General features: G+C 44.8%; 3 protein-coding genes across 7 annotated transcripts; 2 read left to right on the plus strand and 1 right to left on the minus strand.

Annotated features, from left to right (window-relative positions):
• The first annotated feature begins 3,611 nt into the window (after positions 1–3,611).
• On the plus strand, positions 3,612–16,785 carry LOC146333552 (vomeronasal type-2 receptor 26-like). The gene is made up of 7 exons (XM_084825653.1): positions 3,612–3,741; positions 4,495–4,596; positions 9,258–9,315; positions 11,859–12,150; positions 12,446–13,303; positions 13,943–14,114; positions 15,872–16,785. Exons 1-7 carry the CDS (start codon positions 3,612–3,614, stop codon positions 16,783–16,785), a joined length of 2,526 nt encoding a protein of 841 aa, XP_084681779.1.
• Positions 16,786–34,321: 17,536 nt separating this feature from the next.
• LOC146333553 (vomeronasal type-2 receptor 26-like) lies at positions 34,322–46,477 on the plus strand. Its single transcript, XM_084825655.1, has 8 exons — positions 34,322–34,417; positions 35,190–35,312; positions 38,940–39,019; positions 39,432–39,723; positions 40,063–40,920; positions 42,142–42,313; positions 44,909–45,780; positions 46,412–46,477. Exons 1-8 carry the CDS (start codon positions 34,322–34,324, stop codon positions 46,475–46,477), a joined length of 2,559 nt encoding a protein of 852 aa, XP_084681781.1.
• On the minus strand, positions 45,660–97,858 carry LOC146333554 (ELAV-like protein 1). Of its 5 annotated transcripts, none has more exons than XM_084825904.1 (7): positions 97,676–97,858; positions 83,214–83,443; positions 80,521–80,710; positions 79,604–79,707; positions 77,484–77,637; positions 77,080–77,305; positions 59,964–70,746 (listed from the first exon to the last, which is right to left on the minus strand). In XM_084825904.1, exons 3-7 carry the CDS (start codon positions 80,690–80,692, stop codon positions 70,422–70,424), a joined length of 981 nt encoding a protein of 326 aa, XP_084682030.1. In that variant the 5' UTR covers positions 80,693–80,710; positions 83,214–83,443; positions 97,676–97,858; the 3' UTR covers positions 59,964–70,421. The 5 variants fall into 5 exon arrangements, with proteins under 5 accessions (XP_084682031.1, XP_084682030.1, XP_084682029.1 ...); XM_084825903.1 differs by having other exon boundaries at positions 97,406–97,858; XM_084825905.1 differs by lacking the exon at positions 83,214–83,443 and having other exon boundaries at positions 45,660–60,052; positions 97,406–97,858.
• Positions 97,859–107,958: the final 10,100 nt, after the last annotated feature.

Here is a 107,958-nt window from a genome sequence, read left to right on the forward strand (position 1 = left end):
CCGATTTTTAGCCATGTTTATATTTCAGGCCCTGAGAAACTCCCTGCACTTTTACCACCTGTTTTATCAGCCCAGAGCAGACCCTCTGAGAGGTCAAGAGAGGCCTGCGCCTCTTCCCTTTTTTGATGCTCCAGTATATTAAAAAAGGAAGAAATGCCAAAACAGGGTAACAAAAATTGTGGTATATTTTAAATTTTTATACTGAATAAATTAATGCTTTTAACACATGCCCAAATACAGTGCAATAATGTGTAACAAATGTCCCTCTTTATTTAACAAGCGCTCGTCTAGTGTGTGTGTGTGTGGGAGTCTGTGCGAGGGGGCGACTCACCGAGCTCCTGGGCCTCGAGCGCAGGTCCAGGGAGGCACGTGGGGTGGCGCTTCAGCGGACGCCCGGAGAGCCCAGGTGAGAGTAGGTTCGCACATCCCTAAGGACGCCTCCCTCTTTCCACCCTGTTTGTTTGTTTATCTGTGTGTCTTTCATCTGGAGATAACGTCAAGTCTTAGCTTAAGGCCCTCCGTGAATTTGCAGGCTGGGCCCAGCAGGGCTCCTGCCCCCCGCCCCTGAGCAGTGCTCCCTCCATGTAACCACCAGCTGCCCCAACTCCCGCCCTCCATCTCCCAACTGTCCCTAGCTGACTAGCAGACTCCCCCTGACCTTTAAAAACTCTCGACCAGTCATGTTCCCCATGGAACCCACAACAGCCAAGAAGCTTTGCAGACCCACCTGACCAACCAAAACAAAGGCAGTTCCCCCCTCAGTGTTTCGACCTGCCCAAAGCCTCCCCTCGTAAGGTGCCGTAGCCGTGGGAACCACAACTCCATACGCAGTAGCAAAGCTGGCCTCTGGCCTGCTCTGCTGCTCTGAGGGCTGCAGCCAAACATGAGGCATTTCAACATTGCAGAACAGACACAAGCCATTATATTCACAGCGTTTCTCCACAGAGCCCTTTGGTCATCTGTTCCTGCGTGCATGTTGACAGTCTTCAGGAGGTAAAAATCTGTAACAACGTTTAGGTACAGAAAGAGGCAGTCATCTGTCTGCACTCTGTGGTAATTGGTCATATCATGGCACTACAGCGGCCGAGCCTGTGTGGGGGACCCGTGTTCCATTTCGCTTCATGCTGAGCACCACATCTTGCTGTGGTAATCAATAATAAAACATGAGGTAGACACAGGGACAAGGATACCTGGTTTCACCCAATGTCCCCTCCTTTACCTGGGACCACTCCGTCTCCCCTTATGCAGAGCAACAGTTGCACTGACTGGAGGGCGAGAAACGTGGAGATGGGTAGGGGCAAAAGCAATGGGGGTCAAGAAAACACGTTTTCTTCACTCTGATTTATTTCAGTCAAATGCAATCGACGTACTTCCAAGACGTGTTTTCTTCACTCTGATTTATTTCAGTCAAATGCAGTCGACGTACTTCCAAGACGTGTTTTCTTCACTCCGATTTATTTCAGTCAAATGCAATCGACGTACTTCCAAGACGTGTTTTCTTCACTCTGATTTATTTCAGTCAAATGCAATCGACATGTTTCAAAGATGTTTCCGTACTGCCATCACGTTTCCATACAACAGGCATTTTTTAAGGCTAAGCACAGTGACTTTCCATTTTGAATGGCAAAAGGTTTTGCTATGATTCTTTGTGTCTTCTAAGAAGTTGTCTGTCTACAAAGCTGCGGGGTTTTTCTGTGGCGTGCTGTAACTTTGGAACACCTCCCCAAAGAAAGACATCTGTCACAGCTACACTCTTTTCAGTGCCAGGTTAAGCCTGTATTTGAGGCAGATGAAGGAAGGTTTAAGTAATACTGTAAAATAAATCATAGGTAAATTTTACAAGACGTGAAAGAGGGCTTTTAAAAGAAACATCTCAGAACACCAGCTTACCAATGGAAAGGCTGAAATTACAAAACTAATCTCGTGACATACAATATTTTGAAATGAACTTCTGGTTCTACTTTTTTTCCCTTGTGAAGGTAAAATGGAATGAGAGCCAGCGTGGTGTAGTGGCTAGAGTGTTGGACTGGGAGCTGGGAGATCCGGGTTCTAGTCCCCACTCGGCCACGGAAGCTCACTGGGTGACTTTGGGCCAGTCACAGACTCTCAGCCCAACCCACCTCACAGGGTTGTTGTTGTGAGGATAAAATGGAGAGGAGGAGGATAATGTAAGCCGCCTTGGGTTCCTTGCAAGAGGAAAAAAGGCAGGGTATAAATAAATAAATGTATCCCTCTTCTGTTTTCAAAAAACCCACAACCCTGGGAATTTATCTGCTTCTCAAACCATATAGTGGCTTGATAGCTATTCCCAGCAATCAAGGAAAAATGGGGGGGGGGGCACCCAAAAGCAATGGGATCAATGAGAGGAATTTTTAAAATTGTGGTTCAACACATTTTGACCTCCCAAAATAATTCCTCTCATTTCCTGCTTTCCTTTCTGGCCTTTTTTGAGGTTCCCAAGTGTGTGTGCGTGTGCGCGTGCGTGTGTCCCCCCCACCCCGGTTTGTTGTTTTCTGCCACTTAGCAATATTTAATTGAAAGAAACTGTAGCATGGCTGTGTTACTTTGTACACCTCTATTTTAGTTTCAGAACCCCCTGCCCCCAAAAAACATTTCTTTCCATCTGCGGTGTCATGCATTGGGATGCACAGCGTGCCTACTCCGAAGTAAGTCCCTCTGAGTCCAATAGGGCTTACTCCTTGATAAGTGTAAGCGTGTTCATTCTCTTGGTGGGCTCTTCACGCTGCAGAGGAGGGCCGTGAAGATCATCAGAGGTGTGAAAAACAAGTCATAGGAGGAAAGGTTGAGGGACCCTGGGATATTGAATGTGCAGAAGAGAAACTAAGGGAAGGGAGGAACACCCGTTGGACTTCTGCAAATCCTGGGAGGTTTGTCAAGTAGAAGAGGGTGAAGGCATGGTCTCGGCTGCCCTAGAGGGCGAAGGACTAGAGGGCTTGTACTCCAGGAGGGGAGGTTTGAGCTGAACCTTAAGAGAGATATCTTCATGAGAAGAGCAGCTGGACAGTGGGAGCAAAGACCAAGAGGGGTGGGGATCTGTGTCCCTGGAGTTCCTCAAGTAGAGGCTGGACAGCCATCTGCCAGGAATGCGGTAGTTGCAATTTGTCCTGCAGGGAGCAGAGGGGTGGACTAGATGACCTCCACGATCCCCTTGTTCAGACTCTTTGACCCCATGTGTTCAGCACCCAAGCCAAGAATTACCCCAGTGTTTTCTTGCAGATGTGTTTTCCTTCTGCTGGGATGCTAAGAGAGAATCCAGCACTGAAAGAATGGGATCATTTTTCTCCTCTGCAATAATTATTCCCTTTAAAAAGAAAAGAACAGTAATCGTTGCTAAACCTCTGTGGATTTCCAAAGGGCAACCCTGAAGTCACTAACAAAGAAACTCAGGACAAAAACATATATGCCAGATGCTATAAATACATCCTGGTCCCTTCAGAGTTGGGCTAAAGATGAGGTCTGAATGCTTACCCTTCAGAGCTAATCCCACAGCTGGAAACTGTGCACTAGGCTGGACTGGGTCTCATGCCAAGCTCCTTCTGTCTGCTCAATTTGGTTGGTGGTCTATGAAGAAAGGCCCCCTTGCATTGCCGATGATTGGGTTGCTGGTGTTGCTTGGGCTTCTGCCTCAGTCCCTCCAGATGGCGCTGAGCCCCAACTGCATCATGACCAGACCTTTCCGGGTCCAGAAAGATTATTACAAGCCAGGAGATCTCATTCTCGGTGGGAATTTGCCTCTCACCTTTTCCTTGGTCATACCGTTTCATTTAAAGGAATCCCCTCTCGAATGGGACTCTTTTTCCCAGTGAGTGTTTCTTGCTAGTTTTATTTCAGGGCACTACATTGGTGTAGAATAGAGATGCTCAAGTGCTCTACCTGGTAAGTGGCCTACAAAGAAAGGTCTCCTTGTATCGCTGATGATTTGGCTGCTTGCATCGTTTTGGCCTCTGCTTCAATCCCTCCAGTTGCCGCTGAGCCCCAATTGCCTCCTGGCCAGACCTTTCCCAGTCCAGGAAGATTATTACAAGCCAGGAGATCTCATTGTTGGCGGGAATTTGCCCCTCTCCACTACTGTATATGTATTGGCCCCTTTAAAGGAATCCCCCATCGACTGGGACACGTTTTCTCAGTGAGTATTTCTTGGTTGCTCTGTTTCAGGGGACTGCCCTGGAGTAGAACAGGGATGTAAGAGCGCCCTGCTGGATCAGAACAAACACTTCTCTAGTCTAGCATCCAGTTCTCACAGTGGCCAGCCTCATGTTGCAATGGAAAGTCCACAAAATGGACAATAGCATCCCCCTGCTCATGTTCCCAGTATACTGCCTCTGATACTGGAACTAATGTATAACCATATAGCTCTACCTGTGTGTGTGTGTGTGTGTGTGTGTGTGAGAGAGAGAGAGAGAGAGAGAGAGAGAGAGCGAGCAGCCATTCATAACCTTATCCTCCATGAATTTGTCTAATCTCCACTTAAAGCTCACTACGTTTGTGTGGCTGCTGTGATTGCACAAAGGGCCGTCATGCAGAAGATGGAGCAGAATTGTTCTCTGTTGCTTCAGAGGGCAGGGACTCGAAGAGGTGGGTGAAAATTGCAGGGAAGCAGATTTCAGCTAAACATTAGGAACAGCCTCCTAACGATGAGAGCTGTTTGATGGTGGAACAGACGTCCTTAGCAGGTGGTGGTGGACTCTCCTTCACTGGCGGTCTTTAAGAGGCTAGATGGCCATCCATCAGAGATGCTGTGATGATCTAGATGACCTCCATGGTCTTTTCCAACTCTATGATTCTACATCTGGTCTCGCAGATTCTGCAGTTTCACTCTGCACTGTGGGAAGAAGGTCTTTGGTTTGACCATAAGATCTCCCACCAATCTTGGCTAGCTGAGCCTCAGTGCTGACATGTCTCCTGACATCAAAGAATCCACCACAGCCTTCTTTCCCCAATCTGACACTCTCCAGATGTTGGAAACCAACTCCCACCAGCCCCAGAAACGGTGGCCAATGGTAAGGGGTGATGAGAGTTGTAGTCCCAGAACATCTCAAAGGTCACAGCTTCTCTTTCTCCTCTGCTTCTTCAGTCTTCTTACCACAATGGGTGCTTCTAGAGAGGGAGTTCTTAGTGCTACTGATACTGGATATCTTTTCCATCCTTTGGATATTGGATGGAACATTGGATATCTATTACATCCTTCCCTCCTTTAGAGATTATACAGTGGTCAGAAGAAGTGTGCACAGTTCTGGTCACCACACCTAATAAAAGATATTGTAGAGTTGGGAAAAATGCAGAGAAGGGCAATTGAAATGATCAAGGGACTGGAGCAACTCCCCTATGAGAGAAGGTTACAACAGCCGGGATTGTTCAGCTTGGAAAAAACGAGGGTAAGGGGGACATGATAGAGGAGTACAAAATTATGCATGGCGTGGAGAAAATGGATGGGGAGACATTTTTCTATCTTTCTCAAAATACTAGAACCTGGGGTCATCTAACTGCTAATAAAGCAGCAGTTACAGAAACTCTGGGGGAAAGCGACCATGTTGTACTTGAGTTCTGGGTTCTAAGGGAAGCAAAAGCCGAGTGTAGTCAAATGCGTACCCTGGATTTTAGGAAAGCTGATTTTAATAAACTCAGAACAATGATCAGTAAGGTCCCATGGCAAGCGACGCTAATGGGAAAAGGAGTCCAAAATGGGTGGGAGCTTTTAAAAAAGGAAATTCTCAAGGCACAATTACAAACCATTCCAACAAGAAGAAAAGGTGGAAGACAAGAGAAGAAGCCAATGTGGCTTCACAAAAAGCTTAGAGATGACCTGAAAACAAAAAAGGACACATATGGGAAGTGGAAAGAAGGCCAAGTAACAAAGGAAGAGTACAGGCAGGTAGCACAGAACTGCAGGGATGGCGGCAGGAAGGCTAAAGCTGAGAATGAGCTGAGGTTAGCGAGGGATGCTAAAAACAACAAAAAGGTTTTCTTCAGCTACGTGCATATAGGGGTGGACGAAAGTCACTTACCTGTCCTCGAAGGACGTTCGCGGTGGGGGGGGAGGCGCTTCGCTGCTCCCCCCACGAAGTTCCGGCCGGGGGGGGGGAGGCTTCCCACCTCGGCCCAGCCGAAATTCAGGCCGGGGAGGAGGCTTCCCGCCTCACCCGGCCGCTAACGCGAAAGTTAAAAAAAAAAAGAAAAAAGCCCCCTGATAGGCTACGTGACGATTCACGTAGCCTATCACGGCTAGGCGCGTACGCTAATGAGAGAGAGAGAGAGAGAGAGTATCACGGCGCGTACGCTAATGGCGGCCCCCATAGGGAGCCGCCATTCGCGTTCCTTATTTAGTCGCTGTAGTCTACGTAAATGTTTACGTAGACTACGGCGAAAATAAGGGCAACGCAAATAGCGTTGCCCTTATTTTCGCCGTAGTCTACGTAAACATTTACGTAGACTACAGCGACCAAATAAGGAACGGGAATGGCGGCTCCCTATGGGGGCCGCCATTATCCGTACACACTTTTTTTTTTTAAAGTCACCCGTGATAGGCTACGTGACGATTGACGTAGCCTATCACGGCTGACTTTGCAAATCTAGCCGTGATAGGCTACGTGAATCGTCACGTAGCCTATCAGGGGGCTTTTTTTTTTCTTTTATTGCAATGGCGGCGGCGGCAGCCGCTCGAACAACCGCCGAACCACCGGCCGGACCCGCCGCCGGGAGGGACATTCGGCGAAGGTAAGTCCTGTCCCGGGGGGGGGGTGCGGGGTGCGGGGGGTGCGGAGGATTTCTCCCCGAAACTTGTTCGGGGGGCCAAACACATTGGCGCTCGGCCCCCCGAAGTTTCGGGGAGAAATTGTCCGCCAACCCTACGTGCATAGTAAAAGGCAGAGGAAAGAAATGGTGGTTCAGCTATTAAATAAGGATGGCAAAACGATAACAGATGACAAAGAAAAGGCAGAGGTGCTCAGTTCCTACTTTGGCTCAGTCTTCTCCCAAAAGAGGGTCTATGACCCCCCTGGCAAAGGCAAAGTACAGGCTGAAGGGGCAGGATTGCAGCTTGAGATTGACAGGTATATGGTCAAGGAACACCTAATGACTTTGAATGAGTTCAAATCTCCAGGGCCAGATGAACTGCATCCTAGAGTAATAAAGAAACTGGCAGAAGAACTCTCAGAACCTCTGTCTATTCTCTTTGAGAAATCATGGAGGACAGGGGAAGTGCCAGATGACTGGAGGAGGGCTAATGTGGTCCCTATCTTCAAAAAGGGTAAAAAGGAGGAACCTGGGAACTACAGACCAGTCAGTCTGACATCAATCCCTGGGAAAATTCTGGAGCAGATAATAAAGCAATCCATCTGGAAGCACCTTGAAAACAATGCAGTGATTACACCAAGCCAACATGGATTTGTCAAGAACAAGTCCTGCCAGATGAATCTGATCTAATTTTTTGATCAAGTAACCTCCCTTGTGGACCATGGGAATGCTGTAGACATAATATATCTCGACTTCAGCAAAGCTTTCAACAAAGTCCCCCATGATATCCTGATGAGCAAACTAGCTCAAAGTGGGCTAGATAAAACAACGATCCAGTGGATCCACAGTTGGCTACAGCATCGGACTCAAAGAGTGCTTATCAATGGGACCTTCTCCAACTGGGGAGAGGTAACGAGTGGGGTACCGCAGGGCTCAGTCCTGGGCCCAGTGCTCTTCAACATTGTTTTTAATGACTTGGAGGAGGAGGTGCAGGCAATGCTGATCAAATCTGCAAATGACACAAAATTGGGCAGGATAGCTAATACTTTGGAAGACAGAAACAAAATTCAAAGTGATCTTGATAGATTGGAGCACTGGGCAGAAAACAACAGAATGAAATTTAATAGGGATAAATGCCAAGTTCTGCACTTAGGAAAAAGAAACCAAATGCACAGTTACAAGATGGGGGATACCTGGCTCAACAACACTACAAGTGAGAAGGATCTTGGAACTGTTGTCAATCACAAGCTGAATATGAGGCAACAATGGAATATGGCTGCAAAAAAGGCAAATGCTCTTTTGGGCTACATTAATAGAAGCATAGCTTCCAGCACTGGTTAGGCCTCAGCTGGAGTACTGTGTCCAGTTCTGGGCACCACACTTTATGTATCTTCTAAGAAGTTATCTTTCTACTAAGGTCGGTGAGGGGTTTTTCTATGGTGCGCCATAACTTTGGAACACCTCCCCAAAGAAAGACATCTGTCACAATTTCAATCTTTTCAGTGCCAGGTTAAGCCTGTATTTGAGGCAGATGAAGGAAGGTTTAGAAGTAATGCTGTAAAATAAATCATAGGTAAATTTTACAAGACGTGAAAGAGGGCTTTTAAAACAAACATCTCAAAATACCAGCTTACCAATGGAAAGGTTGAAATTACAAAACTAATCTCGTGAAATACAATACTTTGAAATGAACTTCTGGTTCTACTTTTTTCCCCTTGTGAAGGTAAAATGGAATGTATCCCTCTTCTGTTTTCAAAAAAACCCACAACCCTGGGAATTTATCTGCTTCTCAAACCATATAGTATCAATAGCTTGATAGCTATTCCCAACTCTCAAGGAAAAATGGGGGGGGGGCACCCAAAAGCAATGGGATCAGTGAGAGGAAATATTTTTTATTGTGGTTCAACACATTTTGGCCCCAAAATGTGTTGAACTTCAAGAAAAATAATTCCTCTCATTTCCTGCTTTCCTTTCTTGCCTTTTTTGAGGTTCCCAATTGGGTGTGTGTGTGTGCGTGCACGTGTGTGTCCCCCCCCCTCCCGGTTTGTTGTTTTCTGCCACTTAGCAATATTTAATTGAAAGGAACTGTAGCATGGCTCTGTGTTACTTTGTACACCTCTATTTTAGTTTCAGGACCCCCTGCCCCCCCCAAAACACATTCCTTTCCATCTGAGGTGTCATGCATTCTGATACACAGCATGCCTACTCAGAAGTAAGTCCCGCTGAATTATTTATTTTTATTTTATTTATTTATTGCATTTATATCCCGCCTTTTTTCCTCCAAGGAACTCAAGGCAGCATACATGATCCTCTTCCTTCCTCCATTTTATCCTCACAACAACAACCCTGTGAGGTAGGTTGGTGTGAATGTGTGACTGGCCCAAAGTCACCCAGTGAGCTTCCATGGCTGAGTGGGGACTAGAACCCGGATCTCCCAACTCCCAGTCCAGCACTCTAGCCACTATACCACACTGGCTCTCAATAGGGCTTATGCAATCCAATAGGGCTTATGAAAGTTACACAGAGGAGGGCAGTGAAGATCGTCAGAGGTGTGAAAAACAAGTAAAAGGAGGAAAAGTTGAAGGAACTTGGGATACTGAATGTGCAGAAGAGAAACTAAGGGGAAGGAAGAACAACAGTTGGACTTCTTCAAATCCTGGGAGGTTTGACAAGTAGAAGAGGGTGAAGGCATGGTCTTGGCTGCCCTAAAGGGCAAAGAACGAAAGGGCTTGTGTTCCAGAAGGGGAGAGTTGGGCTGAACTTTAGGAGAAATTTCTTCATGAGATGAGCAGTTGGACAATGGGACCAAAGACCTAGAGGGGTGGGGTGGGGATCTCTGTCACTGGAGGTCCTTAAGTACAGGCTGGACAGCCATCTGCCAGGAATGCTGTAGTTGCATGATGTCCTGCAGGGAACAGATGGATGGACTAGATGACCTCCAATATCCCCTTGTTCAGACTCTTTGACCCCATGTGTTCAGCAGCCAAGCCAAAATGACCGAAGTGCTTTCTTGCAAATGGGTTTTCCTCCTGCCAGGATGCTAAGAGAGAATCCAGCACTGAAAGAATGGGATCATTTTTCTCCTCTGCAATAATTATTCCCTTTAAACAGAAAAGAACAGTAATTGTTGCTAAACCCCTGTGGATGTTCCAAGGCCAACCCTGAAGTCAATAACAAAGAAATTCAGGACAAAAACATATATGCCAGGTGGTATAAATACATCCTGGTCACTTCAGAGTTGGGCTAAAGATGAGGTCTGAATGCTTATGCTTCAGAGCTAACCCCACAGCTGGAAACTGTGCACTAGGCTGGACTGGGTCTCAAGCCAAGCACTTTCTGACTGCTCTATTTGGTAGGTGGCCTACAAAGAAAGGTCTCCTTGTATCGCTGATGATTTGGCTGCTTGCATTGTTTTGGCCTCTGCTTCAATCCCTCCAGTTGCCGCTGAGCCCCAATTGCCTCCTGGCCAGACCTTTCCCAGTCCAGGAAGATTATTACAAGCCAGGAGATCTCATTGTTGGCGGGAATTTGCCTCTCTCCACTACTGTATATGTACTGTTCCCATTAAAGGAATCCCCCATCGACTGGGACACGTTTTCTCAGTGAGTATTTCTTGGTTGCTCTGTTTCAGGGGACTGCCCTGGAGTAGAACAGGGATGTAAGAGCGCCCTGCTGGATCAGAACAAACACTTCTCTAGTCTAGCATCCAGTTCTCACAGTGGCCAGCCTCATGTTGCAATGGAAAGTCCACAAAATGGACAATAGCATCCCCCTGCTCATGTTCCCAGTATACTGCCTCTGATACTGGAACTAATGTATAACCATATAGCTCTATCTGTGTGTGTGGGGGGGGAGAGAGACAGAGAGAGCACAGCTACTCATAACCTTATCCTCCATGAATTTGTCTAATCTCCACTTAAAGCTCACTACGTTTGTGTGGCTGCTGTGATTGCACAAAGGGCTGTCATGCAGAAGATGGAGCAGAATTGTTCTCTGTTGCTTCAGAGGGCAGGGACTCGAAGAGGTGGGTGAAAATTGCAGGGAAGCAGATTTCAGCTAAACATTAGGAACAGCCTCCTAACGATGAGAGCTGTTTGATGGTGGAACAGATGTCCTTAGCAGGTGGTGGTGGACTCTCCTTCACTGGCGGTCTTTAAGAGGCTAGATGGCCATCCATCAGAGATGCTGTGATGATCTAGATGACCTCCATGGTCTTTTCCAACTCCATGATTCTACATGTGGTCTCACAGATTCTGCAGTTTCACTCTGCACTGTGGGAAGAAGGTCTTTGGTTTGACCATAAGATCTCCCACCAATCTTGGCTAGCTGAGCCTCAGTGCTGACATGTCTCCTGACGTCAAAGAATCCACCACAGCCTTCTTTCCCCAATCTGACACTCTCCAGATGTTGGAAACCAACTCCCACCAGCCCCAGAAACGGTGGCCAATGGTAAGGGGTGATGAGAGTTGTAGTCCCAGAACATCTCGAGGGTCACAGCTTCTCTTTCTCCTGCTCCAACCACCCCATTGAATCTCTGTGCTTAAATCATAGGGTATAAAGTGTATATCTTTACTTGGATCATGCCAGCCCCCCCCTTCTCTACCGTTGACTTGAAGTCTCATCTCAGGACTACCAGTATTGATTTGTGATGCTCTTGATTAATCAGTGCTGATTTTATTCTGTGCAAAAGCACTTTCTACTTCTGCTCATACAAACTCTTTGGGTGTTTATGTGTTGGTGTGTGTGTGAGAGAGAGATGTCATCTACATGGCACTCACACACAGACACACACATACAAACACACAAACATGCGAGAATGTATATGAATATCACTCTCTTGTATTTGTTTCACCTGACACCTTTAATTTGCTGAGATTAAGTAGCATGCAAGTTCAAGGACCTTACGTCTGAATTAATGAGAATTAGGATTGCACTTTAAACTGCTGCTTTCATTACAGAATTCAATGGTTTGTGGAATTAAATCCTAAAGTGTTTTGTCTCTGTGAAAGGGGGCAGGAGGGTGTTGAATAAGATGGACGTCATCACGATCCACTCTTCTGCCATTCGTTTGGCATCCTGCCTAGAACTTGAATCTCTCGTTGCAGACCCATCCCCAAGAACTACCAGCAAATCCTGGCCTTGGCGTTCGCCGTCACAGAGCTCAACAAGGATCCAGATCTACTTCCCAACGTCACGCTGGGCTTCCGCATCTATGAAGACAGCATCTACGCAAGTATGGTCCAAGACGTCAGCCTGTCTCTGCTCTCCACGCGGGGGAGAATGTCTCCTAACTACAAATGTGACGAGCAGGAGACCCTGTTAGCTGTGGTTGGAGGTCTTGACTCCAAAATCTCAAACCAGATGGCATCTCTCCTGGGCAACTTCAAGATTCCCCAGGTAGGATGGATATGTATTGGGGGAAGATGGGTTGCAAAATCTGCAAGAAGGCACTCTAGTTTGCTGTAAAGCTAAGGATGGATGAATCAGTCTTTTGCTTTATGTATGGATAGCATATAAGACTGCTGCTAGTCAACTATTTTTCATTTCTGCTTGTTTTTAAAACTCCATCCACCTTTGGCTGATGCAAATAAAATCTATCTATCATCTATATGTCTGCCTGCCTACCTGCCAGCCTGCCTGCCTGCCTGCCTGCCTGCCATCCAGCTATCTAAATCTACCTTTGTTCTTTCAGTTAGGTTACCAGTCCTTCGACTCTGTTATGGGTGACGCCGCTCTTTTCCCTGCCTTCTACCAGATTGACCCGAAGTATCACACACAAAACATGGGCTTAGTCCGGCTACTCCTGCATTTCCAGTGGAACTGGATTGGGATCATTGCTCTGGCAAATGAGAACGGGGAAAATTTCATCCGTAGTCTGAAAGCAGTCCTCACCCAGAATGACATCTGTGTACATTTCACTAAAACCATCTTTCTTCGCATCTCAATATTCAATGAGCTTACAAATAAACAACTGGATTTCATTTTGACGGTTTTGGAGAGTGACGCCCAGGTGGTGATAGTCTCTGGGGACTCCAAAGCCATGCAAGACTTAATGCTGCCATTCTCTTTGTATGAAGAGCAGACCAGTACTTCATCAGGGAAGGTTTGGATCCTGACCACTCAGTGGGAATGTGCTGTCCTTGGATACCGCTATGACTGGTGGAAACTAAAATCTTTCCATGGTGCTTTGTCCTTCACAGTGCACACAAGCGACGTGCCAGGATTCAAAGATTGTCTTTGGGCTTTAGATCCATACCAGCCCAGGGGAGACACCTTTCTCCCAGACTGGTGGGAAGTTGTGTTTGACTGTGAGGTTTTGAAACCACGTCTCACCTCCTTGAATGGCAGGAGAGTCTGTACTGGGGAGGAGAAGCTAGAGGTCCTGCCAGACTCGGTCTTTGAAGCGAGCATGACTGGCAACAGCTACAGCATCTACAATGCCGTCTATTCCGTGGCACATGCGTTACATGCCATGTACACATTGCTATCAAAACGTGTCGTGACGTGGGACAGAAAGAGCCCAGTACATCTGAAGGTGAAGCCCTGGCAGGTAACGTCCAACCCCAGATCCACCTCTCTCTATGACATGTTATTCAGCTATTCAAATTTCACTTTTGCTTTTTATTTGTATTTGCTTTGGGCAATATTAGACTCCAAAAGCAGATGTATATTTTCCAAAGGCTTCTCCTTCTCTCACAGTGCAGCCAATCCTTGCACTAATTCTCCATTTCCTAAAAACCGGTAGCTAATCTTTTAAAAAAGAGATTTGCTTCTCCATTTATGAATACAAGACAATTGCTTGTGTGCATTAGAGGTCCTGGACTACATGGTTGTCAGCAACTAGCTGCTGCTTCACTCGTATTGAGAGGTTTCAGGTGGATAGTTCCTAGTGCAGCTGTTCCCTCCTTAACGGATCTTCTGTGGTCAGAAAAATGATGGAGAGACAGAGGGAAACCAGGGGAAGGTTACCAATGGAAGACAATGGCATCTGTACCCCCAGTATAATTACAGTTGCAGGATTGTAGGATAAATGTTTCACCTGGAAGCACTTCTGGTTGTCAAATCTTAGAACTTAATATACCTGTCCTTCCCTTCGCTCCACTTCAGAAACATAGAAGAATTATGGTTGCCCTTGGTTGGTTAAATTTTAAGTTCCACTCATTTCTTCTTTCACAACCTTTTATTTCAGATCCATGCCTCTTTGAGGAATATCCGCTTCAATAACAGTGCTGGGGAGGAAATCTCTTTTTTAGAGAACAGGATGAAATCTGCCAAATTTGACATCCTTAACTGGGTCATCTTCCCCAATAACTCAGTGGCTCAAAGGAAAGTCGGGTGGATGGATGGAGACGCTCCTGCAGGCAAAAATTTCCAAATTAATCCCGATGCCATTGTGTGGGCTAACAAGGTGTGGATGAGGAACAGATGCCAGGGTTAAGGTTGAATGAAACAAACGGTGTTTCCAGAGGAGGCTACTTCCGTGCAATCGCCCTGCCTCCCTCATGGAATTTTAGGGGGGTCATTATCATGATATCTTCCCTTTGTAACATTCCTGTGTTTCCCCTCTGCTTCTTCAGTCTGCTTACCACTATGGGTGCTTCTAGACAGGGGGTTCTTAGTGCTACTGATCAAGAGACATTGGATATCTATTCCCTCCTTCCCTCCTTTAGAGATTATACGGTGGTCAGAAGAAGACTGCACAGTTCTGGTCACCACACCTACTAAAAGATATTGTAGAGTTGGGAAAAATGTAGAGAATGGCAATTGAAATGATTAAGGGACTGGAGCAACTCCCCTATGAGAGAAGGTTACAACAGCCGGGATTGTTCAGCTTGGAAAAAACAAGGGTAAGGGCAGACATGATAGAGGAGTACAAAATTATGCATGGTGTGGAGAAAGTGGATAGGGAGACAGCTGCCTAGCTGTGGATAGGGAGACAGATGGAACAGCTGCCCAATGACTTTTGATCAGTAGCAATAAGGACAATAGCTGTGGAAATCTGTTCCATTATGAACTCTCTCTAACCAAACCCTATAGAGAATCCCTGCTCACATCTGCTCAACGGACATTCCGGTCAAGCACTGGACCGCCAATATTTCTCCCAAGGAGAAATGTCTTCCATTTCAGACGCTGCCATTTTCTCGGTGTGTGGAGCGTTGCCTCCCAGGGCACAGTAGAAAAGTTCCGGAGGGGAAGGACGCTTGTTGCTACGAATGCATTCCTTGTCCAGAAGGGACCATTTCTAACCAAAAAGGCAAGTTCTTGCAGAAGAATCCCCAAACCTGTCAAAGCATGCAAGACATGGTTGTTGTGCATGGACTGGGGTGTGTGTGTGTGTGTGTGTGTATTCATGGTGGTAATGGGAGATTGAACAGAGACATCTGTATTTTGCTTTACTAGTCTCAGGCCTTTTATTTCCTTGCGAAATACATAGGATGTTTTAGGTTCTCTTTAGCTAACAACAATAATATGAAGCAAATAATGATCAACAATTATGAGCAAAAATCCTTCAGACCTTCTGGCAGCTAGGATGCTGCCTTACATACTGAATCGGACCAGAGGTCCATTGATCTGCATGTTGTTTACTATTAGTGACTCTTCAGAATTTCAGGCCACTTATCTCCAGATTTCCAGGCTGGGCTCTCTCCCAGTCTTACCTGGAAGATGCAGGGAACAAACTGGGACTGCCTGCATGCAAACCATGTGCGCTGCCACTCAGCGATGGACCTTCTCCTAACAACGAAGTATGTATCCAGGCCCTCATGGTACCAAATAATGGGCTGATCTAAACAGGAACATCTTGTTGAGTCTTGCCTGCATGGGCCAGGTAGAGGCTCCGCGATTCCTGGGGGCTCTGGGTCCTGCTCTGAGGAGGAATCCCCTGGCATGTCATGACATTCAGCTCCTAAAACACATCTCTCCCAAAGCTTACTTTCTGTCAAACTGCCTGTCATGTCGAACTCCTCCCAGCAATGCCAAGTCCTCCGATCACAAACAAGATGTAGAGTGCATGTGGAGAATGGATCATTCCATCTCCTTGGGAGTGAGATGAACTGACCACCTCAGAGGAAGCTTTCTGCCATGTGTCGGATACATAAACTGTGGTTGTTCATTCCAGATGCAGCTCGCTGTGCCCCATGCCCAGAGGATCAACAACCAAACAAGAACCACAACCGGTGTATCCCCAAGATCATCAACTTCCTTTCCTATCAAGGCATTTTAGGGTTTATTTTAGTATCTCTTGCTCTTTTCCTCTCGCTTATCACCTCTCTAATACTTGCAACCTTCATTAAATACCGTGATACGCCAATCGTCAGAGCCAACAACAGATTCCTCACCTACGTCCTCCTTGTCTCGCTCCTGCTCTGCTTCCTCTGCTCCTTCCTCTTCATCGGTCAACCCAGGAAGCTCACCTGTCTTCTCCGACAAGTTGCTTTTGGCATCGTCTTCTCCGTTGCCGTTAGTTCTATTTTGGCAAAAACTGTCACGGTGGTTCTGGCCTTCATGGCCACCAAGCCAGGAAACATGGCAAGAAAACTGTTGGAAAGACAACTGGCAAACTCTGTTGTCCTGGCCTGTCCCCTCATCCAAGCTGTTATCTGTGCTGCCTGGCTGCTGACCTCCCCCCCATTCCCAAACCTGGACTTCCATTCCCTGGCTGGAGAGATCATAGTGGAATGTAATGAAGGCTCAGCCACCATGTTTTACACTGTCTTGGGCTACATGGGTCTCCTGGTGTTCATCAGCTTCACGGTGGCTTTCCTAGCAAGGAAATTGCCTGACAGCTTTAACGAAGCCAAGTTCATCACCTTCAGCATGCTGGTCTTTTGCAGTATTTGGGTCTCCTTTGTCCCAACCTACCTAAGCACCAAGGCAAAGTCCATGGTGGCCGTCGAGGTCTTCTCCATCTTGGCCTCTGGTGCTGGCCTTCTGGGTGGCATCTTTGCCCCCAAATGTTATGTTATTCTTTTGAGGCCCCAGCTCAACAGCAGAGATAATCTCATAAGGAAAAGAATCACGGAACCGAACTAATCAGTTGGTCGCCCATTCAACCAGTCAGTGACAACTCCCCTCAAATGTATCTAAAGGAAGAAAAGGGGGAATTATGCATCAAAGTTTAAAAGCCAGTCAGGGCCATTTTGTCATTTGTTCCTGCGCAAAGTTTGACAGTCTTTAGGAGCTAAAAATCAGTCATAAACTCCAGACTGCTGAAGAATTCGTTAGATCTACTATCTGTTGGGGAAAACAATCCCACCTGTGGGGTTTCCGATTTTTAGCCATGTTTATATTTCAGGCCCTGAGAAACTCCCTGCACTTTTGCCACCTGTTTTTATCACCCCTGCGCAGACCCTCTGAGAGGTCAAGAGAGGCCTGGGCCTCTTCCCTTTTTTGATGCTCCAATATATTAAAAAAGGAAGAAATGCCAAAACAGGGTAACAAAAATTGTGGTATATTTTAAATGTTTATATTGAATAAATTAATGCTTTTAACACACGCCCAAATACAGTGCAATAATTTGCAATAAATGTCCCTCTTTATTTAACGAGTGCTCATCTAGTGAGTGTGTGAGCGTGAAGGGGCGAGTCACCGAGCTCCTGGGGCCTGTTTATGTTGAACAAATTAACACTTTAAAAATATAATGCAATAATTTGTAAGAAATGTTCCTTTTTTATTTAACAAGTGCTTGTGTAGCAGCCATGTCGGGGGTCAGACTAAGTGGTCTCATGGTCTTGCTGAGCTAGCATAATTTGGCAGGAACAGCAATGTAGAGACTTCCCCTGTCAGAAAGACGAATTGCACAACACAGTCATGATTTTGCCTTTTTGCTTACTGCAAGACTGTATCCTTGTTCTCAAGAGAGAATGTCCTATGGCCCATTTCCTGTACTATAAACAACTGTACCAACTGTAAAACCACAGGAGAGGGGGTGGAAGAAAGGGTCGCTTGTGTGTCATCATCTCTATAAAAGTAATGTGTGGCCATGCCTCGGGGCTTCTGGCTCTTTGGAAGTGATTCCAGCCTTAAGCCCGCGCGTTAAATAAAGAAGTACTCCTTTTCCTTCACTCCGTGGTCTCTCTGACTCTGATTTCTGCTACATAAATGGTGCCGTGACTTGGATGTGGCAGGCTCTGAGACAGAGAGGTGGCAGTTGCCTGCTCTTTATCACCGCACCAGGAGGGAGAGCTCGGCGCACGCCTCCCTTTCTTGGCGCCACCGGCCTTTTTGTCGGGTAAACGGGAGGGGGCCTGCGCCAGGATCGCCCAAAGGGCAGCGAGCAGCAAGAGAACCTTGGGAAGCGGAGGAAGGAACTTGAGCCCTGCCTGTATCGCAGCTGCAATTGAGTTGAAACCCACAATGGAAGCCTTCAGGAGTAAGGCAAGTATGGAGTAATAGTGGGCCCCGCCTTTAGGGAGAAAGGCCACTGGGCAGAAAAAAAGAGGGCCCCGCCTTATGAAGAAGGTCAGTGTTGGTGGTATACGTATACAAAAAGAAACTACTCCTTGCGGGTAGAAGGGGGGCCTGATCACACCCCCGAGCGGGCGCCAGTACGCAGCGCGGCCAGTACTCAGCAGGAAGCCAAAGAAGCTGGGGAAGCCGCTTTCCGCTCTAGTGAAAAGTGGGAAAAGTGGGTGGCAGGGACATATGGATGCAGTGGAGAGATTGATGATTGTGTGAGTGGCTACTGCGGTTTCTGATGCATACCGTTGACCGTCCGGGTGCCCAGGCCAGTAGCAAAGTGCGTGGTGTGAAATTCCTTTTGTGTCGGCCAGTGAGACCCCTTACTCGCTGACCAATCCCCTTTCCCTCCTTGTGTCTGTCTTTATCTTAGGAGAGAGGCTATGGGAGGTGGGGGAAGCAAGACTTGCACCCCCTTGAGATGTATGTTAAAAAAAACAAGGAAAAAGATTTTTTAAAAAGGATTCAGAATAGAGAGAGGGAATAGCAAAAAAGCTCAAGGTCGAGCTGAGAGGAAAAAAAGAACAAGATCTGAGGCTGTTAATCAGAGAAATGTTGCAAGACAGCCTGGCTTTTGACGAAGCGTGGGAGTGTGAGGCCGAAGAAGTAACCGTTAGCCTAGTGCGCCGGGAGAGGGGGGGCAGGAGAATTGCCCACAACGTTCTGAGTTGTGTAACATCATCACCTCGCGTAATTGAGATGAAATCCCTAAGAAATGGGAACTGAAAATGAAGACCCAGAAGATGAAGGCGCAAAATGAAATAAAGGTGAAGAATCAGCCCCCAGGGCACAGGCTAGACCCCTCTTCGAGTGGAAAGTGTGCCATGCCCATAGGATGGTCCCAAGGCAGAATGAAGCGGAGAGACCATGATGAAGATCTCTGTCAAGGTAGCCGTGTTTAGCTTTGAACTGTCCTAGAATTTCATAGAGCCTGTAGACCATCAGCTATATGATTTCTGAAGAGCGTAACCATTAAGCTTTTGCCGTGGGATTCCCTGCAATGAAGAAGTCTCACTAATTCGAGTGTCCAGTGTTAGACTGCCTGAGTGTGTGTGCTGACGAGACCGAGAAACCAGACAGCATGTTCCTGGCCAAGCCAAAATCACGCTACTGCCATGCTCCTGGAAGCTGCAATAAACTGTGTAAGCTGAGAGACCCAACCTGATTGAAAAGAAAAGAAGATATTGGAGTAACTGTCTTGAAAAGCAGTGAAATCTGTGTAGCTGGCTGGCTGATGCTGTCAGTGATGTTACAACTTTAAATTAAGACTGTTTTCCTGTTTGAGACCCCAGCGAAGAAAGCTGACCTGAGTTATTTGTTGCCCGTGCCAAAGCAAAGATTTGGCTGCCCTGTACCTCATCGTGTCCTGTTTTAAGCTTGGGATTTACAAATAAAAACAAACTGGGAAGCTTGCCTTTGAAGTCCTGCAAATCACCCCACCGCCTCCCCGAAGAAGATTAATGGCTGCCTGAAAAAAATGCAAGTATAAGGCGATGCCCATCACCCACCCAGTGTCCTGAGTTTCGGCACTTTGCTTTCGTGTACCAGATTAAAGGAGAGAGAAAAAAGAGTAAGTTTTTAAAATGTCAAAGTCTGTATGAGCTTATCTCCGTCAGTGCTCTCAGAGCCAGGGGGAGTCACCCAACTCCCTAGCTGGTCTGGCCTTGGCAGGCAGAGAAGCTAGAAAAGATGTCTGTGAGAACCTGACGGAAGTAAAATAAAATTTACAGAAGAGTTGCCCAGGTTGAAGCATCACAGCTAGAGAGCTGAGCTGTGCCGCTCTGTTTAGACAGAGGTCTTGCTAAAAAGTTAAAGGCCCTTGTCTGTCAGAAGGGGTGTAGGGCCACACTTCCCCTTTTTTAAACTGATGCAAAAGTAGGGAGCCTTTGTTGGAAACATCTCATCTTCATTGCCCAGAGCCTTCTCTGTTTGGCTCCATCATCTGGGCTTTTTAGAGACACTCTGCACATGGACTAAAATTTTGAATTGTCAAAGACTTGCCATGGACAGTGCTATGAAGCTTTTCATAAACTTGAACTCTCATCGCTGTGGACCGTGTGTCTGTGTTTGTAGTCAGCTCAGTGTACAGCAGGCTGAGTTTGATCTGTGACTTTTAGATTTCCTTCTGCCAGAACTCATGCAGCATGGAGTTGCCGATGCAAAAATGGTGACCTAGAACTCTTTGCGTGTGTGGGTATGCCCGTCCCTTGATTTTAATGGGCCCTGAGCTTTCAGCCAGAAGAGCAGTATAATTGCTGGATCTGCTCCATCATGCCTTACCATGCAAAAAGTGTTTTCCATTCATTGTGTTAAATTGCAAAAAAAAGTTTGTTGTGTATACTTTATGATTTCTTAGATATCATAAAATATATGTGATATTTGCAGATGTTTTTACTGTTAGTTGCAACTCCAAATGATACTGAGTGTGGTTCCCAATGGTTGACAAGTAGAAAAAGACAGAGAAATAGAAAAAGTGGCTGACAGAGAAGGGAAAAAAAGAAGAAAAAGGAGGCAAAAAGCAAAGAGAAAAAACATTTATAAAGAAAAAGCGTGGCCATAGTTGCCCCAGGGTAAATTAGAAGCAGCTGATTATGCCTAGAGCTTATTACCAGTGTATAAAGTAGCCACAATAATGTAATAGTTCTTTAAGATGAGAAAATGTAACTAGAAGGAGAAGAAGAGCCTATCCCAAATGTGCGTCATTGGGACTAGTGTAGAGCAGAAAAGTTTAAGTAAGTGAGTTTAACTTGCAAAAAGACAAGGCTGGTGCATAGAGCAGAAAGTTTTATATAAAAAGTTTAAAACATGATATGCAATACAGGCAGATCAGCAAAAGAGAGAAAAAGCAAGAGAGGGAGAGAGGTTTCTCTCTCCCAACACACAAGCGGGGCTAAAGCGCCTCACCCAGTATCAAACCCTGCTATTAAAAGCCATGAGAGCAAGTATGAAAAAGTCAGTTAATATAACCAAAGTGTCTAAAGTGCTGCAAGGTGCCACCGAAGCCCTCAGAGCGTACTTGGAGCATCTTTTAAATGCCTATCGCCAGTATACCCCCCTCGACCCAGAGGCCCAAGAAAACGTAGACGAAGAAATGAAAAAGACCTGGCAGAGGCAGAATATTCTTAAGAAAAAACCAGTGTGCCCAGTGCAGACAAGATGGACATTGGTGACATGAATGCCCAAATGAAATAAATCAAATACACGAAAGAGAAAACCAAAGGGGCCAGAACGGGCGAGAGAGAAGACAGCTTAGTTAGCAACCAAACTGGAAAGCAGGGGTCTATAAAAATGTATAAAGAAGCCCCCTTCATTAAAGTGGCTAAAGCCAAAAGTCTTAAATAAGACAGACCGGGCCCCCTTAATCTCAGCCCCGGGGAGCCCCTAGTCACCGCCACTGTGAGGGGCCGTGACATTGACTTCATGATTGACACTAGAGCGGCATCAAGAGCAAGCAAACGTTAGCCTTAAACAAGAAGTCCAAACACTGAGCAAAGTTCTTCAAGCCCAGCGTCGCTTTGTCTTAGAAAATAAGCCCCAGTTCCCATCACTGAAGTTCATCCTTTCCAACCAGGAGATGAAGTATGAGTTAAAGAGGAAAATCTAACCCTTTAACTCCCAAGTGGAGAAGACCGAAAACTGTTATACTTTCCACCCCCACAGCTATGAACTCGTGTACATTAAACACGAGTCAAGAGAGCGAAAGGAGGGGAATGGACTGTAAACAGACATCCTAAAAATCCTTTAAAAATCATTCTGAAAAGGCAGTAAGAAGACTCAGGCTAGACCTTACAGTGGGCACACCTGGAGACTGTCCACCCAGCGTATGGTCAGACCTGCACCTGGAGAATTGAAGAAGGGGACTCGACCCTGCTGCAGCTAGCCAGGTGAATAGCTGCCCGGCGTACGGTCAGATCCCAAAGAAGATCAAACATGCGTGTTGTAGTGTTAGTAGTGTTGCATTGTGTTTCCCTAATAAGATATAAAAAAGGGGGGCCTGCCCCTGGAGAAGGTAGTTTGTCCCAGCAATTTGCTGATAATTACTGGCTTCACTTAGCTAACATCACTGAGATAAAGTATTTTTGTTTACCAAAAGATATACCTGCAAACAGGCTTATTAGCATGTCTAATACCTGTCTGTAACCATCCTGAAAGAATTCAAAAAGATACCATGTTAAGAGTTTATAGTGTAAGTTTAACTTACTCCCAAAATGCTGATTAGAGTGTGGTTGCAAAGATCCTACCCCCTACAGAATTTACGCACCCCCATTGTTGCTGGAACAAATGCTACGTGTGTGCGAATGCTCAATTGTCAAAAATCTTCCGGAAAATATAAAGCTATCCCCCTTCCACTGTAATGAAATCCAAAATATATCTTTTAATGAGGCCCACATACTTTTGCCTCATGGATAGTTTTGGACATGTGGTTCCCGCACTTAGTCATTTATTCCTGCCAACTTGTCCGATAACCAACCATCTTGCCTCAGTCGCCTAGTGCCATTCCTTCCCCCATGGCCTAAAAAAATCCGTCAACGGCAGCCTCGAGCACTGCAACTGACTGAAGATTGTAATAGTCATGTGCAGCTATACTCTGACTCGGAAAAATTGGCCTTAGCGATGTCACTAGTTAGTGTTCCAGGTTTAGCCTTGGCTGATGGTCTGAAAATCAACCGGTCAGCGTGCAGCTTGGCCAAAAGTATAAATGCCACCTCATGAGAATTGTCATTATTAAATAAAGAAGTTGCGTGATCTAAGAGGTGCGGTTCTAAAAAATAGAGCTGGTATAGATTACCTCTTTCTTCTTCATCATTTGGGTTGTGAGACACACCAAAAGCTCTGTTGCTTTAACTTAACTGATAATGGCAATGCTGTAGATGAACAGATCAACAAACTGCACCAAATAGTCGCTGACATCAAAACAGAGCAACATAATTGGCTCAACTGGTTGACCTCTTGGCTTCCAGATCTCAGCTGGCTCAAAGCATTATTTGTTCTGATTTTCCCAGTAGCAGTGGTAGGGGTACTGGTATGCCTCTGCATCCCCTGGTTTATGCGTTGCTTAAACAATCTGTTTATTGCCCCAGCCACAAAAACAGCCGCCCGCTATGTTTTAATAGCTCAACAAGATATTAAATAAAAAAGTTGCCATAAAAATCCTGTGTTATGCCTTGCCAACCGAGATATCTACTTGTGTGATGAAATGCTATAATTGGAATAAAATTATGCATTTAAGGGGGGAATGTAGCAGCCATGTCGGGGGTCAGACTAAGTGGTCTCATGTTCTTGCTGAGCTAGCATAGTTTGGCAGGAACAGCAATGTAGAGAGACTTCCCCTGTCAGCAAGCCGAATTGCACAACACAGTCATGATTTTGCCTTTTTGCTTACTGCAAGACTGTATCCTTGTTCTCAAGAGAGAATGTCCTATGGCCCATTTCCTGTACTATAAACAACTGTACCAACTGTAAAACCACAGGAGAGGGGGTGGGAGAAAGGGTCGCTTGTGTGTCATCATCTCTATAAAAGTAATGTGTGGCCATGCCTCGGGGCTTCTGGCTCTTTGGAAGTGATTCCAGCCTTAAGCCCGTGCGTTAAATAAAGAAATACTCCTTTTCCTTCACTCCGTGGTCTCTCTGACTCTAATTTCTGCTACACTTGTCTATTTATTTATTTTTGCTGTGCAAATTCACTGATTTTTCAAGGGGGAAAAATAGTTTTCTTTCAGTGTTACATTTCATGTTAAGAATAGCAGGGCCATTCAAACAATCTTGCCCCATAGTTGAATGGTAGTCACTCTTTTCTTTTTTTTTCCTTTTCTTTTCATTTTTGATATAATAATTTTTATTTTTTTTAAAAAAGAAAAACACAACACAACAACATAAACACACAATACACATATACTAAAATATCTCTTAAGTTTGTAAGCTATCTACCTTTGGTTCCCCTTACACAACAAATGCTCATTATTATTCTCTAGTTCTTATCTTAGTTGTATATCATACATTGAGTTCACAGACATTATCTCATTTCTCTCCTAATTTTAATAACAACAAAAAAAGAGAATTAACCATCTCAGAGTTCAAAATCCACATACATAGATACCATTTTTCTCTATTTCTTGTACAAATTCTATAAAGTTTCCAATCTAACATAAATTTAGTTGTTGATCTTTCTTTAATTATAATAGTAAGTTTTGCCATCCCTGCTAGCTCCATCATTTCCATGATCCACTCGCTCACAGTTGGTATTGTTTCATTGTTCCACTTGTGTGCATACAATAACCTTGCAGCCGTTATCATATAGAGAAAGAGGATTCCCCCCTTCTCTTTTACCTGTGTTTATCTGTTAGTCCCAATAAAAAGTTTCTGGCTTTAATTCTGTAGTAGTCCTTAATATTCTTTGAGCTAAAGACTGTATTCGTTTCCAAAATGTTTTAGCTTTTTTACAAGTCCACCATAAATGATAAAACGTTCCCTCTTGATCTTCAGATTTCCAACATTTTCTAGAACCACCTTTATGCATTTTAGACAATTTAAATGGTGACATATACCATATATCATCTTATAAAAATTCTCTTTAAGACTTGTACATAAAGTAAATTTTAAATCTTTTCCCCACATACTTTCCCACTCTTCCATTGATATATTATGACCAACATTTTGTGCCCATTTTATCATACAGTCTTTTACTTGTTCATCCTCTGTCTCATACCTTAACAGTAATTTATACAATTTAGCAATAACATGTTCATTGTACACAGTGCTGTTTCAAACTCAGATTCTGTTTGTTCAAATCCACCATTTTTATCATCTATTTTATACCTTTCTTTAATTTGCAGATATGAAAACCACTGTCATACATGACCTTCTCCCAATAAGTTTCCCCTTGATTTTAATTTATATTCCCCTTGTGAGAGTTCCAGTAAATCATTATATCTTATCCATTATATCTTATGCATGCTATCAAATTCTCTTCTGTGCATTGCTTCTTGTAAAGATATCCAACATGGTATTTTTTGATAGAGCCTTAATTTATATTTATTCCAAATTCTTAATACAGCCCTTCTTATATAATGATTATTAAACTCTACATTTACTTTTGTTTTATCATACCACAAATAACCATGCCACCCATATCTCAATTCATGTCCTTTTAGTTCTAAAAGTTTTCTATTTTTCAGCATCACCCATTCCTTCATCCACATCAAGCAGCAGGCAGAAAAATAGGTTTTAAATTCTGGTAATCCCAAGCCACCTCTTTCCTTTGCATCTTGTAAAATTTTTATTTTAACTCTTGGTTTTTTTGCTTGCCATATAAACTTTGTTATATCTCTCTGCTACTGCTTAAAAGGTAAATCCGATGTAATAATGGGTATCATTTGAAACAAAAATAACATTCTAGGTAATACATTCATTTTGATCATTGCAATTCTTCCCAAAAGTGATAGTTGTAGTTTTTCCCATTTTAATAGGTCTTGTTTAATTTCATTCCACACTTTAACATAGTTATTTTGAAAAAGCATACAATTCATATTTGACCAAAAGACTCCCAAATATTTTACTTCCTTTTCAATTTGGAAGCCAGTCTTATCCATCAACTTTTTTTTCTTGAACATTCATATTCATTGTTAAAATTTTTGTTTTCTGTTTATTAACTTTGAACCCTGCCACTGCTCCAAATTCTTTTAATTTTTTCATTAAAATTTAAATTCCCTTTAAAGGTTCTTCCAACATAAACACCAAGTCATCTGCAAAGGCCCTCAGCTTATATTTCTCCTTTTTAATCTTTATTCCTGTAATTCGATCATCTTGCCTTATATCTCTGTTCAATAGTTCTGTTGTTGTTTATTCGGTCAGTCGCTTCCGACTCTTCCTGACCTCATGGACCAGCCCATGCCACAGCTTCCTGTTGGCCGTCGCCACCCCCAGCTCCCCCAAGGTCGAGTCCGTCACCTCCAGAATATCATCCATCCATCTTGCCCTTGGTCGGCCCCTCTTCCTTTTGCTGTCCACTTTCCCTAGCATCAGCATCTTCTCCAGGGTGTCCTCTCCTCATTGTGTGGCCAAAGTACTTCAGTTTTGCCCTTAATATCCTTCCCTCAAGTGAGCAGTCTGGCTTTATTTTCTGGAGTATGGACTGGTTGGATCTTCTTGCAGTCCAAGGCACTCTCAGAATTTTCCTCCAGCACCACAGCTCAAAAGCATCTATCTTCCTTCACTCAGCCTTCCTTATGGTCCAGCTCTCGCAGCCATAGGTTACTATGGGGAATACCATTGGTTTAACTATGCGGACCTTTGTTGTCAGTGTGATGTCTCTGCTCTTCACTATTTTATCAAGATTTGTCATTGCTCTCCTCCCAAGAAGTAAACGTCTTCTGATTTCCTGGCTGCAGTCAGCATCTGCAGTAATCTTTGCACCTAGAAAGACAAAGTCTGTCACTGCCTCCACGTTTTCTCCCTCTATTTGCCGGTTATCAATCAAGCTGGTTGCCATAATCTTGGGGGTTTTTAGGTTTAACTGCAACCCAGCTTTTGCACTTTCTTCGTTCACCTTCGTCATGAGGTTCCTCAGCTCCTCCTCACTTTCAGCCATCAAAGTGGTATCATCTGCATATCGGAGATTGTTAATGTTTCTTCCAGCAATTTTAACTCCAGCGTTGGTTTCGTCAAGCCCAGCATGTCGCATGATGTGTTCTGCGTACAGGTTGAATAGGTAGGGTGAGAGTATACAACCCTGCCATACTCCTTTCCCAATCTTAAACCGGTCCGTTGTTCCATGCTCTGTTCTTACCGTTGCTATTTGGTCGTTATACAGATTCCTCAGGAGGCAGATAAGATGACTTGGTATCCCGATACCACCAAGAACTTGCCACAATTTGTTATGATCCATGCAGTCAAAGGCTTTAGAATAGTCAATAAAACAGAAATAGATGTTTTTCTGAAACTCTCTGGCTTTCTCCATTATCCGGCGGATATTGGCAATTTGGTCTCTAGTTCCTCTGCCTTTTCTAAACCCAGCTTGCACATCTGGCAATTCTCGTTCCATGAATTGCTGGAGTCTACCTTGCAAGATCTTGAGCATTACCTTACTGGCATGTGAAATAAGTGCCACTGTTCGATAGTTTGAACATTCTTTGGTGCTTCCCTTTTTTGGTATGGGGATATAAGTTGATTTTTTCCAATCTGTTGGCCATTCCTGAATTTTCCAAATTTGCTGGCATATGGCATGCATCACCTTGACAGCATCATCTTGCAAGATTTTAAACAGTTCAGCTGGGATACCGTCATCTCCTGCTGCCTTGTTATTAGCAATGCTTCTTAAGGCCCATTCAACCTCACTCTTCAGGATGTCTGGCTCTAGCTCACTGACCACACCGTCAAATCTATCCCCGATATTATTATCCTTCCTATACGAATCTTCCGTATATTCTTGCCACCTTTTCTTGATCTCTTCTGCTTCTGTTAGGTCCTTGCCATCTTTGTTTTTGATCATACCCATTTTTGCCTGGAATTTTCCTCCGATGTTTCTAATTTTCTGGAAGAGGTCTCTTGTCCTTCCTATTCTATTATCTACTTCCGCTTCTGCGCATTGCTTGTTTAAAAATAATTCCTGATCTCTTCTGGCTAACCTCTGGAATTTTGCATTTAATTGGGCATATCTCCCCCGATCACTTTTGCCTTTTGCTTTCCTTCTTTCTTGGGCTGCTTCCAGTGTCTCAGTAGACAGCCATCTTGCCTTCTTGGTTTTCTTTTTCTTTGGGACGTTTTTTGTTGCCGCCTCCTGAACAATGTTGCGAACTTCTGTCCATAGTTCTTCCGGGACCCTATCTACTAAATCTAGTCCCTTAAATCTATTCTTCACCTCCACTGCATATTCATGAGGAATATTAGTGAGCTCATATCTAACTGATCTGGGGGTCTGCCCTATTCTCTTTAGTCTGATTCTAAACTGTGCAATAAGAAGTTCGTGATCTGAACTACAATCAGCTCCAGGTCTTGTTTTTACCAACTGCATAGATGTCCGCCACCTTTGGCTACAAAGGATGTATCAATCTGATTTCGGTGTCGACCGTCTGGTGAAGTCCATGTATAAAGTCGTCTCTTAGGTTGTTGGAAGAGAGTGTTTGTTATGCACAGTGAGTTGTCTTGGCAAAATTCTATCAGCCTATGTCCCGCTTCATTTTGTTCTCCCAGACCATGCTTGCCTGTAATTCCAGATGTCGTTTGACTACCCACCTTAGCATTCCAGTCTCCTGTAATGAAAATAACATCTTTTTTTGGCAGTAATAGTTCTAATAATAGTAATAGTAATAGTCAATAGTTGTAAAACCAATATAAACAATAGCGGTGACAATGGGCAACCTTGTCTTGCTCCTCTTTGTATCTCACAAGGTTTAGTCAAATCCCCATTTATAATTATTTGAGCCTTTTGATCACTATATACCAATTTCACCCATTTTATAAAGTTTTCTCCAAAGTCCAGTTCTTCTAAAGTCTTAATTAAAAATTTCCAGTTGAGATGATCGCTGCTTCAGCACATTGAAAGACTGTTCACCTGAAGGTACTGATGCAGGTAGACTGAAAAAGATCCTCAATGCAATGGTGATATTTGGAAACACAACACCAAGTTCAATTGGGAGTATTTCTTGAAGCAATTCCTTTGTCTTACAATCCAGTTGAAAATTGTATGATGAATTGTCTTCTTTCAGTGCTGTCAGTTTATCTCTGTATGTATGTGTAACCTCATTTGGAGATAACATCAAGTCTAAATTTGAGGACATCCATGCATGTGAGGCCCAGGCCCAATGGCCCTCCTGCTCGCCCCCGCTTCCCGCACTGCTGTTTCCAGCTAACTGCCAATAACCCCAACTTTCTGTCCTCCATCTTCCAACTTACCCTAACTGACTTCAACAGACGTCTCCCTGACTTTTTAAAAAACTCTTGACCAATCAGGTTTCACATGGAACTCCCAATAGCCAATCAACTTTCCTGACCCACCTGACCAATCAAAACAATGGTAACTTCTCCCCCTCAGCATTTATACTGCCAAAAGCCTCCCTTCATAAGCCCCTGTAGCCATGGAAAACACAACATTTTAAGGCTCCATACACAGTAACGTACTCTCATTCATTACAGCCACATAGAGGTCACCTGAAGTATTTAAACATTACAGAACATTAAAAACAAAACAAAACCCTGTTATATTCATAGCATCTCTCCACAGGCATTTTTTCATCTGTTCATGTGTAAATTTTGACAGTCTTTAGGAGGTAAAAATTTGTCATAAATTTTAGATAACCAAAGAGGTAGTTATATATCTGTAAATTCTGGTATCTATCTATCTATCTATCTATCTATCTATCTATCTATCTATTTATTGCATTTATATCCCGCCTTTTTTCCTCTTGCAAGGAACCCAAGGCGGCTTACATTATCCTCCTCCTCTCCATTTTATCCTCACAACAACAACCCTGTGAGGTGGGTTGGGCTGAGAGTCTGTGACTGGCCCAAAGTCACCCAGTGAGCTTCCATAGCCGAGTGGGGACTAGAACCCGGATCTCCCGGCTCCCAGTCCAACACTCTCGCCACTACACCACACTGGCTCTCTATCATAATATCATGGCACTATGCATCTGAGCCTGTGGGTGGGACACATCTTCCATTTCACTTTATGTTGAACACCAGTTTTTGCTGTGGTAATCAATAATAAAACATGAGGTAGATACAGTGATGATAAAGATACCTGGTCTCACTCAATATCTTCTCCTTTTACCTGGAACCAAACCGTCTCCCCTTATGCAGAGTAAAAGTTTAATTGATTAGCGAGCAAGAGAAAAGTGGAGATAGGTAGGATACGAGTGAGCAAATGGAACGGGGGCTAAGAAAACACATTTTCTTCACTCTAATTTGTTTCAGTCAAATTTAATTGACATTTTTCCAAGGGGCTTCTTCAGATGGAGCTTTTAGCCTGCTATTGAGATTGCTCACTCATGTAAGTTTGCAGGCCCTTTAGATGATGTTGTGAACCTTCAGGGCGTGACCTGCGCTAAATGACCTTTATTACATTTTTAAATAGATCAGAGATAATGAAGTATCAAATTATCTTGTTTGTGTTCCGCTTGAGTTCCCTCTGCGAAAAAGGAAAAGGCCCAGGAAGAGGAGCTAGACCAATGAAACATATGGAAGACTCAGATAAAGGGGAAGAGAAGGAAATGGGAGAGGGGGAAGAAAGCATGTGCAAAGGGAGTCCGTTGTGATCCTGCATTTAAAACTGAAGCAGAAAGCTCCTTTTTAAATGCAGGATTTGAGCTGCTCTAGGTGTTTCCCTATTACTATCACCATTCCATATGAGAGACATTTTTTAAGGCTAAGCACGATAACTTTTCCTTTTGAATAGAAGGTTTTGGTACATTTTTATATATCTACTAAGAGTTATCTTACTACTAAGGTGAGAGTCTTTCCTGTGACGTGCCATGACTTTGGAACACCCTCCCCAAAGGAGGACAACTGCCACCATTACAATCTTTTCAGCGCCAGGTTAAGATTGTGTTTGACTCAGATGAAGGGTGGTTTAGAAATATTTCTTTAAAATAAATAATACATAAACTCTACAACACATCTAAGAGATTTCTTTTGAAAATCGCAAAACACCAGTTTACCAATAGAATGGCTGAAATTAGGGAAATGAATCTTGTGAAATAGAGTATTTTGAAATGTCTCCTGAGAAACCTGTACAAGGGTCAAGAAGCAACAGTAAGAACCAGACATGGAACAACCGAGTGGTTCAAAATTGGGAAAGGAGTACGACAAGGCTGCATATTGTCACCCTGCGTATTTAACTTATATGCAGAGTACATCATGAGAAACACCGGGTTGGATGAATCACAGGTCGGAATTAGGATTGCCAGGAGAATTATCAACAACCTCCGATATGCAGACGATACCACCCTGATGGCAGAAAGCGAAGAGGATCTAGAGAGCCTCTTGTTGAGGGTGAAAGAGGAGAGTGCAAATGCTGGTTTGAAACTCAACATTACAAAAACGAAGATCATGTCATCTGGCCCCATCACTTCCTGGCATATGGAAGGGGAAGAAATGGAAGCAGTGACAGGTTTTACTTTCTTGGTCTCCAAGATCACTGCAGACGGTGACTGCAGCCATGAAATTAAAAGACGCTTGCTCCTTGGGAGGAAAGCTATGGCAAACCTAGACAGCATAGTAAGAAGCAGAGACATCACCTTGCCGACAAAGGTCCGTCTAATCAAAGCTATGGTTTTCCCAGTAGTAATGTATGGCTGTGAGAGCTGGACTATAAGGAAGGCTGAGTGCTGAAGAATGGATGCTTTCGAACTGTGGTGCTGGAGAAGACTCTTACGAGTGCCCTGGACTGCAAGGAGGTCAAATCAGTCCATCCTAAAGGAAATCAACCCTGAGTGCTCATTGGAAGGACAGAGACTGAAGCTGGAAATATTTTGGCCACCTAATGCGAAGAGAAAACTCCCTGGAAAAGACCCTGATGCTGGGAAAGACTGAAGGCAAAAGGAGAAGGGGAGGACAGAGGATGAGATGGCTAGATAGCATCACCAATGCAATGAATATGAACTTGAGCACACTCCGGGAGAGAGCGCAGGACAGGAAGGCCTGGCGTGCTGTGGTCCATGGGGTCACGAAGAGTCGGACACGACTGAACGACTGAACAACAACAACTTTTGGTTTAATTGAAAGGAACTGCAACATGGCTCTGTACTCTTGTTTATACCTCTATCTTAGCTTCAGAAACCCCCCGAACACATTTCTTTACATCTTGGGTGAGATGCAATGTGATACACAACATACCTACTCAGAAGTAAGTCCCACTGAGTCCAATAGGGCTTACGCCTGGGTAACGGTAGGCGTGTTTGTTCTCTTAGTGTGCTCATACTGCCCTTATATAAATCTATGGTGCGACCACACCCGAGGCCTGTCTTGATGGGTGAATTGCTGCAGATTTTAGGTCCTTTGGAGGTCCTTTGTGGCACATATCATTGCCAGTCTGCAGCCACCCTGGGGTGGGGAAGCCACATCTTTGCAGAGTACTTTTACTCTGTTGTTGTTCTTTAATTTGGCTTCCATGTCATTCAGCTGTTATGTGCCCATCCCTCTGCTTTAAATTCAGTATGATCAAGCATTCCTAGTGGTGTGTCTTTCACCTGGCCCTGACCTCAGTAACGTACATAACTAGGGTTACTAGCCTGCCTTTCCAATATATCAAAGTGCCAGAGTGCTCTTTCAAGCCTTCAGAATCACACTGCACTTCCTTTTCGCCAGTGGGAGTAACCAGCCTCCATAATTATGCACTTCTTTGATGTTTGTGTTACTTAGCTTCTTTGATGTTGTGTTAACTTGCTTCTCTGATGTTGTGTTATGTCACTTCTCTGATATCACATTACTTCATTTCTCTATGATGCTTGCAGTAAAAATGGGTTGGGAAGCATTAGACAAATGCACATAAGGGCATTATAGCAGTAGCGATGTACTGTGGTCTTAGGATCATGGGAGCAGAGAAGCCTGTCATTGTGAGCAGGAAGAAGTGGCCAGAGAAGGAGAAAGGGGGGTTGGAAGGTATAATTCCGCAGCAGTCTGCTGGAATGGGGCGAAACTGGGGTGGTGGGATGCTCTCATAGGAAGACTTCAGGTGCTGCACTGGGTAATAGAGGATTTTGGCTTCTCCATGGAAGAGTGAGCACATTGGGGAAAGAGGGGTGGAAGCAATAACTCCGTGAAAGTTTGCTGGAATGGGGCAAAATTGGAGTGGTGGGGTGCTCTCATAGGGAGTCTTTAGATTCTGCACTGGATAATTGGGGATTCTTCATGGGAAAATGAGCATGTTTCCCCTTAACCCCCCATTTCCCCCTATTCTCCTCTTTCCTTTGGCATTAAACAAATGCATATAGGGGGTTTATATAATTAGAGATCTATCACAGTCTCAGGATCATGGGAGCAGAGAAGCCTGTTACTGTGAGCAGGGAGAAGTGTCCAAAGAAGGGGAAAGGGGGGTTGGGGCTAGAATTCCCTGACTGTTTGCTGGAATGGGGCTTATTTGTGCTGGTGGAGGACTCTCATGGGGAGCAAGTATCTAGCCTGTCTTTTTAGCACTATTTCTAGCCTTCAGAATTGTAAATTAATTACTCTCCATTCATAATAATGTAGTAGCGGGGGTGGGGGGGCTGGACAGGGGCAGAAAACAAGCCTCTCTCATTGGTTGAGCAGCCCCTGCCTGGCTGATGACATTCAGTTCTATTCCCTCCACCCAACCCATAAATATGTTCCTTTCAAGCACTGTGTGACCTGTGAAAAGCGGATTTTTAAGGTACGGTACACTCAGCTTTTCATGCTTTGTATATCCCTGGCAGACCAAAGCAGATTCCTTAAAAATCCAGATAATACTCCAACATGCTTCTCATTCTGTTGTTGTGAAAAATACTGTGAATACTTAGAATACTGTGTATATTCTGGTCACCGCACCTAAAACAGGATATTGTAGAGCTGGAAAAAGTGCAGAGAAGAGCAACTAAAATGATCAAAGCGCTGGAGCATCTCCCCTATGAGAGAAGGTTACAACAGCTGGAATTATTTAGCTTGGAAAAAAGAAGGGTCAGGGGAAACATGAGAGAGGTCTACAGAATTATGCATGGTGTGGAGAATGTGGAGAGGGAGACATTTTTCTCCCTATCTCAAAATACTAGAACCTGGGGTCATCCCCTGAAGCTGATTGGTGGGAGAGTCAGGACAGAGAAAATAAAGTACTTCTTCATACTGCACATAGTTAAACTATGGAATTCACTTCCACAGGATGTAATGATGGCCACCAATTTGGATGGCTTAAAAGGGGATTGGACAAATTCCTGGAGGAGAAGGCTAACAATGGCTACTAGTCCTGATGCCTCTATGCTACATCCGATATCGGAGACAGTAAGCCTATGTACACTAGTTGCTGGGGAACATGGGCAGGAAAGTACTGTTGTGCTCGTGTCCTGCTTGTGGGTTCCTGGTCGACAGCTGGTCGGCTACTGTGTGAACAGAATGCTGGACTATATAGACCCATTGTCTGATCCAGCAGGGCTCTTCTGATGTTCTGATGTTCATCACGCTGCAGATGAAGGCAATGGAGATGGTCAGAGGTGTAGAAAAGAAATCCTCTGAGGAAAGGATGAAAAAACTTGGGATAGTGAATGTGCGGAAAAGAAACAAAACAGGAGGAGAACCACATATTAGGCTTCTCCCAATCCTGGAAGGTTTGTCAAATAGAAGAGGACAAAGACATGCCCTCTGCTGCCCTGGAGGGCAAAGGACTAGAGGGCTTACATTACTGGAGGGGAGATTTCAGCTGAACTTTAGGAGAAATGGCTTCATGATAAGAGCAGTTCGACAACAGGAGCAATGACCCAGAGGGGTGGGATGGGGCTCTGTGCACAGTCGTTGCAAATGGAAGCTGTAGTTGCAAGATCTCCCGCACTGAGCAGGGGGTGGACTAGATGACCTCCAAGGTATCTTGTTCAAACTCTGAAATTCTTTCACCCCATGGGTTCAACAGCAAATCCAAGAATGACTGAGGTGCTTCCTTGCAAATATGTTTTCCTTCTGCTGAGATGCTAAGGGATAGTCCAGCGCTGATGGGATTATTTATCTGCCCTGGAATAATTATTCCTCTTTTAAAAGAAAGGAACAGTAATATTTGCTGAACCTCTGTGGATTTCCAAAGGCCACCTCTGAAATCAATAACAAAGAAATTCAGGACGAAAACATGTACGTCGGATGCTATAAATAAACACTGTTTCCTTCAGAATTGGGCTAAGATGCAGTCTGACAGCGTATGCTTCAGAGCTAACGTCCCAGATCGAAACTATGTACTTCTGTCTGCTCAATTTGGTTGGTAGTCTACGAAGAAAGGCCCCCTTGCATTGCCGATTATTAGGCTGCTGGTGTTCCTTGGGCTTCTGCCTCAGTCCCTGCAGATGGCGCTGAGGCCCAACTGCATCATGACCAGACCTTTCCGAGTCCAGGACGAATATTACCGCCCGGGAGACCTCATGTTTGGTGGGAACCTGCCTCTCTCCTTTGCCTTGTTTGTATCCCTTCCTTTAAAAGAATCCCCCACTGAATGGGACTCTATTTCTCAGTGAGTGTTTCTTGCTGGTTTTGTTTCAGGGGACTACCTTGGAGTAGAATAGAGATGTAAGAGCAGCCCTGCTGGATCAGAGGAAATGCTTCTCTAGTCTAGCCTCCTGTTCCCACAGCAGCCAGCCTGATGCCCCAATGGGAAGCTCACAAAATGGATAATAGCAACCTTCTGCTCATATTCCCCAGTATACTGCCACTGATACTGGAAGTAATATATAACCATATAACTCTGTGTGTGCGAGACAGAGGGAAAGAGAGAGCAGCCATTCATAGCCTTCTCCATGAATTAGTCGAATCCCCATTTAAAGCTATCTAAGTTTGTGTGGCCATCATCACCTCACAAAGGGCTGTCATGCAGAAGACGGAGCAGAATTTATCTCCGTTGCTCCCGAGGGCAGGGACTCAAAGTGGTGGGTGGACATTGCAGGGAAGGAGATTTCAGCTAAATATTATGAGGAACTTCCTAACAATGAGAGCTGTTTAATTATGGAGCGGACTGCCTCAAAAAGTGGGTGGAAATTTTTGGAAAGCAGATTTCATCTTTAAGAGAAACCTCCTAGCGATAAGGGCTGTTGGATGGTGGAACAGCCTGCCTCAGAAAGTGATGCTGGACTCTCCTTCACTGGAGATCTTTAAGAGGGTAGATGACCATCAGTCAGTGATGCTGTGGTGTCAAGATTCCTGCCTTGAGCATTGTAATCTAGATTACCTCCATGCCCCCTTCCCACCCTATGATTCTAGATGAAAATTCAGCAGTTTCACTCTGCACTGTGGGAAGAAGGTCTTTGTCAGGGTGGAAACTGAGCCCATAGAACCCCAGAGCAGCTCTGATTCTGAGGAGGAACAGCAGTCCTTGGGAGAGGAGCACGCTCATCCCTCACAGGCACAACAGCTGGCAGAAATTCCTCCTTCCAGCATTCCTGGGATAGATAGTGACCCTGGCTGTGAGAGAGCGCTGGAGGGGGGCTTGCTGGACGCTCGACGCAGACGCAGGGAGCGATGAGCGATGGAGGGCACGGAAAGGAGGCATAGCGCCCGTTTGGCGCGCAAGCAACGGTCACATCCCATGGACCCAAGGGAAAGAGGGAGGAACTCTTCTTGCCCATAAGTTCAGGGTCTGCAAGTGATTCTCCTTCAAACGGGGACCAACTGCCTAACCCGGAGCATAGGCTACTCTGCTGTTCATTGCTTAGTTGCTGGTGATTAGCATCTGAAAGGGTCATTAAGTTGTAAAAGGATTAAAGCCTTGAAAAGAATCCTTTTGTCTGTGTCTTGAGTTGGCTATTGGAGTAGACTGAAAGAGGCCGCTAGGGCGCTTCCGACAGTCTTCTGTTTGACCATAACATCTCCCACCCATCTTGGCTAGCTGATCATCAATGTTGGCATGTTTCCTGGAGAGCGGCAGGATGACTTTGATGAATCTATATCAGCCTTTCCCAATTTGGCACCCTCCAGATGTTGTTTGACTCCAACTTCCATAAGCCCCAGGAAGAGTGGCCAATGGTACGGGATAGGGATGCTGGAGAATTCCGTCATGGACTCAAATGAGGCCAGATTCCAAAGAATCCAACCTCTGGAGTCCACGGCGGAGTGGCTGCACTTACCTCCGGGTCTCGAGGAGTTCTGCAGGACAACTCTCCAGCTCCCTATAAGTTGTGATATGCTAATAGTGGCTGCCATTAGCTTATTGCAGGAAAGTTACAGCAGTAAATGGCGTACTGTATGCCATTTGCGGCCATAAAGCACTGACTTTGACCTAAATACAGCTGCAAACAGCTGCAATTCAGGTCAAAGTCAGAGCTTTATGGCTGTAAATGGCGTACAATACATCATTTATGGCTGTATTTTTCCTGTGATAGGCTAATGACAGCCACCATTAGCGTATTGTGTCTTATAGGGAGCTGGAGAGCCACTCCGCCAATTCCAGCAGATGCAGCTGGGCTCTGGAGGATTCTGCGGGGCCGCAAGCAGTCTGAATTGCTCCTCCACAGACACCCCACGGACCAGGCAGTGGGGAGTTTGTACATCCCTAGTAAGGGGTAAGGATAGTTGTACTCCCACAATAGTCTGGAGGGCCATGGGTTCCCCCTCTCCTGCTTCAACCACAACCCACCACTGAATCCCTGTGTTTACATTACGGGGCATAAAGTGTATAACTTTACTTCTCTAATGTTGAATTGAAGTGTCATCTCAGGAGCATCTGTACTGATCTGTGAGGATCCTGATTTATCAGTCTTGATTGTAGTCTGTGCAAAATCAGTTTCCACTTCTACTCAGAAAAACTCTGTGTGTGTGTGTGTGTGTGTGTGTGTGAGAGAGAGAGAGAGAGAGAGAGAGAGAGGTCATCCACATGGCATACAGGGTCACTGCTAGGTACCTAAAATATTCAGGGCTCAGGCCCACAGGACGAAAAAAGTGCACAAATGTGCATATGCTAATTTACATGTGCAAATATATGTGCATAAGTAGACATAATTACTATAATTTAAATTTTATAGAAGGGAAGCTAATTAACCTCTTGCTTTCAGGACAGATCTGTGCGATGTCCCAAATTGTGCTTGCTTAAAACTTACCCTTTTTCCGTCTACACTTTTCCTTGGTCTTTCAGTCCCAAATCCACAGGGGGAGGATGGAGTGCCTGAAACCAGCAAAGAGCTGCTTGGCACATTAAACACTTACTGATTAATTGCAAACTGAACAGGGCACACTGGCAAGGGAGAGCGTGGGAATGTATTGTATTGTAGACCATAATAACGCATGTTCTTAGGCTGCAAACGTCTACAATTACTGGGGAGTGACCCCCATTAAACACAGTGGGTTTAAACTTTAGAGTAAAGCCTCACTTGCTCCCCACCCCCATCCCCAACAAGCAGAACAGCACCAGACAGAGACCTCAGGACTGGACGACGGCGCTTTACTGTTTCTGGTCCACGGGACAGTTGAGGAGGCAGGGAGAGCGGCCGCCAAAGTGGCTCCTCATTTTATTTCAGATTCTTTATTTTGGTAGTTTCTGGATTCTAGAACACTTCTTTTAAGTTCTTGGGTTCTAACTTATTGAAATCCTAAAATCTACATCAGAGCTTGCAATATTAAGTTTCTAGCAACCTCATCGTCATACAACCCTTAAAGTACCAAAATGCATAGTTGGATACCTTTATTAGGACCAACCAAAATTCCTAATCAAATAATTTTTGTGAACCACCCAGGGAGCTTTGGCTGTTGGGCAGTATAGAAATTAAATAAATAAACAAACAAATAAATAGTCCAGCTGTGGATTTTGGGCTGTTCCTATTGGACCAGCTTGGCTACCTTTGTTTTTGGTTGGTTGTTTTTTAAATCACCAAAGTTATCAATCCCAGGTTTCTCTCCAGATGCAGATAGTGGAACTGTCTTCGGGGTGGACAAGGCAGGTTACAGCTCTAAGCACATTTACTAAGGAGGAAGACTCCAATCCTGCATATGCTTACCTGGGAATAAATCCCATTGAATTCAGTAATGAATTTTCCTATGAGTACACATGTTAAGGATTACACAGTAAATTTGATGTGATCCTAAACATGTTTCCCCATCCCCAGATATCTCTGCACCCCCAGTTGTTTCCCTCCCCACAGAATTTCCTGTGCCATATCAGCTACTCCCCTTCTCCTCACCACAGGTAACTATAGCCATGTCCAGGACTGGCCCCAAGACATTTTGCTGCCTGAAGCAGAGCAGCAAATGGGACCCCCACCCCACCCCCAGTCAAGGTATGGAGTAGTACTCAAAGCCAGTTAAGTTGTTTTGGCCCCTGAGGCTGATAATTCTACAAGCATGTCTCCCATTTCCTGGTAGTGAAAATACAAGAATAACTAATAAATTAAAGGCCCTTATGCTTGAATTCATTATATGGGATTGTGCTTTAACTGGCTTGATTAATCAGTTGATTGGTTTGTGGGTCTAAATCATAGACGGTTTTGTCTTAGTGCAATAGGGCATGTGTGTTGTGTTAAATCAGGTGGACCATCGCCATCCACTCTTCTCCCATTCCTTTAGGATCCCATCCAACCCCCTTCAATCTTTCATTGCAGACCGATACCCAAAAACTACCAGCAAATCCTGGCCTTGGCGTTCGCCGTCACAGAGCTCAACAAGGATCCAGAGCTCCTTCCCAACGTCACTCTGGGCTTCCGCATCTATGAAGACAGCAGCTATGCAAGTACGGCCCAAGACGTGAGCCTATCTCTGCTCTCCACGTGGGGGAGAATGTTTCCTAACTATAAATGTGATGGGCGGGAGACCCTGCTTGCTGTGGTTGGGGGTCTCGACTCCAGAATCTCAAGGCAGATGGCATCTCTCCTGGGCAACTTCAAGATTCCCCAGGTAGGACAGATGTGTATGGGGGAAGGTAAACTGCAGAACACTCGAGTAGGCATTTTAGTTTGCCCTTAAAGCTAGGGATGGATGAATCCATAACAACTTTGTTCAGTCCTAATTCTGCATCAATGTATGGTAATGTAGGAATGTTTGAATACCGATACAATGCGGAAAGCTTACACCCCATGCTTTATGTATGGTAGGATACAATGCTGCTGCTAGTGAACTCTTTGTCACTTTCGTTTGGTCTTAAAACTCCATCCACCTTTGGCTGATGTGAATAAAATCTGTCTATCATTCTCTCTCTCTCTCTCTCTGTCTCTCTCCTCCCACCTCTGCTCTCAGCTAGGTTACCAGTCCTTTGACTCCATTCTGAGTGACACAACCCATTTCCCTGCCTTCTACCAGATCGATCCGAAGTATCACACACAAGACAAGGGATTAGTCCGGCTACTCCTGCATTTCCAGTGGAACTGGATTGGGATCATTGCTCTGGCGAATGAGAACGGGGAAAATTTCATCCGTAGTCTGAAAGCAGTCCTTGCCCAGAATGACATCTGTGTGCATTTTGCAAAAATGATCTTTCTTCGCATCTCAATATTCAACGAGCTTACAAGTAAACAACTGGATTTCATTTTGACGGTTTTGGAGAGTGACGCCCAGGTGGTGATAGTCTCTGGGGACTCCAAAGCCATGCAAGACTTAATGCTGCCATTCTCCTTGTATGAAGAGCAGACCAGCACTTCATCAGGGAAGGTTTGGATCCTGACCACTCAGTGGGAATTTGCTGCAATTGGATACCACTATGACTGGTGGAAACTAAAATCATTCCATGGAGCTTTGTCCTTCACAGAGCACACAAGTGATGTGCCAGGATTCAAAGATTATCTTTGGGCTTTAGATCCATACCATCCCAAGGGAGAAGTCTTTCTCCCAGACTGGTGGGAAGTTGTGTTTGACTGTGAGGTTTTGAAACCAGGTCTGGCCTCCTCCGACGGGTGGAGAATCTGTACTGGGGTGGAGAAGCTAGAGATCCTGCCGTCCTCAGTCTTTGAAGCGAGATTGACTGCCAAGAGCTACAGTGTCTATAATGCCGTCTATTCTGTAGCACATGCGTTACATGCCTTGTACCTATTGGTATCAAAACGTGTAGTGATGTTGGACAGAAAGAACCTATTACATCTGAAGGTGAAGCCCTGGCAGGTAACATCGAACCCCAGATTCACCTTTGTCTATTGTGCATCGTGCAACCATTCAAATTTCACTTTTATTTTTTTGCTTTTATCTGCTTTGGGCAGTATCAGAATCCATGAGCTGGTGTATATTTCTCAATGGCTTCTCCTTTTCTCACAATCCAGCCAATCTTTGCATTAGTTCTCCATTTTCTAAAAACACGTATCTTTTTTAAAAGATGTATCTTTTTTTAAAACATGTATCTTTTTTTAAAAATGCACAGGCATTCCAAGGAGGTTTTGCAGGAACAAGCAGAGGCGTGGTCAAAGCAGTCCAGAGGTCAATCTGCAAGTGTCAGTTTTATGGAACATCAAGGCCAGTCAGTGGGTATCCGAGAGGGTGGTCCAGGTGGATAGCTGAGGGCCTAGGAATCTGCCAGGTCTCGTATTTCAAGGTGAAGTACTGAGGTTAAGGTACTGTTACTTGCAGCAGAGAGCTGGCTTCAGCTGTGCTTATTTATAGCTGGCCATTAATCAGCACATCTGGCTAATTAGGTCAGTGTGTTGCTTCTAAGGGAGGCCCCACACTGTGAATTCCTTTTGTTCTTTTGCTGCTCATGTCTGATTCTATGCTGTTCAAAGGGATGGATTACCTCAGGCTCCGCTTCCAGCATTTGGGGGAATTCAGGAATTGCTCGAGAGGGGCCAGGTTGCTCCTGTAAGGGTTCCAGGGGAGGAGTGTTAGCTGAGGCCCTCCTGTTCCTCACCTAGCTCTTGCTGTGGTCCATCGTGCTGGCTCTCCCCTCCTTTTCTTCCTCAAATGAATTCTCCTCCAGGTAGAGCATGACACTTCAGTTATTCATACAAGAGAACTACGTGTGTGTTTTAGAAGTCCTGGATTGCATGGTTCTTGGGAATTAGCTACTGTTGCACTTCTTTTCAGATGCTTCAGATGGATAGCTTCTAGCTAATCAAAAGGAATTGTGCAGCTATTCCATCCTTAATGGATTTAGTGTCGTGAGAAAAACATGGGAGGGTCACCAATGAAAGATGATGGCATCTGGACCCCCAGAACAATTACGTGAACGACGCATGGTGATTGCAAGATGAAAGCTTCGTCTGGAAGCACCTTTAGTTGTCAAACCTCAGAACGTACTGAACCTGTCTCTCCCTTCATCTATAGAAGAGTCACAGTTTTCATTGGCTGGTGATATTTTAAGTTCCACTCATTTCTTTTCCTACATTTATACAGATCCATGCCTCTTTGAGGAATATCCGCTTCAATAACAGCGCTGGGGATGAAATCTCTTTCCTAGAGAACAGGATGAAATCCAGCAAATTTGACATTCTTAACTGGGTTTTCTTTCCAAATAATTCAATGGCTCAAAGGAAATTTGGGTGGATGGATCCAGAAAATCCTGCAGGCGAGGATTTCAGAATAAAGCCAGATGCAATCGTGTGGGCTAGCAAGGTAAGGTTGAGGCATAGATGCCAGGGTCATAGTTGAATGAGACAAAGGGTGCTTCTATGGCTCCTTCATGGAATTTTAGGGGCGTTGTCTTCAGGAATATTCCATTTCTAATGTTCCCTCACTGTTTCTTCAGTCTTCTTACCACAAAGGGTGCTTCTAGATGGAGAGTTCTTAACATTACCAATCAAAAGACATTGGGCAGCTATTTCATCTCTCCCCAACAGATTTTTTTCTGGAGAAAAGCAGCAGGAAGAAGTGGCAGGGAAACACAGGAAGGTTACAAATGGAAGACACCGATGGCTGGGAGCACCCCCTCAAATTCTGTGCCAGAAGCAGGGCCATTGCACAATAAAACTATTGCCTAGAAGCATGCAGATTACCCATTAAGAAAGCAAAGATGAAATGGATGCCCAATGAATTTGGATCAGGAGCACTAAAAGCCTTTGGACTTGTAGAACCTAAACTTGCAGTCTGTTCTGATAAGAACTCTCTGTAACCAAAGCGTACAGGGAATCCCCCCTGAACAAAGTTGATGCCTGCTCAAGAGACATTCCGGTCAAGCAAGGAACCTCCAATATTTCCCTCAAGGCTAAACCTCTTCCATTTCAGACGCTGCCTTTTTCTCAGTGTGTGGAGCCTCCCAGGGCACAGTAGAGAAGTTGTGGAGGGGAAGGAAGTTTGCTGCTACGAATGTATTTCTTGTCCAGAAGGGACAATTTCTAACGAAACAGGCAAGTTGTTGCAGAAGAATCCTCAAACATGTGTTAGAATGCAAGGCAGGGGGGGTCACTTTCTGTGGAAGAGTGCATTGTGGATGTGCAGATAATTTAACAGATTTCCCCGCATTCTGCTTTGCTATTCTCTTACGTTTTATATCCTGGCAAAATGTGTAGGTGTTTTCTGGTTGTCTTTAAACAACAACATACACTATGGAAAACTATGGAATAACATCATCTATGGAACTATGCAATAATATTAAACTATGGAATTCACTACCACAAGATGTAGTGATGGCCACCAAGCTGGATGGCTTTAAAAGGGCAGCAAGATTGTTAACAGGGACTGGCCAACGACCTCATATTACACCGGTACTTTTCTGGCTGCACTGGCTACCAGTCCATTTCCAGGCCCGATTCAAAGTGCTGGTATTCAAAGCCCTTAACGACTTGGAGCCAGGTTATCTGAAGGATCGCCTCCTCCCATATGTGCCTGCCCAGACCTTCAGATCATCCTCAACGGCTCTTCTCCGTGAGTCCCTGCCAAAGGAAGTGAGGCAGGTGGCTACTTGGAGGAGGGCCTTTTCTGCTGTAGCACCCGGCTGTGGAATGAGCTCCCTAGTGAGGTTTGCCTGGCACCTACATTGTATTCTTTCTAGCGCCAGGTGAAGACCTTTTTATTTTCCCAGGCATTTTAGCATTTTAACTTTCTAGACCTTTAGCTTTGCTGCTTTAAATCTGTATTTTAAATCCCTGCATTGCTGCTAGGTTTTATTCTGGTTTTATTCCAGTTGTATTGTTATACTTGGGTTTTTAAGGTATTATATATTTTATATTGTTTTAGTGTGTGCTCTTTGGTTTTAATTTTTGTGAACTGCTCAGAGAGCTTTGGCTATTGGGCGGTATAGAAATGAAATGAATAAATAAATATAAAAGGCAGTTAGATAAATTCCTGGAGAAGGCTATCAATGGCTACTAGTCCTGATGGCTCTGTGCTACCTCCAGTATCAGAGGCAGTGTGCCTACCTACACCAGTTGCTGGGGAACATGGGTGCGGGGGGGGTAATTGTGTTGCATCCTGCATGTGGTTTTCTGGTTGACATCTGGTTGGCCACTCTGTGAACAGAATGCTGGACTAGATGGGCCCTGGGTCTGATCTAGCAGGTCTCTTCTGATGTTCTTATAAAGCAAATAATGATCAATGATTATAAGCAAAAATCCTTCAAAGCTTTAGGAACAGAGGAAGCTGCCTTATATTCTGCATCAGGCCATTGGCCCATTTAGTTCAGTATTGTCTACACTGACTGGTAGTCACTCTTCAGGATTGCAGGCGGCAGTCTCTCCCAGCCTTTCCTGGAAGATGCAGGGAACAAACTGGGACTGCCTGCACGCAAACCATGTGCTCTCCCAATGAACAATGGCCTTTTCCCCTAGCAATAAAATAAGTAGTTAGTCCTTACAGTAGCAAATAAAGGGCTGATTTAAACAGGAACATAGGAAGCTGACTTATACAGAGACAATTGGCTCATCTAATTCAGTACTGTCTACCCAAACTGGCAATTGCTCCCCTGGGTTTCAGGCAGGCAACTTTCCCACATGAGGAAAATTATTTTGCTCCTCTGCTCCTATAATGCATCCCTCTCAAAGCTTAGCTTTTGTTACTCCCTTCTTAAACCATCCCATGCAATGCCCTGTTCTCAGATCACAAACAAGATGTTGAGTGCACGTGGAGAATGGATCATTCCATCTCCTTGGGAGTAAGGTGAACCAGCCACCTCAAAAGGAATGTTTGTGCCTGTGTCAGATACTTAAACTATGGTTGCTCATTCCAGATGCAGTTCACTGTGCCCCATGCCCAGAGGATCAACAACCAAACAAGAACCATGACCACTGTATCCCCAAGATCATTAACTTCCTTTCATATCAAGATGAACTGGGGTTCATTTTAGCTTCTCTTGCTCTTTTCCTCTCTCTGATCACATTTCTAGTGCTGATAACCTTCGTTAAACACTGCAACACACCAATTGTCAGGGCCAACAACAGATTCCTCACCTACGTCCTCCTTGTCTCGCTCCTGCTCTGCTTCCTCTGCTCCTTTCTCTTCATTGGTCAACCCAGGGAGCTCACCTGTCTTCTCTGCCAAGCTGCTTTTGGCATTGTCTTCTCTGTTGCTGTTTCTTCCATCTTGGCAAAAACTGTCACAGTGGTTCTGGCCTTCATGGCCACCAAGCCAGGAAACATGGCAAGAAAACTGTTGGAAAGACAACTGGCAAACTCCGTTGTCCTGGCCTGTCCCCTCATCCAAGCTGTTATCTGTGCTGCCTGGCTGCTGACCTCCCCCCCATTCCCAAACCTGGACTTCCATTCCCTGGCTGGAGAGATTGTCATGGAATGTAATGAAGGCTCAGCCACCATGTTTTACACTGTCTTGGGCTACATGGGTTTCCTGGTGTTCATCAGCTTCACGGTGACTTTCCTAGCAAGGAAATTGCCTGACAGCTTTAATGAAGCCAAGTTTATCACCTTCAGCATGCTGGTGTTTTGCAGTGTTTGGGTCTCCTTTGTCCCAACCTACCTAAGCTGCCAAGGGAAGTTCATGGTGGCCGTGGAGATCTTCTCCATCTTGGCCTCTGGTATGGGTCTCCTGGCTTGCATCTTTCTCCCCAAATGCTACATTATTGTATTGAGACCCAATCTCAATAGCAGAGATAATCTCATAAGGAAAATGAATGAGGGGATATAATAAATCCGTTGATCAATTCGTCAATCCAGCAGTCACAATTCCCTATCAAATATCTCCAAACTAAATGTATAAGAAAGTGGGGAAATATACAGCAAAGTTTAATAACTAGAGAGGACCATTTTGAGATCTGGTATTGTGTACATTTGCACAGTCTTTCAAAGGTAAAATCAGTCATACGTATTAGATTTTTGAAGAAGTAATCACCATTTAAAAAAATTAAAAGCACGGTTAATGGCTTATGAGCCTAAGCAGGGTGACTTTTCCTTTTAAATGGAAAAAAAAGGTTGTGGTGACGTTTTATGTATATAGGTTACTGTGATGTGCTTTATGTGGGGCTACCTTTGGAGCAACCCAGAAGTGGGCCTTCCCTTTGGTGGTGCACCATGACTGGAATATTCTCCCCAAAGAAGGAAATCTTCCACCAAGATTACAATCTTTTCAGTTGCTTCTAATCAGTATTAATATTTTACTGAATTGTATTTATGTTGACAGGTTTAATTTTATTTGTGCTTTTGTATACCTTCACGGAACCCATTTGGATGAAGGGCAGTAAAATAAATAATATATAAAATTTACAACAAATCAGAGTTGGTTTAAAAAAAAAAAAAATCCTCACAGCAACACCTCACCAACTGGAAGGCTGAAATTAGGGAAATAAATCTTGCAGGACACAATACTGTGAAATGTACTTCTGTTTTTAATTTTTTTTCCCCTTGTAAATGTATCCCTATTCTCTTTTGCAATAAAAATCAGGACTTCTTTTGCTTGTCAAACTCCACAGTGGTTTGATGCCTTTTTCCCACTAGAGGAAAAATGGTGGGAAATCCCCAGTAACAATGGAATATATGAGAGGGGAAGAAATTACTGTAGTCTGATAGATTTTGTATCTAAAAAGCATTGGGCTACAATAAATCTTGTCTCTCTCTCATTTATCCCATTTTCCCATTTTTTTCTTGTTGTTTTTGGAACTCCTTTTTTGTCTCAATCAAACCAACCAAATGGTCCCAATCTTCAGCAAATCACCTATGAAGACAGGCCCCATGAGAGGTCCTCTTATGGATCAGTAACTGGTTAAAGAAACAAAAACTGAGCCAAGGAATAAATGGTAAATTCTCACAATAGAGGGATGTAAAGAGGGGGGCTCTCAGGGATCACTATTAGGAACAATGCTTTTTAAGTTGTTCATAAATGATCTGGAATTAGGAGTGAGCAGTGAAGTGGTCAAGTTTGATGATGACACCAAATTATTTAGGGGGGTTAAAACAAAAAGGGCTTGCGAGGAGCTCCAAAGTGATCTCTCCAAACTGGGAGAATGGGCATCCACATAGCAAATGCAGTTCAGTTTAAGCAAAGAGATGCATGTTGGGGCAAAATTCCCAAACTTCCTGTATACACTGATGAAATCTGTACTAGCAGTAGCTGACCAAGAAAGAGATCTTGGGGTTGCAGTGGATAACCCTATGAAAATGTATATCAAGCATGCAGCTGATGTGAAAAAGCAAATTCTGTGTAAGGCGTAATTAGGAAAGGTTTTAAAATTATAAAACTGCCAATATCATACTGCCCTTAGATAAATCTCCTGTGTGACCTCATTTGCGGTATACAATTCTGGTCACAGGAACTTAAAAAAGGATGTTACAGAGTAAAATAATCAAGGGGGTGGAGCAACTCTGTTAAGGGTAAATATTACAACAATTGGACTGTTTTAGAGTAGAAAAAATGAGTAAGTGGAGACATGATAGAGTTGTACAGAATTACATATGGTTGTAGAAAGTGGTTAGGGAGATCTCTCTCTCTCTCTCTCTCTTGGATAATACTAGAACCCCAAATCGATCATCCCATGAAGCTGGTTGGTGGAGATTCAGGACAGATCAAAGGAAGGACGTCTTCACACAGTGCAGAATTAAACTATGGGATTTGCTACCACAAGGTGTAGTGATGGCCCCCAATTTGGATGGCTTGAAAGGGAATTGGACAAATTCCTGGAGAAGGCTATCAATGGCTACTAGTCCTGATGCATGTATGCGACCTCCAGTATGCCTGTGTACACCAGTTGCTGGAGAATATGGGAGGGAGGATGCTGTTTCACTTGTGTTCTGCTTGTGGGTTTCCCATGGGCAGCTGGTTGGCCACTGTGTGAACAGAATGCTGGACTAGATGGACCCTTGGTGTGATCCAGCAGGGTTCTGGATATGTTACCCCTCTTCAACTCCTGGAAAGATGTCACATTGGGTGTTCAACTACAGACCTATAGCTTTCCCTGGCCCCACACCCTTTCTGCAACTGCCAACCATGTATTTGTTTCCTAGCTTTTTGCATTTTTCCCCCACTTGAAAAGGTTGAAATGCCTCTCTGAGGGCATAGTGACCAGCAGTAAGAACATTAAGCTAAAATATGGTGTTTTTGTTAGCTTGGCCCCACTCTTTTGCCATGCCATTTTACCTTCAGCCCTGCCCGCCACTGGGGTGCGGCCCCTGAGAGCTTCTCTGCTATTGAATTAGGTCCTTGGGCTGAAAGAGGTCCAGTGGCCCTGGAGTAGATCTCAGGGTCTTATGTTAAAGGAGATTTCAGTTAAACATCAGGAGACACATTTTTATGGTGAGAGCAGTTAGACAATGGGACCAATGGGCAGAACATAGATCTTCAGATGTTTTGGACTTCAACTCCCAGCATTCTTGACCTTTGGTTACCCTGGCAGGCGCCACTGGGAGGTGAAGTCTCAACCACCTGGAGATCTATGTTCTGCCCACCCTGACCTAGAGGGTTGGGGTGGGCCTATCACTGGAGCTCCTCAAGGAGAGGCTAAACAGCTCTCTGTCAGAAATGCTGTAGTTGCAAGACTTCCTGCACTGAGCAGGCAGCTGGACTAGATGATCTCCAAGGTACCTTGGTTCAAACTCTGAAATTTGTTGACTTCATGTGTTCAGCAGCCAAGCCAAGAATGACCGAGGTGCTTCCTCGCAAATATGTTTTCCTCTTGCCAAGATGCGAAGAGAGAGCCTAGCGCTGTTGGGATGGGATTATTTATTCCCCCTGGAATTATTCTTAAATTTTAAGAGAAAAGAACAGTAATTCTTGCTGAACCCCTGTGGATTTCCAGAGGCCACCTCTCAAGGCCATAACAAAAAAATTCAGGAAAATAAATCTTATGGAATAACATGCTTTGAAACATACATTTGTTTATAATCCCCCCTCCCCCCGTTGTGAAGGTAAAAAGTCACTATATTCTTATCCCCTTTTCCAAGAGAGAGAGGGAGAGAATATGTGTTCTTGTCAAACTGGGCAATGTTTTAATTACTTTTCCCCACTTAAGTAAAAATGGAAACTAAACTAAACAACTATGGGGCAAATGAGAGGGGAAATTCTATTGTTGGACCCCAAATGCATTGAACTACAATAAACGTTTTTTCTCTTTCTCATTTACCCCATTTGTTTCCTTTTCTTCTTCTCTCTTTTGGGGTTCCCCATTTGTTTGTTTGTTTTGTATTTGTTCCTTGTCTGTGCTTTTCTTTTCTCCACTCAGCAACATGCAATTGAAGGGAACTCCAATGTGGCTGTGTGCTCCTTTTTACACCTTTTTTTTAGTATCAGAAAGAAACCCCACAAACACATTTATCTCTCAGGTGTTGTGCGGTGGGATCCTAAGCCTGCCTACTCACAAGTAACTCCCAGTGGGACTTACTCCCAGGTAAAGGTAAGTGCATTGATACTCTTCTAAATGTTAGGATTTAAACAAGAAGTGTCTGGCCAAATGAGTGCCAGAGGAAAGCAAGTCCTTTTGGATAGAACCATATTTTGACGAGGCTGCAGTGCACCAGCCCAACAAGAGCGCTCCTCTATTGCCCTCTGCTGGCTGAGACACCTCCCTACAATTCAACTGGCATCACACCTACTACCACTATTCAATACACAAAAAAGCCTTTTGTATGTCATATTAAGGGCCTTCCATATTCACTCAAGCTCCAAAATGCCAGGATATTAGAGCTGTTAAGGAGCACGCCTTTAACAAATGCGTTATCTAGGCAATATGCATATGGCGGGCAGACAACACTGAGCTAAATGAACCAATTGTCTGAGTGGGTATAAAGAAGCTCCGTATGTTTCTTTTTAAATCAGCCTTTTAGAACCATGAGGACTGGAATCTTAAGAGTATCTCTACACTGGCCTAAACTCCCACCTTTTAAATGGGGCTTTCTGCTTCTGTTTTAAATGCAGGATCACAATGGACTCCCTTTACACGCTCTTCCTCCCCCCCCCTTTCCCTCCTCCTTCTCCCCCTTATCGGAGTCTTCCATGTGTTTCATTGGTCCAGGTCTTCTTCTTGCGACTTTTCCTTTTTTCAGGGAGGGAACTCAAGTGGAACACAAGCGGGGTAATTTGATACCTCATTATCTCTGGTCTATTTAAAATGGAATAAAAGTAACTTAGTGCAGGAGACACCCTGGAAGATCATGGTGTCATCTAAAGGACCTGCAAATTTCCGTGAGTGAGCAATCTCAATAGCAGGATAAAAGCTCTGTGTGAAGCTCTGAATTTCGGGGGGGGGGGGGACTATAGTTCAGTGGTAGAGTGCCTGCTTTGCATGAAGAAAGTCCCAGGTTCAATTCCTGGCTTCTCCAGAGAGCTGCTGCCAGTCAGTATACTGAACTGGATGAACAAATAGTTTGATTCTATATAAGGTAGCTTCCTATACTTCCATTTCCATTATGGAAACAAGAATCCTTTCCAGGCCTGTTGTGAAGGATTCCTGAGGATGCATGCAAAGTCATGCTCCGAGTGCTAGAAATGTGCTCTGTAACATATGTTATTCTTTCACTGATTCTTAGCAATACTCCTGCCCGCAGCCATTTTTTCTCCTGGGGGGCAGGATGCACTCCAGCCTTGTTGCTGGAACCGCAATCTCTTCCAGCCTGGCCTTTTGTGTTCTTCTTTGCTTTCTTAGTACCAAGGGATGCTCCACTACACACAGCACCTGCTTCTCATTCAACATCTGTCTGGGCAAAGGGCAAAGGTTTTGCCTTTGGCCAACTTTGTCTGCCATTTTGGATTTAACATCCTCAGCTGCACCGTTAGGCCGAAACCTGGTGGTTCTGGGGGCAACAGCAGCTCTGAGTATCCTTAACAGGCAAATGGGTGGATTATAGCTTTTAAAATAATAATGATTAAAAGAGACATATATACGAAATCTAAGCACATCCACTGTCACCCAGAGACCCCAAGAGTGACCCAGGTGTAGTTCCACAAACATGTATTTCCTCAGCCAAAGTGCAAAGAGAGCACCCAGGGATGTGGGGATATGATTATTTCCCTCCCCTGGAATGACAGAAATCACAGTCATTCTGGCTGAACCCATGTGGATTTCCAGAAGCCACCCCACAAGCCAATAACAAAGAAACTGAGAACAAGGTATGCTTGTATTGTACTGACTGTGTTATAAATACATGCTGGGCATTTCCAAGTTGGACCGGGATGAGAGCCAGCCCTCTTGAGGCACCAAAGTTTATCTCTACTCTCTAAACCCCTGGCTGGAAGGTGTGTAGTAGGCTGTATTTGAGCTTCTGTGCAAACTTCCTTCTGCCACTAATGGTTGCAGACCCAAGAGGAGGTCTCCTTGTGTCTCTGATTTGTTCGTTTGAGTTATTTCCCATCCTGTTGTGGATCACCCACATGCCATGGAACAGCCAGCGTGTCTTGCCAAAGGCTTTTCAACCTCAAGACCACTATTACCAGCCAGGAGACCTCATTGGGGGTGGGAATTTACCTCTCCCCTTCACTATAACTTTGCAGCAGCAATTTACAGAATCTCCCCTTGACTGGGATATGTCCATGCACCAGTGAGTGACTCTGTGTTATTTGTTTCAATGGTTTACCCTGGAGTAGGATCTCTTCTGATGTGAATCTAGATCCTTTCATTTCCTTGGGGTGGGTGGCCAGTGCTAATTCAATAACAAATCATAACAAATGGGAGATTATTCTCATGCTAGGGGCTGTTAAATGCAAGAAAATGTTACTGCAAAAGTCCATGTTTGTGGTATTGCAGAATGGTATGATTTCTCCACTACTTAACACTTTGAACCTTATAAAGATTCAGCATTAATTTAGGAACTTTGCTTTTGAAAGTATCCATCCAAAATCAAGCATTTCATGTCTCCCACTGGTTTTGAGGGGAGAATTTTCATCTCTTCCCTTGAAATAAGAGACAGGTATAGTGCGTAACTTTGGATGGATCATGCTTATCCCCCTTAATAAGTTTCGAAAGAAAATTCAGTGGCTTCTAAAGAACCCCTGAATGAATATGAAAACAGAACCAACCACATTCCGGAATTTTAAAACTAACCTGCAACCTCATAACACATGGAAAATACCATTATCCTATTTCTAATATGTTCCTTTTGATTCCAAAGGATCCTGCCTTACACTGTGTCAGGCATATGGTCCATTTGGCTCAGTATTGTTTATTCTGACTTCACACAGGGGTCTTTCTTCACCCTACCTGGAGACTGAACTTGGGAGGGGACCTTTGGCATGTGAAGCTGGTGATCTACTACTGAGTTATGATCCTTTGCCTAAAAAATAGAGTACTATTCCAGTCAGACTGCCTGGAATCAGGATTCCTGCATGGAGCAGGGGGTTGGGCACAATGGTCTTGTAGGCCCCTTCCAGCCCTGTGACTCTATGATTCCTGATTCCTCTTCGTTCTGAATAAAGGGCGGATTTAAACAGGAACATAAGAACCTGGCTTATACAGCTCAAATCATTGGTCCAGCTCAGTATGACTGGTAGCAGTTCTCCAGGGTCTTTTGCAGTCCTGCCCTACATGGAGACACGAGCTCTACCACTGAGTTTCTGTCCATCACCAGTTTAATTCCCTATACTGCTCCGCAGCAAAATCTCTCTGAGGAATTAGCTAATAAAAGGGCAGAAATTCTTTCTCTGTCTCTCTCTCTCTCTGATCAAAGGAGTAGTTAAGAAACCTGAAACAGTATGGTTTGCTTAAAACAAGCTATCTTCAAACCATGGTTTATGAAGCTGCCTTGTTATAGCAAACCATAGTTAAGTTTAACCTCAGATTAGGGTTTGGATGTAATGCTACACTGTGGCTAACAAAAAATGGAAATGGAAACTTCCAATCTTTGCATGGCTATGACAGTGGAAGTGTATCTGAGATTTACTGTGCTGCAACCTTGGGGAGGGGGCTGAAGCTGAGTGCCAGAGCCCCTGCTTTGATTGCAGAAAGTCCCAGGTTCAGTCCTGGCATCCAAGTAGGGATGGCAAATCCTGGTGAGCCGCTGCCAGTCAGTGTCGACAGCACTGAGCTATGTAGACCAATGATCTGACTCAGTATAAGGCAGCTTCCTGTGTACCTAATGCTAAACCATGGTTTAGTGTTATGTGTGATACCAGCCAACATGTAGCTGTCTACATTTTCTATTACACCAGGGTAAAAATAGCAACAGAATACTCTCTTCCTTGTATCCTCCTCCTCTTCGATGAGGAGGATAATAATATTACCAGTGCAAGTCCCATTTTGCCATGGGGGCTGGTATGATTGGATAAAAATATGTTTGCCCTTTTCCCTTGCAACTGGAACAACTTTATCATTTATTAAAGTTTGAGGTCAAAAACACGTAAGACTTTGCTGTCTCTTCTCCCTCTGGTGTCCTTTCAGCTCTTTCTCCTCAGCTTCTCTTCCTCCTACTCTGTCACCAACTGACTTTTCTCCAGCCCCTGTCCCAACACTCTGTGCCTGTCCTTTCATTGGCCCAGCACTCTTAAGAGCTCAAGCACGATTACATGTGCGTAAACACACTGTGCCCCATGCTACATTACATGCACCATGTGGGGCATATGCAATAACCTCCCCTTTGCCTCATCCCTCTCCCTTCTCCTTACCCGAGCTACCCAAAGTTCTAGCTTTCAAATTTGAATTTTCTGCGCACCTACACTGTTCAACTTTCAGTTTTTAAAAAATGGGCAAAATTGGTCTGGTAGATCTCTAGCAATAAGCCTTACACTACTGTATTCTTATATAAGATAAGCAAATCAATCTAAAGCAGGCCAGTCATAGTAGTATGGCTGCAACTGATGAGGGGAATATCTCACATGGGAACACATTATACCACACAAAATTGGATCTCCCCCTGCCCCATTGAATCTCTCATTGCAGGCCAGTGCTCAAGAACTACCAGCACATTCTAGCCTTGGCATTTGCCATCATGGAACTCTACAAGGGCCTGATGTTCCCTCATAACATTACATCGGGCTTCCACATCTAAGACAGTGACTATGCAAGTAGGACCTGTGAGGTGACCTTGGCTTTGCTCTCCACAGGGGGTGGAATGATCCCCAACTATAAATGTGACACACAGAGCAAGCTGCTGTCTGTAATTGGGGGTCTCAACTCCAAAATCTCTGAACCGATGGCATCATCTTGAGTGTCTTCAAAGTCCTTCAAGTAGGAAGCTTTTTCATAAGGAGAGAGGATATGGCTGAATCTGTCTGTACTAAAGCCCCACAGGTGTGGTTTAATTCATTTTAGTTCGTATTATTTGCTCTTCGTTGCCAGTCTTGGCCACCGTTGGCTCTTCCATACTTGCAAAACATATGAGCAAAAGTGAGCAAAAGATCAAATGAGACCTGCAAGAGATGGCAAGAAAGAAATCAAAGAAATTGGGCAAAAAATCCCAACTTCATGCATACACATCTAAGGCAGTATGGTAATAATATTTTGCATATATTTTATATTGAAATAGTTCAGCAACATTTACCCTCATTTTTATGTTGTTTTTTTGCCTGTTGGATTGAGCTTGCGCTATCACCCCCGACAATGATGTCCGCACCAGTTCTTTCAAGGTTAAGGAAGGCCTCCCTCTCCGCCGCTTGTATGGCTTGTGTGGAAATCGGGGGCACAGGACCCCTTTCAGCCCAAGGGCGGAATTCCGTATCAGAGGCACTCTGGGGAGCCGCATACCAGTAGTGGGTGGGGCCAAAGTAAAAAACAGCAGGAACAAAAAAACCGGCATTATCTTAGCTTAGAGCTCTTATTAGTAGTAACTAAGCCTCAGGGGAGGCATTTGAACCTTTTAGAATAGGGGAAATCTTCACAAAAGCCAGGAAACCACCAAACAATCATTGGTTGGGGATGAAGGAGATGAGCCAGAGAAAGGGGGTGTGGCCTTCTAGGGACTCTTAGAGGGCTGGATTGGGACCCTGGAAGGCCAGAGGTTCTATAACTCTGCTTTAGAAAGATGGGAGAAGTGGCAGAGAATCCAGTGAGCTTGACTACCTTAAACAGTGCACCAATACTAAAAAGCAGTGTGGTGTAGTGGTTAGATTGTAGGACAAGGTCTGGGGAGAAATGGGCTGAAATCCAGTCAGCCATGAAGCTGACTGAGGAAAGCTTCCACCACAATGGCCCTGAGTGCTACCAGTGGAAAGGTATCGTGCAGTTATTCCATTTCCCCCCTCCTTAATGGCTTTCTTTTTTTTCCTGGAACATTGCAGAATAAAAGCCTCATCTAGAAGTGTAACCGACTATCTATACATGTGGGTTACAGAAGCATCCCGTGTGATTTTGGGCCAGTCACTTACTCTTAGCCTAAACCACGTTTATTGTGACGATAAAATGGGGCAGAGAATCACATATGCTGCCTTAATGTAAGTGAATAAATGTTACGGTGTTTGTTTTTAACCTTTCTAAAAACATTATTTGAAGAATGTTCAATTTCCTTCTCCAGTGCTGCACTAAACATCTTTTGCGATTCCTTTTAGAAGAGAGCATGAACACTCCCAGCAGTCCTCCCGCTCCCACCCCCAGCACCCTTCCTTACAGTGGGTAGGATCCTGACTTAGAGTAGAACCACTGAAATCAATGGGACTTAGTTTGGCCATAACTAATATAAGTCCCATTTATTGCCATGGGCTTTTACTCTACATATGACTAAATGTAGATCCAACCCATTTGGTTGCCTTCTTTTAGTAAGGATATAATTCTGTTACTGCTGGATTGAGGTCAGAGCAAGTATAATAGTAGGCGAGAGTCTATTTTATAGTTCTTAAAACTCTGTCCACCTCCAATCTTTCAGCTCAGTTATGAGTCCTTTGACCTTGTCCAAAGTGACACCATCTATTTCTGTCAGATCAATTCTAAGGACACTCTGCAGTGCATGGGCTTAATCTGGCTACTCCATCATTTCCGGTGCAACTGGTTCAGGCTCATCTCCCCGGATGATGAGAATGGCAACAATTTCATCCAGACCCTAACACCAATGCTCACCCAGAATATCAGTGTGGCCTTTGCAGAAAGGACCAAGGATGAAATCTCAGAATTTCCTAATCTTGCAGGTTGACTGTTCGTTTATTACATTTCTATACCACCCCATAGCCAAAGCTCTTTGGCTTCAGTTGCACTTGGTCCCGTCTGTTCTGCATCATGACGCCCATGTCCTGATTGTCTCTGGAGATCCCAACCTTAATAGTACCACTGTCTTTGTATGAGGAGATCAACACTTCATCTGGGAAACTTTGGAGCCTGACAACTCCGTGGGAATTTGCTACTTTTGGATACCACTATGACTGGTGGAATCTAAAATCCTTCCATGGTGCTTTGTCCTTCACAGTCCACACAAGCGACGTGGCAGGATTCAAACATTATCTTTGGGCTTTAGATCCATACCAGCCCATGGGAGACATCTTTCGCCCAGACTGGTGGGAAGTTTTGTTTGACTGTGAGGTTCTGAAACCAGGTCTCATCTCATCAGACGGCAGGAGAGTCTGTACAGGGGAAGAGAAGATACAGATCCTGCCAGCCTCTGTCTCTTGAAGAGAGCATGATTGGCTACAGCTACAGCATCTACATCAATGTCTATTCCATGGTGCATTCATTACATGCCATGGTCACGACAGTATCAAGACATGGGATAGAAAGGGGCTATTTCATCAGAATGTGAATCTCTAGCAGATAACATCCACCCTCACATCCACCTTTCTCTGTGACGCGTCATTCAACTGTTCAAATTTTTGCTTTTGACTTTTATCTGCTTTGGGCAATATTAGAATCCATGAGCATGGGTGCGTAGTCTCCACTGACCTCTTTCCTTACAATCCAGCTGATCTCTGCACTAGTTCTCAATCTTCCATTTTCTAAAAACCTTTATGAATCTAATTATTTTTAAAAAGGGATACTGCATTGCCCAAGTATTTCCTTGTCTGTATTAACAGTACTAAAGTTAATGGGTGTTGGCAGCTAGCTATAATTGGTTGTCAAACCTCAACAATTGATTTACCTGCCTTTGCTGCTTAAAGATACTGAAAAGTGAGAGTTTCCACACATTGGTGATATTTTCCATTCCATTCATACCCTTCACTTCTTTTACTTTCCTTTCAGATCCATGCCTCTCTGAGCAACATCTGCTTCAATAACACTACTGGGAAAGAAATCTCTTTTTCAGAGAACGGGATGAAATCTGCTGGATTTGACGTCCTCAACTGAGTCACCTTCTCAAATAAATCTATGGCTTGATGGCAAGTTGGATGGATGGACCGAGAAGCTCCTGCAGATGCAGATTTCAGGATAAACCCTGATGCCATTGTGTGGGCTAACCAGGTGGGGACCAAATACAGATTCCACAGTGAAGGCTGAATTAGAGAATGCTGCAGTTTGTCCCATTAAAGACTCTCTCTAAACAAAAAGTAGAGGGAATCCCCTCTGAGCAATACTGATGCCAGCTCAACAGATATTCCAGGCTAGCAGGAAAAATCCAATTATCTCTCTTAAGGCTAAACCTCTTCCATTTCAGACGCTGCCCTTTTTTTGGTGTGTAGAGTTTCATTCGAGGGCACAGTAGAAAAGTTTGGGGAGGAGCTTTGCTGCTATGACTGTATTTCTTGTCCAGAAAGGACAATTCCTAACCAAACAGGCAATTTGTTCCAGAAGGATCCTCAAATAGTAGTAGTATGCATGGAAGAGTCATAGTGTGTTGAGTGGGGAGGAGTGTATTTGCAGACGTATGAAGGTATGGTGAGCTTACCAAGATTTCCCTGCATTCTGCTTTACTAGCATCTTCAGTTTTACTAGCTGGAAATAAAAAGTAGGAGCCTTCTGTTAATTCTACAGTAAATGCCTATTTTGGAAGTACCCCACAGCCTATGAGCTTTTGTGGTTGGTCTCAAATAACTCCTTTCCACTCAGTAACATTTTCTATACTCCTCTGCTCCTAAAACATCTCTCACAAAGTTTACTTTTTGTTCGTCTCCTGTTAAACTTCCCCAGCAATGTCAAGACCTCAGATCACAAACAAAATGTTGAGTATATGCGTAGAATGGATCATTCCATCTCCTTGGGAGTGAGATGAGCTGACCACTTCAAAAGGAATGTTTCTGCCTGTGACAGATACTTAAAACTGTGGTTGCTCATTCCAGATGCAGTTCGCTGTGCCCAGACAATCAAAGGCCAAATGAGAACCACGACCAGTATAACCCCAAGAACATCAACTTCCTTTCCCATCAAGATGATTTGGAGTTCATTTTAGCTTCTCTTGCTTTTTCTCTCTCTCATCACATCTCTAGTACTGGCAATCTCCTTCTCTCCCTCCTGTTCTGCTTCCTCTGCTCTTTCCTGTTCATTGGTCAACCCAGGAAGCTCACCCATCTTCTCCATCGAACTGCTTTTGGCATCGTCTTCTCTGTTGTTGTTTCTTCCATCTTGGCCAAAAACTATCACAGTGGTTCTGGCCCTCATGGCCACCAAGACAGGAAACATGGCAAGAAAACTGTTAGGGACACAACTAACTCCATTGTCCTGGCCTGTTCCCTCATCCAAACTGTTATCTATGCTGTCTGGCTGGTAAGCTCCCCCCTATTCCCAAACTTCAACTTCCATTCCCTGGCAGGAGAGATTGTAGTAGAATATAATGAAGGCTCAGTCACCATGTTTTACTTTGTCTTGAGCTACATGGGTTTCCCGATGCTCATCAGCTTCACAGTGGCTTTCCTAGCAAGAAAATTGCCTGACAGCCACAATGAAGCCATTAAAGAGTGCGAGCGTGAATGCATCTCCGGGTGGTGATCCAGAGTGTGACGGGAAAAGAGATGGGGGAATGAGTTGGCTGGCAGAGGAGGGTGCTTGCCTTCTATGAAATAGGTTTCTGCTGACACTGAAAACTGTGGGTTCGAAGGAGTTCAGTGTGTTGGGGATCAGACACCCCCCCCTCCACCTTGTACTCAAGTCTTTAAGCAGGTTGTCTTTTGTGACTAGCCACACCTCCCATGGCAGTCATTTTGTGGTAGGGCCCAGGACAGTTTCTCAAATAACCAAATGTGCCACAAAAGGTTGCCCACTCCTATCCTTTCTCTCTTAGTTCTCATTGTGGTGGCATTCAACCATTTCAGATTGCAGGTTGGGGAAACCATGATGGAATGTGCCACCCCATGCCAAAAATTTCCCTCCAGAAATTCCCTCCCCCTTGGGCCTGGCTTTGTGCATTGTCTGTGGGCTGTCTGGTAGCAATGCATTCACTGTCCTGATCTCCACCATTAGAACTTCCTAAGAGCCGTCTTGCTTTCATTTGCATTCAGACCCAGTCAATGCAGCTTGTGGGAGTCCTGTAAGTTAGTTCTGTGCTGGGTGATGGCTTTTCTTTTGTCTATCCTGAACTGGCCTTGGGAGAACTGCCTGCCAAGTTCTCCCAAGTGACCTTCACGGAAAGGCTTGGGCGCTGCACAAGAACACAACTTACATCATGCCTCCTTGCACAGATCCCTCTTGCCTCCCACCTGGTCACTCTCAAGTGCCTGAAGTCCATTGTTGAGGCATCTCCCTTGCTTTGCATCATGGTAGCACCCCCACCCCTGGAAGCAACCTTGTAATGTGGAAAAAGGGATTTGAGTTGGAGTCCATTTTTGCTTTATGTAACTGCAGGTCAACAACAGTCCACCTTTAACCATCATTACCTGAGGAACTGCTGCTTCCTCTGCTGTGCCCCTTTTTTGATGGTAGAATCCACTCCTTATGTACATCATTCTTGTGCTAATCTAGGAGTTTTTTTAATGAGGCCAGGTTTATCACCTTCAGCATGCTGGCGTTTTGCAGCATTTGGGTCTCCTTCCCCACCTACCTGAGCACCAACAGAGAAGTCCACGGTCTTCTCCACCTGGGCCTCTGGCACTGGTCTCCTGGCTTGCATCTTTCTCTCCAAATGCAACATCGTTGTAGTAAAACCCAGCAGTGAAAGCCCTAAATATGGTGAAGCAGTACTCATTTCATTTTTGGGGCCTGCTGAAAACATTTTTATCCCTGACTGACCAGCCAGTTTTCCTAGCATAATTTTATTTCAAAGATTGCAACTCTATGTTTTGATTGTTTTTTCTTATTCCTTTTTATAGTTCTCCACTCTGTGTTTTATTGGACATAGAGTGGTATATAAATCTTCTAAGTAAACAAACACTCTCAGGAATATTCTCATTCTTCTTTCCAGTGTTATATGCAGAGATGGGTAGAATCACCCAGGAGTTAATTTTCAAACATTAATATAATTAAAATTAAAACAAATGTATCCTAAAGACCCTGTTTGTTTAGAAGTTTTCCAGATGTTTGGCCCAATCCAGGTAAGGAGATTGACACATATAAACATAGCATGCTGGATGAGGCATTGTGGGTGTAAATAAGATGCACACCCAATTACGCACCTGAGTATAGGACACAGTTACATTCATCGATCCATGTTCTGGCCCCACTGTCACATTTTTGGAAGGTAGCTCGGCATTCAAAACAGCCCCTGAACAGCATGCAGATGAGTCACCCAGCACCCACTGCTGTGGTCAAGGGAGTGCAGTCAAACCAGGATGGCTTAGGAAGCATTGCGGTGCTGAATATATTGGTGGCTAATTTCATGTACATCTATTGGTCCGCTCCCCACCCCAACGTGGAATAAAACTATGGTCCAACACTAGTGAGGCCAACTCACGCGCTGGAGCAGTCCCTACTATTTTGCGTGGTTTGTGTCTTTTCCCCCTCAAACCTCAGCACTTCCTGTCTGGACCTGAACTGCGTATCACTCCTTCTAATAGGAAACTCTGCTGCCGAGTGCCAACAGGATTCCAGCAAATACAGAACCACTGAGAAATGAGAGGGAGAAATGAGAGCACAGGCCCAGGGGAAGGAACCCCAAGACAAAACGGTACGCCAGCCCTGATTTAAGGGGGGGGGGAGGCACCTCTGAGCGTGTGCGGCTTTGCATTTTAAGCTCACGGACATCGCAGCACCTTCATGACTACAGGAATAAAATGGGAGTTTGCTTCTGCACCTGCAGTTCTCAGGGTTGCCCTTTGGGGCTATTCCCGTGTTTCCCAGGTATGATACTGGCAACCCTTGCCAAGGAGTGGGACTGGGGCATCCTGGATGCAAAGCATCAGCTCCGCTGCCGAGGTACGCTCCCTGGGGCTTCCACTCCTCAAGCAAGTCTACTCCCAGCGCCTTGCCCCATTCTTTCATGGATACACAAGCACACCGTCATTCTTGTTCTTCTTCTCTGGAAACACAGTCCACTGCTCCAGTGCTGAAACCCACGCACGCCCTTGCTTTAAAGAGAAACAGAAGAAACAATCCTCTTATAAGAAGCCCCATTCCGTGTAACAGATTTGGACTGGCTCTGACCATCATGGTGAAATGTTAAGGACCCTCCCACAAAAACTAAAACCTGAAAAGAACAGTCAAATGCCTCTCGCATTTCGTTTTTGAAAACTGCTGCACTCCATGATTGCAGCAAGTAACAATGCAGATGGTATACGTATGCCGTGAGGATTGCCAGCCTTCTTTCGGGGGGATACACATGCAGGAGGGTGTCCCGATGGGCTGCGACCACCCGTCATAGGCCCCGTTTCTACCACAGCTCATGGCTAGGGCAGCAGGGCTGGCACGGGTCACTCTGTCATCAAGACTGTACAGGAGGGAACTCATCACTGCCACCAGCTGAAGTGGCACAACGGTTAAAGGGGAGAGCGGACCTCTGTAGCCAGGTTGGCCTGAGCTCTGCATGGGGTCTGTGCCAGCAACCAAGTTTCAAGAATGGGGGTCTCTCAGCTGGAAAATCCACAAGAGGGCAGTTTCTAGAGGGCAGAGTTAAGGTGAAAGAGCTGGCTGGAATTGACACTTGCGAGGAAGGGAGAGGCACAATATTCAGCTGAGCAAAGATCAACAGGTAGGTGTTAAAGACTTTTGATTTTGCATCAAAGCAAGGCCCACCACTGGGAAGCAGCTGCGTTCAGGATGACCTCTGCAGCCAAGATTTTAAGGTTGGACCATTCATATCTGGACTGGAACACAAGATCTGTTCCTTAGGAAAAGCGATGTTACTTGTGAAGTCGAAAATCAAACTGAGCACCCAGGAGCCAGCTGCTTCGTTTCGACTGCACACCTGTGTGTGTGCTGCAAGTTGAGCAGGGAACGTAGCACAGGCTGCAGAACTCCACTCCTCAAAAAGCTCGGCTTTATAACGTGTAACCCCCCCTCACACACACAACACCTCAGAACAAGTGTAGTGGTAATACCTGCTAAACTCCCAGAAGCCAGGGTCTGTTTTTTTGTTATTGAGGATGGGGCAAGGCTCCAGTGCCCTCCATAGCTTCAGGCCTCCCCTGTCACTAAGATACTAGACTCTATTATGCCAAGAGAAATTATAAAACATGTTCAGCACGCATCAGTTACGAGTACCTGGAGCTAATAATACATTCCCACCCACCCCTTAAAAAGATATCTTACAAAGAAATCCATTTTAGAATGCAAAAAGAAAAGAAAGACAGCCTGTGCTGTGCCAAAATAAAAGTACTTTGGTCAAGAAAATATTTTTAAAAACACACACATACAGACAACCCATTGTTCAACCTGAAGAAAATTCTGGATATTAACTGCAAATCCTATAAGCAGCTTTGTTAGCTGCATGCAGGATGGCAACCAGTTGCCACCAATTCAGTTTAGGAAAACAGGTGCTCCCAACTTCAGCACGTCCCCTAGAGATAGCGGAGAATTTCTCCTTTTAATCGTCCAGATTCATCAACATCAGATCACTGACGTTTCCTTTCAGGGGTGTCAGCCAGGGCTGGTCCAAACCATTCTGGTGTCTAGAAAAGGAAATCCAATTGGCACCCTCCACTATTTAATGCAGGGGACAACACGGGCACATTTGCCACTCTGTGGGGGCAGAGAATTTAGCTTGTCAAGAATCTCAGGCTTGTTTGGTTTTTTTCTTTTAAGCAGGTTTAGGAACACAGCAAGCTGCTTTATACTGAGTCAGACCACTGAGTGGCAGGTTTCAGGCAGGATCCCCCCCCCCCCCCGCCAGCACTACTTGGAAGATGCTGGGGACTGAATGTGGGACTTTCTGCATGCAAAGCAGGGGCTGTACCACTGAGCTACAGCCCCTCCAGCAATGGCTGCAAAACTACAAGAACAACGTTGGCAACAACTGGCGAAATAATCAGAAGGCAGAGAGGTGGTCAAGTAAGATTTCCAGTGGTCAAGAAAAGGGGTTCAGTGTTTTGTCCCTGCCATGACCAGCAAAACCAAAATTACACAAAATGATGCACATTTGCCCACTTGCAAGCAGAACCCACCATTTCGGGGAACAGAGTTACTTTTTTCTCAGCACAGCCATCTATACAATCCCTCTGCTCTTTTCAGTTCCCATTCATTCCAATGGGGCGTGCAGTAAAGACACTCCTGGTGGTGTGTTGCCCGTGAATCATGATGCATTTCTGTTCTGTTTCCCTTCCTGGTGCCCAAAACTTGTCACGTGAGCATGCCTTGTGATGGGACTGCCAATTTAAATGTCCAGCCATATGAGCCAATACACTATAGCAGGCAGTTTTGGACAAAGAGGAGGCCTTCGGGCATATTTCTGAGAACACCAGGCACTCAAAAGACACAAGGGGAATTCAACTGCGATTTAGACATCTTGATAGCAGCGTCATACTTTATTTAAAGTAAACCCATGTTAAAAACAAAGTTAAAATGAAAAAAGTGGTACCTGAAAAATAAATTATTTTGATATAAAACAAAATCAATAACTTAAAAACATGCTAAATATACAAAAAATGTCTTAAGCATATATACTGTACAGTATGGGGGGGAAACCGATAAAAGCCTTCTGTTGCACAGACAGACGACTTTATAAAAACAAAAAAGAAAAAAAGAAAAAAGTTACACCAGTTAAAAGGGAAGCCAAGTAAGAGTAGAGGTGCCATTTGCAGCCCACTGAATTTAATCACAAAAGGAAAACTTGCATTGGTGTTAATGGACGCGGATGGCACCCACCCAGAGGAACAAGAGCTATTTCAAGTTACGGGTCAAATAAAAGATGCGTCTTAATTCGAACATCTTCCCTCCGTTTCTTCTTAAATGATCTCGTGAAAAAAGTTGCTTGTATTGTGTAACGATTTTTTGTTGTTTAAAGAAAAATCAAATCATTCACGAGGAGAATTAACTTTTCTTCAGAAACGTGAACACAAATAACCAATGGGTGGCATTAGGTTGGCTGGATTTTGATTTGTTTTTAGCTTCGAAGTGCAGAAATTCCACTCAACAGAAACAAAACACAAACAAAAAACAAACAAACAAAAATTTCCAGTAAACCTACATGTGGAAGTTGTCAGTGGGATGGAACTAGGCAAGGCAGCCGGGCTGATTGAAAGCAGCCAGGGCCAAAGGCAAGCCCGTCACTGTGGGATGCAGGATGCACAGTTCGAGCGTCACACGGATCATGTTCATTTTGTTTGTTTCTAAAATCATGCACTGGGGGAAATATACAACTTACTTATTCTGAAAATAGATGATTATACTACATGTGAATGCTATGAATAAGAAATGGCAGATATCGTATCATGTACTTGATTTTAAACTAAAAAGGAATGTTTGTCATGAATTGCAATGGTCACTGATTTTTTTTTTAAAAAAACCTCTCCATTACACCAAGTACCTGTTGTTGTTTTTAAATGAAGGAAGCACAAATAGGGTAGATCGCAAAATTCATTGATTTCCATAATACTGGGGGTGGGGGAGAGACACCCACAGCATATTTCTACATATGCAACACTTTATGAATTTTGATTCCTTTTGAGGGACTGCTGAGGCTGGGAGGGGTTTTGAGACAGCTGCCGCCACTAAAAAGCAGTCCACCACTTGCATACACCCAAATAACTCTTGCAGCTGGATGTGGAGGATTCATAAACAGCGTCCTAAGTGGCAAATCTATTTCAGGAACTGGGCCGGGACGGGGGGAGGCGAAGCTCTTCTCTCTGTCATCAAATTTGTTTATTCAAGAGCTTCTCATCCATGGTGGTGGTGGGGAGACTAAGGTGCATTGTAATTTTTTTTTAAAAGTGCTTCCTATTTTGGGAACCGATGCACTAACCTAATAGAGGCAGCATTACGAAAACACACTCCACATTCGTGGGAAACATGGAAATCACTGCCAATCATTCCTCTTACAATAATACGTCATAAAATGGTTTCCAGAAAATGTAAAGCCATTTGGACTTAGTTTATCAGTGGGCTTTAATTCCCAGCGTATTTTTTTTTTTAATGTTAGAATGAATATATTATTTGGGGATATCCTCACCAAGGCTATGATGACACATGATTGTAAGAACTGTGCAAAATTTAACTTAACCTAGAACACAGTCAGATACAAGGCCTTGAGACGACATGAAAGTGCCCCCCCCCCCACCTTGTTAGCCCAACAATGGGAAACTACTAATGGCTAATATAACAGCAAAGGGAATGTATACATCAAATGTTAACAGTCAGAAATGTTGGATTTCCCTCTTTTCAGGAAAGGGGGATGTTGGCATTTGAGTTTGCACCAGACTGTTAGCAGTTTTCTACAGAACATAACTACTATATCATCTCCCCCTCCCCACAAAAACTGTTGAAGTGATCTGCGAACCTAATTTACCAAAATAAAAAAAACCCAACCTGTTCCTGTTAGAGGACACAAATTCGCAAGTCTTTAAAGAGCAAAAGAATCCAAGACATCTGCCAATTTGAGATTATGTAAACCGCTACCACGCACTGGCCACCTACTGTGAGAAGTATTTCAATCATGTGAATTGACTTTCTCTGCCAGTGTCTTCACAGTGAAGAAGTTATACTGGCTGGGGAAAAAATGGGGCTGTTCATTGCTCTAGGTAAGCTGGCAATTCTTTGGAATTCAGTGGCTCATGTGTCTCATCCAATCCAGCATGCTCTGGGGGACATTGCAGAATCTCGTATGGTACCAAGATGAAACTGTAGGAACATGATAGGTAGAAAAGCCAAGAACCTCTAGTCTGGACCCCAACATAATCCAGTTTTCTTACAGTGCTCCATGGATAAAAATGCAACAGAAGCTGTTCCAGGAGATGCAGAACACAGAAACAAATATCTATGGACTTGTGTATCAAGGACATATCTAATTCACTTTTCAACTGAGCACCAATGACGCCTGTTTTCTACATATACATACCCAATGGATATGTTTTTGCTTTCCTGGAGTTGCAAAAAGTTTACATGGATCTAGCTCTGTAGGGCAAGAGGCGAGGTTGCTTTGTCTGCCCAAGAGGGAACCCCATCCTCAGCTGGGAGAGAGACTAACTCCAGAACCTTAACCTTTAGATGCAGCTTTTGCAATTGGCTTTTTTCAAATGCTGAATGTTATCAACAAAAAAGGTAATTTTTCTGGTTAAAAAAAAGCAATCTAATGAGAATACAGCAAATGTAACTGAACCTAGAGAGTGATCACACACTAACAGGATCCCATGCCATGAATTCTTGCAGCCTTTGACTCTTCAAAAGACTGTCGTCCGTGTCAGATTCTGAAAGGGGCCTTCAGGGCGGTTTTGCCCCAGAGTGTACCTTGTCAGGAGTCCATCACAGTACTTCCTGGAGCTTGTTGAGTTCAAGAGTTGAACAGAGTTACTAAGAACTGCAAGCGACCTGGTTGCAGGCTGAGCAGAGCATGGTTGAATCAGGGCCCTTTAACACAGGCCTGGGCAGATGGCAATTAGGAAAGATCATAATCAGCCAGGATGGGGGAGGATTCAGGAAATATACTTAGAAGATGGTCTACCTGGAGAGACAGGACTAGGCAAAGAGAGGCAGTGAGAGGTTTTTTAAAAATACAGAGCACATGACAGCCTATGAGATCTAAAAATGAGTTACTGATTAGCCTCACTGCTAGACTCTTCCTGCTTCCTTTTGCAGGGATTGATGGGAGGGAGACCAAAGATGACCAGTCCTAGGTGAGCTTATCTGAAAGGCAACAGTGGAGGATGGAGGAGCAATTCCTGACAAGGACAGGCAAAAAGAATCATCACACCCACCATGCCAGCACAGAGTATGGGTCAATTCCATATAAATCTGTTTTAAAAAGAGAAATGAAGGAGAAGATCTAAAAGAAAGGGATGTCATGAAGGCACCACAAAGGGGTACTTCCTACTCAAGACTACTGAATGATTTAAAGAAAAATAATTTCCAGGGAAAAGCTCTGTACAGCAAGCTAAAACATGGCTCTGAAAAGCTAGATTTAACTCAAAGAGCCATGAAGTAGTCTATGAGCACAATCCACAATCTTCTGAGCTTTAGCCCCACTGAAATTAATGCAAACTGTGCAAAAGGACACATATTTCTGTGGGCCTTGCAAAGGAGATTTTCCCCTTGGATTATGCCCTATTCTTCTAGTGAGATCCCCAGTGACTGCAATGAAGAGAATCCTGTCATCTGAGTGAGGGGCCCCCCCGCAAAGTTCCTCAAATTGGTATACAGCCTTGGTTCCAAACACCTGAACAGGCGCTTCTGAACACAGCACCAGGTCAGGGCCAATCTGGAATACAAATATACAGTATGGGAATGGAGAATGGGCATGCTGCTCCAGAAGCAAAACTGAACATATGCTGTCTGGGACCAACTAACACTGAGATCGGCACACAGCAAAAGCCTGGGTAGTTTTAGGAGTTAAGCTTGAGAAGTCCACACTGATTTAAAACAAAATACTAAACCAGCAAAAAGGTTAACTCGAGCTGTTCTATTAATTCATCCTTTTGGTTATGTCCAAGGAACAAGGAGAATACTCTAATAAGGAGGATTTTCTGAGCAACTGCTAGAAGTTACCAAAGAGATGATGGGTAATTAGGAGAGCATTTATCCCAAATAAGAGGGCCTGCTTAGTGCAGAAGAGCAGCATTTAAAAAGAAAAATTCAAGGGGTAGAACTAACAACATCCATTTGTGAACCTGAATCCAAGAAACCATACACAGCTGACAGGAGCCCTGCCCATAACGGGAGGATCCGCTTACCAAACTGCGTAATGGTGCATTGGGAGCATGGAAGCCAAGCAGATATTTTGAGAGATGTCTGGTGTCCAGCTGTTGAAAGGATGCAAGGACAAGGTTTCGTATCTATACGTTGCCTTCGCACAGTGAAGGAAGAGCTCTGCTCAGATGGCGACACATTTGTATAACTTTTTCTTTCTTCAAAAGGGCAAAACGTAAGGCTGCAAGAGGTGGCAAAAGAAGGTACAAGGTGGCATTTACCACAAATGGAAGGCTCGACTCCTATGAGCACCTGATATGAAAGAGGAGCGCTCCAAGCCAGGAAAGGTGCCAAAATCTTCGGGAACAGGAATCTGCAGGTCTTGGCTGTCAGAAAGTCCTCAGAGCACCTTTCTGTTGGCAGGTCAGATCTGGAAAATTGTATGGGGCACCTGGCAAGGGGCTGCCTGCAGGCATTCTCAAAGGGCACGCAACCCTCATGCCATCGGAGTATTCCTTGAGCCTCATGGCCAGACCCCCAACATGGCAGGGGAGACTTGGGATAGTAGCTGGAGGTCAGCAGAGGCCAAGCAGTCCTGGTGTGGAGCTTAGCAGGCGCAAGAGAAGGAACAGAGCGAGCAGAGGATCCCAGCATGTAAACATCCACAAAACTGGGCATGTCTGAGCTGTTCGGCCAGCTTGCACAGGATGGCTTCCCTAATGTGTGGTGTGGCATGCTTAAAACCATTCATTAGGATTGGAACATATTTCCCCTTGAGCGAAAAAAAGGGCTGCTCGTTTTCAACACACCATGGAACTACCACCTACATATGTTGCTGAAAATCCAGTTTAAACTATAGAGCCCTTCTGAGCCACTGAAGCAGCAGCCTGCCGCAAACCCTTACCCTCACTATGTCAAAACTGCTTGCTAATGCTTTGCATATGTAAAGCTAACTTCGTACTGGTCAGTTGATTGTCGTGTTACTTTGAAACACCAAATCATTCCTATTGGGAAAGGGATTGTTGTATCTTTTTCATGTTGGACGCTGTGGAATATGGAGTTGGGGGGAAAAATTAAAATAACAAACCAAAACAAAATTTGAGCAAAACCAAATCAAATTTAATTGGTCTTAAATGCAAAAGTAAAAACAAACGAAAACACAAAAAAGCAAAAGAAAATTAACAGAACTCAAAGTTTCAAGGCAGCCTGAAGAAAACTTTGGGGATTAATTAAAATCTTAAGTCTACAAAAATCAAAATTTTGTCTCTCTTAAATCTCTAAGTTGCAAGTTTTAACGTACGTTTCTGCTGAAGTGTTCAATATGTAAAGCTATTTGTCAGAAGAAAACCCCTATCAAAATAGGAAAAAATAATAATCTAGTACTTATTAGAAGGGATGCAAAAAATTATGATGCTCAAATGTTTGTAACAGTTTTATAAAAAAGAAATCTATGAACTCAATAAGTCAAACTAAAACTTGTATTTGAAAGAAGGTTAACGTTAAATCTTGCCACATTTGTTTTACCAGAAAGTTAATGCACTGGGACGTACTACTTAGAGGTAAGAACTCTGAGGAAGTGGCAAAGGTGGATTTGGAGTTTCCTTTTTCACTCTGAAATCTTCCCAGAGTTTCTCTTTGAAACTCTTTGGTCCTTTCTTATTGGAAACTGGGCTTCTGAAGGAAAAAAAAAGAAGGAAACTAAAAGGTTTTCCAGTTTGACATTTTGCTATCAATCAACTAATTTGGTCAATGGTGTTACAAAATGCAGGCATAGTCTCATTCACCAGACTTTCCTTCTACAAATTAATTGTAATTTGCAAGTTACTGGATAAAAAGCGAAATTTGCTACTAACTAAAACTTCAGCTTTGCCCCAGGGTACTGGGGGTAACATTATACTGAAGCTTGGATGAAGTCCCAGTCTTGGCAAATCCATTCAGTGAAATCAACAGTGGTCTCTTAATGGATAACATGCCTTATAATTTCACTGCCAGCCCAGAGTAGTTGGTACCATTTATTTAGATTTTGGGGCTCAAGATCAATCATGAACAGAACCACTTAAGAGGGAAAATAGAAAAACTGAGAACATTGCAGGACTTAAAAAAAACACCTGACAATCAAAAACCCGAAACATTTGAACATATTAGTGGCATCCCAGAATACAAAACCCCTTTCCACTTTCATTTTAGACTAAAGACAAACAACTTTGTGAAAATTGGTGCAAAAAAATGAGTTGTACACTAACCAAAAAAAAAAAATTCAAACTTTTCCGTCACTCAGTTATCTATTCCATACAAAAAAAAAAAAAAAAAGCCACGAGCGAAGTTATTTGTGGGACTTGTTGGTTTTGAAGGAAACCTGCAAGATTTTGTCCCCCAGCCGGTAGCCGTTAAGACTTGCTATGGCCATGGCGGCTTCTTCATAGTTTGTCATTGTCACAAAGCCAAAGCCTTTACACTTGTTGGTGTTGAAGTCGCGGATGACTTTCACATTAGTCACCGCACCAAAGGGGCCAAACATCTGCCAGAGGATTCCCTCATCGGCATCTTGGCCGAGGTTGTAGATGAAGATACACCAGCCCGAAGAGGAGTTTCCTGGGACATTTACACCAGAAAGCCCACTCATGTGATCTACACCCATAGGAGAGAACCTAGCAAATAAAAAAGCACACAATAGTTCATGTAAACAAAACAAAAAAAAGTCAGTTCAATCAAGCAAAAAACTCAACAGGGAATCAAGATTAGGAATGCTGGTGGGCATTCTGACAAGAGCGGGCTCGAGTCTACCAAAACTTATGCCACAATAAATCCACTTGCCTTTATGGCACCACACATCTCTCTGCTGTTTTTACTGCACTCTACTAACATGGCTAACCCCTCTGGCACTGGTCAGACTGATGGCATCAACCAGGAACATCTCCTTTACAGGTCCCAGTGGAGTGAACAAGAGCAGGAACAAGGCACAGGCTGCTTTCAGGCTGCTCCTGTCCACACCAGCCAGGCTTGCATGTAAGTTTCCTGGAGACCGTGCCCAGCTGTGTTATGGTGCCAAACACCAGGTCAGGGAGGTGCTGATGCTAAGGCACCCTGAGCAAAGGGCTCATGCCTCAGTGCTTGCTGAACCGTGGTGGCCAGCTTACGTGCATTCCTGAAATGGCCCACGAGGAGCACCTGCTCTGCAGTGTATGGATTGAGGGGCAGAGGATGTTAGACAAAGGGCTTTAGCTTGATCTCCTTTTCAGCCCCCACCAGATTCTACCACTTGTGCAGATCTACCTGCACAAGGATGCAATTTGGGCCAGGTGACCTTTCAGTTCAAAGTGCTCAGTAGGAGGTAATGAGACAAGTGGGAAAGTACTTTTTTCCCCTTTAAAAGTGGCAGGAACAGGAAGATACCTACAGGAAAAGGATGGGTGACATTCCCCTCCTTCCTTACTCCATTGTATTGTTGCCCCTCCCACACCGCCCCCCATCCCAGTAAGTCTTCCCAGGAAGCTGCACAGCCTCGGGCTTTTGGACTTCTTTCTCCAACTCACTGATCAGTTTCTGGCTACTTATTTCCCCCCTCTCCCCCTGACCTAGGAAGGGGAGGCATCGCACAGTGTCTCACTAGGTTTAGCCCTATGAATCTGCACCGTACTCTTACACAGCACCACAAGAAAATCCTTGAGCTCAGATGTTTGGGAAGACCTGGGGATGGGGAGGCACCTCCTGCCACGACAGGTATGTTTATGATCGTGGTGTGTTTTAAACAGGTCATGCAAGACCACTTTTTTGACAAAGTAATGCCTTATTTACGAAGCAGAACCAGAGGGCCCCATGGCTTAATGGCTAGCAACTACTTGGTTGTAGGTGGATAACACTCCAGCTTCTCAGGGCATCACTCTACATTGTGTTCCCTTAACCAGGAAGAGTAGCATTTACTCAAGAGGCACCAGGACAATGCGATAAGACCATCTCTGCAGATCACCTCTTGAAGTTAGGATCAATTCAGATGATCCTCCAAACCTGGGTCTGGAAGATTGTGAATGAGCCATGCACGCGCATGCGCCCTTCTCCTTTCCTTTATGTGTCTTCCTCTCCATTTCCCATTTAACACTAGCCATTTTGCCGCGACATCCGAATACACAGACTATAGTTAGCGCTCTACCTCTAACCTGGAAACCATGGTCTCCAATCCCAATTTGAAGGGTAAGTGCTGACCACAGCCTGCCAATTCGGGGTCTCATGGCAATCAACAGCTGTCCATGAATGGATGGACAGAGAAGGTGCACGTGCACAGCTCATTCAAGATCCGCCACACCACAGCTTGGCACATCATCCTGACTGAGCCCCTGATTCCAACCCTGGGCCCATTACTGTCACTGTTTGGGGGCTACCGGGAAGTGAACCTGGCAAAAATACCCTTAAATAATATTAACACAGTAGGGGAGAATCATCACCTTACACGAAGAGGCTGAGTACAGGCAGATAGAAGAACATGTATTTATTTAACATGTGACAAGAATTCTAAGACAAGAATTCTGAACGATACCCAATCTGACTCTACACTTTAGGAGAATGAAAATAATGATAATAATTAAAAAAAAACATGCAAGGGCTTCACTGAAGAGGTAACTACTAGAAAGGATTTACAACAAGCATTGTGTGAAAATGAGCAAGGACTTTAAAAAACAAAAAGACATGTAAGCAAGTGAAATAAGAAATCCCAATCCAGAGGTTAGGAGAGGGCCATCTGGGCAACATGGAGAGTTTTCAAAAGAGTGTATATTTACCTAGCAGTGGGGAATTAAATCCTCAAAAGGCAGCCACTCTCCATACATGGGATAATGGCAAAGGACAGAATGAGGCTTCCAGGGAAAAATGGATATATTACATTAAATTAAATATGTACCAATGTAGTTGTTGCTATTTAAATAATTGCTGCTAGTAAGTCTCTTGAAAAATGAACTATAATCACTATGTATTAAAGGATTTGCCATTTTAAAAAATCAGAAGCTGCTAATAGTTGCTGATGCTATTGATCATTATCTGTGAACTGATTTAAACTATTACAAAGCAATTATAATTCGACTAATTGTTACTGAGTCTGCAGACTATGAGATAGATCCTGGCTACCCAATTTGACTCCTCTTAGTAGAATGAATAGTTGTCAATGATATCGAAAGAGTTATCATCTGTTTGTCTTTCTGGTGAGGAATTTATGCAGACCTTGTAGGGCTGAATTATTGGTGTTGCTATTTACTGAGCAGTATTTGATGATTAGCAGTAAGAGGAATTACTGGCTGTTTTTAACATGTTTTTAATTGGGTGAAATGAGCCGTTTCTGAACCGTGTTCTAAAGAGCCTTGGCATTCCTATATCAGCCTTCCCCAACCTGGCACCCAGATGCGCTGGCCTGCAACTCCCGTAATTTCCAACCTGCAATGGCCATTAGAAGGCTATGCTTTCGAAGATTTTCAGAGTTCCTCAGTAATTTTCAGTAATGATGGATAAACTTCCCAGGAAGGCCGAGAGTTGTGAGACCCAGAGGTCTACAAATACTGGCTTGGCTTACCCAGCCAGCTGGTTCTTTTACCATTTCCAGTTAAAAAGGATCTCAAGCAGGCAGAACTGGTAAAGGCCACCAGAGACCCCAGAGGAACCACTGCCCGGCAGAGAAGACAGTACCGGGGTAGAGGGCAGTTCAGCCATCCACCACTGCTTAGCTTCCCCCTGCAATGCACAGGAGAGTGATGGGTGTGCTCTCAGGTCACGCGCGGAGACAGCAGGGGTGCAACTGGAGAGGGGTTCAATTAAACAAGCTTTGCTATCAGAGTCCACGTCAGGCAAAATCAGCAGCATCATAAAAGGAGAAACTGAGGGCGTTCTCGTCGAATGGCTGGCTGCACGCACACATCTGGAATGATGCTGCCAAAGCCTTCGTTGCAAGCTGGACTAGGGCAACCGAAGACTTTGCCAAGTGAGAATTGACAGTAAAGCTGTAATTCTGCTTTCCCCAACCTTGTGCCCTCCAGATGTGTAGGACAAACTCCCATCACCCCAGCACAGCTGGAGATCCTGGGAATTTAGTCCAACACATCTGGAGAACACAAGGTCAGGGGAAGTTGCTATAACAGACATTAAGTATGAGAGAGATCGCCATCTTCTTCACGGGCACTGCTAGAGATTATACTCCCTCCCACCAACTCTGGGAAAAATCCTATTCAAGGAAGTTTTTTTTTTTAAATCTAGTCTTCTTTTAAAGTAAAAAGTGACAACTAAACTTTTCAAAGGGGTTAAGATTGAAAAGTTCGCTGCTTCCATTTTCTAACAAATATCTTATCATCAATATGGGAAACATTCACGTCAGAGCAGCCAAGCAGTATTTTACTCATTTAAAGAGAAGAATGAAAATCTTATTTTCCATTTAAGAAATTAGACCGTGAGGGTGCTCTTGTTCAAATTGACATTAATAAGGAGTAGAGCTGGACATTTTAGAGGCAAGAATATTGGTGTTTGCATAACAGCACTTAAAAAAAAGTAATGGAGTTTTGCAAAAACTGCATGAGAGGTGGGAAGAAAAAAAGATATTGCAAACTGACTAATAATAAGAACAGCACAAGTGATAGGTTTATAGCCTTTTGTAAGAATGTATATACCTCAAACCTGGCATGCAAATTTAAGGTTCAAGAATATTTGACTAGAATCGCGAAATCTAACACAACACAGGTATGTTTCCTTGACAGCTGAAGGGGGCGAGGGAAGTGAAGCGAAGCTAGTCATTAAGAACTGATGGGCAATGAGTCCTCTGGGCCTGAGGGCCTACAAGTCATTACATCGATTGCCCAGGAATGTCTGCTGCCAGGCTAATATGACAACGTTATCTACGCTTATATGGTAGTAAATGCTACTGTAATCACTGGGTCTTAGGCTGTTAAGAGATGTAAAGCATGCAGCCAAAACCTATACATTTTACTCAGAAGTTCTAGAGACTTCATTGGGACTTACTCCCTGGTGGGTGTGCACAGGACTGCAGGCACAGGTGGCATGCATCTTTTTGCCGAGTTAATACACACAGATGGGGTTCAGGCTGGAAGGAAGGGATGTGGGAAGGTCCCAGTTGTTTCTGCAATGATTCTGCCTTGCCAAAAAAAGGGGCATCATTTAGTGGGGGTGGAGACACGCTAATTTCCAGCAACAAGTGTGATTTTTCATGTGGGCAGTGATTCTCTGTTTTTTAATTTTACATGTAAATGTGCACCCTTGTGTGTCATCCCCTGTTTAAAGGCAATGATTTAGCTCAGGGGTGGGTACCTTGTGGCCATCCAGATGGTTTGGCCTACAACACCCATGATCCCTCACCACTGGCTATACTGGCTATGGTTGATGGGAGTTGTAGACCAGAACATATGGAAGGCCACAAGTTGCCCTCCCCTGGACTAGATGAACTGCACAATGTTCCTTCCCAGTTTAGAAGTACGTGTGTAGCCTTGTCCTTTTACATTTTAATAAAGCCACTTTCACAAGGTCCAGAGATAGGAAGAGAAGTTGCTCAACTGCGCATCCTTTTCCCCATTAGGATTATCGCATTCTTCCTTGTTGTGCGTGCAGTGGGGCTTAGCTGTGCAACAAATTACAGCTTTTTCTTCTTTTTCTGAGCCAATTTGCAACAGCTGCCTATAAAGCTTGTGATTTTATTTGGGACATTAAGCCACAAATGAAAATATGCAATTTTTGCTTCAGGAATCTAAGATCACTGATATTCGCAGCATGTCATTAGCTGCAATACAACTACCAGGCACATACGTTAGATCATGGGCCACGGTTGTTTCGTTGGCATCACTGCACTTTGATTTTATTTAAATTGTTGCCTTTATTTTACTGGTTTGTATCTCCCCTTCCCCAGCTTAAAATGTTTTTTTAATAGTTCTGTAAACCACTCAAAATGCTAGTTTTAATCAGAAAAGCAGAACAAGTTGTTTTTAAAATGACAACAGGAAGTCTTTAACAAAAAAATCATTTTGGCATTTTAAAACTATGGGAAGAGAGAGGCTTTTACAGGCTTAGGGTTATTGTTTTAACAGGAGTGGAACAGCACCATTTGAGGAACCGTGCATTACAATGAACACCAGACCCCCATTCTTCAAGTAATTTTTAAAAAAATGTTATCTGTTGACACACTGTTATGAAGCATCAGATCAGACAGACAAATTTTCAATCTTTATTAACAGGGGAAAAAGGACTTGGAGGGCTTTTAATCCTCTATTTAAATGAAATTCTATTAGGAAAAAAATAAAGAGAGAGAAATCTGATAGAACAGAAAATAAGAACAGAAATGGACATCAACAATGATTACTGACATAGCTTGGGAATACATATTCAATTGGGGACAAAAGCACTCGACTGCCATTAATTTTGAAAGTATTTCAGAACTCTCTAAAGTTATACAGAATGCACATTAAAGAAAATCTAATGGAAGAAGTTGGAGGTGCAATTGGGACCAAGCTGATGGGTTCCACGTGAACTGTCAAGAAATATTGGGAAAGAGTTGGTTAAAGTAATAGCAGAAATCACTGGATACAAATTTACACTGAATCCTATTGTGACCCCTTTGAGGATATTCAATAATGTCTCCTTATGACTGATGGATGGCTGAACTGGTTTGGAATGCCCTCCTCATGGGTAAATTAACACATATGATGATCAGGCTGCACGAAGGGAAGCAACAAGAAGTATTCCAAAAAGTGGTCTTTATTTACTTATTACTGGAACACAAGATCTTCAACATAGCGTTAAACCTAATATTTTGGAATGGGTAACGTTTATGTCACTGTTGATTTTTTCGCTCCCTTTTTCTATCTACTGGAAGACTGTGTGCTGTGTCTGATGAGGAACAGTAATGACAAGGGGGGAAAAAGGCAAGAGAGGCGCAAAGAGACAGAGACAGAGACAGAGAAAATAAACAGTACAGACCTCTGATCATTTCATTCTTCCTAACCTACCTGAATCTCTGCGCCTGGTGATGGACGGGGCCTCCAAACCGTCTAGCTGGCGAGTGGTACAGCTGTGAGAGCAATGCCACGTTTTTGTTCTGGTTGGGGTTGGCGGCAAATTTCACCGTGATTGGTTCAGAGGAGCCAGGGGGCTTGTGACCGTTGAAGTTTGAGATGGCCTCTTCAGCTTCTGATCTCTTGTCAAACCGGATAAACGCCACCCCTCGGGACAAACCTTGAAGCCAAAGCAACAGAAATGCAGAGTAAGAGATCCCTTCCTTCCATTTGCTCCCAACTGAGTCCTGCTTTGACCAGATTGCATGGCATCAGTTGGGCACTTTATAAATTCCTAAATAGACTAGGTAAGATTCCTAAAATGACATAGCATCCAGCAGAACCACTGCCTTGCACACCTGTAGTTTGGTCAACCAGCACACGTGAGTTGATAATGCGTCCAAACCGTGAAAACATGTCTTCAACATCTTTCTGCGTCATTGTCCGTGGCAGCCCACTAATGTACAAGTTTGCATCTTTGATGACTTCAGAGCTTGGGCGGGCATATGACACCTTAAAAAAAAAAAAGGAAAACAAAATGAACTATTGATTTAGACACGAGTTCATTAAGTTTTTGCTGCTTGACTCCCTCCAGAACTTCTAGCACACAGTCAGCTTTGTTTCACACTTGCACCTGCCGTTTCCAAATATTTTAGCAGTAAGAACACTTTGATAATGAAACCAATTACTTGGGGACAGACTCTACCTCACTGCAAGTCTTAAAGCAGAGGCTGGACAGCTATCTATTTGGGATGCCCTAGCTCTGGATTTTCTCCAGTGAGCAAGGTGTCGGAACTAGATGGCCTAAAAGCCCCAGCCCCTTCAAACTCTAGGATTCCAGTTTAGTTAGGAAGATGAGCAGCAAAAGCAATTCCTTTATGAAAACCTCCAGTAGGTTATATATGCTGGGCTTCTTATTTTACACCAGAGACTAAAAGAACAATTGGGTAAGACTAAGCTCCAATACTGTGGGTACCCCTACCTTGTAGGTCACCTCATGGAAGCCAGTTCAGGTGCTGGATATAGCACAGGAACAACCCAGCTGTGTAGAAATTTGCACCAGGAAGGTAAAAAGGTGAGGACTGTATATATTAGAACAGCCTTCCCCAACCTGGTGCCCTCCAGGAGTTGTAGTCCAACACATCTGGAGAGCACCAGGTTGGGGAAGGTTGTTCTAGAAATATCCATGAAATTACTCCTCCCAATACACAGAGAATGCCTACAGGATTGTTTTTTGGAGAGCATAAATATGGGCTGGGAAACTTAATCACATGCAGAGACAAATTCACAAAAATGGTAAACGCCCCCTCCCCCGTGCCCAAAGTGATCTTCCTGGGTGTGGCCACTCAGCCCAGTACACAATTTCCTTACTACTCAACTCTTGGAACACTTGGCCATTCATGGAAAAACAGAACACAATGCAATAAAAGAAAGCAGGAGTTAAGTTTTCGCATTTGATCAAGCTCCCCAGTTGGGCTTTCGTAAGGCAGAGAATGTGATGCTTGAAAGGGTACAAGCAGCTCTTTCATGGGGGAATGGCAGCCAGCACACAGTCACGCGATTCCATTTACAAAGCGACGGCAGCTGTGCTGCTCGCATTGTGAGCCCAGCCCCCTTATTCCCTGACCCATGGCTTGTCCCTTCAGCTTGTGAGCCAGGCAGCTGGTGGAGTGCCAATCCTGATTCCTGTTGCTTCCTTAAGAGCTCTCCCTCCACACACGCAGTAGACCCAGGCATACATATTTTATTTAGGGCTATAGCGTTTTGACTATTAACCGGTTGGGTCACTTGGTTGTAAAAAACAGATAGGGGCCCTCAGATAGGCTGCAGACATTAACATTTTGAATTATTTTTAAATATAAGATCTTATAAGAGCGGTGGATGGAAAGTGCCATCTTAGAAAAGGCATTTCCTCGTGCATGAGGGTGAACACCTCTTTGCAGGGGCACATACAACCCCAAACCAAACACACACTTTTTTCACACTGCTTATTAGAAACACATAATTGTTTCCAATAAGCAGGTTTATGCAGATCAACTTAAACTGATACAATCAACCAGCTAAACGTTTCTTGACAGACTTCTAATATTTTAAAGATAAGGGAATATACCAAAGACAGAAATGCGTACATGAAGACACACTCTTCATTGTCAAAGTCATGTATCTGATGAAATAAGCACTTGTCTTAATAGATCTGGCTACCTTTAAAGATGCTACAAGACTCTTGATTGTTTCCCCTAAATAGACTAACACATCTGCTCTTCTAGAATTCTGGCTCACGTATCGCAACGTATACCTACACTATTGTAAAGGCACAGCAGGTAATCTAGGAGCCACAAGAAGCACAGACATGCTGCTGCGGGGGCAATAGGAGCCATGGAGCAACTGAAGGTTTAAAGAAAGCATCTGGAGGGAAAGAGGAATGAGAAATCCTAGGCGGCCAACTCCCACTTGACATAGCTGGTACAGTCACTTTTACCTTGATGGTTTTGGACTGAAGCCTCAAGCCATTCAGTGTGTTTATTGCTCTTTCGGCATCTTTAGCAGTCACGTAGTTCACAAAGCCATATCCCAAGCTGTGTCCTGTAGGGAACAAAAGGAATGTTATATACACATATATAAAAAGTGGTTCTCTTGAAATAAGTGGGAGAGGGAGACTTCACTATTTGCTTCACTGTTCATTAAAATGAACACGCTATATTTGCATTCTTCTGGGACACGATTTGTTTTTTATGCAAACAGCTAAAATGCCACACTAAGCAGAGGGGAATCACAGCAAGGTCTTCTCATTCTGAAGACCTGGATATATCCCTTAAATTCCTCAACAACAACATAAATTATTATCCACAATGCAACAATGTAAGTTATCCACAGTGAAGGTTCCCAGCCCATGCCTACATCTGCATGTACAATAAAGAGAGGGGTAAATAAAAGATTCCAGGAATGCTCTAGGAGTGACAGAAAATGGGGGCCAAGATCCAAAAATCTACTTGAAGGGTGCTCCTAAGGTTTGGCAGGCCCAAAGAACCAGCGGGAAATATTGGTTCTCCCTGTCTGGCTACCCCATCCTCTGGACCCTGCATGAACTGCTTCTGAAAGTCCCTCCGTTTCAAACATGGGTTTGCCTATGTGGCATGGGGGAGTTGCTGTTTGGACACACTGAACTGGTTATGGCGTTCTCTGGATTCTGTACTAGCTTAGTGAAGTTTGCTCTGTTCTTCACAACTGTTTCAGAAGCAACCAGACTTCATAACCCCCCCTTTTTTTACTATTGCATTAAAGCTCATCAAGATAAAGCATCCATCCACCCACAGAGAGAACTTCTATGTATTCATTACAGTTTGCAGTTGACAATGCAGGATATTTTATTACAGCCTTTTTGTTTTGTTTTTTTACCTGCAACTTTGTCTCGAATAAGCTTGGCAGATTCAACTTCCCCAATGCTGCTAAACAGGCTCCGCAGCTCATCCTGGGTCATATTCTGAGGAAGGTAGTTAACAATTAGGTTTGTCCTACCGATATCATCCCTGCAGTCTTCAGCCATGTGATCTTCATAACCATTAGACATTTTAATTAGAAAATAAACCTGTCAGAAGACAAAATGCACTGTTTAGTTCTGCGTATCTGTCGCATTTTTTAAAAAGAATAAGACAAACTGAAAACCAAATATTAAAATATTAAAGACAAACAGGTCACTACAATGCTCATATCAACAAGATGCTGATTGTTACCACACTTTTCAGGTCAAAAATAAGGTTCAATATGACAAAGCTGTCTTTTTACATAGAATAAAGTCAGAACAAAAAACGGAACATAGAACGCAGGAGTACAGTCTTGCAATTAACAAATTTATTTCTGAAAAATGTAGCTCTCTGCAGCTACTGCAAATTTCTGGTCCATATACAACGTATTTCTCCCAACTAGATTAAAAGATAAACAACTATCAGTACACCGTCTGAACTGGTCATACCTGCTAATGGTTTCACTGCACACTTCTCTTTAAAAAAAAGTAAAAAAAGGTAAAGGTGTCCCCAACCAGTCGTGTCCGACTCTAGGGTGCGGTGCTCATCCCCGTTTCTAAGCCGAAGAGCCAGCGCTGTCCAAAGACGCTTCCGTGGTCATGTGGCCAGCATGACTGAACACCGTTACCTTTCCCGCCGAGGCGGTACCTATTTATCTACTTGCAATTTCTTGCTTTCGAACTGCTAGGTTGGCAGAAGCTGAAGACGGGAGCTCACTCTGTCACGCAGCACTCGGGTCTCGAACTGCTGACCTGCCGACCTTCCAGTCTGCAGTTCAGCGTCTTAACCACTTCTCTTTAGACGCAATATATAACCGTGGTAAAGTGTATGTTGACTTACTGGGGGGAAAGGCCTCAGTTCAGCACCTCAGTTAAATCCCCAGCATCTCCAGGCAAACGGCAGGCACATGTTTTAACTTCCTCTGCTGGCAGCGTATACTACACTGTGCTCATCCTGCTAGGTTTACACCAAGGCTGTCTTCGCAGATGTTCTACGAGGAGCTGATACTATTGACATAGGGGCCACAGCTCTGTGGCTTTACATTAAAAAAAACTCTCAGGTTCAATCCCAGACATTTCTGGTGAATCCATCCTAGCCAGGACTGGGAAAAAAGACTGTGAAACTGCTACCAGTCAGAGCGGACAAGACACAATTAGCCTGACTGCTTTAGCCTTCTAGTTTTATGAAAAAGCCCTTGAATTATAATATAACTTCTGTCTTCTCTATGTCACTCTGCCAGTGGGGGAAAGCAACACATTCTTAGCAGCCACATTAAAAATAGCATGTTTGTTTCTGCATGCAGATGTGCAAAAATTTAGGAGCACTCTTAAGCAGGGCTGGCAAACCATTCATAACCTGCCTGTGTATGTAATCTGCACGAAAGGAGGGCCGAAGGGATGGGTCACAATTCTACAGTCCTCCCGCAAACCAGGGTTATCCATGACTTCTGCACCAACTCTATAAGGATCCCACATGCTGTTCTCCCTGCTTACCTTGGAGTTATCAGCTCTGGGAGCTTTCAAAGTATGGTTCTGCATTAAAGGCAGCAGCTCTACAGGAGCTGCATAAATCATGTATACAAGATGGAAAGAGGGACATATTACCAAGGAGGGGGTTGCCTGAACCTGTTAAGGATGGTGTCAAGACAAAGGCCCAGAATGAACCGGGGCTGGCAAGGGATGCTAAGAAGAACAAAAGGGGCTTCTTTGACTATGTTAGGAGGAAGATCAAGGAAGGGGCAGGCCCACTGCTGAAAGAAGATGGGGAATTCTTAACAGGTGATGGAGAGAAGGCGGAACTATTCAACTCCTATTTTGCCTCAGTCTTCTCCCACAAGGGGAGTTGGTTCAATCTGGAAAAAGCAGAACAAATGATACATGGAGGGATTTCAGGCCACAATAAAGACATGGCTAGAGAGCACTGAGCTACTTTAATCGAGTACAAGTCTCAAGAGCCAGAAGAATTACATCCTCGGGTGCTGAAGGAACTTGCAAACATTAGTTCAGAGCCACAGTCTGCAATCTTTAGGCACTCCTGGAGAACAGGTGAGGTGCTGGAAGACTGGAGATGGGCAAATCTTCAAGAAGGGCAAATCTTCAAGAAGGGCAAAAAGGTAGATCCAGCAAACTACAGACCAGTCAATTTGATGTAAACACCAAGCAAAATTCTTGAACAGATGATTAAATGGTCAACCTCTGGCCATCTAGAAAATAATGTTTTGATTACTATTGGTCAACATAGATTTGTCAGGTATAAGTCATGACCAACCTTATCCTTTTTGATAGAGTTACTAGTTTGGTGGATCATGGGAATGCTATGGGCACAGTATATCTTGATTTCAGCAAAACATTTAACAAGGTTTCCCACGATATCCTTGTTGACAAGATGGTAAAATGTGGGCAGGACAATGCTACAATTAGGTGGATCCATCGCTGAGTGCCCTCTTCAGCGCTGTGGAGCCTGATCAACTCCCTGGTACTCCAGGGGGTTGAGGATGATGAAACAGGCTGGACAACGGCTAAAGCGCAGGTCTAGTCGTGAAGGCAACCAAACAGCACAGAAACATACCTACTGCATGGTGGTAAGAGCAGTGCAAAGGGCTTATTTTACTGTCTCCATCGCATCCAGTGGAGCTTTTTGAAGTGGTTTGGGGGCTGCTAACATTGGTTCAGGCAAACAGAGCCTTTGCCCCTTCAGAAGACTGCTGTAATTCTTCTGCTAGGACAAAATCATCCAACTCTGCAGAAATCTTGATGCTGCACTTACTGCCATTCCAAATGAGGCATCCAATGCTGTACCTAGCAAGATATTATAGGATAAGTTTAAGTTTGTGCAGCCTGAGGACATTAATAAATTATCTGAAATGCTCAGCCACGTACTCTCTCGATCCTTGCCCTCCTTCGCTGATTAAAGCTCACCAAGGAGGTTTGACTGGGTAGGTTCTGAGTGTGGTGAATGCATCCTTGTTTGTTTGTTTGTTTATTAATCGCCCATCTGGCTGGTCACCCAGCCACTCTGGGCGATGTACAAAGTATATAATAAAACAGTTTAAAACAATAAAATTCTATGGTAAAAACATTTTCTAAAATACCCTAACCCATCCGAAATGCCTGCCTGAACAACCACGTTGTTGTAATTTTACCATGTAAAAACCATGTAATTTTAATGCATGGTGGAAGCTCATTAAAGAGGGGGCATGGCGGAGTTCCCTAGGGAGGGAGTTCCACAGAGTGGGGGCCACCACAGAGAAGGCCCTCTCCCTCGTCCCCACCAGCCTAGCTGTCCTGGCTGATGGGACAGAGAGAAGGCCATCCGAGGCTGATCTTGTTAAGCGGCCTGTCTGGTATTGCTGGAGGCACTCCTTAAGACAGGCTGGGCCAGAACCATATAGGGTTTTAAAGGTCAAAACCAACATCTTGAATTTGGCCCGGAAAACAACCGGTAACCAGTGCAACTCCTTCAGCACTGGAGTGATGTGATCTTGCTGGCGGCTGCCTTTAATCAGGCGAGCCGCCGCATTCTCTACCAGCTGCAGCTTCCGAACCGTCTTCAAGGGAAACCCCATGTAGAGCGCATTACAGTAGTCTAAACAAGAGGAGACCAGGGCATGTACTACCGATGGGAGAAGATGGTCAGGAAGGTAGGAGTGCAGCCGCCATATCAGATGGAGTTGATACAGCGCTGTCCGGCTCACAGCTGACACCTGAGCCTCCATGGACAGCTGGGAGTCTAAAATGACCCCCAGGCTGCAGACCTGGTCTTTCAAGGGTAGCCATACCCCATTCAACACCAGGTCAACATCCCACAGCCTCTTCTTGTCTCCCACCAAAAGTGCCTTGGTCTGGTCAGGGTTCAGCTTCAGCATATTCCTCCTCATCCAGCCACTCACCGTCTCCAGACATTTGGACAGGGATTCTATGGCCAACTTTGGTGAAGATTTGAATGAGAGGTAGAGCTGCGTGTCATCTGCATATTGATGACACCGCACCCCAAACCTCCTGATGATAGCCCCCCCAGCGGCTTCCCTTGTTGGGGGGGGGGTACCTGCTGACTTGAAAGAGGTGGGGTTGCAACCACTCCTCAAGGAGTCCACCCTGGACTCTACAGTACTTGATAACTACTGCTCGGTCACACGTTTTGGGAAAGGTTTTTGAGAGAGACATGGCAAGGCAATTGTAGACATTACTGAGGATACCTATTATTTTGATCAATAAATCACTTTCTTCCTGATCCAATGTGACTTCTGGTCATTTTGGAGAGTCACAGGCTGAACAGATGTTAGTCGGCAATGTCACAGTGCCCCGACGGCACTTAGTCATTAATAGTTCTTTTAGGAAGGATAGTCTCGTTAGAATCTTCTGTTGTTCCTGCATTAGTAGAGTGTCAAAACTTACCATTAGCTTTCGTTCTTCTGGAAGGAAATATTCCTCACCAGATCCGTTATCTTTATTAAAAAAGAATCGATCTCCCTGTTCCACTGATCCGCTCATACCTGACTATGCATTAGCCCTGGAGCCCTTAGTGGACCTTGCAGTGGCTTTTGGTATCACTGACCATGGTATGCTTCTGGACTGGCTTTATGAGATGGAGATCAGAGGCACTGTTCTTCAGTAGTTCTGGACCTATTTGCATGGTCTGTCTTAAAGAGCAGATTTTGGGGGAGTGCTCATTGGTCCCCTGGCATTTAGGCTGTAGGGTGCTGCAAAGCACTATTTTAACCCCAGTGCTATTTAATGTCTATATGAAGCTGATGGGAGCAGTAATTAGGCAATTTAGAGCGGAGTGCCATCAGCACACTGATGACACCCAGCTTGTTTCTCTAAGCTCTGAATCAGGAGAGGGTGTGCCAGTCCTGAACCTGGATACAGTGGAGGGCTGGATGAGGGCCTATCAAGACAGAGGCTCTGTGGGTGAGCAGCTCTCATGTCTGGGAACTGGGTCAGTTACCTGCTGTAGAGGGGGTTACACCTCCCTTGAAGGAGCAGCTGCATAGTCTGGGTGTGCTCACTGATCCACCACCGTCACTGGATCTAGCAGAGGTGGACTGATTGGGTGGGTCCAGGGGGTGGTAAATGCTTCCCTCTGTCAGGGTGTGGTGCCTGCCACCTTGAAAGAGGCTGTAGTGCACCCTCTGCTGAAGAGGACCTCCCTGGACTTATCGCCCCATCGCTAATATCCCCCTTTGGGGCAAGGTGCTTGAGCGTGTGGTGGCTGGGCAGCTTCAGATGTTCTTGGAGGAAACTGATTATCTGGACCCCTTTCAAGCCAGGTTACAGCACTGAAATGGCCTTGGTTGCTCTGATCAATGACCTACTCCAGGTGAAAGGTAGGGGGAGTGCCACCCTGTTGATCCTCTTGGATCTCTCAGTGGCTTTTGATACCATTGATCGTGGTATCTTACTGGATGGGCTCTGCAAGGTGGGAGTTGAGGGCACTTTTCTACCTGCAGGGCCGATTCCAGAAAGTAGTATTGGGGGATTCCTGTTCTACCCAATGGCTATTAAGCTGTGGGGTGCCTCAGGGTTCTATTCTGTCTCCCATGCTGTTCAACATCTATATTGAGCTGTTGGGTAGGGAGTTTTGGAGTCAGGTGTCACCAGTACACTGGTGATGCTCAGCACTACTTTCCTTCTCATCGCAGTCGGCTGAGACAGTGAACGTGCTGGGCCAGTGCCTGGAAGCTGTAATGGGCTGGATGAGAGCCAATAAACTAAAGCTAAATCTTGACAAGATGGAAGCTCTGTGGATTGGTGGTTCCCGAGTCTGAGAATTGGGTAAGTGACCTGTCCTGGATGGGGTTGCACTCACCCTGAAGGAGCAGGGCATAGCTTGGGAGTATCCCTGTCACTGGAGCCCCATTACATGCACTGGTAACTTCCCGATTAGACTACTGCAATGCACTTTACATGGGGCTGGCCTTGAAGACTCAGAAGCTGCAGCTGGTGCAAAATTCAACAGCTAGACTGCTGACTAGAACACCATAAAAATCATGTAACATCAGCTTTAAAGGAATTGTGCTGGCTACCAATATGCTTCCAATCGGAATTCAAGGTTTTGGTGGTGATATTTAAAGCCCTAAGTGGCTCGGGACCTTGATAACTGAGGGAACGCCTCTCCCTATATATGCCTGCCTGAGGACTGATATCTGTTGGAAGGGCCCTCCTCTGCATCCCACCACTGAGAGACATACACTATGGTGAGACGTGGGAGAAGGCCTTCTCTGCTGTGGCACCCCGGTTGCGGAATGCCCTCCCCTTGGAGGCCCAATTGACACAGACACTGGTTTCATTTCAGCGCCAAGTAAAAACATGGCTTTTTACCAAAGCCACTGAAGGCTAAATGTGTTCCCTCAAGTAGACACTGTTTTAACTGTTTTACTGTTTTGATTTTAATTGGTATTAGCTTGTTTAACGTTTAATATGTTTTAACCGTTTCAATTATTTTTTTATATTGTTCAAATTGATTTTATCTGTATGCCGTCCTGCGATCTTAATGATACTGGGCGGGACATAAATGTTTTAAATAAATACACTGGAGGCACAGGTGTCTTCAATGGCTAGGAGTGCCTTTTACCAGCTCTGGCGGGTAAGAGAGTTGTGGCCATTCTTGGACAAGAATAGCTTGAACACTGTGGTCCATGCGTTGAAACGTCAACACTGGATTACTGCAATGTGTTTTATGTGGGGCTGCCCTAAGCTGGAGTCGGTGTAGAATGTTGCAGCCAAGTTGGTAATGGGAGAAGCTTATTGCTAGCATATTACACTTATTCTGAGGGAACTGCACTAGCTGCCTATATGTTGCCAGGCCAGGATTAGGGTTTCGGTATTGTTTACAAAGCCCAAAACAACCCAGAACCAGGACACTTAAGAGACTACCTGGCCCCATTCCAGCCTGGTCAGCTGCTGTGCTTATCAGGAGATATCCTCCTGGTGGGATCCAAGATTTCGGAGATCTGGTCAACCACAGCTCGGAATACAGCCTTTAGTACTGTAGTAAGCACACTCTGGAATTCCCTGCCACTACAGATTAGGCAGGCATCAACCCTTTGGGGTTTTCAGTACCTACTGAAAACATACCTTTTTCAACAAGAAGGTAATCTTGTCCTCTGTATTAAGACTTGTTTCTGTACACTGCTTAGAATTTCTTTAATGTAAGTGACGCATAAATATTGTTAAACGAATAATAAAACGTTTATTACAGGGAATTATTTACAAAAGGGAAATAAAATGTAAATCTTCTACTTAAAGGTTCTTAAATTAAATATTCTTCCTTACCATTCCTAATAGGTAAGAGACTTTCCCATTTATGTTCTCAACAGTTTGTCAGATGGGATTTCCCTAACTCTACCTCAGTGAACTCCTCACAAACAGGAACAGATGCTGTATACCAGTTATTTATTTTTATTTTATTTATTTATTGTATTTACATCCCGCTTTTTTTTCCTCTGGCAAGGAACCCAAGGCGGCTTACATTATCCTCCTCTCCATTTTATCCTCACAACAACAACCCTGTGAGGTAGGTTGGGCTGAGAGTCTGTGACTGGCTCAAGGTCACCCAGTGAGCTTCCATAGTCGAGTGGAGACTAGAACCCAGATCTCCCAACTCCCAGTCCAACACTCGCACCACTACACTATGCTGGCAGTTATCCTCTACCTCTAGCTCTTCCTGTTTCTTCTGCCTTTTAGGATGGTTCAGATGTTTCAAGGACTACTTCTGAACTTCCTAAAATGTATTACGTATAACTTTGTTTGCTCATAAAATTACCACGTTTGGTATATTAAATTTAAAGTATAGCTTATTCAGAAAATTAAAGTTTACTGACTTTACTTTTAAATGTTTTTAATGTTAATGATCATTTTATGAGCAAAGTTACACATAATACATTTTATGCTCCTAAAGCAACAAAGTGACTTTAAATCTGTAAAGACCACTAAAAACAAACAAAGTATTGCCAGAGAGGCTTGCCTGGCACCTAGACTGTAGTCTTTTCAGAGCAATCTTTTTAGCCCTTCAGTTTTAAAAACTAGTCTTTTTAGATCTTTGCACTGCTGCTGACTTTTATCTTGATTAATACTTTGGTTTTATTCTGTTATGGTTTTATACTATATTTTACTATGTTATTGTATTTTACGGTATTAAGCTTTGTTCTGTAAACTGCCCAGAAAGCTTCGGCTAACGGGCAGCATGGAAATATATTAAATAAATACAAATTCAATTTTTCTGAACACTTCCATCCCACCCATCCCCCTCAAAGAAAACAAACATCAAATGGGTCCCCCCCCCCCCACTTCATTTACATCTCTAGTGTCACTCCGGAAGCTGCAGGTACATGTTTGCCCTGTGGTGGGAGGAGAAAGAAAGTGCTTGGTGGAGGACAGCTAATGTACCCCCTCTTGCTGCAGCTCTCCTCCCTAACCCACCACCCTGACACATACACTACTTCTTAGATACTAAGCAGTAACCCAGGTTCCCAGACCCTGGTCTGAAGCCAAATGTGATGTTCCAGCCTACAATTAGATGGGTCAGAATGTGTCTCCCACAAAAGAGACTAATCAGAGGCGAGGACCTTCACTCTAGCTGGGATATTCTTAAGCAACTTCAGTCTGAAGCAACATCATCATGCCTCTGTGTGGCATCACTTAGCAAGGAACCTGATGAAGGGCAAAGGCCTTGAACTAGACCTCGAAACACAGACTCCTAAGAAACTAGCTTGTGTAATGGCACCCTCTGTTTCCCTGAAAGGAGACAAGGATCAGCCGGCCGGGCCATCTGAATTTTGATCAGGCCTGGGTACCTGATAAGAACACACAATGTTACATTTAAACGAAAATTTTCTGGCAAGAATATATTCCAGATTACCCAGTTAATCTCAGACATCACTTCTGGAGTTGCAGCACTGCCTATCCTTTTCCATTCAACACACGTACACTGCAGAACCAACACTGATTGACATAAATCTTCCTGCATACAAAAGCTTGTTTCATTCTCAGTGGTGAGAAAGAGGAAGTAAAATTCACTGGAGCCAACAATTAACAAAATGCATGACTAACTTAAACAGAAGAGGCCTTTCAAGCAAGGAAACTGTTGCATGGTAGAAATTTTAAATTCTACTGTTCAGTAATTCTAAATTTGCTGCTTTGGTATTTGCTGCTCCTTTCCCTCCACAAATTGAAATATCAATGGATTTCAGGAGATTTTCCAAGGAAAATTATTTATCTGTATTATCTCCCCTACACCACTTCATGAAGACTTTTTATTGGAAACAAGTTTGTTTTATCCAGATAAGAAACAAACATTTAATTATGGCAGAACAGGTTTATGTTTTGTTTTCATTAAATTGTTCTTAATAAGGCATAGGGCTGTACATGATCCTGTATCTTATCATTCCAGTTTATAATAAACACTCAACTTTTGAATAAACGTATTACCCTTGTCTGCCATCCCAAATTTTAACTATACTGGTCAGTGGCACCGTATTTGCTACAGGAAAATTATAGGTCAATTTCAACTATGTTTACATACACCAAAAAGGAAACAGGACAACATAATGACTAACAGAAAGGGAAAAAGAGAATACAGACCAAGGAAACCCTGACATAACTCAAGTATGAGTATTCTTATTGAACAATTGAATCATTGGACAAAAATAAATATTAGTAGGAACTGAATGAAGTTCCAAGATCTGGTACTAATTAATATTCCTACATGTTTTAACAATTAATGCTAGCCACCAGCCATGTACTCCTAGCAATTTAGCTGCAACAATCAGACTCTGGCTGCCATCCTATGTATGCTTAATAGGGAGTCAGCCCCAACGAACTTAGAGGGATGTGTACTTTTAAGTAAATATGCAGGTTGTGATATGAAAAGATCTTTATGACATAAACTTCAGGTCAGATCAGGCACATCTGAAGTAATTCAGATGTCATTTTCAATACAGTTACTATAATTCTGCTGATGAGGAAAATTATCCTAAACCCACCTTTTGGCTAATTTTACCCACTCTGTCAGAAAAACATCCACATCAATATATTGCAAACTCTTGCACTAGCTAACTGCAGTGGGGTGGGGGTTAAGAATGGGGATCTGCAAAGGACAAAAGAAACTGACACCATTTGAGTGGAGGGGCCGCAGCTTACTAGAGCACATGGATATATAAGGTCCTAGGTATCCCTGCCATATACAGGCAAACCTGCAAGAAATCCCTGTCTAAAACCCTAGACAAGTGCTCCCAGTCAATCTAGACAATACTGAGTAGATGGACTAATGGTCTGCCTCAGTATGAGGCACCGTCCTGTGTTCTGCTTAAAGGAGCCCTTTATTCAGAACCATGAGGACTGGAACCTTGCCTTCTTTTTGCAGGAAAGGCTGTAGCTCAGTGGCAGAGCCCATGCTTTGCATGGAAAAGGTCCTAGGTTCAATTCGTGGCATCTCCAGGTAGAGCTGGGAAAGAGCCTTATCTGCCTAAATCCTGGAAAGCTGCTGCCAGTCAGTGCAGACAATACTGAGCACAGTGGACCAATTCTCTGACTCAGTAGAAAGCGGTTTCCTATTATCCTAAGGATCCATAAGGAAAGGTTCCTCCTGTGCAAGCACCGGGTCATTACTGACCCTTAGAGGGACGCCGCTTGCACTGGCGTTTTCATGGCAGACTGTAGCGGGGTGGTTTGCCATTGCCTTCCCCAGTCGTGACTACCTTTTCCCCAGCAAGCTGGGTCCTCATTTTACCGATCTCGGAAGGATGGAGGGCTGAGTCGACCTGAGCCGGCTACCCGAGACCCAGCTTCCGCTGGGATCCAACTCAGGTCATGGGGGGAGTTTCGGTTGCAATACTGCCACCTACCACTCTGCGCCACACGAGGCTCTGTCCATATCTGGATGTAAAAAATTACTGAAAGTAATGGATAGTATCCAGATGCAAATCCCAGTGGAACAAGTGGGTGGTGGTAATGCATATTTGAATGTCCATAGTTCCCAAAAGTGAAGCTATTTGAGGCATTCTGTAGGATTTCCATGGATATCCAGGGCAGGAATGTGGAAAATTCACTGGAGAAAAAAGGGACAGGTTTAGCCCATACCTATTCACCTTTATTACACCCTTCCATTTCTGTGTAAAAGGTTTTTCTCATAAGAGAGCTGGGAAGGCCCTGGTGGGATAGACCTCACGAAACATCTGTGAAAGTTACTACTTGAAATCCCCCCACACCCCCATCCCCAGAACAGTAACCAAAACTCCAGCCCACATGGCCCAATAAGAGAGAAGTAATGTGTGTATTTTTTCCCCAGAGTGTCAAGCTTTCCTGCCTGGTAGGAACAGGAAAGGTGACTTTTGCCTAGTGGAGCCAACCAGGTAAATGGCTATTTACAAGCCAGATTTGGGGGAAGATGAAACCAGAGGGTAATTAATCAGGAAGGCCTAGAACTACAAAGGGGGTCATGCAGACATTCTAACACTTGTTCTGTAGATTATGCTGAAGACCTTAATTGTATGGAGAAGCTGTATTACACACCCAGCCAAGGCCTAGCTTTCACAAAAGGGGACGAGGTAATGAAACTTTTTTCTTGATTGTACACTTCTGGCATCTGGTTGACACCACATGAGTGAGTGCTCCCCTGTACTAAATAGTCATCCATGCAGATAATAAGCTAGCATGCTAGGAAGGAGCCTAGGCCTTTCCTCTGGCATGCTAGCTTTCTATGTGCAGGGATTGTTTTTGCATAAAGGGACATTTGGTCATGTCTGAAGTGGTACAGTCGAGAAACAGAATGAGCACTTTTGCCAGCTGTTTGTGAGAATGAAGGCTAAAATTGTGAAGAAAGGGCAAAACATCTTGTCTATACTTATTAAAATATATTTATTAAAGCTTGTGTATACTTATTACAGAAAACAAACAAAAACAGGATTGAAGAGAAAATAAAAATCCACCAACCAAAAAAAGGTAACATTTGATACTGGCTCCTAAAAATTGGACATTATCTTCCAGCCCTGTGAGAGATGTAGATAAAGATGGTAAACATTTTCCCTGTTTTGCTTTCTTGATTTGCATACTCCCTCTCCCCTGCTCCCCTTTTTTAATATAAATGGAGGGGAGAGATTTTGGTGAGTTAAGAGTGGAACTTTTAGCAAAAACAAACACGGAGCTGAATAGTGAATTGGCCCAACGTTGATATCCCGCTCTTCAAGAAACAAAAGAGTAACGAACAATTTGAGAGGAAAAGAGCAGCCTCAGAACATTGAGCACACAGTATACGGTAAAGAACAAAACGTCAGATCTGACATTTTATTTTACAAACAAACGGTTGACTAAGCAGAAGCAGAGCTTCCAGCGTCCTGAAAACTCACCATGCCTGAATGGAAAACTCACTCCTTTCAGATCAGGCAAACAATCCGTGCACATAATCGTATCTGTATTCTTCAAAAACGTACAGACGCCCAGTACCCGTAAGATGGTACATTCTTGGCTCATCAGCACAGCTTGCACATGCACATGTACGCACACAACACCCCCTGAGCTCACTGCTACCTTTTTTTGCTGTGAAAGACCTAGTTGCTTCTAAGAGGCTTCCTCAACTCTCAATCCACAATACTTCACTGTGTAGCAGCACTGCCAATTCAGTGCTTACTCAGACTCTTACATCCTTGAGGCCTGGAAGAACACAGCCAGAACACTGCTGTGGGGAAGTTCTGCTGCCATTTTTAAATCCACCAGGGATTTGGGGGTGGAGGAAGCCTCAAAGTGCCACCTTGCAAGTTTGTAGGAGTCCAAGAGATCAGATTCCTGTGATTTTTCCCAGCCTGGGTCTCTATACAGTAAGCGTCACTAATAAATGTATGGTCAAAGTGCTTACGCTTGAAGATCTCAGCTTGCATAGATCTATTCCATAAACTGAACAACGCTTCCCAGATACTGTCCTTTTTGTGGTCCAGGAACAGTGAAAAAATATGCAAGTCTGCAGTCCTATGAACACTCATTAGGAAGAGAGACCCACCAAACTCTGTGGGACTTCCTTCTGACTAGACCTGCTTGGAATTGCATTGCATGTTGCTTTCAGACTATTACTTCTGGAGTTAACATAGGAAGCTGTCTTACAGCAATTCCAAACTGGAGCAGACCAAAAGCCTCTCTAGTCCAACGTCCTGTTTCTACAGTGGCCAATAAGATGCCCCTGGGAAGCCCACATGAGCGCAACAGCAGCCTCCTGCATGTGTTCCCTAGCAACTGGTATTAGGAACAGAGAAAGCTGCCTTATACTGAGACCATTACTCTGTCTAGCCTAGTACTGTAGACACTGACTGGCAGCTCTCCAGGATTTCAGGCAGGGCCCTTTCTCATCCCTATCTGGAGATGCTGAGGGTTGAATCTGGGACCTTCTGCATCTAAAACACTTGCTTTGGCACTGAACTTCAGCCCAACTCCAGAGTGGTATCCTCCAACGTTTGACTGAACACCTATGCTGGAAGGGTGGCACTGTGGACCTAATTCAGCAATGAGCTACATGTGGCAAGTATGTATCCTATCACCCCTCAAGGACTCGATGGCCTTGTAGGCCCCTTCCAACCCTCCTATTCTATGATTCTATGATTCTATGCCTAGTACTGATGGGAGTTGCAGATCACCAGTATCTGGAGGGTCACACATTCCCCTTCCCTGAGCTAGTCCCACAGTAGTGCATCCTTATAGAAGGATTTCAGCTCACCCTCCTCTTTAATACAAGGCATGCTCGGAAATGTCAAGCACAGGACTTCTCCCCTGTGCCTCTGTGTGTCAGCTCACTGCGACAGACATTTGCTGCACATTTTTATTACTTTGCAAGGGAGCTTACAATAGAACACTGACTGCCCAAATAATGCAGCCTTCCCAAGCAAGTGCTCTCCAGACATCATGACTGAGCTGGTTGGGGATGATGGGAGTTGTTGTCCAACACCAGGCTAGAGGAGGCTGCAGTAGTGGGTTAACCCAAGGAGAGCCCATGTGACTGGGCAGTGAACTGGGACCAGGCAGATCCAGGCTCAAATCCCCACTGGGTGATCTTGAGCCAGTCACTATTTTCTCAGCTAGCCTACCTCACAGGGTTGCTCTGAGGATAACAGGAAGGGGAGGAAGAGCTCACTATAGAAAAAGGAGAGAAATTCAATAAATAAGTTATGTTTAATTACACCACCAGTACTGCTGTTTAGGATTTCAAGAGATGGCGTAAAATGGGAAAGAAATATACAGTTAAATACAAAAATGGAACTGGGTACCAACATAGGTTGGAAATCTTTCTGTGGAATTTTTTTCTGCTGATGAAACTAATATTATAAAATGAGTGAAGCTCAGCAGATAGGTTGAGAGATGTTGCCTACCTCACAGGGTTGTTGTAAGGATAGAGGAACACAGCAGGTGCTGATGACCACATTGTGTGGTCCTGTGAGACAACGGATGTCTTGTGGTTTCATGTGGCCACTTGGCAGCATGTAGCGGGCATGCAGTTCAAGTACTTGACAGTCCTCCTTTAAGCTGAGGGTGGAGCCCTGCCTTTGTCAGAAAAACTGAATTTTCAGCAATTGCTGGCTGAGAAAATAGTGACTGGCTCAGGATCACCCAGTGGGGATTTGAGCCTGGATGTGCCTGGTCCCAGTTCACTGCCCGGTCACACAGGCTCTCCTTGGGTTGACCAGCGCTGCAAGCGTGTCAGGCATGGAGCTGAGAGACCCAGGTCCAAATGCCCACTCAGACGTGAAGCTGACTGGGTGATCTTCGGCCACTGTGATCTCTCTGCAGACCCTAGCTCACAGAGTTGTTGAGGTTAAAATGGGGGTGGGAGGAACTACATATGCTGCCTCGGAGGAAGGGTGAGATAACAGTGTTGAAGTAGAAACATGGAGTCCCAAATTGACATTCCTGTTTGTCACATCCCAACTTAAGGAGTCCTCCTCAGAGGAGGAGGTAGAGGCTCCAGAAGCCCAGGGCACCCCAGAGCAGGGACTGCCACCAGACCCAGAGGAGCCTGAGCCCTCAGGGGAGGTGGCTGCAGGGCCATCCCTGGCAGGAGAAAGGCAGAGGCTGAGCCAACCCTGGGAGCAACGTTGCCTCAAGCAACAGGCTAGCAGGGCTCCTGTGCAAAGGGGTGCTCGCCTCCAGAAGAGGTCTCCTCAGGAGAAAGGGACTCCTCAGGAGTAAGCTCTGGAAAGGGAGCTGTGATTGCTGCAGCTGAGCTCTGGGTGTTGTCCAGCTGGCTTTGGGCTTAAAAGCCTTTACTAGAAACCCAGCCAGTCTTGGAACAACCTGGTCCATCCAGCCTCTGGCATGCCCCATGAATCGGGCCCACTGATTGATGTGGTTTCCTGACCTTGACTGATTTACTGTGATTGGCTTCTCACTTGTTATCTTGATTACTCCTGTTGCTGCCTGATCCTCTTTGACTGACTGACTGAGTTCTGACCTTGGCCTGGATTTTGACCACTGTTGCCTTACCCTAAACCTCCTTGGACCGAAACTTGTGCTTGAACATTTGTTTGCCGACTTGACTATTCTATTGCATCGCTCCCTGTATTTGCTCACAAACAGCCAAGACTTGATCTAGAGCAGGACACTGTTCAGACATGAACATACATTTCAAAGAGAATTATTGTGAAGATTATTGAGGAGTACTGAGTCTCCCCCCCCCCCCCGCATACCAATGTGCCATATTAGCAGTACCAGGAGGGTCAGGTAGCTTTAGAAAAGAGCCACTGTTGGATGAGCCTTTGCCATCAACACCCCAACATATGGGGGTTTGCATATGACCTACCTTACAGAGGTAGCATGAGAAATATTGAGAGGCACTTTGAACTAGGCTTGCCACCTGTTCCTTATCTCACAGGACAGATCTGTGTTCAGCATTAAAATGTAGTGCTCAAGTGCCTTTGCAAAAAAGCAAATTGGGTTTAAGATATTACAAGGACAGTATATTCTAATAAAATCCTGTTCTTGCTCCAACACGTAACACGTCATGTTCATCCTTTCTCACAATGTGTTCCTCATTTTGGAGCTCTTTAGCTGGCAACTTTGAATGCCCTAAACTCCCAATTATGTTGCAAGTCAGAAAGGTGGGATGTGAATAACTTTATAAAGGATTTTTAAATATATACGCTGAATATTTAGCGGTCGTAGTGACAGGAGGCTTTAGGCAAGAGTCTCCCCCCCCCCCGCTTCCCCATATATGAGGAAACAGCATTACTAGCCTACCCTACATGGCTGCGAGTCTAAGGAGGACTATGAAATATTGCCTCTGCAACACTCCTGCAAATGCTACGTTATTGTCCTTATAACGACTGGCTTGCATTGGTCACGAATGTATTTCGTTTGCACTGCATTCCTTCCCCAAAGCAATAAATATATTTATATGGGGAAAAGCAACACCGGCCTACATTCCAACGCTGGTGTCTGAAAGAAGGCCACAAGTTCTCGTGTGCGTACAAAACGTACTTTTAAAAAAACAAACACAAAAAAACAAGATTTTTTTTAAAAAATAAAACGCCATCCGATTGTTCTCATTATAACCGGCTTGCACGTCATCGCGTTCTCCCTCCCTCTCAACTGCTACAGCGCGACCGGCCAGATCGGCGGCTAACGAATCTAATCATGCACACGTAAGCGCTGTACGAAGCGGGCCGGAACCGCGTCGCGTCGCGTCGCGTCGCGTCTTCGCTGGACTTGGATCGCGACGACTTGGATCGCCCACCCGCGCGCGCCCTGCGCCGTACAGGGCTCTCCGTACGGGAAGGAGCGGCCTACCTTGCAGAACAGCGGCCCTAAGCCCGCGGTAGCGCAGCGGAAGAGGACCAGCGGCCGCCGAGCTACGGCTGCCGCCCCGGACGCGCCGCCCGCGCCGCTGGTGCCCGCCCCCACAAAGGGCCCCGCCCGCGCCGCGCAGGCCCCGCCCCCGCCGCGCAGGCCCCGCCCCCGCCGCTCGCTCGCGCAGGCCCCGCCCCTCCCTGCGTCACAGGCCCGGCAAGGCCGCGCGGGCCTCCGCCTCTCCCAACCGCCCTCGGCGGCGGCCCTCACCTGGCGACGGGCTGCGGCTCCGGCGGGGCGACGCCGACGAGGAGGGAGAGCAGGGCGGCGGCGGCGGCAGGGAGAGGGAGGGGAGGGACGAGGAGGAGGAGGAGGAAGAAGGATCGCAGGTCCCTCCGGCCGCACGACGAGCCGCTTCGCTCCCTCAATCAGCAGCAGCAGCAGCAGCAGCAGGCGAGGAGGAGCAGGAGCAGGAGCAGGAGGGAGCGCCGCCTGGCCACGCCCCTTGCAACGCCCGCCCGCCGCCGCTCATTGGCCGCGGCGCGCGCGCCCGGCGGCGCCCATTGGGCGGCAGCCGCGCCGGTCAGGGAGCGCGGGTGCGCGAGGAGGAGGGGAGGAGAGGAGGAGGAGGAGGAGGAGGAGGCGGCGGGCGAACCGCTGCCCGCGGAGAGGGGAGGGGGGCGCGCGGCGGCCGCGCATGCGCCGCGGCTGCCCTCGTCGCCCGCCCGGCCTGCCCTGCCCTCTCCGCCTCTTTCTCGCTCTCCCGCGCCCCGAAGGGCGTGGCTGGCTCTCCCTCAGCGGGACCAACCGCCTCCCCCTCGCCCCCCCTCGCGCGCCACGCCCCCTTGCGGCCCTCCCGCGACACGGGTTTGCGCGGGTTTACCTCAGGGGCCTGACCGCGCCGGGCGCGTGCGTCCACACGTTACGTGTGCGGCCCAAAACCTCTTCTTTTTTGGGGGGGGGGCCCCAAGCACGCGTTGGAAGCGGCGGATTTAACTCGGCGACATGGCAGCGCCGCCTCGCCCCCGGCGCCGCTTTTCGCGCGTTCGCACGTTACGCTGGGGGCTCGTGTTTGAACCGAACGCGCGCTGTTCGTTTGCGCGTTTTTACCTCGAGAGAGAAACGGCGGCGCTCCCCTGCTTCGCACGTTACGCGTGCTCTTAAGTTTGGGCAGGGGAGCTTCTGGCCCTCCATACGTTGGACTTCAACGCCTACCATCCCCGGCCATGGGCCCTGCTGATTGGGGCTGATGGGTGCTGGGAGTCCAACAAAATCTGGAGGGGCACAGCGTCCCCATCATTTTCTAAAGCATTTTCTGGGCATACGCTCATGTGGGCCGCCAGATAAAGACTTGTTCGGCCTTTTAAACCACTGAGACCCAAGCAGCGTATTGATAATGGTAATAATTAGCTGGCAAATCATCATGAAGAAAAGATAGTATCTATAAGCCATATCTTTCCTTCATCGTAATTTTTTGATTTAGCTGCCGCAGCCAATTCAGTCAACTTGAAGCCATTCGTAACAGATACGTTCTTATTATTACAATTATATCCCACCTCCTTTCCTCTCGCCAGGGACCCAAGGCAGCTAACTCGGCCCTCCTCCTCTCCATTTTATCCTCACAACCACCCTGTGAGGTAGGTTAGGCACAGATAGGATTGCGGCCTTAGTATTATTGCTATTCATTTTTGTTTTACTATATGGATTTCACTGCATAAGCCACCTTGAGAGGCTTGTACACTTAAATGCAGTTTAAACTCAATTAAATCAAAAATAAATCCAGCTACATAAATGCTCTCATGACATCTCGGTACTGGATGCCATCCATTTTGCTACTTAGCTGAGGTAACCCCCATTCAGCTGTGGAACTCAGCCAAGTCGCTGTCCCTCAGCCTAACTGTTCTCACAGGGTTGTCGTGAAAAAAGGAGGTAGACGCTTTTCTCAGCGCTTCCCCAAATTCCTTGGAAGAAGGGTGGGATAAACGTAATCCAGACTATAATTAAAGCTAAGCATGTGTGCCAGAACTGTGTTAGACAACTGTACAGCTCCCATCATCCCCAGCCAGCATGGCTATTGGGACAATGGGAGCCATGGTCCAACTCTCAGGGTAGTAAATGCCCCTGGCTATGCCGCCCCCCTTCCCCAACTGCCATTTCTTTGGTGGTTTCCTGGCTTTTGCTCCATTTCATCCCCATTCTGAAAGGTCAAAATGCCTCTTCTAAGGCTTAGTTACTGGCAGGAAGATCTGGAAGCTAAAATTTTGGCCCCACCAGTGCTGGAATGTTGACCAACTTAGGGTGCAATCCTCTAAACATGCATAGGATTGCATCCTAAATTGCCCTTGTTGTGGCGTAGGATTCCTCTGCTTTTCTGCTTCACCTTCTTTCTTCCCCATCCCGCAGCCTCCCCTTTTTATCCCTCCTGACCCCTGAGGATTTCAGAGTCTTACCAATGCAGGCACAATAGCATTGTGGCACATTTTTGCATACATTCATTGCCTCGCCTGTTCTGCTACATTCCTCCTATATTCCTTGCTTTACTCTGCAGCATCCCATATGAGCCAGAGAAGAGTCAATTCTCACACCCCGTTGAAATGCAGTGTCGGGAGGAATATGGGAGCATGAGCAAAAGGAATGGGGAATTGGAAGCAGACGTGGAAGGTAACAGTAGGAATTAACAATCAATCAAGCACACACAGGGCATCTTAAGGAATGCCTTTAGTATACTTTGGCAGTCTTTGAACTGAAGCAGATCCGCAACTTTAGCTTGTGAATCCAAATATTCTCTAAGGAAAAGATTAATCTCTTGTGAGCAGCATGAGAAAATAAGTTCTGCTGCACTGAACTTTTGAGGACTTTCTTTGTTGTTGTTCAGTCGTGTCCGACTCTTCGTGACCCCATGGACCATAGCACGCCAGGCCTTCCTGTCCTGCGCTCTGTCCCGGAACGTGCTCAAGTCCATATTCATTGCATCGGTGATGCTATCTAGCCATCTCATCCTCTGCCGAGGACTTTCTAGGCGATCAGTTTTTGGAAGAGTACATGCTCAAGGGTTTGTGCTTTGCAATCTGTTAATCCATTTAATCAAAGTGTTAACTTTGACAGTGATGGAGGGGTAAATCCTGAAGTCCAGGTGCTCATCATGACGGTTGCCATAGCCATATCCTCAACAAGAGTCCAAACAGTCAAGTAGCTGTGTTGATCCATATTGACAACCCATTTCTACCAATTTTCATTTCTACCAAGAGCAGGTCTTTTGCAAGGTTAATGGGTCTTCATTAACCACTGAAGACCAAGCCACCCCAAAGTAGGGTGCTACTTTACTCATATCTTGCCTTCAGGTTTCTCTTGGGCATCGTGTTGACCACTGTGGGAACAGATTACTGGACCTTGGTCTGATCCAGCATGGCTCTCCTTATGTTCTAAAAGGGAACGCAGGGGAAATTAAACTTTTTTTTACATAGTAATCAAATATGCACTAATCAGATATGAAGTTTATGCCTTAAAAAAAACTATTACATTCTTTTAAAAACCTATTTCTTCGTGTTGTTCTTACCCTGATACCAAACTCTGGATGATAGTACAGTGTACTTCAGTCACGAACATGGCTTGTTTTTAAGGGCAATTTGTAAGATAGCACCTAAAGACAAGAGTAAACCACTTTAAAATCAGGGCAGAATTTGTAGCGTTTGGAAGCTTAGCGGAAAACATATTTCCAGTGGCAAACATTTCCCAGATCAGATCTTTCAGGAAAAGAGAATACTGGAGATTTAATGGTGATTGCATAATATTTCTTCTTTTTTTGGATGTACACAATGTTAGGGATGAGCCTAAACTCAGTGCTAGAACACATGCTTTGAATACAGAAGGTTCCAGGTTCAACCTTCCACATCTCCAGGTAGGGCTGGGAGAAAGACTGACAAATCCTAGAGAGCCACTTCCAATTATTATAACAGATCATATTTTACTGAGCATAAGGCAGCCTCCGATGGTAACAGACACCCAGTGCTAAGTCTGTAAAGCCACAGTGTCAGTTCTCCAAAAGCAAACAGCATGCAACCTCCTCAAGGATGCTTCCTACCAGTCACCTGCAAAACCCAAGACTTCTTTGCTGTTCTTGATTACATACAGGGCCGGTTCACACGATCAAAATAAGCCAGGATGGCTTATTAAAATCATGGTGCGTGCTGGGCAATATTTCCATAATCACCACCTGGGCGCAGCTTGTCATATTGTCCCAACCCGGGTTGCATGGTTTGTTTGGGGCCGGGGGGAAACAACCCTCCAACAACCCATTGGCGATTTAATGCACTGCGATTTAAATAAGCCACTGTGGCTTATTTTGATTGTGTGAACCAGATCATAAACTTTCTTTCTTGATATTCATATGCAGATACACAACACAGTGCCACTCTGCACTTAGCTATGACCTGAATTTCTGTCTCTGGAACATTAACCAACCATTGAACAATTACATTCTTATTAGTTGTATTTGACTATATTTATGAACCACTTACATGAAAGAAATTAATGTAAGAGGACAAGATTACCTTCGTGGGAAGGCCTATTGGAATATGTTTTCAGTAGGTGCCAAAAACCCAGAAAAGTGGGCGCCCGTCTAAGTTGTAGTGGTAGAAAGTTCCAGAGAGTGAGCGCTATAACACTCAAGGCCCTATTTTGAGCCATGATGGACCAGACCTCCAAAATCTGGGTACCATCAGGAGGGTATCAGTATTATCATCCCATCCTTCCAACAAAGTCAGGGTGGTGTATGTTGCCTCTGCCCCACTTTATCCTCATAACAACCCTGTGAGAGGTCGTTTAGGCTGAGAGGTCAGGAATGGCCCAGGTTCATCCTGTGAGCTTTGTGGCCCAGGAAGGATTCGACCCCAGATCTCATCCCTAAATCAGCACTCTAATCTTGAGACAATGCTGCCTCTCTCCCACAAATGTTTCTAAGATGTTACGCAACACACCCGGTATGAGGAACCTCCGGCCCACCGCACCGGCCCCGGGGGGGCCTCAGTCGAAACCATGACACGCACATACACTTTGTCTCTGGGCACCCTAGGGAGGGGTGACATCCAGCCGGAGTCTGGGTTTGAAGCGAGCACGCTATTTTGTGTGACTACATTTTACGTTTAATTTCTGTTTTAATTTTCTCCGGTTGTCCGACGCCTCGGTATGAAGCGCAAAAAGTGGCCACATAAATGTTAGAAGGCATGATAAAGCCCAACTTTATTCGGGATTTAGTGATTTGGGGCACGACGCCAGTAAATGAACACGGCTTTCATTAAGCACCCCCAAACGAGATGCCCTGGCAAATGACGTCAGAGCTCTGACATCACCCAGCCTTTCTCCCTCTCCCGCATACGCGCCTCTACCCCTCCCCGCACCGCGCTTTTTTTGTTGCTGCGGTTGCCACGGCGACACACTCTCAGCCACGCCCCTCCTTTAAATAACGGCTGAACGTTGAACGCGGCGTGATCTAGTAAGAGGAGAAGGAGCCACGTGATTTGGGGGGGGTGGAACCCTCTCGTTTCTTCAGCCTTCTCTCCGACCCCAGACAGATCTCGCGAGATCAGGAAGGCGGAATCAGGGGCGGGGCCTGTTGCTGAGGGAGACGGGTGGGGAAAAGCGTCTGTCGGCCATAGAGATAAAAATATGCAGAGTGATAAATATCTTGAACTTCCCTAAAAAGCATCCCGGAAGATGCCAGTACGAGCTTGTGTAAATCTAGAGACTGCAAAGGGCTAGATTTTTAAAATAATTCCATCCCTACAAGAAAAAGAGGCAGAGCGGGCCGCCAGGGCAGTCTCATCGTCACTTCCGGTTCCGCCGTCGCTTTCTCCACCCTTAAAGGGCAAAGCCGCAGGGGAAACGTTCACCATAGAGATTACCGTGCCTAGAGCGGCTGCATGCCACGATAGACGGCTCGCCCAGCGCAGAGATAAGAAAGCGGAAGATGAACCCTAGATAGATGACTTCCGGGCACACAATGGAGAAGCCTTTTTAAAACGTAAAAATGAATAGAGAAATCTGATATTTTACTGTTGCTGTGATAGGGCAGGCAGCAGTTGTCCCCTCCCCTCCCCAACTCCCCAACTGACTATCCAAAACAGGGGCTCAATTTGTTTGCAACTCAGATCTCACGTGATTTCTTCTTCTTTTCGAGTCTGTAAACACTTAAAAGTAGCCCTGCCAATGTAAATTCCATTGCAAAATAATCTGTTTTCCCCATATTGCGCCCTTGGGGATGGTGGCTGTCAAGAATGGGTTAATAGAGTAGGAACCACGAGGGCCACGGGGGCAGCCACGTATACAGCAGCCACCTGGGCCACGGGGGCAGCCACGTATACAGCAGCCACCTGGGGGCTGGTTGTTTTTAGCTGTTTCTCAGCCGGCAGCTCAAGGCCACGGTTTGCTCTAATTGGGGAAGCGACAACAGCTGTGCCGGGTGGGAAGATGCAACCTCCTTGGAGTGTGGAGTGGGGTGTCCTGGGCCAGGGTTGGGTGTTCAAATCTGCCCAGTTGCTAAGGTGGGGCAATAAAAGGAGGGCTAAGGAAGGGGTGGGCATCTCTTCTTGCCCCTGATGGGGCGCTGCTGGTTGATGACTATCCTGGAGACCCCTACTTTGGTATGTATAGGATAGACTAGCTAGCTTTACTGTTTTGCTCTTGGGAGCGTGCGCCTTGGGGCTTGGCATTTCTGGTTTTGCTGAGAGTTCTGTACCTTGCTTGTGATCTCCTGTACCACCTACCACCTCTCCCTATTCCTTTCCCTTTGTTCCTTACTCCTAATAAAGTTTTACCCAACTTTCCAGCTGGTGTGGTGTGTCCTGAATAACTTCAGTGTTAAATACAGTGCCTGTTGGCCTGGGAGGGAGCTACTCAGTTACTTTCAGGGAAATTTGTGGCCAATGTGGGCCTGCCCTACCTTGCAGCGTTGTTGGGGTGAAACCAGCAATCCTTCACAGTGGTGCTGGCTTGCAACAGCCCTGCATTGTAGTCTGCTGTTAATATTGCAGGTTAGAGTCATGGCTGGCTTGGTTTGGACTCTCGGACAAACCCTGGGGAGTTGCGATTTCCCTGCCCCTGTTTTAAATGTTTAAAACTGAAAGCATATAATTTCCCACAGGAGGTAAGACCTGAGTTGGAAAGAGCAGGCACCCATATGTGCTGCAACCTTTTATTTGGGGAACTAGGGTGGTGGATGGGTTTGGAAGAAAGTAAGTTAATATCCACCCTGGCAAAACTAGCACTATAGCTGAAACATCTGGGGCTCATTTACCTGTTCATCTTCTCACGTGATGTGTACTATCACCAGCCAAATATGAGCCAAAGGTGTGATGTGGCTGTATAAAAGGCAAATGCAATTTCAGGTTGTATCAATAGTATAGTTTCAAAATCACAGGAAGTGATAGTCCCTGACTACTCAGCGCTGGTCAGACCTCCCCTCCAATACTGTGTCCAGTTCTGGATACCACACTTGAAGAAGGTTTCAGATACACTGGGATGAGTTCAGAGCAGGGCAACAAAGAGGATCAGGGGACTAGAAACTAAATCCTACGAGGAAAGATGAAAAGAACTGGGTGTGTTTAGCCTGGAGAAGAGAAGACTGAGGGGGAATATGAGAGCACTTTTCAAGCCCCTAAATGGTGGTCACACAGAAGAGGACCGCAGCCTGTGCTCTGTCATCCAAGACGGCAGGACACGAAATAATGGGCTTCAGTTACTGGAAGGCAGATTTCGGTTGAACATTACAAATGACCTCCTGACAGACATAGCAGTCAGATAATGGAACTAACTGCCTAGGGAGGTGGTGGGCTCTCTGTCACTAGAAAAGTATCTAAGCAGAGACCAGACAGCCATCTGTCAGGGATGCTTTAGAATGGATTCCTACAGTGGGCAGAGAGTTGGATTCGATGGCCTGAATGACCCCTTCTTAGGATTTTATGATCGCTTACCAGCAATGCCCCTGTGTTTTCTCCACCCATCAGCCTCTATGTAAAAAAATTACATCTGAAATCAGAAAAGGAAACCTAGGAAGCTGCCTCGTGCTGAATCTGACCACGGGTCTGTCTAGTCCAGTATTGCTGACACTGACTGTCTGTGGCTCGCCAGGGTTTCAAACAGGAAATTGAACCTGGAACCTTCTGCATGCAAATTGAACCTGGAACCTTCTGCATGCAAGCCACTGAGCTACAGCTGCTTCAGCATTCAGAAAGCAACAGGGTGACATACCTTAGAGATGGGAAACACGGGGAAAAAACGGTATATATAAACATAATAAATAAATGAAATTTCACTCTCCCTTGAAATCCTGCCATTCTCCAACAGAAGAATGTATGTATTATTCATTTATCTAAAATAATTATACATCACCTTTCAGCTTAACACGCGCTCGAGGCTATGTACAATTCAGAATGTCACAAGGACAATAAAACAAAACAAAAAATTAAAAGAGTCACTCAGGCGACAACCCTATGCCCGCTTACCTGGGAGTAAGCCCATTGAACTCAATAGGACTCACTTCTGAGTAGACACCTATCGGTTTGCATTGTAAAACCGGGAGTAGAAAGCTTTTTAAAATTAAAAAATGGAGAGGGAGAGGGAGAGATTGAGATCAAAATCCCTATGAAACTTGGCAGGACAATACAGTCTTGCTGCCCACAGTAAAAAGGGGCTGGTCTGATCTCCCTAGGGAGCAAGTTCCAAAGTTCCTGTCTCATGTACCCACAAATCTGACAAACTGGGACACATAACCTAGGCTGTGATGAGGATGGTAAATAATGGGAACAAGCTGTCTTTCAGATATCCTGGCCCCAAACTGTTTACTACAACCTTCCTGAACCGGGCACCCTTGAGGTATGGTACCAGACTGCCATTATATAATCTATAAAAGTACGAACATCAGAAGAGCCCTGCTGGATCAGACCCAGGGTCCGTCTAGTCCAGCATTCTGTTGACACAGTGGCCAACCAGCTGTTGACCAGGAACCCACAAGCAGGGCATGAGCACAACAGCATCCTCCCGCCCATGTTCCCCAGCAACTGGTGTACATAGGCTCACTGCCTCTGGTACTGGAGGTAGCACAGAGCCATCAGGACTAGTAGCCATTGATAGCCTTCTCCTCCATGAATTTGTCTAATCCCCTTTTAGAGCCATCCAAATCGGTGGCCATCACTACATCCTGTGGTAGCGAGTTCCATAGTTTAACTCTCCGCTGTGTGAAGAAGACATTCCTTTTATCTGTCCTGATTCTCCCACCAATCAGCTTCATGGGAGGACACCATTGGGTTCTAGTATTTTGAGAGAGGGAGAAAAATGTCTCCTTATCCACATTCTCCACATCATGCATAATTTTGTAGTCCTCTATCCTGTCTCCCCTTACCCCCCGCCCTTTTAAAGCCATCCAAATTGGTGGCCATCGCTATATTTTGTGATAGTACACGCCAGTGTTATGGCTGGTGCCTAGTGGTTGTTTCTGAACAAGAGCAGCCACACATAGAACGTGGTACAGTACTCTAAATGAGTAACCCAAATGTGAAAGGGAGAAACTTCCAGTGTGAAATAAGCAGCTGAATTAGAACTGATTACAACATTTGATTCTATTCCTTTGGGTCTGAATGGAAGCAATGGTTTCCTGTCCCACTGCAGGTGTTAATTTACTCAGCCATGCTAAAATGATTGAGTTGTTATTATTACAAATTACTGTTGCTGTGATTGGTCCCTGTGGTAGTTTGCATACATTTAAGTTCTGTTTCAATGCACATTTGTGAGTGGTCCCTATGCAAAGTTTGCAGACATTTAAGTTCTAATTCAATTTACTTTTTGCTTTTCATTGCCATTTAACTCTATCTTTTCCCTCTATGCTGATGTGTATATGCATCTGCCAACTGAGGATAAGATGCCTTTGTGCATCTGCTGAAGTGGACTCTAACCCTTGAAAGCTTACATCATCACTCCCTCTAATAGCAAAGTCAGGCGGTGAGTGCCAACAGAAATGGAGGCAAAACAGGGCCGTGGTGGTGGGGAGATGGAGGCATCAGCATTCTTAGAAGATCCCCAAGTTTGCAGAAGTGCAAATAAAGCCTAAGGGGGGCAGAATCAATGAGGACTGAGCATGCTTGGTAGTTATGGAACATTGAGCATTCAGTGAACTGCTAAATTAGAATTCATCAACAGGTTTAATTCTATGGCTAGAGGCTTGAATCAGGATAAGGGATTTTTACCACACTATGTGTTATAATGGGCTCACCTAAGGTCAGGATGTTTGTTATCAGCAACTGCTATAGTAAATGACTGCTGTTAATAATGTGATTGTCACAATCAGTCTTTTCTGCACTGAATTTCCTTCTGACCTCACCATTTGCAGTTCTCTTCCCCCCGCCCCCCTTACCACCTGCCCAGAAACTCTCCATTATGCTCCATGCATCTAATGAAGTGGGCTATAGTCCATGAAAGCTTATGCCAAAATAAAGTTGCAAGTTTTTAAGGTGCCACATGACTTTTTGTCATGCTTGATGCAATAGACTACCTTATGGAAATTA

The sequence above is a fragment of the Heloderma suspectum genome, chromosome Z (assembly GCF_057233095.1).
Source record: "Heloderma suspectum isolate Gila_16-S chromosome Z, 16-S_ref, whole genome shotgun sequence".
NCBI lineage: Eukaryota > Metazoa > Chordata > Lepidosauria > Squamata > Helodermatidae > Heloderma > Heloderma suspectum.

What these genes read in the sequence shown, in the direction of transcription:
- LOC146333554 (XM_084825901.1), bottom strand. Translation starts at nt 80,692, where the DNA reads ATGTCTAATGGTTATGAAGATCACATGGCTGAAGACTGCAGGGATGAT. An exon ending in GCTGGTTGACCAAACTACAG is followed by an intron (nt 77,306 to 77,483) that starts GTGTGCAAGGCA and finishes TTTGGCTTCAAG; the next exon opens with GTTTGTCCCGAGGGGTGGCG. An exon ending in CACCAGGCGCAGAGATTCAG is followed by an intron (nt 70,747 to 77,079) that starts GTAGGTTAGGAA and finishes TTTATTTGCTAG; the next exon opens with GTTCTCTCCTATGGGTGTAG.
- LOC146333552 (XM_084825653.1), top strand. Translation starts at nt 3,612, where the DNA reads ATGATTGGGTTGCTGGTGTTGCTTGGGCTTCTGCCTCAGTCCCTCCAG. An exon ending in GCCAGGAGATCTCATTCTCG is followed by an intron (nt 3,742 to 4,494) that starts GTGGGAATTTGC and finishes CTCCACTTAAAG; the next exon opens with CTCACTACGTTTGTGTGGCT. An exon ending in GAGGGCAGGGACTCGAAGAG is followed by an intron (nt 4,597 to 9,257) that starts GTGGGTGAAAAT and finishes GCAATCCAATAG; the next exon opens with GGCTTATGAAAGTTACACAG.
- LOC146333553 (XM_084825655.1), top strand. Translation starts at nt 34,322, where the DNA reads ATGTTCATCACGCTGCAGATGAAGGCAATGGAGATGGTCAGAGGTGTA. An exon ending in GCAACTTCAAGATTCCCCAG is followed by an intron (nt 39,724 to 40,062) that starts GTAGGACAGATG and finishes CTCTGCTCTCAG; the next exon opens with CTAGGTTACCAGTCCTTTGA. An exon ending in GGATCCAGAAAATCCTGCAG is followed by an intron (nt 42,314 to 44,908) that starts GCGAGGATTTCA and finishes TGCTCATTCCAG; the next exon opens with ATGCAGTTCACTGTGCCCCA.